Source organism: Dipteris shenzhenensis, chromosome 27 (genome assembly GCF_047967505.1).
Source record: "Dipteris shenzhenensis isolate YYH24624 ecotype China chromosome 27, Dip_SZ_1.0, whole genome shotgun sequence".
Lineage (NCBI taxonomy): Eukaryota > Viridiplantae > Streptophyta > Polypodiopsida > Gleicheniales > Dipteridaceae > Dipteris > Dipteris shenzhenensis.
Genome location: NC_141622.1, coordinates 44874340 through 45018518, shown reverse-complemented (window position 1 = coordinate 45018518; position 144179 = coordinate 44874340). Strand labels below are relative to the sequence as shown.

The 144179-nt window shown below is 44.7% G+C and overlaps 2 protein-coding genes across 3 annotated transcripts in view; both read left to right on the top strand.

Moving 5' to 3' along the window:
• The window catches only part of LOC147884370 (uncharacterized), a 1721-nt gene extending 1562 nt beyond the window's left edge, over window positions 1–159 (top strand). Inside the window, exon 1 of the mRNA XM_087399145.1 lies at window positions 1–159. This exon is cut by the window's left edge and continues 1562 nt beyond it. Within this exon, the coding sequence (XP_087255271.1) occupies window positions 1–136 (136 nt within the window). The 3' untranslated portion in view covers window positions 137–159.
• A 30431-nt stretch (window positions 160–30590) lies between these two features.
• LOC147884369 (uncharacterized) lies at window positions 30591–143366 on the top strand. Of its 2 annotated transcripts, XM_087399067.1 has the most exons (6): window positions 30591–30767; window positions 72201–72679; window positions 88477–88723; window positions 120566–120697; window positions 128655–128789; window positions 143152–143366. In XM_087399067.1, the coding sequence occupies exons 1-6, from the start codon at window positions 30642–30644 to the stop codon at window positions 143236–143238; spliced, it is 1206 nt and encodes a 401-aa protein (XP_087255193.1). In that variant the 5' UTR covers window positions 30591–30641; the 3' UTR covers window positions 143239–143366. The 2 variants fall into 2 exon arrangements, with proteins under 2 accessions (XP_087255193.1, XP_087255194.1); XM_087399068.1 differs by lacking the exon at window positions 120566–120697.
• The last annotated feature ends 813 nt before the right edge of the window (window positions 143367–144179 follow it).

Below are 144179 nucleotides of genomic sequence, written 5' to 3'. Positions count from 1 at the left end.
TTGTAGCGATGGTGGACATTATGGTCAACCTCCCAATGCAAACACATGGCCATGGTTCGGAAAGCCACATCAATATTTTGTTAGCCTAATGCTTGCCCACATGACATTGACATCTATATGTCCTAAACATGGCTAATTTTACAAACTTGACTTGGAATATTATCTCTCTTTATCATTCACCATCTTGTGTCAAGTAGCTCTTACAGTAGCTAGGTAGAAGTTCCACACATTTCATTGGTTGTATTGTAATGGGTAATACTTATTCTTAGATATGAAATCTACATGGCCAAAACTCTATTCACTATCATCAAGCCATGTGTCCGGTATAATACAATCGAAAAAATATTTGACAAATCATATCTTTTTTTGCCACATGGTTTAATATCATGGTAAAAAATAAGGAGGGAACAAGATTATGACAGTGTAGGTCAATGGGCGAATCTTTTCCCATATAGAGTTTTTAAATATTAGCCCTGCTACACTTTTAGGACGAATTTATCAAGTTTGAGACTCTAAAAATTAGCCCACCTTTATTTTTGGGCTAATTAATCAAATTTAAAGCTCTAATTATTAGCCCAACCAACTTGGGAAAGCCTCTAAATTAGCCCTTGGGCTAAAATTCGCCCCTAATTTTTTTCTTGTTTAATATAGTACAGTGGTGTGCCTTTTTGTTGAAGTATTAGTGGGTTGCACTAGGCTGGATTTCTCTTCATGGCACCTCATGTGGGGCAATGTGTTTCTCCCTATATTGAAAATTTAAACTTTCAACTGGAGATATTTTGCAAAAGAATCTATCCATCATTATTGTGAATGATATCTCAATTCTATAGTTGGTACAATGAAGTCTTCTCTAAGGGTGCAACTCACACATAGGGTTCTTTTCTCAGCTAGCATTTGTAGATGTACAACAAATCTTATCGAGGATTTACATAGAGGAAAGGAATGGGTAGAGGGGAATTATGGGGGATGTAAGGTCCTCCTTTATTCACATGTATGAAATTTGGTAGTGAACAAGGAGAGAAGGAAGGATCTGAGCAAAAGGGATTCATTAAAGGATGTCACCTTCTTGAAGCCATCATTAATATCTAGGAAGGATGTGAGTATGCTAAAGAAACTAAATAGGATATATGCTTTGTTAAAGTAGAGTTTGAAAAGGCTTATGATAGACTGGAATGGGATTTCATAATCCAATATTTATAGGACATGGGTCTGGGTCCTTATTTTGTGTCAAATGTCAAGGTTCTTCTCACTAATGCCAATGCCAAGGTCAATGTCAATGGGAAGATGAGTGATCCCTTTTTTTTAAAAAGATCAATCATCAGACAAGGTTGTCCCCTAGCTCCTCTTTTGTTTGCTATAGTAGCAGATTCCCTTGGGTGGCTCAATGGTAAACATTTGGTTTGTCAGTAGCTTGCCAATGACACCACTTTGACCCCTAGAAACACTGGTCAAGATGTCAGGTGTGTGATGGACTATCTTGAGGTTTTCTATCAGGCCTTAGGATCCTCAATCAACCACTCCAAATAGGATATGACTGTTGGAGTAGCATGGAGAAGAAGATGGAGATACCAAGTTGATGGAAAGAGAGAGTTTATTCATGAGAGATATGCCCAATATATAGGCACAAGCTACATCCAAGAGTGACATCATATGTGAGCTCAAGAGAGCATCTCTGGATCCACAACTATCTCTCAATCACACACCACACTCCTATATTCACTCAATCACATCTACTAACTAACACATCATTAGTCACACCTAACTCAGGCACACCTACACACACCATATGTTCACACACTCACAACCATAGACGTTATGACCTTAGGTATGATCCCATTACATCAATTTGTCCTTCATTCCCCCCCACAAATGGATGACCTCATCCCTCAATAGTAGTACATGGGATGCTCCATGGCTTGCCCACCATCATGTGGCAACACACATGGCCCCAACCTGTGACTCACTCCTAGGACTCTTGGTTTACAACTGGGAGATAGACAATGACTATGCATGGGAATACCCTTAGATCTAGCAAGGTAAAACATAAGACCAACAATAATTTGAGGGGGACATCCCAAGGTAGAGAACCCTTATTGACCACACACACAAACAAACTCTACTTTGAAGATGTGGGAAAATTCCCTCCTTTGATGCCATTTTTTGTCCTTTTCCTCCTTCTGTTCCAAGCTACCATAGTGTGAGGTACATTGTCATTGGAGAGGTTCTTGGTGTAGCCCTTCTTCACCTTTCCTTCTTGAATTTCATCAATGTAGATCATCAAGCAATCTTTCTTCTTGTGATTCTTCATAATTCCCTTGGAATGTCCAATCTTCTTGTACATTTGTTCATGTTGTAACTCAAGGAAAAACTTCATGGAGAAGAGGGACTTACCACTTGTCATTGCAAGGGCAGTGTCTACTCTTGTACATTGAAGCTCATATATCTCATAAATGTATGGCAAAAAGAAATCATTGACATGTAAATTCATCTCATACGTCATGATAAGCATAATTTCCAAAGTGTTAGGTTCACTTGGAGACTTGAAATCTGAATGAATCTTACCCAACATTGAGAGTCCAACAAACTAAAATAGATAATAAACATCATAGTTGACTAGTCAATTGATTGGAATAGTCAAACTTTGACTCAACTTCTCCAAGTTTCCCCAAATTAAATAGTCTGAAGTTGGAGGGTGCAAGCCTGCATACCAAAGAAGATAAAAGCTTTGAGAGGGCTTTCAAAGACAAATGCAAGCCTGCATACCAAAGAAGAGCTAATAGAGAGTATTGGCGAAATTGACTACTATAACATCCGAGAGAATTGCGCCATTTTTGGCTGTTGTTTCTACAATTTTGCCTCACTCCAACAAGCATTTGGGCTCATATTTGAACACAAGATAGTTTATGGCCTTGCCCACCCATGGCTAGAAAGAATTGGCATATAGTTGAAGATTCTGTCGAAATTTTGTGACAAATCAGTGGGTGGTTATCTTTCAACATGCACAGTAGAGGCAAGCATGCCTTAATTCCACCAGGGATCTTCAACTTAGAATGCTTGGCAAATGGCACAACAGATGAGGAGAACAAAGCTTAGCAAAATTTGGAGAGAGAGAGAGGATGCAAAAGGGGAAAGAAGGTGGAGGAAGAATGTGAGTTTGCTAGGGATGCTGCCATGTGGCAACACGACCTAGCTAGGATTCACAGGCTATGGTGGCTTCCATGGCTCTGATACCACATGTTGGAGTAGCATGGAGAAGAAGATGGAGATACCAAGATGATGAAAAGAGAGAGTTTGTTCATGTGATATATGCCCAATATACAGGCCCAAGTTACATCCAAGAGTGACATCATATGTGAGCTCAAGAGAGCATCTCTAGATCCACAATTATCTCTCAATCACACACCACACTCCTATATTCACTCAATCACATGTGCTAACTGACACATCATAAGTCACACCTAACTCAGGCACACCTACACACACCATAGCCACAACCATAGACCTTATGACCCTAGGTATGATCCCATTACATCAATTTGTCCTTCAATGACATTCTCAGTGGCAAGGATCAAGGGATTCTTCAACATCTAGGATGTCTCAAAATACAAAAGGGTACAATCTTCATTCAGTGGTGCTGGATTGATTTTAGAAAAGGTTGGAAAAATGGAGAAGCTTCCAAGCAAACTTAGGTTGGAGAAAATTGGTTCTTAACCACTACCTTTGTACCCCATAGCTATTTTTAATCTTTCCTACTATTCTCCTTCCAAAATAGGTCTTCACAGATTTATCAGGTTGTGCAGATCATTCTTGTGGAGAGGTAACAATAAAATATCTAAAGTAAGGTGGAACTATTGTATCAAGCCCAAGGAAAAAGGGGGGCTAGGGATGATAGACATTTCAGTGCTACCAAAAAGCTTTCTACCACTTGGATTATCAAAGCTCACTACATTCAGAAGATGACTGTTCTCAACTATTAATGAGAAACATGAGACAAATTAGACCCTACAGGGCTCCCAATTGGAAGAATTATCCTATTACCTCTGCTATGTTTAACCCTGAATGCTGCATGACCAAGGGTAGCCCCCTTCGAAAGTCTATCTGGGTTGCCTTTGAAGATACAAAATCTTTTCTACAATTCCCTGGCAAAGGGGCATTTATGGCCATTGACTCAATGTAGTTGTCATCAATATTCAGAAGCTGCACATTGACAGATGAACAGTTTATAGTGGTAGCCATTTTATTCAAGAAGGGAATTCAATCTTGGGGACAGATGTGGAACAAAGAACTATTGTACCATGTATTCTTGGGTTCCATGCTATATCCAATCAAGATATGCTGATTAGGAATATGCTGACAAGCTTCAAAAAGCAAAACCCTACAAATGAGTAGCATAATACACCTATGTGATGTTTTGTAGTTCATGGTGTTAGTGACATGTGCTTGCTATGTCTAATGCCTTTATACATGAAGGATAGGAAAGAACTCTCTATTTTGGGCATGCTTTTGGTTGTTCCTCTAGGCCACTTTATTCTACTATGGAGTGTGAGCTTTGGTGAGCCAGTTTTTGTTCCCATATGATCCATGATATTGGTCAAACTCCTCCAAAGATGAACTCACCCCATGTACATAGTTTAGGATGCATACCCATATCTTCTTTTTATAGATAGAAAATAGGGGGGATCAGCTAAGGATGAAGTCATTATGTGATCACATATATCTGAGTGCACAAGATAAAGCAATGCAGTCCCTATGTACTTTACCTCTTTTAGAAACACATGATGAGGTTGCTTGCCCAACATGCAAACTAACAGATACTAATGGAGACTTGGATGAGTGGAACAGTAAAATAAGTAGCCCAACTTTAGTATCAGAATGGTCAAGAGTCTTAACAGTTAGAAGTTGTAACTGAAATACCAATAGCGGGGTCGGATATAGCAAGAATGTAAGAGACATATTGAGAGAGAGGAATGTGATGTTATTGTAGTAGCTTATCTGATTATGAATACAATTCCAACTATTATCTATTCTGGGCATTATGTTTCCCTTATTGCTTTTCTAAGTGCAATGTTGCATAATTGTTCTTCCTTTCCTTTAAGCAATGAGAGAGAGAAGTGTATTCTATTTTGTAGTGATAATATCTAAAGTAAAAATGTTGCTAGTAGCACCTATTCTTATTCCACAGGACTGGAGTCAGTGGGAATTTCATATTTTTGTGGATGCATTGGACATTGCTATAGGGTCAATATTAAAGTAAACTCTGAAAAAGGGGTGGTTCTAGCCAGTTTACTATGCCAACTGTACCTTGTCACTAGCTGAATGGAACTATTCAATTAATGAAAGGGAAGGCTTGGATATGATATATGCATTGAAGAAATTCCGACACTATCTTTCGAATAACGTAGTGATCTTTCATGTCAACCACCAGACATTATCGTATTTGGTCAACAAGCCACAACCATTCAAAAGGATATAAAGATGGATCCTAAGTCTCCTTCAAGAATTCAATTATAGAATAGTGCACACACCAAGAAGACATCATTTCATTGCATATTACCTTAGCATATTGGAGTCTGGGAACACCTAGGACAAGGAATTTTGGATGACCTACTAGATGCAACTTTGTTCCAAGTGGAAGCCAGTCGTGGAATAGATTGGTATGACACAATGTTGTAGCTTTTGATAGATGGAGTGTTTCCTAAGATTTTTACAAGAGATCAACAACATAGAATGGCTCTCAAAAGTAGACCATTCATGATTATCATAGGAGCATTGTATAAAAGAGGAATAGATCAAATACTCCGACGATGTGTCCCAGGCCCTGAGCAACATGCAGATTTGTAAGAAGCCCATCAAGGGACGTCAGGCGGTCATTTTGTGGGTGATGTGACAAAAAAAAGGGTTTTTTGAGCTGGATTGTGGTGGCCAACTGTAATTAAGGATTCACATGAATTTGCAAAGAAATGCTGGTACTGTCAAAGAGATGGGCAACTATCAGATGCCAGAAGATCCACTAAACCCAATTTTATTATTGGAGCCATTTCAAAAATGGGGTCTAGATTTTGTGGGACCATTCAAACCAGCTGTAAAACACACTGGAAACAAATACATTTTGGTAGCCATGAATTATTTCACTAAGTGGATAGAGGGCACAAGCTCTATGGGACAATTACTGCAAAGTTCATGTACCGCAATATCATTACATGGGTCGGATGTCCGATATAGTTAGTATCAGATCAAGGAGGACACTTCCTAAACATAACCATTAAAACACTGACAAAATTTCACATGACTGTTCATAAAATTGTATCAACATACCATCCACAAGCAACCAAACAAGAAGAAAGTTTGAACAAAATCATGAAGCATATTTTGAAATTGATAGTTTTGGAAAATAGAATGGACTGGGACACAACGCTAGATTCAACATTGTGTGCATTTCAAACAACATTCAAGGTGAGCATGGTAATGACACACTTCAAATCAGTTTATGGAGTTGAGGCAGTAGTGCCCATGGAATTGTGACTGCCAGTTTAAGAGTCTAAGCAAAGAAGCTAAGTCTGGAGGAGTTGGTGGAATTTCAATTATAGCAATTGAATCAATTAGAAGAAGATCGACTTGAAAGTCAACATATTGCACAAGTCATCCAAGAGCAAAGAAAAGGCTGGGTTGACAGAAATATCAAATTGAAATTGTTCAAAGGAGATTGGGTACTCATGTTTAATACAAAATTAGGAAGTTCCTTGAAAAATTGAAGTTAGATATGATAGACCATTAAAACTTTTGAAGGATTTAGGCCAAGGAATATTTCAAATAGCTGATATGCATGGTAATATATCAATGAAAGCAGCCAATGGGTTCCGACTGAAGCCATTTGTCAGATAGAGAAATAAGTATGATCCAACTTTGGACTAGTTGGTCGGACATAGGACTTTCAAAGATTTGACAGTTGGGTACATTGGTCTTTAAAAAAGGAAAATCATGCAAGGAAGTGACTACAGTGACACTTCACATGTGCAAATGTTTCAACACATGCAAAAATCAGCATTTCACTTCATTCACAACAATTAGCATTTCACTTCATTCACAACAATCAACATTTTACTTGCAAGTGTTTCAACACTTGCAGAATTTAGTATTTCACTTCATTCACAATAGTCATTCCAAATTTCCCATCATCTTGCACCTACTTCAATTCTTTAAAAATCATCTCTTCTGTTTCCATCAATTTTCTAGCATGCAGACCAATCTCAAACTCGTAAAGCCGAAGAGTGCATAGTAGGTGAAGAAGCTGCAAGAAGTTTATCCAAATTACAATTGATGGCAACTTCATTCAATCTATCAGCATGCAAGAGAAAGGGGAAACAAGCATCATGATGGTCACTATGTAGTCAAGTGAGTGCTAATGTGGATGACAAAGCAGTGAAGTCACATTGACCCACAAAGCAAAGGTTAGCAAACACTTCTAGTTGTGATTTTCAAGATTTTAAACATGATTTGGACACAATTGGCCCTTGAAACATTGCACGGTTGCATAAGAAGGGACTTCATGAGTATTATCATCTTCCATGGTGGGAATGGGCAATAAATATAGAGGCCCAATGATCATTTGAGGGATATGAAAGGAATTTGGACACTAGAACTTCCAGTAGTAGTAGAGTTGGTTGCTCAAATTTTCAAATTACCATTGATTGCAAATGCACCAACAAAAGCTCCAAGCAAGTACCCGGATGAAGTCATGGTAAAGGAGTTTGGAGAGCAAGTGCATATAAAGGGCTATTTTTATGTCAAGAATGGTTTGAAGGGCCAGTGACATGATCAATGTAAGTGGTTTTACTTTTGACCAAATATGATTACATTTCAAAGGACAGTTATTCATTGATGCATTTTGTTGAGCTAGGTAATCTAATAAATTGGGTTGCTTTCATGCATGAACAGATCATGGGAGAGATTAGTGGCAAAGACAAGCAAAGAGGAACCACTCACATCAAGCGTTGGTTGATATTGTATGCTCTGTAATTCAAATTCTAGAGGGTCCAAAGCCACATCTATGCTTCCCATTTTTGTATGAGGAAAATGAACCAGACAATCAAGGCATCGAGGAAGAAATTAAGACACAGACAATCAAAATGCTAAGGGACATTGGCTATGAGTAGTCAAAAATTGAGGCAGCAATAGGAGGACAAAAGGGTTTGCAATTGCCACTGGAAATCACTCACCAATAGAGCAAACCATGCCCAAGTTAAAAAGCAGATGCAAGACTACCAAGAGGATACCATGCAACGGAAATGAGAAGGAAGCTAAAAGATAGGAAGAGTAGCAAATTCAAGAAAAAATGTTTAAAAAATCAATACCAAAGAACCCAAAAGACCATAGGTAGGAAAGTAATGAGGGACCACCCCCAATGAAAGAAGAGCATTTGAATTCACCACATCAGAGGCAATCACCACCACAGTCACCACTGGCACATATTCCAAAAAATAGAGAACAAAGTCCTAACGACAATGATGAAGATCAAATAACATTTATGGATACTAATGAAGCCATTAATCTTTTATAGAGATTTCAAGTACGACAAAGGGATGCAAAGTTTTTATTTGAATGGTAGCAATCAAAAGAAGAAAACGATGTCTTGCTTGAATAGAACCACTATTTAAAACATGATCTACAGTACAAGGTCGAAGAATAGAAACTATTAGCAAAACAGTATGAAAAAGAAAAAATGGAACTACAATAAGATGTAGAGCAACTCAGATTTGATTGAGAAAAAGCAACAAGCAGCCCAGACATTAAGAAAATGGTCAATCCAGATCCAACAAGGATTGTTCAGGGAAAGGGAAAATTTGATAGAAGAACAGAGTAAATTATTTTTTGAAAAATTACTGTTAAAAGAAAAAATTATAGCACTTTCTCCAGTTGAATATCAATTGAAGAATATGCAAGATGAAGAGTAGCTGGAGATTGCAAGAACATTTATGCCTCCAATAACATTGTTTGAAATGCAAGACAAATCAACATAGCATATGGTTTAGGTATGTGCACAAGTGGGAAATGGATTGCTTTCAATAGCCAACTCAACATTATATCTATTTGATATTTTTACTATAAATGGTGGATAGACTGGAAAACTAACAAAATGAAATACTAACAATGAATTCAGAATTTTTTCAAGAACTAGTAGTTGTTTTGGCAAGGTGTGCTACCTTCACATCATCATGCTAGGTAATCTCATTTTCTTGTTCAACTTCCTCACCTTTCAGGTTGGAATCTGCATAGTCCACTAGTATGAAAGGTGGTGTCATCGGAGTTGTGTCAATGGGATGTCCATCATCCACAACCTGGTTGTCATTTGCAAGTGATGAAATTATTTAAACTAAGATATCAAGGGATTTATCAATTCCTTTGAGATTAAACTTTGTACCTTCATCTTCAATATCATGAATTTCCACATCTATATCTTTTATTTTCTCTATTTATGTCATCAGTAGAGTATGACATGCTTCCTTATCTGTCAGACATTCTATTTTGTTACTCAGATTTTGTTTTGTTGGAGCCACTAGTTCTTCAAAATCAATTATTGCAAATGCAAGAAAAGGCTTAATCAGGGGACAAAATTTGTATTGAAGAATTCTCAGGTTCCTCCTCTCTAATCAACTATTTTGATTCTTCTTGAGCTAAGGAACCTATTGGTTTAGACTCCTTTGTTTTAGCTAAGTTGATCTTCAATGTATAGATTTCTTTTGCTTCATTATTCAAGAAGAATTTAGATAAATTCTGAATAATCACCATCTATGATTGTGTCATGGACTCAACACAGAGGTGGTGCACAATACAAAGGTCTTAGTTTTTATGTAAAGAATTGGCAGCATTTGCTATATTTTACTTAGGGAAGGGGTGAACAACTATGTATGGAATCTGTTAGTATCTTGGTACTGCACCAAGCTATGCTAGCAGAAATGTAAGTTGCCATTCACCAACAAAGATAATTGTTAAATACTGCCACATTTTAAAAAGTATTTTCATTTCAGTGAATAATTCTATCAAAGCAGTTGTGTTATCTGTATCGCTTGCACCACTTACCTGTCTCTTTCTGTAAAGACAATAGAACACATTAATATCTGGATTGAAATTTTGGAATAGATTGATTTTTTTTAAAGATAAATAAATACAATTCATAGATCTGTTTTTTTTTCATTTTATTCAATTCAGCAAAAGTTGTATTTATGCAGATGATTACGTGTCTGTTTCTCAACAATTAGAAATTTCATTTTGTGTATTATCTGTTTCTCAACATAGTAGAATGTGTTGGTATTGTGATGGAAACTACAGAATAAAAAATAAAGATTTCTAACATGTGCTGTCTATGTTAGTTACAGAAGTATAGTAAAACTAGTAATGCTACCTGATTTCTAACTATAATGTTGTTGTGTGTAGTGTATATTGTTGCAGACTCAAAGAATAAGAATGTTGTCACGCAAGATGCTTCCCCTTCAAACTCTCAATTTTCTATCCCATCATTAATCAATGGTGTTGCCTCCCTCCTAGCATCTTCCCCTCCCCCTATTGTCCAAAACAAAAGTCTTATGAAAAGGGCATTATTTGAGTCACCTAATTCCCTTGAAAAGAAGCCAAAGCTTGTTGCCATGAAGGACGAGATTCCCTCACCCTTCCCATCTGTGGATATTGTTCCTTTCCTTGCTTTGTATAAAGTAGAGAATTGAGTAGAAGAAGAAAACCGTGGACCAACCATGAATGCTATTTTAGTTCTTGACATAGACTTAAGTGTTAAGAATGCCTTTTTTGATGGAAAGATTCTTAAGAAATACGATACTTTCATGCTATCAAATGTCAATTATCTCAAGTGCCTAAAAGTGGACCTTGCTGATAAAAAAGATATAGGGTGTATAACTCTACACATAGAGGAGCTTTATTACACACACTTTATTAGATTTCTTAATGTTGGTGATTGTATACGTGTGACCAACTTCTTTGTATGCATGAAGAAATGATGTGGGAACTACTGATTACAGCATAGGCTCTGACCCTTCCGCTCGTATTGAGCACATTCCACCTTTTAGTGTTGTCTTTGAGATCTACTATCCCGAGCAAACAATCTTTGAATACAAGGAGAAATGCAAGAATCTCATTAACAAAGGTGAAGACAATCAGCTTCCATTAGCCACCCTAGTTGTCACCATCATCAAGCTTGGTGCATTGTACAAACAATGTGACGAGGTCATAGTGGGAGATGGGGAGTATCCTGATGATCTTATCACAGTAAGCTCTTTCTCTTTTATGTTTTCATTGAGAGCCTTTGACAAATTTAGGTACCATAACAAATCAATTATTAATTGACTTGGATTGCATATCCATACTTGCAGCTTACTTTCTAGACCAATAGGGATGCTGTGACTACATTAAAATGTCTGAGAGGTTTAAAGTCTTTGGTAAAGCGCAATTTGTTCTTTGAAATGTTGGTTGCAAAGAAAACATGCAACCCATTACTTTGAACATGCTGGTTATCACAATCATTGCACCTGTAAAAGACCCAAACTTGACTATTTTTCTTCAACGAGTATTCACCACGCACATACAACATATTGGCTATGGACACCAGGTCCCAACATGAATTATTTGCTACAATATAATGTTTCTGAATTGCAACTTCATTTCCAATAGTTTGTTTATTGACTATGTTTGTTTCCATACATGTTCTAGGCACATGATCTGTGACAGGTGTTAATGTTGCTTTGTATGAGTCTGCATGCTCTCTTTGTAAAGAGAACAAAATCTTGAGGGAACGTGAGAAAGTAATTTGCTTGGCATGTAACAAAATAACTTCAATTGTAAAAATCCCTAAAATCAAGGCTCTTGTAAGATGTACATAGGGAGCTACAGTTGAAGTTGTATTGAAAGATAGCATTGTGGACAAGGTATTGCAGTTGCCTCATCCATTTGTGGATCTTCTTCAAGACAACCCTCACATGCTCAAGTCTTATCTTTTCAACAAGAAAGTTGAAGGCTGCTTCCTAATCAACATGTTCGGAATCGTGACTGCATATATTGCACCAAAGGTTGAAGAAGCACAAGAGGCAATGTAATGAGAAGTTTTATAACTTCATGGTCCATTGTATTAAAAATTTATTTGCAATGAATTGATATTGCTTCTCTAACTTTGTTCTCATCTTCTATCATTATTGCAATTAAACAAACTTTGCAAATTGAGATGTTAGGTTTTTCTAATAAAGATATAGTCTCAATACTTGCAATAATTACTCTTTTTCACAACATCTTTCAGATAAGCATCTCCACATACTAGCATTCTTATATTTACTCGCATTCTTCTATTTGAAGCAACAAATCTTCATTGCATAATACACAAAATGAATTATCAGAAATCATTGTGTGACATGCATATTGATGATGAATTTCAAACCCAATTTCCTAACAATAAGTGCATATTACTTTGTATATCTTACTTACTAAACTTTCACATTTCCATACAAGCTCTTAAATTAAATGTCAAATGTAGACTTGCAAAGTTGTTGCACTCTAACAATGAAGACACTACAAAATGGAACAACACTTTCTTCGAGTCCCCAAACTTTTGTGAAATTTATCCTCAACTCAAAAATGTGAAAGCATATCTTTTTCACTCATACAAAGATAATTTCATCTTCTGGCCTTTTGACATGTTCTTGCTCTCAACCTTGATAGAGACATTTGCTTTCAAAATAGAATTGTTTCACAAAAATGAAGATATTGCCTACCAATGCTTTGAGAATGTTAACATAGCAAGCAAGAAAACAATATTACAAATTGCAGTACTACATCCAGACATGAACATATTTCCTTGCACAATACGCAGTAACTTTGATTTTAAAAAATTTTGGAGTAGTGAAATTGAAGAAAGCTTAAAAAGAATATTATTAGAAGATAAGAAAAGTTCCATCAAGGAAATGATGAACACAATGAAAACTATTTATCCTACAACATATATATCTTACACTTCCATGAGAAGAAAAGTTACCTAATTAAGAAAGACTTTTACACAAAATAATGCCACTAATGAAGTGCTCCAGCAAGGCACTCAAATTAATGAAAAATCCCCTTTAACCAAACATCAAAAAAGAAAATGCGGTCGTTCCATCACTATTGATGATAATGTAAATGAGTCTATTTACATCTCTATGTTTCAATATTGTTTAAAACGTGTTACCAAATATTTGAGAGGTATAAAGGACACACCAACAAATGACTGATTCTTATGCAAAAGAATGGTATTTCAAAAGGATAGCAATTATTTGTCCAAAACATATTTTGATTAGATATGTACTAAAAAAGATAATGTGCATGAGGTCTTCAAAGATAAAGAATATAGAATATGTCGTGATTGCAGTAAATCGATAAAGCATAACTCATTTCAAAGTACTTTGTTCCAATACACACATCAGTTTGAACCAACATTTGGCAATAGTCAATCAACTAAATGAAATTGAGGAATGACTAGTAGCTCTAAGGATCGCATTCACACAAATAAGAGAACTAGGTTTCAATGGAGTACTAGGAGTCTTTGGAAGTATCATAAATGTGATTGCTGACACCAACAAAATTCAAAGCGTACTTCCATGCTTTTTGGAAGATGAAGCATCAAAAACCATAGGGATTAAAAAGAGACTTGAATACAAATCAACTTACGCAATAGGGCTGATGGCTGGATGGCTTCAGATAGAGTTGGCACACCACCAACTAGGCTACATGCAAGTGTGGGAAGGCATCCCTTGACTGACCGCACTAAGGGTAAATGAAGCATTTCCCGGGGCACCCCACTCTCGGGTTGCGGGGCCCATTTAGAGCCTCAGATGATCCTAGATGGAACGGAGTCCGTAGGTTAGTTGCTCTGTTTTACGCACCGGTTCTATCGTATGATCGGTGGCCTATTTCGAGACCGACCCCAGTCGACCATTTTGGGTGGACTGGGTCGGTCACCCAATTGAGCCTAACCGACTACGACTGGTGGCTATATAAGAGCAAGCTCGTGAAGCCCATTTCATCACTGGCTACAGCAACCCTGATTCCTTAGCGTCCAGCCTCCGTCTTCTACTGTTTCCTGCACACCATCGAAGCTTCTTTCACAGGAGCGCACGGTTGGGAGGCAGTGCCATCTATTGTATCACTTCTACAGTAATCAAATTTTTTATTCCCCATACTATCTTGTTTTCTCTCTTGCGTATAAGATCCTATTATCTGTTGAGCACAGACATTATATTATTTTCTTACATGGTATTAGAGCTTGGACTCTAGCAAGAAGATTTGGTAGTGTGTTTCTATTTGCGAGCAGATTGTGAGAGATGGCCCAGCCCACAAGACTGCGAATCCCACCGTTCAGCAAAAGCGAAAAGTTGGACAGCTCTAACTATCCTCTCTGGAAGTTCAAGATGAAGATCATCCTAAGTGCATATGAGCTTTGGGACACTGGTATTGGGATGGACGTGAGGCCGGTTCTGAGACCCCGGATCCAACCAATGTAGGACAATAGATAGTACCAACTACGAATGGGATTCTCGCGTGGACAAGAAGAAATGCAGATGCGCTGTGTTCTATTGTTTGCAGTGTTAGTGATTCCGTCATGGCATTAATTCAACATGTCACCATAGCGGAGGAGGCATGGATGGTCTTGAAAAATCAGTAAGAGACCACGAATCAGACGCGGATTCAAAATCTAGAGACTCAACTCGCGAACAAGAAGTTGTCTAAGTCTAAAGCGGCAGAGAAGTTCATCACCGGGGTGAAGAATCTGTGTGATCAGATGACTGCGATTGGCATCACAATCACCAGTGAGAATCTAGCACGAAGGTGCATACGGATTCTCCCACCAAAGTACAACGGCCTTGTTACGGTGTTGAATACGCAAAATAGAAATCTGCCCCTCAACTTTGAGGATTTCAGCACGATGTTTCTAGAGGAGGAGATGCATCAAAAGATGAGGATTGGAGAAGATTCGACTTTTTGGACCAGATCAAAGAAAGGTAAGGGTAAGGACTCTGGTAACCCATCTTCTTCTAATGATAAAGAAAGAAGAAGATCAAGTGCTTCTATTGCAACAAGGCAGGGCTTAAGCAGAATGAGTCCCACAAGAAGATTGCAGATGAGAAGAACGGAGTGAAGAAAGAGTCCAGCAAAAGTGCACAGGCAGTACCAATAGAGCCATTCATCACAATTGAGGAGATTTGCATGGAGGCAGTTCATGTACCTGCGGATGAACCTTGAATCATTGATAGTGGTGCATCGCGCCACATGACCAGTCAGAAGGATTGGTATACCTATCTTATACATGGAACAACCACTAGGTTTTGAGATCCCCAACTCAGAAGGTAAAGTCTGCAAACTGAAGAAGGCACTTTATGGGTTGAAACAGGCCCCACGAGTGTGGTACCAGTGAATTGATGCCTACTTTCTGCAAAACGGGTTCAGGAGGAGCCCATCTGATGCAAATTTGTATATCTTCAGAGAAGGAGGCAGGTGTATGATCGTGGTCCTTTATGTGGACGACCTTGTCATAACAAGGAACCATGGAGAGAAGATCTCGCAGACAAAGCATTTGCTAGGAGGAGAGTTTGAAATGACAGACCTTGGACTGATGCTTTTTTGTTTGGGGATTGAAGTTTGGCAGGAGCCGAAACAGATCTTCATTTCACAGCTGAAGTATGCTGGAGAGATACTAAAGGTATTTGGCATAGCTGAGTGCAAGACAGCTGGTACCCCTATGGAGGTTGACGCGAAGCTCTCAAAAGAGGATTCATCACCACTGGTGGATGAAGCAAAGTACAGAAGGCTTGTGGGCAGTTTGATCTACCTGTGCAACATGCGGCTAGACATCAATTTTGCGACTGGTGTACTAAGCAGGTTTTCCAATAAGCCCTGGGAGAACCATTGGAGGGCAGGGATGCAAGTGCTGAAATACATCAAAGGCACACTTGATTATGGCATCACCTATATCAAGGGCAACATCTTGACCGGATTCTATGACTCGGATTGGGCAAGAGACATGGACAGCAAGAGATCAATGACAGGGTACTGTTTCTCACTTGGAACTGGAGTTGTGTCATGGGTCAGCAAGAAGCAATCCACGGTTGCTCTTTCTTCTACCGAGGCCAAGTACAAATCTGCATGCTTTGCTTCTTGTGAGGCAGTGTGTTGAGGAGGATTCTGGGGGACATGGGTGCAGTGTAGAACAAGTGTACGTAGTTATCATGTGACAATCAGAGTTGCATGGCGATTGCAAAGAACCCAGTGTTCCACACTCACACACTCATTGAAATTCAATATCACTTTGTACGCGAGCTCATCATGGATGGAGAGGTCGACTTGGTGTACTCTCCGACTACAGAGAATGTTGTAAACATCTTCACGAAGGCTCTTGGAAGAGACTTGCTGGAGAGGCATCTTCATCGACTTGGCATTGGGCCGAAAAAGTAAGTTCACTTGTGGGTGGACATTGAGGAGGGGTGTTAGATATCAATGCTCCACTCTCATGTAACTACATGGGAACCAGCTAACTCTACTTGTAAGCCCCCCATATGAGGAGAAGGCATTTGAGTAGCTCAGTTATCTGGTAGGTTGTGGTTTGGACACCAAATGGGAGCCATGTGTAGCCTGATGGCTGGACAGCTTCAGATAGAGTTGGCACACCGCCAATTAGGCTACATGCAAGTGCGGGAAGACATCCCTTGACTGACCACACTGAGGGTAGATGGAGCATTTCCCAGGGCAGCCCACTCTCGGGTTGCGGGGCACGTTTGGAGCCTCAAATGATCTTGGATGGCTCTGGGCCGAACGGAGTCCGTAGGTTAGTTGCTCTGTTTTGCGCACCGGTTCTATCGTATGGTCAGTGGCCTATTTCGGGACCGACCCCAATCGACCATTTTGGGCAGACTGGGTCGGTCACCCAATTGAGCCTAACTGACTATGACTGGTGGCTATATAAGAGCAAGCTTGTGAAGCCCATTTCATCACTGGCTACAACAACCATGATCCCTTAGCATTCACCCTCCGTCTTCTACCGTTTCCAGCACACCATCGAAGCTTCTTTCACACGAGCACACAGTTGGGAGGTAGCGCCATCTATTGTATCAGTTTTATAGTAATCAAATTTTTGATTCTTCATACTATCTTGTTTTCTCTCTTGCGTACGAGATCCTGTTATCTATTGAGCACAGACGTATTATTTTCTTACAGCCTCTACAGGAATCCATCATCATGATGGTTGGTAATAATGCAAAATGCCCTGTTAAGGGTACAAGTAGGGTTTCATTTGTTTCTATAAATGGAGATGTTAAGAAACTATCTAATGTACTGTATGTTTCACAAATCAAGGGAAATTTGCTATCAGTTGCTTCCATAACTGACCTTGACCATGAGGTAAGGTTCAATAAGACAAGAGCAAAAATTATGGATAGTGCAAGAAATCTTGTTGGCACAGGGGTAAGGAGGAACAACCTGTATGAGCTAAGTGCTCTTACATCCACTGCTGGAGTGGGCACAAGCAGACTTTGGCACGAAAGATTCGGCCACATCGAATTTACAGTGCTGAAGGAGATATAGAAGCAAGGTATGGTTGCTCACTTACTGGAGTAGTAGAAATCAAAGAACCATGTGAAGCTTGCATGATGGGCAAGCAACAGAGAAAGGCATTCCCATAAGAAAGCAAGAATAGAGCAAATGTTCCTCTAGAGTTTGTGCATGTTGACTTGTGTGGTAAGATGCCTACACAGGCCTTGGGGGGATCTTCCTATTTTTTATTGAGTGTCAATGACTATAGTAGGAAGATGTGGGTGTACTTTCTTCGTGAAAAGGCTCAAGCTTTTGGTAAATTGAAAGAATGGCTACAACTTGTTGAAAATGAAACAGGGACAAAAGTGAAAAAAATCAGATCAAATGGCGGTGGTGAGTTTGTTTCTAGAGAGTTTGAAGATTTTTACAAGAGCAAAGGGATCAAGCGACAAATGATGACACCACATATGCCTCAGCAAAATTTGGTTGTTGAACGCCGCATGCGGACCACCGTGAAGATAGGGAGATGTATGTTGAAAGGTGCTAAACTACCAAACCACTTTTGGGCTGAGGCTATCAATATTGCAATTTACATCCTTAATTGCAGCTATACAAAGGCACTCAAAGGTAAAACACCACATGAGGCTTACAACGGGGTAAGAAGCCATCTGTCTCCCATTTCAGAACGTTTAGGTGTTAATGCTATGTGCATGTACCAGCAAAGAGAGAAACAAGCTACAACCAAAAAGCACCAAATGTATCTTTTTAGGCTATTGTGATGAGAAGAAAGCCTATAAGTTGTATGATCGAGAGGCAAAGAAGATCATAGCAAGCCGTGATGTGGTGTTCAGGGAGCAACCACATGCAGTGTAGGCAGAAAAGAGCTCTTCCATTTTATCATCAAGCGAAGAGGTAATTCACTATGGACATGTCCCAGGAGCTATAAAGGACGAGGAAATATCAGATGATGAAGGTATACGTCGCCAACCTGTTGTTACACCACTGAAAAATCCATTGCCACAATGGGTAAGGCAACTCTACGACCATGATAACCAAACGTCTATGTCTGTTGAGCAACATGCAGATGGACCAAGGCAGTCTGAGAGAATCGAGGAGCAAAGAAGGGCTTCTACTCACATAGTCAATATGGCCTTGATGGCTGAGATTATTGCCAAAAAAAAGGAGCCTATGAGTTTGGAGAAAGCACTTGTAGACCGAGATTGGAAAAACGCTATGCACGTAGAATATGACAGCATCATGAAGAATGAAACTTGGGAGCTGGTAGATCGACCACCTTGGTTATTGGCACCAAGTGGGTTTGGAAGGTAAAGTAAAAGGCCGATGGGACTTTGAAAAAGTACAAAGCTAGATTAGTTGCACAAGGATTTTCGAAGAATGATGGATTTGATTTTCAGGAATCTTTCGCTCCGACTACCAGAATGACCACTATTTGCACAATACTATCAGTGGCTGCTCATAAAAAGTAGCCAGTTTATCAAATGGACGTTAAATCAACATTCTTGAATGGTGACCTCAAGGAGGAGGTGTACATGGCTCAGCCACTAGGGTTTGAGAACCCCCATTCTGAGAACAAGATATGTAAGCTCAAGAAGGCTTTGTCTGGCTTGAAACAAGCCCCAAGAGCATGGTACCAATAAATAGACAAATTTTTTCATAAATTAAACTTCAAAAGATGTGCCTCAGGTGCTAACTTGTATGTGTACAGAAAAGGTGAAAAATCTGCTATTATTGTTCTATATGTGGATGATCTCCTTATTACAAGTGCCTATGAAGACATGATCCAACAGATAAGAAGGCATTGAGCACTCAGTTTGAGATGACAGACTTAGGCTTGATGCACTACTATTTGGGGATTTAAGTCTGGCAAGATCCAGGCAAGATCTTCATATCTCAGTAGACATATGCAAGGGAGATCTTGAAGGCATTTGGTATGTCTGAGTGCAAGGAGATAGCTACACCTATGGAGGTAAATGCGAGGTTGTCTATGGAGGATGCCTCACCACCAACAGACATCGGGAGGTACAGGAAGTTGCTCGGTAATCTCATCTATCTGTGCAACACCATACCGACGGACATCAATTTTGATGTTGGAATTTTTAGCAGGTTCTCTAATAAGCCTTGGGAGAATCATTGGAATGCAGGGATACAAGTGCTCAGGTATGTGAAGGGCACTCTTGATTATGGCCTCACCTATGATACGGGCACTTCCTTGGCTAGTCATTGTGACTCAAATTGGGATGGAGATATTGATTCCAAGAAATCAATTTCTAGATATTGTTTCTCTTTAGGTTCAGGTATCTTCTCTTAGATTAGTAAAAAAACAACCAATAGTGGATTGTCTTCTGCCGAGGCTAAGTACAAGGTAGCATGTTTTGTTGCTTGTGAAGCAATGTGACTGAGAAGGATCTTATGGCACATGGGAGTGCAAGAGGATGTGCTGAGGTGTGACAATCAAAGTTGCATGGCCATTGCTAAAAATCCAATGTTTCATGCGCGCACAAAACATATAGAGATTCAATATCACTATGTATGTGATTTGATCAAGGATGGGATAGTGGAATTGGTCTACTCTCCAATAGAGCAAAATGGAGCAGATATCTTCACCAGGGCACTCGGGAAGGATCAACTTTAGGGTCATCTTCAAAGACTCGGCATTGGGCCGAGAAGGTAGTTCACCTACGGGTGGACATTGAGGGGGGGTGTTAGATATACTATATGCCCCACCCTCTTGGCAACCACCAGTGGTCCAAGGTGCTTAAGTTGTAAGGACCCCATATGAGGAGAAGCCATGTGTGAGCCTTGGACACTCGATGGATCCTGACTTGGATCCTGACTTGCATGTCAAATGAGGTCTATCAATGAGACCGTTGATGGTAGAAAGGTGATTGTGTGGGAGCCCCTTACTCTTGCTGGCGCCTAGGGACCAGCTGGTCGGGGTCCTGGTGGGCCAGTGGCCCCCTTGGTGGGGGTTTGGGGGCGAGAGCCCCCAAGGCGATGGTATAGAAAATATTCCCTAAATATTCCACGGATGACTAATTGGTTCCACCGACAAGGTTGACTAGTCATCTCTACCGACTAGGTTGACTGGTTGGCTCCATCAACTACCTTGATCTGACTACCACCCTCATAGCTATAAAGAGGCGACCTCCCCAGTGCATTGTATCAGATCAGATCAGATCTTCCAACTAGTAGCTCTTCACCTAGTATCTATCTAGATCACCATCTAAGCTCCAGTGTGGGAGCGCACGGGTGGACGGAGCCATCATCTATACTACATCAGTATTGAAGGAAAATTTTATTCCTCTCCAGTTTGTTGTGTACTCTCTATTCTTTGTTTAGTTTTTGTTCCGCTGCGCTGTGTAATTTAACACCTACAATGTACCACTAGTGCTCACCTACTTTAAGCTATCTAAGACTGCAAATGTGGATTCACTCAAGTTCGGACTTGATAAGAAATTAGGCAACTAGAGTTTTTTTTCCCTTGAACATTGGATAATTGATGTTCTACCTCTTTCAATTCCATCTTTCAATTACAATGTGAAACTAGTGTCTTGAATCAACTATGATGCCATATCTTTAGTGGGTGAGAAAATCTCTTGTACAATATAACAAAAGAACTTACTACGATTATCCATGTGCATAAGAGACAAGATTTGCAAAGTGATAATTGATTTTTCTCAACAAATTACTTTGGGTAAAATATAAGAGACCATGATACTTTTACATATGCATGTGCTCTATTACCAGTGTGTTATTGCCTTAAAGTTCATTATCTTGTGAAAATAAGCTTAGCACATTGCTTAACTAACTAACATCTTTACAAATAAAGCATTTGTTCACTTCCGACTACGTTGAGTGTCCAATTGCAAGGTCCAAGCACATGCATTGAGATGCTCGTGGATCCGGGGGGAGCCATAATTTGATCTCCAGCAAAGTATGGGAAGCACTACAGGTACCCCTAACCTTCCTATTGCTTCAGTTCGGGCACTCAACGTAACTCTTAAGCACATTGGGGTATGTAGAGTTCAAACTAATTGCTGTCCGCACCAGGAGATAGAGATTCATTTTTATGTTCTCCCCACAGAGGTACACAGCGAACAGATGATATTCGAAAGGGCCTGGTGCTATGTCGTGAACTGCCAAATCAACTAGAGTGCAAGAATCGCAAGTCTCGTGAATGGGGGGAGAATCGTAGTAATTATGCCATGTAAATTTCATTCGACTTCCCCATAGTACAACCACCCGTGACAAACAAGGAAATTGTAAACAAAGGTAGGCCCAAAGCTCGAGAAGCCTCCAATTCCACCTAGTCTGATCCTCAGAAGGAAATACATACAAATGCAGCTCGAAGTCCTCTCAATAACGGCAAACACTTGTCGCGGACTTTTCTTCCACCCCTACTTTCCACACCCAAGACTAGGCCCCTGACCCAGAACTCTCGTGAACACCAAGTGCACGAAGCCGTCCTGCTCAATGTCGCCGATGATCACCTCGCTAGCAAGATCAAAGTTCAACACCAGTCGAACACAACTACTATCAAGGCAAGCGATATGTTTGGGTCCCAGAGCTTCCAACAACACCAAGCATGCGACCTCAACTCGCTAGGAGTCATAAGGTAGTGACACAAGAACCTGCGTCAACTCCCGATGCAGTCCCACAAGAACCTACCCATGAGCCCAGCACGATGAACAATTCTATTGATTCCACAGATAGTACAACTCAAGGAGAAGGCCGCCAAGGTCCTCAAGGAAGCAACACAAGAATCAACCCCTAGAAGCCGGGTAGTTACACAAGAACCTTCCTTGAGGCCCATACGCATGCCATCAAAGGATACTTTACTCAATGGAGCACCTGCGGTGTTACCCGAGCATAACCTGTCTACTACACAAACTCAACACACATGCTCTACTTGGCTGATGACGCAGTATGCTGCTGTTTGGCATTCATCTCCATTGCATTCCACATAATCATCAAGTCCAGTTCTAGGTGAGTTTGTACAGTAGGCATATCACACATGCACCAGCAACTCACAAGTCCTTGGTCTTCCAATGCACCCACTCACATTCACAATCAGCATTAGGTGAGTATGGCAATATATATTTTGTGTACATTTCCTTCATGGTTTGCATCTTGGCATGCTGACAGCATGAGTCAATGCATCAGCTAGCTCATCCACCCCACAGGCAACACCCTCAGCATCAACATCCCCCCTTCCTTTCTTCTTTCCCCTTCCCCTCTCAGCAATTCTGACATTTATCAACCCAACAACCCATCGCCTTATAGTTATCGCCACAAATCGCCGCCTTACAGTTATCCCGATGGATGGTTGCCTTCCTCCCATCCCGACGGATGGTCTTCCTCCCTGCGCCGACCCATCGCCTTCCTCCCATCCCAACGGATGGTTGCCTTCCTCCCATCCTGCCAACCCATCGCCTTCTCTTTATCTCGTCGACCCATCACCTTATGTTATCCCCCCGACCGTTGGGATACCAAAAACTATAAAAAGGCGCCCTATCCCCCCGAATCGTCACCTTAGCAAAAGCAGCAAAACTCTACCAAAATTCTGCTTCTTCCACAACCCCCCTACTTCTTCCATACTGCCTTCCAGCCACCCTTTGGATGTCCTCAACCTCGTCCTCTTCCACTGACTCGTTTATCACCCACCTGCCTTCTTTCTTCCCCATGGATCCCCACAACGAGTTCTTCAAATTCAAGCAGGACCTTGGCCTCCACCCCTTTAATCCACTTCCCACTGGCTCTTATAAATCCCAAAGCACACCCTCCGGGATATCAAAATGCCATCAAACATCACAGTAGAGGAGCTCCAAACCGAAGAGGAGATCTTGATGCAGCAGGAGTCCCAAGCACAGCCAACAGCAGCTGCAACCACCCACCCGAAATCATCTAGGAAACACATGCCAGCTCCAACACAGGGGGAGTACAAGGTTGTGAGGTCCACAACCCACTCACCACTAGGAGAAACATGGCTCCAACAACTCAATGGCTGCCCCATCCACTCAAAGCATATGTATGAGGGGCATGATTACACCCTCTACTACCACAACGCGACCGCATACCAATCCCTCAAGGAGCTAGAGGTACAAGCCTCCCTAGCTATGATAGGCCTCAGCCCCATTGCAGGCCATCTACCATGTCACCTTGACATGAAGCTGCTCGGGGAATTCATCAATGCCTACAACTCAAACTCCAACGTTGGCATTCTCCACCATGAAACAGGCACCCCCCACTTCTACCACGTCAATGTGGACGTGGTGCGCTCTGCCTCCCCATCATTGTAGATAAGAACTTCCATAAGAAATCCCTGCATGATGCCCTCGGCAAGATCTACAATTATGACAGGAAGAAGAGCAAGGGCCACATTCACTTCTTTGAAATTACAAAGCCCGAGATGGAAAAATCGGCACGATGCTCGAGTGGTTGATCCAATTCAAACACACAGACCACCATCAGTCGATCATGCCAAACATCCTCGCAAGGTTGGCAGCACCACAGATCACCAACTGCGTTGATTACTTCTACACGCAGATGAGGGAAGGCCTCAAGACGCATAGTGAGGTCCTAGGAAATTCGATGATGTATATGCCCATGCTTTATCACGTGTTGGGGCAACAACCACCTATGACAAAGTAGCCACAGGACCCATCCTCCCAATAGAAGAAGAGGAGATGGTGGCCGAATCCAAATGACTAAGAATAGATCCAAGCCCCACCCCCTCCAATTGTCTCACTCAGCAACCACTTGATAGCCAACTGCACGCACAATACGAAGACCGTTAAGTGCAAGAATTTCGGAGGAGACTACGATACCTCTAGGCCTCCGCCCGACACCCTAAAGGCAAGGCCACCATTCTGGACCCCATTGATGTGGAGGAGTTTCACAAAGACGACAATGTAAATATCAGTCTCCACCCCGCAGTAACAAGCACTCCTCGCACCCCCTGCCTCCCAGTGGACAACCCCTACCCCGTACAACCCTAAGAGCCCACTTCCTTCATCAGAGGCTTTTCCTCTTCTCCCTTTGGTCCGGGCTTCTAGAAGCCCTATAGTATTGCAGCGCACCGTAGTACAAAACCCTTGGAGGTTACAGTACCATGTCGTCCCAATAGCTCTCATAGGCGGACCACGTGGAGCTCCAGGTGCTGTTGGATGCAATGGCCCAGCTCCCTCAGGTTGCACGAACAATTTTGCAGTGGAGGCAAGATGCGCACCTCTGGCCACCCAAAAGACTCTACATTGGAAGATAGAGAAAAACCGGAGTTCTCAATGTACAAGGAGGTCTCCACACAACTCGCCACCTACACCCTTGCCCCACATATCATCCCCCAAATACTTCAAATGCACTTTGATGCACTCCACACATAGAACCTCATTTTTCATATAGACCTCATCGCCCCTCTCCCGCCTACCACCCTCCAAACCATCCTTTGTTGCAACCTTGACCACTATCGCCTTGCCATGTCTTACTTCTCCCTTGACCTTCAGCTCGCCATTCTATCCCTCCTCTGTCCCTCTGTTCCTCAAACCCTAGCTGTCCACCCCTCCTCAACTTCCAAGCATGGTATCATGTAATCACCGAGTCCACAAATTATCCACAGGACGATGAATTTATGCAACTAGCCAATCGCAACGAACTTAGCCCAAGGGTCTATACTCTTGACAACCTCCAAGCTGACATCGACTAGATGCAGATCTATGCCCGGTCTTTTGCAGCCCAAAAGCAAGGACACCTAGTTGCATATCACTCCACAATCTACCATCCCCTCAGCATCATCATTTTGTACAATCGGGTGCTACAAAAGCTCTCCAGGACTCACTCGAGTTTCATATACTTGGCTAGTGATGGGATCATAGCATTATATCCCTTTCTCTCAGCCGGGTATGCCAAAAACATTAAGCCCTTGGCTCCAACTTCTTCTTTATCTCACTTGGCACATGCACATAACAAATACATTCAAACACCTTCAAATAAGCCAAGGTTGGCTTGTACCCATAAAGCTTTTCAAAACGTGTCAACCCATGTATAGCATCGAAGGGTGTTCTATTCATAATATACATGGCCAGATGCACTGCTTCAAACTAAACCTAAAATGTTGCAAATAGAAAAATATGAAACTAATAAATTTCAATTTTGACATAATTCATGTAGCCTACCCCGAATATGTTACCACAAGGAGGAAGGGCTGGAAGCATTTATCTCTATTACTCTACCCCCTGGCAAAAATACCATAGCCTCCCCCTACAGATCCTGCCCAACCCCCCCAATAACCAACCATAACCAACCAATCCCGTCTCGTCCCGCCTCCCCTTCCCTGCACCAACCTCCCCGAGTACTCCTCTAATGCCTTCAACGCCAGCACCGCACAGCACGAGACTTCCCCATTCACATCTCCAATGCTCTTGTCAACCTCCCAGATTCAGCAAGCTCTCAATACATTATTGAAGCCGGCCCATGTTGTACATACGCCCATCAACCCTATGCCCGCAGGGAATGCAGAGGAGGAACCTATGCCAAATATCAACAATGATGTCCCTCCAACACCCCCGCCCGAAGACATCCAATGGTGACTAGCAATCCTTCTAGGACTTGTTTGAGAGCGCCCTAATGCATCACTGGAAGGCTCGCACGAAGTCTCTCACCTCGATCTCTATGAAATCATGGAAGTTTGCCCTCTCACTCAGTTTATTACCCAGTCCTTCAACGATTAGAGGCAAACTAACTCGAAGCACACACGTGGCAGTTACCACTTAGCCCTCAACGTGCCTGTTCCCCTCACCAACTCGGATGCCAACCTTCAACCTTGTTGGTGCATCCCCTCTTTGAAAAAGGAGCACTTTTGGTGCTACTATTGCAGCACACATGAGATCCATCCCCTCTACATGCCCATGGAAAGACAATGGTGGACCTGGGCCCACTTCAAAGAGTTCCAACAATAGGATCCTAATATTCTCTACAACTTTCCAAAATACAACTTTCCCAAGGAAATGACTCGGAAGGGATTTTACTTTTGCCTTCAGTCATTCAATGATACCTACCGCTTTGTTTCCAACCCCACGGTGGTTGCAGCAGTCCACTTCAACTGCCTCATCCTTTTGCTGCTCCATGTCAACCCATTGACGACAAAACTACATAATCTGACCAACCTTGACACCAGTACCTCCCAATTCCAGGACTTATGCCTCTACCTTAGGGTCCGCAATCTCCATGGCCTCTACCGCCGGGTCCGCAATCTCTATGGCCATCGCGTTTGAACCTTCGAGGTCATGCATGCCACCAACTTCTAGAACTTCCACTCTTATTTCATGCGATCACCCCTCGCCAATTGGACTGCTACGCAGTCCTGTGGACAGTCCTCTCCACTCACCTACTCCAGTGCAGTTGATCTAAGGGCAGCTCAACAACAGGAAGGGGAGCATATTAACAGCCACAGCCACCATGGATCACTGTGACTAATCTGGCCCTATGGATTTTGAGCCGCAAATGGCTCAACATCAATCTTGTCCTGTGGGTTTTGAGCCTCAAATGGCTCAGGACAAAGGTAGGTGCCGAGATCATCCAAATTGGCAAGGATAACACAAGAGCCATTTGGATCTCGTATATGGATAACACAAGAGCCATTTGAAGACAAGAGGAGATTGAGAGAATGCCTTGGTGCCATATGGGCCCAAGTGGAGGTTGAGAGAATGCCTTGGCGCCATATGGGCCCAAGTGGTTGCAAGAGAGAGTGGTATAAGGAAAAGGGTTGGCCCTCCCTTCAAAAGGTGACTTGTATAAAAGGCCAAATGGTTGACTTTGGTCTTCATTGTCGTATGCACAAGTTTGAAATACAAGCTCCCTCTTCTCTTCCAAGAGTGTCTTTGGATGCTCTCTTGTGTTCCTTGTAGTGCCTTTGTGTTTGCCACTCCCTCCCCCTTCCTTCTTCCCTCTCCCTCTCCCTCTATTCTCCCATCTCCCCTTCTCCCTCTCTTCTCCCCTCTCCCCGATCCCTCTTTCTCTCATGAAAACACATTGCAACAATCCAAGAGCACTTGCGAATGGCTCGTGCTTTACATTGCTCTCACAAGGAGTAGCTTGGAGTGGAGGCTCCATCGGCATTCCTTTAAAATCCCCATGACACGTGAGTCACCGTTGAGACTACACATCTTTGGAAGTGCTTGGTTTATACACTTGGTCCACCTTGGCCTACTTTGCCTTTATCACTTTTCAACAATTTCTCATATCAATTTTATCTCCTCCTAAAGATATGGGTATTTTGCCTCAAATTAGAAAGGGTACTTTCCTCTACATTAGAATGAGGCTTGGAAGATTTTGATGATGAGGCTTGGTTTTGCTACCTTAGCTCTCTTCTTCTTTTGTCAAGTCTTATGTGGAGAACCTTTACATGAGCTACTTCCATCCTTACCACCTAGGGATTTGTTTTTCTCTTTTGTCGACTTGATGCCATGCCATATCTCCTACCATCACTACATATCTTTTGGGCTTCCATACCCATGATGCTTTGTAGGGCCATAGAGGTGGAGGGCTTCATAAGCATGATGCTTTTTGGGGCTATAGAGGTGGAGGGTTTCATGGTAGGCTGTTTTTGTGAGGTGGAGGGTTTCATGGTATGCCGTTTTGGCTTCACTCAATGAAGACAATTCCTTTATAGGTGACTAATCCCACCACATAAATAGAGTATTGAAATACTCCCGCCCTGCACTTGACTAAAAAATTTGACACTTTATGGGCCCCTGGACACTCAAAGCAACTCATAGGCTTTCTGGAATGCCATGTTATGGAAAATTTGAAGCAATGAGCTAGTTTGTTATGGTTGTTATAAAGACTAGCTTGCTTGTCTAAAATAGTTAGAGAAGTGAAATGAGACAGACCAAAAATCTTATTGCATCACACATAGCTAGCCAATTGATGGGGATTAAAACCTTCTAGCTCGTTGCATGTAGGAAGGATATTACCTAAATAATTTCAACCAATGGGATGGTGCAAGAATAAGAGAAAAGCATGAAAAGACAACTAGCATGTGCAGATTAGAGAATAAGCATAAAGTGGCGAGTTGGAACCCAAGAGATGACACAATAGTTGGGAAGAGTAGTGATAAGTAGGAGAGAATAATCTTATTATTTAGCTAGTTATCGATGAAAAATAAGAATCCTCTTGTACGACTTTCAAAAGAAGTAATTAAAATAGCCAACTAGTCTGAGAGAAGATGAAAGGAAAAGCTAGACCTTCTAGCTTACTTGCACCTGAATGTCAACTACCAGATGCCATCTTGAAGGGTAGTGTAGAAAACATTAAACATGCCACAATCACTATCTTGGTGTAGAAAGGAAGCATGGATTTCTTTTAGTGATGGAAATACTGACCAGTTACTTGTAATTGGATATGAGGGGAGTATGATAGGTCCATGTGTCATATAGCTAACTTGCAAGAGTTAGTGGCTACTAGTAGGTTAGGTTGCAATCTATTCTCTTGCTCATTAATATGCATTAAGACTTCTAAGCTTGTAAATATTTATAAGCTTGTAAAAAAAATTAAAAATTTCTAAGCTTGTAAAGTGAGTGAGGTAAATTTAACTAGTGTGTGTTCAAGAATTGCTAATGCCCACTAGGTATAACGTATTTGTTCATTTATGTTTCCTAGTCATGCCTCTCCTACTTGTGCATATTTCTATGTTTTTCACTTGTTTGGCTTTCCTTAAGCATGTTAGGATTAAATGTCTCTCCTTGCTACTTGAATGATCCACCAGGGACACACAGGAAAAGAGAGGGTCATTTTTCTCGAATTCTTGTGCTCTTTATTTTGTTTTGTATTGTTGCATAGGACTCCTCATCCTCTTTATTTTGTTTTGTACTGTTGCATAGGATGACTCAGCCGCTTAATTTTGTTTTTCACTTCTTGCAAAGGAAAAGGACTTCTTAGCCCCTTATCACTTTCAAAGAGTATTCTCATACCTTATCTTTTTCTATATCTCATGTCGGCCCATGCCTATAAATAAGTAGATAGTAGCATGTGAAGGTAAAATTTAACTTGTAAGGGGCTAAAGAGAGCTTGTACCTCCTCCAACAATGAGGAGAAGGCCAAAAGGGGCTCTTACGAGGTTGGATCTAGTTGTATGAGATCGGATCTATCAATACAGGAAGGAAAAGAAGTCGATGGCCTCCCTGAACCTTTGCACATAGCGAATTTTTCATGCTAGTAGCATTGCCAAATGAGAGGGAAATGGCACCTAAAAAAACATATAGCATAAAATTTTAAAATGTTGTCCGTGTGCAACCAAGGAAGTCCCAAGTTCAATCAAGTCTTTGCCTTTGCATGATTTAGATAGATCATATTAATGTCAAAGATTGGCCAAAGTAACCTATGGGACCAAACAGAACTTGAGACAACTAAATGTCCCCTGTATATGGGCTGTCGAATATTTGTTGGATTTTGTGCTCTAGAAGCAGTGTAAAATAAATGCCTAAGCATGTGAGGTGTCGATTTTGGCTAGGAGGTATTGCAGACAAGTACATTCTTGAAGTAGCTCTCTCAAATTAGCCTTCTATGTGTGTACGTTGGGCATGCAAGTGCTAGGTGTTCTTCGTTTTGAGGCATGGGGACATACTCTCTCAACTTAACTTTCATTCCTATTTGTTTTGTTGTTTTTTTTGCCCCATGGAGGCTAATTAACCTATGTTTGTGCATGGGTTAATTTATTTTATGCATAGGTTCACATTATATGTGAAATTTGAGAAGTGATTTGCTCTACCACTAACAGTATAACAACTCTAATGACAGCTATAATATTATAAATGGTCCCTCCTCCCCCTCTCCGTTTAGCATGTCCCTTTCTCTTTAATGCCCCCTTTCATAAGTGGTCCCTCTCCCCCCTCGCCAATCTCAAGCAGCTCCCTTTTTAATGCCTCCTACTCTCCATTATCCTCCAATTAAACTAGGAGTCCTTTTAGTTACAAAGGGGCCAAGGGCGGTATTAGGAGAAATGAATCATTCCATCATTTCGCTTACAAAAATCAAACTGGCAAGCTTTACGCCGTCGTGCTTTCAAATTTGAGGTGATGGGTGAAGACATGGGGCCTCCGCCACCGCACGGCGATGCCCAAGGACATCAAACTTATGAAGAACTCTCTTCTCGCCATGTCCAGTTTCGCATGGAGAACACCGTCCTTTCCGATCACCTTACTGTGGGCACTTGAACGCGTCCTTTTAATTCATAATGATAATCCTTCTCATTAAAAAATGGAGTATTGTATGATATATCGTCCTCCCTCAATCTCACGGCAGCCTACGCCTTTTCTATAAAACTAAAACAATGCTAATGTCTGGGAAATGTTTTGCAAATAAGACGGTGGTGAGATTTTGTAGTACCTTCATGCTTTGGGAGAGCGAAATGATCGGAGTAGCACTAGCCATAGGATTTAAAAACAGTTTAAGCATTCACGGCTTCGATGGATCATATTGTGGTCTTAGCATCTGGAAAGTCTAAAGGCAAGGGATGTCCTGCTGACAATTGTACTCATGGCCGTTAAAAGAATGATTGAGGCATGATGAAATCCTCTCGACTAGCTGCTTGTCATCAATTTAAAATTTTGACCTAAACAATGTGCTGTGTTTTTAGAGGATGAATTTAGGGATTTTCCCGAATTCATCTCTCTCTCTCTCTCTCTGCACACACTTTTTTTTTGGGTGAAATTCTACACACACTTGTGAAGTTGTCATTACTATAGCCAGGCTGGTATCTCCTCTGCTGTCCAGTTATGGTTCTCAGAAAAGGTTTAAGATAGGGACACTTCCTGTTGTTGAACTCAAGGACCTACATGACAGTAAGCATGTTGACGTCCATTGGAGGCTAAATCCAACATATGAGAACCAAAAAAAAAACATTACAAAAGTAGCCAAAAAGGTAATAGTGCTGTGCCCAATGTAACCACACTAGGGAGTTGTATGCTGCCTCAGGTAATTTTTTCTATTCTCCACGAGGTAAGCCATGTTTATGTCATTGTAGCGTTTGTATGGCCTTGCTGTAAGAGAAAAGAGACAATCTGTTTCGTACAGTCCACATTTCAGAAGAGTGTTTTGCTCAGTCTCCACTGATCCTTGACTACAGTCGTGTCCCTCTATGTGCCCTCCTATCAAAGGAAGGAAAAGATGCTCCACTAAGTTGTAGCCGTTATTTCTTTCGAATTTTAGCTTAGGGTATCTTTAAGATCCTCAAACATAATAGAGACTTTTTTAGTTTTTGATTTGTTCTATTTTTGGATGTCTTGTGGTCCTAGGTAGTTTTGCTTTGATATATCTGCCCCCTCTATGCCCCCACCCTTTCTGTCTCGTGCCCTTGTGTTTTTGTTGGTTTCTTTTATTGTATTAAATAACTTGACATCTCTCTCTCTCTCTCTCTCTCTCTCTCTCTCTCATGTGAGCATAGACCTGGCATCTTAATGTCACTTAAGACCTATAGTCCCAAGAGAAGAAAGAATATGTAAAATCTGCCCCACAGGGGAGTTGGAAAATGAGCAGCATGTACCCCTGAGATGCAGGGCCTATGCTCACATGAGAAGAAGATATGATGACAGCAGAGACAACCTGAAAATTCTGTTGGAGCAGCCAGCTACAAAGCTAGGGAATTATCTAAAAGAAGTTTTGGGACACCGCAACAAGATACTTGGACTGGCAAACAAGCTAGCGCATCAAGTACTAACTACAAAGTAAGTCCATAGTATTTTACTTCACTAGATGTAAAAGATCACTATTTGTTGATAGTGATCACCAGCCCCATAGATCCTGAAGGGTCTCATGAGGACTTTAATACAACCATATCATATCATATCATTCATCTCTCTCTCTCTCTCTCTCTCTCTATATATATATATATATATATAATTTCTTCTTCCTCTTCCTTTTTGTTGATGTAGCTCTTCCCCCCAGCCCCCCACAAGGAAAAAGAACCTTCTGTGTTATGCTTTGAAAAAAGGAGACAAGGCCAGCTCTCGTTGGAAATGATGACAACAAGCACACACACATCTCACCTTGCTTATGGAGCTTCCCTTCAGCTCAAGGGATCTAGAATTGTTTACTCACTATCCTCTCATGTTTGTGATAAGTATGGCAATAAGGGGATGGCAGCTTGGCTTACAAAGGGTTTGCAAGCATTACAAATTGAGGTGATATCCCTTGCTTACTTGGTGAGTGGGGCAACAGCTGCATGCCAGGAGATCCAAAATATCAGACTGATCCTTGGGCAGTGCCCCTGGACTCTATCCGAGGATAATGCTTGGGAGACAATGGCCAGCTGATATCACAACATGGCGTATATGGTTGTGCATTGCAGCCATGTACGGGGGCCAGTAGATTCGACCTCCAATACCACCCTTGTCAATTTATGGCTTGACATCACATATAACTTGCACTTGATCTAGATAAAAAGTACCAAGGGCTCTAAGAAGACTAGAAAGTTCATTAACATTTCTACAAGGCTTCTCATGGATCAAGGAATCCATTGGTTGTATAGTCCACTACACTGGTTATTTTGCACCACAGGCTTAAGCCCTAACATTGACAAGCAGGCTCCAATGCAGCTAGTGTGTGTGTGTGTGTGTGGTTGTCTCTACATGCTTGCCATGCAACAGTGCATTCTTTTTTCTTTTTTTTAGCAAAAAGAGACTTCCATCAAGTATGAACAAAACCTGCTAGAGCAAGCTCAAATCAGAAATATATTATGCTATGCAAGAGCATAGTTAGGGGAAACGGAAACAAGGAAACCGGGAACGGAAATGGAAACGGAAATGGAAACGGAAACGTTTCGGGATTTCTGGGAGGACTGAAACGGGGAAACGCCACGGCAGTAAGGAGGGTTTTAGAAAAGGGGGTTTTGAGATGAGAACACACACATTTAGATTGCTACAACCTACAACCATGTAACTTAAAATATAGTGCATAATACTTACCACAATGTCACTTAGAAGTTAGAACTTAGAACAAGTTACAAATTAGAACTTAGAAGTTAACTTAGAAGGCTGAAAGAGAGGGTTGAAAGAGGGGGCTGAAGGAGGGTTGAAAGAGGGCTGAAGGAGTGGAGTTAGAGCTTTGAAAGGGCTGAAGGGTAGTAGATGATGATGGAGGGCTAAAGCAACCTACAGGAGAGAAAGGAGTGAATGGAGCTCAAGGAGGGCTAGAAAACCTTGAGGATGGAGAGAGTATGAGGCTGAAGGAGTGAAACATTGCACAGGAGACCAAAATCAAAATCAAAACGAGCAAAATCGAGCTGGCGGCGGATTTTCGCAACATTTGGAGGCCCTAGATGCTTTGTTGTCTGAAACGGGCCGTTTCTGTGCCCTGAAACATGTTTCAAGATGGCTGAAACATTTCAGCGAGCCGTTTCAGGGTCTTGAAATGTTTCAAACGTTGAAACGCGTTTCAAGATCCGGCTCTGAAACACGTTTCAGCGTAACTATGTGCAAGAGAAAACACTTTTCATAAAGAGGTGGAAAACAAGCAAGGTCGAGGCTGAAATGCCATTTTTAACCTTGTACTAGATTCAAAGAAGAAAGGGGAACCTCTCCACTCTCTTTGAATGCAGCCCTCTTTGTTGAAGCTGCACAAGAGGACCCATGGATGCTCGCCTGGATGGCCATCAGTGTATATATATTATCAGTCCATATACTAGCCAAAGTGTGAGAAGGGTGAACATGGGACTCATCTAATGCCTCTATGCATTTGGTTCTCCAGATATGCCACGTTGCAATATATGCCAGTATCTCCCACGAAGATCCGGTTGGGCTCTGAAACACGTTTCAATGTAACTATGTGCAAGAGAAAACACTTTTCATAAAGAGGTGGAAAACAACCAAGGTTGAGGCTGAAATGCCATTTTTAACCTTGTACTAGACTCACAGAAGAAAGGGGAACCTCTCCACTCTCTTTGAATGCAGCCCTCTTTGTTGAAGCTGCACGAGAGGACCCATGCATGCTCGCCTGGATGGCCATCAGTGTATATATATTATCAGTCCATATACTGGCCAAAGTGTGAGAAGGGTGAACATGGGACTCATCCAATGCCTCTATGCATTTGGCTCTCCAGATATGCCACGTTGCAATATATGCCAATATCTCCCACGAAGAGTCCATGGAGGCATGCACAGGTCTAATAGTGAGGGCAAGAACATCATCCAGAGAGCATAGCTCAACTAAGTAGCGTTGAATCGATAAAGCCCAAGAGGATTCATATCTCTCATTAAAGACCTGAGGCCTTGAATGAGAGAGCCAAGCAACTAAGCCAAGTCATGAAGAAGGGGGAATGGACAAAAGTACTAAGGATCCTAACTATCCCTCTCCAAATAATCCTCGCTTGTCTACAATCCCATAAGCAATGTTGAACTGACTCCACAACAGAAAAGCAACGAGGACAATTAGGATTGGCCCCGAACCCGGATCTCCACAGTTTCACTGCAATCCCACCATGAATAGAAAGCCAAAACAAAAGAGTGATTTTTTTGTGCGTGAGGGATTTTCAAAGTCTTCCAAAAGTTCTTCTGTATGTCAGCAGAAATGTCAAAGGAGAGCTCTGAATGGCCTCCAACCTCTACAACTCAATTCAAATCTCCTGGCATTGCTAACAGTGTAAGGAAAGAAGGGGAGGCTCTTCTCTCGGTGCCTTTATCGATCCACTCCCACTCACCAAGATCCCACTACAAAAACTTTATGGGAACACCTCCCTAAAGCCACAATCTCCATGCACCCAAGGTATTAAGACGCGGGTGAGGGTCTATGTACCACTCTGAGTTTGAACCATGATCCACAAGACCAACAATCCTGACAGGCTGAAATACAACTTTCTAATAAGACATCATGCGTGGATCTAGTCAACCTGCCTCCCGCAAGGACATTAAAAACTACATCATCCTCATCTGCAGTAAGAAAAGTAATAACCTGTAGAGAATTACCAGCTCTCGTGAAAGCTCCCATCCAAGTGGAACATGAAATAAGCATATCATCTGTGTCCATCCAATCCAGTGGAATGTTGCATCAATCTGCTGAATTCTACCTGCACTCCCTCTAAGATTGCTTACTACTGAGACTTAGGTCTTCTGGAAGCTTTTTGAAAGCTTTCTAGGATCCCACAGTAGAGGTAGGGCCCCCCTCCCACCTAGACCATTGCATGTAGTGAGAGGTACCAAGTGGTCTGCCATGCTCATCAAGTATGATGTCATTCCACATAACAAGCTGCCTGTCGATCTCTTCATGGAAGGAAGGGGGAACTCTCTGAAGGGTACTCTGAAGTTGGCCCAAGCCTTTTATCGAATTGCCGCCTCAGGCAAGGATTGATCCGACACATTACTGGCCACTCTAGAACTGTGCTGAGATGTTCGCAGTGGACGTGTCCTTCATGTTGCAGTGGGCACGGAAGATTGGCATAGAGCCAGTGTCCACCCTGGTACGTCGTTGCACAGACACGGACTACTCGCCCTCCAAATTGCCCCTCTAAGTCACAAAAGGCGGTTTTTCTGGAATAGGCACCCACTCACAAGCGAGCCTTGTTTCTTGCTTCCCCCTCATGAGTTTGACCATAGTGAGTTGGAACGTGCACGGGCTCCACGACTGTGCACGTAGTCAGCCGCAGTACCTGATCCTTCGGCAGGAGTTGCAGACGGCAGTGGTAGGATGAGCAGTGGACTTCTTTTTGATATAGGAGCACATGTTGTCAGCATCAGACATCTGAAGGCACCATCACCTTCTTCCAAGGAGAGGCCTAGAGGTGTGGTCTCTTGCCATAGGACGGAGCCGAGGGGTCTACATCTCGGTCTCACAGGAGGTGGCCCTAGAGGTCTACGATCAGGGTGAGCTTATCCTAGGGCACGCTGTTTTGGATGGGATTCAAGATGGGAGAGTCCAGGATTGGGATCCTGGATGTGTATGCCCCGGGGTGCAGACATGACTGTCCGGCCTTCTCGAGGAGGCTGACAGAGTGTCTGCCAGATGTTGACTCCTGGATCGTTGGAGGAGACTTTACTAACCTGGGGTTCAGGGAGGACAAGCAGGGGGGTGCCCCCTTTTTTGAGATGCCAGCATCAGAGCGAAGCACGTGGGAGCAGTTCATCTTCATGATCATTGATAGAGACCCGAGGAGCAGTTCATCTTCATGATTAGTGTGGTAGAGACCCGTGGAGAGAGCCAGAGTTCAACTGAACACCTGGCAGCATCCTCTTCTCATTCGGCATTCGGCCAGAGGAGACATGATGGACTGCTTGAGAGGCTGAATCGCTTCTACGTTGAGGACTGGGCACTCCACAGAGGCGGCTCTACAGGGATTCTAGCAGGCACTACGATGTTAGACCACTCTCCAACAGTACTCTACCTAGAGCAGCCCCGCCAGGGTCTTCCCTAAAAGGGGGTCCGCATTCCAGAGGACCTCATGCAGGATGAGGAGATTCGGCAGGTTATGGCAAAGATTTGGCAGCAGCCAGAGTCAGCACCTTGCGAGGGCTGGGCTTCGTGGGTGGCAGATGCGAATCAGAGGCATAGTGAGGAGTTGCGGAGAGGAGTTTGAGCGTCAGCCCCTCATTTGGTTGGAGCAGATGCGGGTGGAGCGGCAATGTCAGTACTGCTCTGCTGGATTTCTAGAGACGATCCCTCACTGCCTATGGAGCTGTCGTAGCGCAGCGAGGATTTGGATGGGAGCCCTCAGGATTATGACCCGCATGGAGAGCCTTCAAAGGGACTATACATGGGGGATGGTGTCTTGGTTGACTGAGGGAGGTCACGCGTTCCAGATTGACGAGGTCTCTCTAGCATACCGAATACTAGGTTAGAGCATTCAAAAGATAGAGCTCCATGAGGCAGTCCCTCGTGATAGCCCGGATCCTCATTCTCCTCCGGAGGATATGGATCCCCACACCATAGATAGCAAATTATCATTTTAGGAGGACTATCCAAGGCTGAGAACCTTTATTGACTCAAAGAGATTATTACATTCAATTTTTGGGGGACTACCCAGGGTAGAGTACCCATATACATCAAGTTATGGACATATTTTAGAAGACATATTCCTCATCCTCATCTACCTTCTGAGGGAATGATAGATCGGAGATGAGCAGTGAGAGCAAAAGTTGGTGTCGGAGTGTCATCTTCTTCTTCTTCACTAGGGGCAGTTGCAACCAAGTTAGCATGCTCCTTGGAGTGTTGTTTGGCAAGCTTCTAAAAACAACGGCGGTCCTTGGTATGGTCAAGCTTCTTACAATACTTACATTTGAAAGGTTTGAATGGCTTCTTACCCTTGGAATATAATGCCTTCGTTCATGATCGAGAAGCATTGCAACCATTTCATCAAAGGACATATCCCGTGCTACATGAAGCATTGTTATGATATCACAATACTGAGGAATATCCTAAATGCTAGAAAGGAGGATAGCCTCTTGATTATCTTCCCCAACAGAAGCAGCCAGTCGGGTGGTGAGGGATTCCATGTGATTCAAACGAGCATTAAGAGAATCTTCATACTTCATATGGAGCTTAAAAAATCCTTGTCTAAGAAATACTTTGGAATTGATAATTTTGTTGCCAAATAAGTGCTCTAGCTTGTCCCACAATTCATGTGCAGTGTCATCGAAATCCAAGTGATGAATAACGTCATTAGACAAATAGAAAGACCTTTGTCATTGAGAGTTTCCCACGCTAGAATTTTCTTTTCATTAGATTCAGGTTTCTTGTCTTTGCACTAGCCACCTTCCATACACCTTCCTTCATAAGTAGAAGTCTCAGCTTGGTTTGCCAAGTTGGAAAGTTCTTACCAGAAAACTTTTCAATGACAATTCCCGCTTTGGAATACTTCATGTCTGCTTCAAATGTTGCAGCAATATGGGCTGAAGTGCGAGCTCGAAGCAAAGGTTAGAATAGTATGGGCCGTAGCAGCAGCTCAGCTTGCAGTCAGGGCAAAAAACGGCCAAGAAAAGGCATCGAACTAGCTGGAATAGCGTAGCCAATAGCTCATGTTGCAGTCGGGGTGGATGGCGGCATTCTTGAGGCATGAATAGTAGCAGCAACAACACTCTTCAAGTAGGTCATTTCTTCAAAAAGGGGCTCCAAATGAGGTCGTTTTTAGGGCGACCAGTAGTAGAAACGTCTCTACAACAGTAAGCAATTATTTCCTTCACAAAAACGTCCGCAAAACAACAAAAACGAGCTGTCTTTGAGCAAAAATGGGCTGCTTTTGAGCAAAAAACGAGCTGCTGCATAAATCTGCAGCAAACTCGAGACTGATGGTGCAGCGAAATCCGTAGCAGCAAATCACGCAGCCCACGAAGCAGCTCCAATGTCCAGCAAAATATGCGGCTCATGGAGAGGCTAAGAGTGAAGGAAGAAGGCCTGCCTTCCAAGGGAAAAGAGGGAGAGTAGCTCCTCTTTCTTGGCCTCCCTCACCTTAATCCCTTGCAAGAGCAAGGCGCAAGAGGAAAAGGACTAGGAGAGGGAAGGATGGCTTTGATACCACATGAAGGAACATGGTGGAGAGGGAGAGGGAGAGAGAGAGAGAGGGTAGGCTAGGGAGAGAGAAGATAATACTCAAATGGGAACATAATGAAAGTGAAAGGAAATGGAAATGAGCAATAGACCAGAATGGAAAGACTCACATTGATAAGCTTGATGTACATCAACACACAATCACGATCATATATAGGATAGACACGCACTAGAATACCAAAGTGTATATGGGATATCTTCCAATATGACACGTGGCACTCACACATAAGACTCTATTAGAACTCCTAGTAGAACACACTAAAACACACTCAACTTAACTTCATGTTCTAACAATATGGTGTCAGAGACTTCCAAAAAGAACTATGCTAGTGTTTGGAGTTGGATGGAGTTGAGTTTGTGTTTGTGGTTCATGTCTTCCAATGGGGCATGCTCACTCTACTTTGCATGACATGTGGCAAGCAATCACTTTGGGCAATTGAACCTTACAGGGAAGCGAGAGGCAACATGATAATCTTTCTTGGAGGATAATAAACGCCCAAGTGGAAGTGGATGGATGAGGAGCACCGAGAGAAGAGCCTCCCCTTCTTTTGTTACGCTATCATTGTAGGAACAAGAATGGAGATGGATTGTGAACACGAGAACAAAAAGTGAATGCAATTGAACTCCAACTAAAATGTTCAACCAAATGAAGTACAAGTACTTGGTATATATAGTCCAAGTACTAACACACAAAATAGACTAAGTGTCTATCCTACAACACCATATCATTGTATATCTCTACAAATCCCCCCTAAATGATATGGCTGAAGTACTATGGAATGATCTCATAAGTACCTAAAGTACCATGGTTGCGCAAATCCATCCACATGTGAATATAGCAACCTATGGGAGTACAAAGAAAATCAATGTCATTTTACAACCCCCCTTGACATTGTTTGAATGTCTCTGATCCCCAAGCCATGTCGATGACGTGTGAAGAGAGGCGCTGACAGGCTTTTTGTGAAGATATCCGCCACATTGTCCTCAATGGAACAATATGTAAGATCAATGAAGCCATGGGGAGGGACTTCGCGTATGGAGGGATAGCAGATGGTTGGGGCAGTTTTCTCGCACTGGTGTCCCCTTGAGGATGATGCTGTAGCGAGGCAACACGTTTTCTCGGATTGGTGTCCCTTGATGATGCATCGAGACAGCACTCACCCCGGCTTCTTCCGTGTAGGACCTGGAGGCATACTTCAGCCACTCACTGAGAGAGACCCTAAGATGGATGGGAGTCTTGATGGGATTCACTGGCAGATGATCAGAGTGGTGGGACGTTTGGGGAAGGAGTGGCACATTGACCCTCCCAGTATCTCAGAGCAGGATGTCCCCAGATGGTGCCTCTAGCTGTGGGAGGGTAGACCCTTGAGGGAGGTCCAGTGGGATCCAAGAGAGTGGTTCTGGCCCTCCAGGGGTGGCCTTGCTGAGCAGGTGGACGAGGTGCCCTTCTTTTCCTATACCACACGGATTGGCAGGAGGCTTCAAATGGACTCTTCGAGGTAGACCCCCTCGAGGGAGAGGCATTGGGTGGCCCAGAGAGTGCCTCGGGATGTCCGTTCTAGGTTTTGGACACGGTTTTGGTCCATTTTGCGATCGAGAAGGATATCCTACTTTTGGCTGGCCGCCCACAGAGGCTTTCCCATCGACCGTGGTTGCGAGTGGAGGGGCAGTGCCATTGTTGCTCTGCTGGTCTCCTGGAGACGATCCCGCACTGCCTTTGGAGCTGTCGTAGCGCAGCGAGGATCTGGATGGGAGCCCTCTGGATCATGACCTGTGTGTAGAGTCTTCAGAGGGACTACACCTGGGGGATGGTGGCCTGGTTGACTGAGGCAGGACATGAGTTCCAGATTGATGAAATCTCCCCAGCCTACCGGCAAAGCATTCAGAGGATAGCGCTCAATGAGGCAGTCCCTCCTAATAGCCTAGCTCCTCCGGAGGACAGCGTTTGGGAGGTGGTAGCTAGTATCACTGCGTGGAACATTTGGGTGGCTCGTTGCAGTCTCGTGATTGGTGAGCATCCGGTTCCACCCTCGGCTACCCTGGTCGCCATCTGGCAGGATGTCATCTACACTCTACGCTCCACTTGGGAACGTGGGACTCCAGGCTCTAGGGAGACTATCGAGAGGCATGCTCGATTCTGCAAGGCTTGGCCTGCAGGAAGTTTTCTGCATCTTCACTCCATGAGGGATTCGCTGGTTTTATAGTCCCCCCACTTGGCTGTTAGCCCCAGTACCAGAGATCCCCTAGGCAGTGTGCTGGGTTTCTCTGGAATAGGCTAGTCTTTTCTTTCAGTCTTTTCCGGTTTTTTTCCTTACTTAGCACCTTGGGGGCTGCTGTTTTGTATGAAGTCTTCCAAGCATTAATAGAAGGTTCCTTTCTTTGGGGGGGGGGGGGGGGGGGGGGGGGGCGGAACAGTACCATATTCCTGATACTTGACCTTGTAGATCCATTTTGTGCCAACCACATTCTTGCCTATGGGAGGATCAAAAAAATCCCCTGTACCATTTTTCTCAATGGATCTAATTTCTGATTTCATCGCTTCCTGCCATGCGGAATGTCCCAGTGCATCCTCAAAACGCTGGGGTTCAGTTTCAGCTTCCATCATTGTAGTTATCAAGGAAAATTTGACATGCTGCTGAGCACTTTTGGTGCTTGCCCTCCCTAAAGTGGGCTGATCTCTGGCATCTGCAAGAGTCAACCTAGCCCATCTTGGAACTGATTTTTCACCTGCACCATTGGCTGTACCAGTGGAAATAGCAACTGGAAGTGCACCCGCAGTTGCATCCTTTGCACGATGGTGATAGTGTTTCCAAATATTGGGTTGTCCTTCTCCATGACCTAGCTGCAAATTTGAAACATTCGGGGGAGAAGCACCCTCAACATGTGGCAACTCAGCTGGAGTTTGAGATGTAGAGGGAATATCAACTGGAGAACCCAAATCAACTGAACGACCGAAATCAGCATCGTCCTCAAACTGAACAATATCCAGAGGTGTATCATCATATGGAGGCAAATCCTCGTTGATGGGTTGCATGCTATCATGCTCAGCAAATAAAACATCCCTGCTTATGATTACTTTCCTTGTGGCTGGATCATAAAGCTTGAAGTCTCTACTTTCAGTGCTATACCCCACAAAGATGCATTTAATGCTCTTATCATCAACCTTGGATCGATCGATTCTGAGATGGTACCGAAGCATATGCAACTGACCCAAATACTCTGAAATGATTCACCTCAAGCTTGTAGCCATAAAATGCCTCAAAAGGCGTCCTGTCAACCAATGCTTTTGTAGGGCATCGATTCTGAATATATGTGGCTGTAACTATTGCCTCACCCCAAAATGCTTTTGACATCTTATTAAATTTCAGCATACACCGTGTCATCTCCATGAGAATCATGTTCTTCCTCTCTGCAATTGGATTGTGTTGAGGCATGTGTGGCACTGTTTTGTGATGCCTTATCCCATTCTCTTTCAAGTACCCTTCAAAGGCATTTGAAGTGTACTCTCCCCCAATTGTCGGAATTGACTATTTCCAATTCTAGAATTAGTTTGGTTCTCAGCCAATGCCTTGAACTCCTTGAACCAATTGAACACTTTTTTTTTTTTTTTTTTTTTTGGGCAAAAAGAGACTTCTATTAAGTACTAAAGAAAAACCGCTAGAGCAAGCTCCATACAGGATACATCATGCAATGCACGAAAAGCTCAAGAGCCAAAAAGAAAGGATTGAAGCTGATAGTGCCATCTCAATCCGGTAGAAACCTCCGAGAAAAAGGGAGAACCCCTCCAAACTCGAAGAAATATAGTCCTTCTAGAAGAGGCTGCCCGTGAAGGGCCCTGCATGCTAGCCCATATGGCTATCAAAGTGTGAACCGTGTCAGTCCAAATACCCGTGAACACCTGTGATGGGTGTATCTGGGTGCCATCCAAGGCCTCAGTACATCTGGCTCTCCAAATGTGCCAAGAGGAAATGCTAGCGAAAATCTCCCAAGAGGTGTCCACTGAAACATGAGAAGCTCTGAAGGGAGTAAGTGGTACATCCTGCAGAGAGCAGGGCTCTATCACCTGCCGGCGGACCGAGAGTGCCCAAGAAGAAGGCTCACCCTCATAAAACACCTGGGGCCCGGTAAGGCATAACCATGCGACCGAGCCCCAAGTCATGAAGAAAGGGGAAGTGTGAAAGATGCTAAGTATCCAAGCAACCCCTTTCCAAACAGTCGCCTGACTACAGTCCCAAAGGCAATGTCGCACTGACTCCTCTACAGAATGGCATCGAGGACAAGTGGGATCAACCCCAAATCGTGATCTCCACAGGTTGACTGCAATCCCTCCATGAATAGAAAGCCAAAAGAAAAGAGTGATCTTTCTAGTTCTGAGGGATTTCAAGAGCCTTCTCCAGAAATTTCTACGCAATAATTGAACACTTCAGATTTGCATTTCATGAGAAAGAGCCACATGAACTTGGAATAGTCATCAATGAATGTAACAAAGTACCGATACCCTCTATGAGTAGTTACATTCATTGGTTCACAAACATCACTATGCACAATCTGTTGCATCTTCCTTTCTTCACCTTTGCACCTTTGTCTGCATTCCTTGCATTTGTGTTTCCATTTCCCTCCTTCTTGGGCTGATGGGCATGGCTGGTCTTTTTCTGAAAATTTCCTCCTATAGGCTGAAGTCTACCCTTTCCATGGGTGGCAAGTGCTTGCTCACCCTGACTAGAGGAACGAGCAACATCTGAAGTCCTCATGTGCCATATGAGGGAGCCAGGCTGTTGAGGGTGATAGAGACCAATTTCTTGTCTTCTATGTCCTCATCAATGGCTGCGAGCTCATCTTGAATGTTTGTAATCTTAGCAATGTGCTCTGAAATAGTTTTACCTTCTAGCATGGACAGGGCAGTGAGCTTATTATTCAAAGCAATGTTTCTTGCATTCTTGACATTCCACATACTTTTCAACTTGTCCTAATCATTTTCTGCATGCTTGCATGACTTAATGGTTGACTTAATGTGCGTCTTCACGGATAATGCAATCAAAGACAAAGCTTGGGCATCCCTGCGATCAAACCTCTTCTGATCATGGAGGCTGTGGCTCTATGGAGGTGTCCCAATTAAGTTTTTGCAGTGGGACCCTGGGGAATGGGAATGAATAGATGAAGGGCACCGAGAGAAGGGCATCCCCTTCTTTCGTTACATGGTCAGTAATGCCAAGAAATTCCAGCTCAGTTGTAGGGGTTGGAGGCCCACCAGAGCTCATCATTGGGAGAACTTTCAGATTCTTGCTGACTTGCAGAAATTTTTTTGGCAAAGACTCTGGAAATCCCACCGGAATAGAAAAATCACTCTCTTCTTTTGGCTTTCTGTTCATGGTGGGATAGCAATAAACCATTGGAGGTCCAAGTTCGTAGCTGACCCTTCTTGCCCTCGCTGCCTTTCTGCTTTGGAGACAATACAGCACTACCTATGGGATTGCAGACAGGAAAGAATCATATGGAAAGGGATTGCAAGACTTTTCAGCACTTTTGTTTGCCTACTTTTCTATATGACCTAGGGATCAGTGGCTTGGCTTACTCTTTCAGGGCCCCATGTATTTTTTGAGAGACTTGATTCCTCTTGGGCTCTTCACATCCGACGACACCTTGTGGAGTCATGCTCTCTAGAGGATGTTCCGGCCACTCTTTTCAGGGCTGCTCACTCCTCGGTCACTCTCCATGGGAGATCCTAGCTAGCATTGCAGCATGGCACATTTGGAGAGCCAGATGCACTGAGGCTTTGGAGGGTTCTCAGGTGGTCACCCTTCTCAGATCTTGGCCAATACTTGGACAGATACGATACACACTCTGATGGCCATTTGGGTGACCATGCAGGGATCATCTCGAGTAGCCTTCTCCAGGAGAGTTACTTTTCTTAGAGATTGGAGAGACTCTCCCTTCTTTGCTGAGACTTCTACACGGTTGAGATGGCATTTTCAGCCTCAACCTTGGTTTCTTTCTACCTCATTCCTCTGAGGTGTTTTTTATTACATGCTTAGCATGGTGTATTTCTGCACAGAGCTTGCTCTAGCAGGTTTCTTTCTTACTTAATAGAAGTCTCTTTTTTGGAAAAAAAAAAAAACCTCTTCTGATCCTCTGTGGGAGCCACCTGGGTAGTGTTAGTAGAAGCTTGAGTGGTAGTGGAAGGTGCACTCGTGCTAGATCCAACAGGTCTAGTCTCATCACCATTTACGGTGTCCCAATTCCCTTTGCCAACCAAAATATTCTAGAGCGTCAACGACCACAAAGCATAGTTGGGTCCATCCAACTTTTCTGCCTCAGTCATAGTACCAAAATTCTCATTGAGAGACATGATTGCAAGCTCAAGAATGAGTGCAAATAACCTGCAAATAAAATGTAACTGACTGCTAAGCAACCACTGCAATGGCATACACTGCTTTGAAATAGCAGAGAATCTGCCCAAAACACAATCCCTTCCGGGATACAAAATGCAATCAAGCAATATAGTTCTGCCCCAAAAAATATCATGAATCACAACTAAACACTGGCTCAAATTGCAATGTATTTCTGCCCCAAAATCAGCTTGACTCAGCCAAACACTGGCTCACAATGCAACAGCAATTTCTTGCTCAATAGGCATTCAAAATGTGCATAAACCTTCAGCCAATACTTGGCTTCAAAATGCACAACGCCTGAGCTGAAATACCCCAAATTGCAAAGTCACTTGTGCAATGCCAATTGCAAGACACCTGTTCAATACAATTCGAACTGAATGTGCAGCCCAAAACTGTCCCAAGATGCAATAGCACGTGTGCAATGCAATCTGCAAGACACCCGTGCGACAATGAGACAATGAGATGATAGAAGAGTAGGGAGCTGGCTGCGCAGGAAGGCAGCAAACGGATTCTGATGACGGGCTGTACGGACAGCTGTACAGGCAGATGTATGGATGGCGGGACTGCAGGTACGGATGGTGAGCTGTAGGGTACGGCAACCATATGAACCGTACGGAAACATTTGTGCAGTTGTACGGACTGGTACGGTGAGCTGCGTGTATGGATTGTACGGCGGATGGCGGGCTGCTGGTACGAGATAGTATGGCCAAGCTGTACAGCGGAAATGGGCAAGGAGGTCGAGGCAGCAGCAGGTACGGGAGCTGGCACACACTAGCTGAAATAAATGAGCTTAAGAGAGCTCTTACAAGATGTGGGTGTGTAGAAGAGTAGCCAGCCAACAATGGAACTTGGTTCTCCGCAACAGAAATGCGATGGGAGCATGCGGGAGAGCGGGAAGCAAGTAGGTTGGATTGACTAGCTCTGATACCGCATGTAGGAACAAGAATGCAGATGGATTGTGAACACAAGAGAACAAAAAGTGAACACAAGTGAACTCCAAATGAAGTACAAATACTTGGTATATAGAGTCAAGTATTAACACACAAAATAGACTAAGTCCTAGTCTATCCTACAACACCATATCATTGTATATCTCTACAATCATTAATGCCAAGAGATTCCAGCCCAGGTGCTGCAGAGTTTGGAGACCTTCCAGTCCACTCATTGGGAGAATTCTCAGATATCTCTAGACTTGCAGAGGGTTTTCTGGAAGAGACTTTGGAAATCCCTCAGGAGCAGAAAAATTACTCTTTTCTTGTGGCTTTCTATTCATGGAGGGATTGCAGTGAGCCTGTGGAGATCCAATTTTGGGGTAGATGCTATTTGCCCTCGTTGCACGTCCGTAGTGGAGTCCAGCTAGCATTGCTTATGGGATTACAGACAGGCGAGGATAGTTTGAAAGGGGGTTGTCAAGATTTTCAGTACTTTTGTACCCTCTCCATCCTTCATGCCTTAGGGCTCAATTGCTTGTCTTACTCTTACGAGGCCTCAGGTGTTCTACGCAAAATATGACTCTTCATGGGTTTTCTCGATCCGATGACACATAGTCGAATCATGCTCTCTGGATATTGTTCGTGCCTACAGCTGTGCATGCTTCTGTGGATTCCCCCTGGGAGTTACTATCTAGCATTTCAGCATGGCACATTCGGAGAGCCAGATGCACGGAGGCTATGGATGGATCTCAGGTTCACCCTGCTCCTGAGCTCACACTTTGGCCCGTATTTGGACGGGTACTATTCACACTCTAATGGCCATTTGGGGTGCCATGCAAGGTTCATCTTGGGCAGCCATTGCCAGGAGAACTATCTTCCTTGGAGAATGGAGGGGATTCTCCCTTCTTCTTAGAGTTTTCTATAGGGTTGAGGTGGCATTTTCAGCCATTTTTCTAGCTCTTTTTTAAGATCGTTTTTCTCTCATGGTCCGCATGATGTATTCTGCTTTTGAGCTTATGCTATGGGTTTCTTTCATACTTAATATAAGTCCTTTTATTGAAAAAAAAAAAACTCAAACACTCGTGAGTCTTTTACAGAATCTTTATAATATTAGTGCAGACTTTGACTGACAGGTTCATGTCACAACATACAGAGGGGATTTCGGAGTTAAACATTTGGTATTAGAGCCGATTGATGTTTCGTGTTGGAAAGTTGTATCATTCCGCTCTGCGACTAGTGCTTTGACATACATGGATTAGATCAATTAAAAAATGTTTGGGGTTTTTGAAGCGACAAGTTGTGATTTGTTTTGACAATAAATTTCAAAAAGGAACAAAAGAAGTGAAATTATGTCAGCAATGTACTATGAAAAAAAAAGAAGCAAGTTTTGAGCTTCTCAATCGTCCAATGAGTTACGGCTTTGGTAAATGAGTTTACTAATTGGTCCTTAGAGAAATGGTGGACTAGCTGGATAGTCCTTAATTACACCTCATGTGTTAGATGAAGTGGTATCATATATATATGGTTTGACCTCTCATGTGAAACCGGCCTCAAGGCCAACAAGAGGGCGGTATTAGACAACTAACCAACCAATGTTTTTTTTTTTTTCATGAGCAAGACTTCTATTAAGTATTAAAAAAACCGGTGTGATCAAGCTCGAAGCGGAAATACATCATGCTGGGCATGAGGTTAAAAAACACTCTACTAGTGTAAATAAAACTCAAAAAGAGCTAGAGGCTGAAAATGCCACCTCAACCCTACTGTAGTCTCTAACCTCCTAGTAGAGGTTGCTTGAGAGGATCCCTGCTTGCTCGCCCAACTAGCCATCAAAGTGTGAATGGTATCAGCCCAAATACTGGCCAAGGTGTGGGAAGGGTGGACCTGAAATCCATCTAAGGCCTCTGTGCATCTGGCCCTCCAAATTTGCCAAGCAGTAATACTAGCCAGTATCTCTCAAGCAGATCTCTCAAGCAGAATCCACATCAGCATGTACTGGTCTATAGCGGGAGATAGGCACATCCTTTTGAGAGCAAGTTTGAACTAGGTGACGTCGAATGGAGATGGCCCAGGAAGCATCCTGCCACTCATAGAAGATTTGAGGTCCTGACAAAGAGAGCCAAGCCATTGATCCCCACGTCACGAAGAAACGAGAAGGAACAAAAGTATTGAGGATCGTGGCAGCCCTTATCCATATGACTCTCGCATGCCTGCAGTCCCATAAGCAATGATGAACTGACTCCTTTGCAGATGAGCAATGCTTTCACATTAAATATACTCAGCAAATAACTCAAACACAAATTGGGAGCTAGAGTACTCCTGCTCAAGAACAAGGACACAAATTGGCCCCAAACCCTTGGCGCCCCTTTCGGTATTTCTTTATTAATTAGATAGACCAGCAAATAAGATACACAATCAATTCAATCTCTCTTGCATTCAATGCATTTCCCACTCTTGGTAGACCTCAATATCCCAAGCAATAACCCTGCTGCGCTCTACTCTCACCCCCCAGTGGCAAAAAGGCATCCATCTCTGTTCAAACACCTGCATAAGATGCTAGCAGCCCATGAGGGGTCACACAACTCCCATTACTGCTATAGGATCGGTAGTCTTTGCTACTCACAAAGACCTAACAGATTTTCTATGGGGATTGGGCGATGCACACAGGGGGAGATACAGGTATTTGGGAGGGATGATCATGCCGGATTACTCCCTTTTCTATGGGCGATTGGGCGATACATAGAGTGGGAGCCATGGGTATTTGGGAGGGACGATGATGCCAAATCACTCCCAAATTTTGATGTTGTTAGAGAAGCTGAGTCTTGCGGAGTGCGCATCCCTGATGCTCAGAGGAGCAGTAAGGAGCTTCGGGCCCATGCTTTACATTGTCGTCGTCACAAGAGAGAGAGAGAGAGAGAGAGGATTTGGCTTCCATCGATTCTGAAACCACGAGAAGACTCACCAGGAGAATCACGACATCAGCCTAGGAAGCGACCTGCAATTTCTACGAATCAAGATAGCTGCCAATAGTTACGTGACCAGCCTCAATCAGCATCGACAATCAGCTAGCTTGACACTCAGCTTTGATCTTCTACAAACTACAGACACACAGGAACGTTTTTTCTTTCTTCCCAAGAAACAGAGTGCATATTCTCCTTGCTAGATTGGTGGAAGTGGACCGCCTTCTTTTTCCAGGAAACATGCGGTCATTTCAGACCCCTTTCAAGTTGAACAAACACCCAGGCCTGACTACTCCTTTTGGGAAAGTGTATGGCACCAAGAACAGCAAGAAAATAGATATGCTTATGAATATTTTCATCGAGTTACAGGCTGAGAATTTCCAACTCCAAAAAACTGTCATGCAACTCCAAAAAAGAGTGGACGCCTTAGAGAACACAGTGGATAATGAATGCCAACAGATGCAAAAGTTTATGCAAGCCAAGCCTGTCGAAAGCGATGCAAAGAATGTACAAGAAGGGAAGAAATGGACTGAAATAGTGTCTAAGAAAGATGTCAGTGCAGCACATATTGAAGAACCATCAAAACCAGCTCAAACACCGTCACGTCCATCAACCACAAACCAAGAAGATGCCCATGAACAGAGAGAAAGAGATTAGAGATCTCAAAACATTGTTATTTTTGGTCTACCAGAGATGGATAAGGAAACCCCTCTGGCTCTAGCCAAGGAGGTGACTGAATTTTTTTCAGAACACTTTGTGATGCTTGAAGTGACTGTATATGCAGCCCATCGTGTAGGGAAAGCACAAGAGGACAAACCCAATAAAAGGGCTATTGTGTGCACTGTAGCAGATCCACGGAAAAGGGAGATTATCCTGGATAGTAGTAAATACACCTTTCTATGTCAGTGAAGACCGCACCCCAAAACAGCAGGAAGTGCGAAGAAAGCAATACACGGAAAGACTAATGAGACAAGGAAAGCTGCCCCAAACACAAGATGGGGATCAAAATGTGAAATAGGGGCTCGCAACCCATGGGACACACAAATGCTTACAACTCATTTTTTGGAATTGTAGGGGCTTCCCTTGGCATAAAGGGATAAGCATAAATGCCTTCATTCACGATGTAGACATCATCCTTTTAGGAGAAACTTGGGAAAGTGAAACATGCAGGATCCTAGAGATACTGGGATATGTGGTGCACTCAATATACCAACGGCAAGTGGGGAAAAGAGGGCAAGGAGGTGTTGCATGCATGATACAGGAACACATGGCAGAAAAAGTCAGCCTTCGTAAAGTGGACAAATACAAAAGATACATGTGGCTGAAAATAGAACTTGGCAAATGCCCTATCTTTCTTGCAGGTTGCTACATACCTCACTATGAGTCACCCTTTTACAGTAGACATGGAGTGGACCCTAGTGCTGCGTTTGAAGCACTATGTCTTGATGTGGCTGAACTCAGAGAAAAGGGCCAAGTCATAGTGATGGGAGACCTTAACGCAAGAATTGGTCAACTACAGTTTTAGCCCATTATGCATGATGAAATGGATAAAGAAGCAGTCACAGAAGCGGACATCATGTGGCAAAGAGGATCCGAGGACGACACCATCAACACACAAGGTAAAGCACTCCGATGCATGATTAATGGGCTGCACATGCCAGTCTTGAATGGAATGCAATTATTCCCTAACACCCACAAGATGACGTGTCTCTCAGCCAGCGGAGGACAGAGTGTGCTAGATTATGCCTTGGTACATGTGGATACTATACCCATTATCAAAAGCTTCAACATAGGGATGAAATATCCGGAATCGGACCATCTCCCAATATGGATGGATCTTGACATACACCTTGAACATAGGGAGCAGAAATTTTCAGCACGTGCAGGAGGTTTCAAAGTAGACCCAGACAAACACCAAGTTTATGCAGACACTTTGGATGCAAAGCTTAGAGCAATAACCAACCCCACATGGACAGCCTTGCAGGAAGCAATACTTGCCTCAGCCACGCAAACATTTGGAGCAGCAACTACAAGAAAAAAGAAACAGGTCAAAGGACTACCACACAAGAAATGGTATGACGAGGAATGCAAACAACTATGCCAAGAGCTGAAATACATACTGGATGCAGATAGGCATAAACAACTGGAGAAGACATACAATGCCCTCACAAGGAAAAAGAAAAGAAAATATATTTTGGAAAGAGAGAAATCTGATTTGGTCACTTTCATCAAAAATCCAAGAAAGGGCTGGAAACAAGTGAAAGGCAGACGGAAACAGGTCATAGGGGATATATCAGATGCAACCATGCTTAATTATGTTACCAAGTTGTACAATCATGCACTTGCTATTGAAATGGGGAAGGAGGATCTATCGGTCACATGCACTAGTCCTTTCACCTTCGAAGACATTGAAGTTGGACTAAAGAAGATGGCTAATGGAAAAGCATCAGATCACATGAAGATATAGGCGGAATTTGTGAAATGGACAGGAGACCGAGCAAGAACATGGCTCTCACACATCCTAACACATGCTCTACACCATGGTTTCCCTCAGGAATGGCAAGAAAATAGGGTCCAGCCTTTACACAAAGGTGGAGACAAAAATTCAGTCACAAATTACAGAACTATAATGATCAGCTCTACATTGGCCAAGCTCTTCAGTACAGTGCTTGAAATGAAAATCAGCTCATGGGCAGAAGAGGCACAGAAAAGAGCCACCGGACAGGCAGGATTTCGCAAGGAGCACAGGACAGCCGACCACCTTATTACCTTAAGGGTCCTCATGGATGAATGCAGATTGAGAGGATGCACTCTATTTTGTTGTTTTGTGGATTTCAAGAAAGCATTTGACACAGTTCCAAGAGGAGGATTATGGAAGAGAATGCAAGAAATAGGAGTCCCTTTGGCCTTGAGGGTAGGCATCTCTCGCATCTATGAAAAGGTATTATGCCAACTCAAACAAACACAAGGTATGTCTGATGTATTTGAGAGCAATATGGGAGTGAAGCAAGGCTGCCCTCTATCGCCTACCTTGTTCGGAATATGCATTGACCAACTGGAGGAACTCATCAATGAATTTGCAGTAGAGAAAGGGTTGCAAGGACCACAATTGGGTCTTTGGACAGTGCTATTGTTGTTATACGCAGATGATGTCGTTCTTTTTGCATACGATCCGGAATCTATGCACAAACTTTTACAAGTGCTTAAGACTTGTTGTAGGGAAAGCGGGCTGTAAGTAAATGTCGGAAAAACAAAGATGATGGCAGTCTGTACCAATCAGCCAGAATATCCCCCTGAGATCACCTTTGATGGACAGATCATTGAGTATGTCAGCACCTTCAAATACTTAGGGGTTGATATCCCGTCAGATCACAGATGGTGGCAATGTATACATAGAAGGATGGACACTGGTTGGGGAAAGTACTACCAGCTTGAGAATGATTGCAGGCACACCGACACTAGGAACTGGAAAATTTGAAATGTATTGTTTGATGCATATGTAGTGCAGAGAGTATTATATGGAGTGGAAGTATGGGGAGGCAGCATTTCAGCCTCTACATGGAATGATATTGAGAAAATGCAAAAAGCTTTCTTAAGGAGACACCTTGGTGTCAAACCCACTACTCCATACTCAATACTTCTGTTGGAAACGGGAAGGAGACCGATTGAATTTTATGCATTGATCAGAGTTATGCAATACCTAATAGAGGTGCAGCAAATGCAACCTGATAGGCTGCCTCATGAGGCATGGAATGCCAGCACAAAGCTTTAAAAGAACTACAAAAGTAAGGTCATCTGCACACGACGTAAGAAAATGGTTCAATAGATGGAAAGTGGAAGCATATTTGACCATGCTGCCTAAAAAGGTCAACATGCAAGAGTTTCAACTGTCTTTACTGAGCACTTTGCAGAATCATTGGTTGACAAGTGAAAAGAGGGTAAAGCTGGAATATTACCAAGACAACATAAATCCCACATGTTGGTCTACATACATGTCCATAGAGACTCATGCTCAGTCTTATATTAGCACACCTATCCCCCTTCTATATCGCAGAAACATCACCAGGTTCCGTACCAGATCTCATACATTTGCCATTGAGCAGGGAGCTTGGATACACCATCCCAGACATGCTAGAGTTTGTACCCTTTGTGACATGTAGACAGTTGAGACGGAGGCACATGTAGCTCTACAGTGCCCCTGATATGCACATATCAGGGAGGACTATCAGCAGATACTGGGGGACTCCGCTAAGTTGACATCAGTTCTCTTCACTGCCTCTCCGGCAGCATTGGGATCTTTTGTCACTCGTCTTTTTACCTGTCGTCAGGAACTCATAGACTCCTGACCCCTCTCCTTGAGGAGACTCTTTTTACATTGTATCGAGATGGGTCCCATGGGTCATTTTTTGGCCCCCCGAGGACGCTAATAAATTCTACTTCTCTTCTCCGCCCCCCTCTCCTAGCCTCTCTGCCCTACCCTCTCCTCCCTACCCCTTTCTTCCTCTCCGCCTACCCTCTCCTCCCCCTTCCCTAGCCTCTCCGCCCTACCCTCTCCCCCCTAGTCTCGCCTACCCTCTCCTCCCCCTTCCCTCCTTACACCCTTTCCTCTCCCTCCCTGCTGCCCCCCTTCTTCCCTTGCCCACTCTCTCCCTCCTGTTGCCCCCTTCACCCTCTCCCTTCCCCCCTGCTGCCCCTTCTCCCCTTAGCCCCCACCCTCTCCCTCTCCATCCCTGCTATCCTCTTCTTTCCTAGCCCTTCCTAGCAGCACTGTTGGTCAAACGGAGCTTTTTGTGTTCGAGTCAGCCTTCACACCTTGATTGACGATGGCCCAGCCTGCAGCCAATCCTCGCCCGCTTCCACCGGCAGCGAAAATCATCATTTTCTCAAAAGACGAGTTGCAGCAGCTCAAAAAAGATTCTGAGCAGGAGAGCTCGCCATTGCTCTTTGCTCGCATCCATGGGTCCCACCTTTCTAGGTTACAGGCCAAGGATTGAATGCTCACCACTCTACCTGGAGACCTCGCAGGGCACTTCACAGATGTTCATCTGCTTGGGCGAGGTTTCTTCCAAATTGTTTTTGATTCCTTGGAGGTAGCATGTACAATGTTGCAAGCTAGCCCGTTAGCACTGGGCTCCAGGAGGATTTTTTTGACCCCTTTTTCTTTGGGGTTTGATCCTGTCGAGGAAGACAACCGGACGACGTCACTCTTCATCAAATTTTCAGGCCTTCCTCAGGTGTACCATTGACTGCTACATTCCATTGGAGCCGCCTTTGAGGTGGTTACTGAGATCCCCTTTCTCCCTGAGATGCCTACTTCAGCAGCAGAGGCAGTTAGGTCTGATGGGGTACCGCATGTTAGGGTCATTGTCTCTGACCCTAACATCTCGGATGACCACATTATGCTTCAGCGTCCAGATGGCTCCTTCTTTAGATAGAGAGTCGAGATTGCAGGGAGACAGGATCAATGTAGGATTTGCAGGACCCTTGGACACTTTGCCAAAGATTGTCCAAGGAAAAAGAAAAGACCAAAAAGATCCACGGGTGCGCCTCATAGCTTCACCCGACCTGGACCTTCACCACGACCGGTTTCTACCGCCTCACGCGCTGCTAGAACTTCGACTTCACAGCCAAGACCATCAGCCTCTCATCCTAGTACTGCTACAGCGCAAACAGGACAATCAGCACGTCCTGCTTTGGTCGTCCCCCGTTGGGTGCTTGTCAGAGTTGGTGAGCCAGTACCTTAGGCTACCACTGACAGGGCTGCGGACCCGTCTTTTCAAGCAAGAGACATCCATGTCCTGGTTCCATCTGCATATGAGATTGCTCTTGACCCTGTTCAGATACAGGAGCGCTCATCTACGGAGAACCTTTCAGCAGAGATCCGTGCTTTACTTGAAAACAATGACAAGGTTGTAGCTGAGGTCATGCAGTTGTGGCCACATCTATCTACACCTGACAGAGGTAAGGGGATTATTGGTTCCACTCCTCCTTCTGCAGGGCTCCTTCACACTCCTGCGCCAGAGGTACTCCTTTGTACTCCTGTGCCAGAGGCACTTCGCAGGAATTCATTTTCAGTTATGGCAGACTTGGTTGAGTTTGAGAGAGAGGAGGAGTTTGTACCCTCCACGCTTGGGGAGCACATCTTCTAGGACAAAGTTTCCCCCTCAGCAGGGGAAGGTGTTCTTTCCCCAATTGACTTCCCTCCTCTTGATAGGAGGAATTTTTCGCACGAGAGGGCTTTCTCCACTACTAGGTCGGGTAGGATCTTCCATCCGCCTCCTCCTCTCACAGATGAGGATTGTCAATTGGAATGTGCAGGGTCTCGGGGGTGTACCTCACCCGCTGCTGTTGCAAGCAGCTGATTCATAACCAACTTCATCTAGGTGTTACTGGGGGTCCCATGGGCATTCTGATGATTCAGGAACACAAATTGGATGCCAAGGATTGTTCCAAGTCGGGTAAGCTTCTTTCAGGCCACACTTTTTGATTACCTGCCTTGGGCACCAGGGGAGGTACTTGCATTTCTGTTTCTTCTTCTATACTCCCCTTGGTGATTGGACACGGGATCATAGTTCCTTCCAGAGCTCAGTGGATTATACTTTTGATTGATGGGCATAAGGTTGGTCTCTTAAACCTTTATGCACCCAATTCTAGAGAGGATCGTGTTCTTTTTTGGAAGGAACTGCTCTCTTGGTCACATATTGCAGATGCTTGGATTATAGGGGGCGATTTCAACAAGGTTGAAATGCTCTCAGACAAAAAGGGTGGGGTAGGGGAGGTGGCATTCACTCCCTAGACAGAGCAGCATGGGATGCCTTCCTTTTTCAATACAGTGGTAGGGATGCTTGGCATGATGATGCTTTTCACACTCAGCCACATTCTCTCATGTTTTCTTGGTCGAACAGGAGATTGCAGATGTCTATACATGCACGAATTGACAGATTTTATGTGGATGATTGGGCTCTTGATAGAGATGGTTTTGTTTGCATTGTAGCTGGGGTGTCCACTTTGGATTATTTTCCAGTGGTTTTGATGGTCTCAAATCCCCATGTGAGGCACCACTCTGCCAATGTTAGGATTTAAGATTCTTTCTATGCAGAGGAGGGCCTTACAGAGACAATGTTGAGGACCTGGGTATCTCATTTGCAGAATGGGCAGCTTTCTCCTTCAAACTTAGCTGCAGCCCTCTCTGATATCAGTAACTTTTATCTTTCAGTTGCTCGTATCAGAAGGGGTGAGATCCTCAGGTGTGAGATAGGTATCCGTGAGCAATTAGCTGCCCTCCAGAGGGAGGACTAGAAGAGGCCTACAGATGCTTGGATTTAGGAGCGCCTTGTCGCAACAAGGGCTCAGCAGCAGTCACTTTTAGATCAGAGAGTAGAGTATGCCTTTCACGCCAGAGAGTCATTTTGGACACAGAAGGGAGGTAGGGTCAACAAGCAGTTCTTCTCTACTCTTGGCCCTAGACATAGTAGGGAGAGCATCTCACAGCTTGTTGACTCAGGCAGAGTTCTTCAGACACATCCAGATGCCCTCTTGCAGGTTGCCATAGATTTCTATGCCTCCCTTCTTACAACAGATCCAGACACTGATGCTAGAGTGGTTATTTGGCGACACTTACCTGGGTTGGTGACAAGGAATATGACTCTTTCACTTGGCGTACCCTTCACCAACGTAGAATTCAGGACTGTTCTCTCTGCCCTTCACAAGGGCAAGTGTCCTGGTTCAGATGGACTTACCTCCTTATTTTTTATTACTTTTGGGATGAGATTGGGGATCACATTACCTCAGCCCTGCAAGATGTATGGGACTCGGGTGAGATGCCAGACTCAATTACAGAGGGCCTCATTCATTTGATTCCGAAAGGGGGTTGCAGGAATTTAGTGTCTCAGTGGAGACCGATTACCTTGCTGGGTACCTTGTACAAAATCCTAGCTAAAGCTATCAGCCTTTGTTTGCAGCCCTTTCTACTAGATCTTATCCATGACACGCAAACGGCTTTTGTGCATGGCAGGAGCATCTTTGATAACATCTTCTCCTTTAAGGAGCCTTCGGATTGGGCCATGCATACTGGCCACAGGCTGGCCATTCTACTCTTGGACTTTGAGAAAGCTTATTACAGGGTAGACTGGGGCTTTTTGGAGGGCACACTTACTCGTTTTGGCTTCTCAGATGCATGGATCAGAGGGGTGTCAGCCCTCTACAGATCAGCCCACAGCCAGGTTCTTAATGGTGGAGTCAAGGGAGACAGGTTTGAGTTTACAAGATCAGTCCGTCAGGGATGCCCCCTAGCCCCCTTTTTATTCCTTTTTGTGGTTGAGGCTATGAGCTATTACATTAGAGTTCAAGCTAAAATCGTAGGGCTCAAGCTTCCTCTGAGGCAAGAGGATGAGCTCTTAGACACTGAGTTGGCAGATGACACGGCTGTATTTTTGGATGCCACTCCACAGACACTGAATTCATTCAGGACAGCATTGAATTTGTTTTGCATTGCGGTAGGTGCACACATTAATTGGAACAAATCCAATGGCTTTTGGATCAGTGATGAGGACACTCTAGCCTAGGGGGATTGACATAGGGTTCACTTGGATTCAGGATGCCAAGTTGGGTTGGGCATCTCTCCGGCACATCAATTCGCTCTCGTGTTGGAGAGTATCAGGAGGAAACTCATCTTTTGGAGTTCAGCCAGACTTGACCTTGCATCCAGAGTTGTGGTTGTGAACCAGGTATTGTTGGCCACTACTTGGTTTGTTTGCTCATGTTGATGGAGATCTATTACGTTCTATCGCTCAGCTCATGAGACCTATCAGGAACTTGCGGTTTAGATGGCACCTCAGATCTTGTAGCCAAGGTGGTCCCTCATTCTCCCCACAGGAGAAGGGGGTCTCAATATTATTGACCCGAGCTTGCAGTGTATGGCCTTGCTCTGCAAGTTTGTAGTATGTGGATTGATGCCTGGACAGGAGCACTCCAGCCCGTCTCAAATCCCCCCCTTCTCCTCTCATGGCTGCTCTTCTGAAAGCTTGGGGCTGCTTCAGAAACACACTTCGTAGAGTTCCACCCACTTCTCGTGAAGAGATTCAAAGGCAGCCAATAATGTGGAATGACTCGATTTTGGATCATCATGGCAGGCCACTTGGAGTGTTACATTATATGCAATGGTCTAGACGGGAGAGGGGACCTATCTCTACTGTAGGTGCTTGGCAGGCCTTTATGAGACTTCCAGAGGATCAGAGACTTTTAGCAGTTGGCCACCTTAGAGGGAGTGCACTCAGGATACAGCAAATACACGCAGCCATTCTGCCAGAGTAGATTGACACAGATGACATGCCGGTTATAGAGTCCACTTGGTGGGGAGCGTTCTCAGGGATGGGCATTCCATTACAGATCATTGCATTGCAGGATGCACATGAGGATACCCTTGTCTTTGATGTTCATTCGGGAGGCAAACTTATCAGATCTTATGATGATATTCTTTTGGAGGTTGCATTTCAGCCTGTCAAGATTGCAGGATTCTTGGAGTGGGGCAGGGATTCATAGTGGTATCTTGGCCCTGATCCTATTCTTCTTGCGCTGGGGTCTTGGAGACTGTGGTTGTATGGTGGTTCCCATATTAGGTTCTTGCAGTGGGACCCAGGGGAGTGGGAATGGATTGATGAGGGACACCGAGAGAAGAGCTTTCCCTTCTTTCGCTACACAGTTAGAAATGCCCTAAGGTTTTAACTCAGCAGTAGAGGTTGGAGGCCCTTTAGAGCGCCACATTGGGATAGTCTTCAGAGTTCCGCAGCTATGCGGAAGAGCTTTTGGCGTAGGCTCTGGAAATTCCTCAGGAATAGAAAGATCACTCTTTTCTTTTGGCTTTCTATTCATGGAGGGATTGCAGTGAACCTGTGGAGATCTAGGTTCGGGGCTGATCCTACTTGTCCTCGTTGTCACATGGCAATTGAGTCAATATAGCATTGCCTTTGGGAGTGCAGACAAGCGAGCACGATCTGGAAAGGTGTTGCTAGTACTTTCAGCATCTTTCATACAACACCTTTCTATATGACCTGGAGTTCAGTGGCTTGGTGATCTCTTACTGGCCCACAGGTGTTTTTTGAGGGACATGATCCAAATCCATCTTTCATTGTACGGCGACACTCAGTGGAGTCTTGTTCCCTCCAGGATGTTCCCCTCACTCCTTTCAAAGCTGCTCATGCCTTAGTAGACACGTCTTGGGAGATTTTGGCTAGCATTGCAGCTTGGCATATTTGGAGAGCTAGGTGTACAGAGGTGATGGAGGGTATCCAAGTTCACCCTTCCCAAACTATGGCCAGTATTTGGACTGACACAGTACACACTCTGATGGCCATTTGGGTGAACATGCAGGGATCCTCCAAAGCAGCCACTGCCAAGAGAGTTACTTTTTTCAGAGTTTGGGAGGGGATCTCCTTTCTTCTCTGAGTTTCCTTTAGGGTTGAGATGGCATTTTCAGCCTCCGCCTTGGTTCTTTATTAGCTCACTTTGAGCTGTTTTTTCCTCATGCATTGCATGAGGTACTCCTGCATTTGAGCTTGCTCTCACGGTTTTCATTCATACTTAATGAAGTAATTTTCTTGAAAAAAAAAAACTTTTAGTCTATTCTCTAGAAAAAATTTATCTAGCCTTTGCCATCGGGATAGCCTTAGGTTTACCAATTCCTAGTGATATGTTGCGACCTACCATAATGCTTGCACGATTGTGTAGAACTTGTTCACCGTTCTAACAGCCACTAGGGCGTCCTCTTGGTGAATGAAGTTGGCAAAAGTGGCACACTTTGATTTATGCACATTCCTTTGCATAGTAAGCACTCTAAAGGATATCTTATGCCGAATAGGTCGATGAATCGTAAACTTATTCTAGTTTGAGGAGGAGTGCCCCTAGGTCCTTTCAGCTCGAGAGGCACTCTCTCCTAGGCTCTTTCAACCCTAAACCCAAAAACCCAAGCATGAGTAGATAAGTGGAGGCCTCTTTCACTTGTGAGGAGCTTTTTGAGGCCCTCAAGGCCCTCCATCCATAGAATTGTCATGGGGAGGGTGGATTGACACTGTTCTTCCTTAGGTGCTTCTCGTAGTACATTCACTTTCCTATGTTTGGCTTTTGAGGAGATTTTTGATTCTTGCTCGCTCCCCTAGCCATTGAGTTAAAGGGGGATTTGTTTGATCGTGAGAGGGAGGATAGGTTTGACATTCGAAAGCAGAGATTGATGGTGCTACATACCACTCACAAGATCTTAGCCTCTTGGATTTCAAGAAGGCCTATGACGTGTTGGCATAGTCTTTCCTAGAGGGCACCATGCAGAGGTTGATGCCTTCTCATTTTCTCACTCAATATGGCAGGGCTACCCTCTGGATCCTTTTCTCTTTCTCTTTGGGGTGGACGCATTAGGCTTTTGCTACGATCCTAGGTAGCAGGCCTCACTGGGTTGTTGCGACTTTTGATCTAATAGGTGGAGAAGCTACTAGACTTAGATTTTACAAATGACACCACACTCTTTGTGGAGGGCATGGCAGAGAGCCTAGAGGGGGTCAAGAGAGTCATACAGAGCTATTTCTTGGCCTCCAAGGTTACGATCAATTGGACCAAATCAATTGTGTCCTCATAGCTATTGAGGACGTTTAAGAGATCTTGGATTGGGGGGCCGCATTGGGCTTCTATTGGATTCTTGTGTTAGAAGTAGTTAAATCCCTTGTTTGCTATTTTTTGAGAAGCTAGTTGGAGAAGCAATAAGTGCTTCGATCATGGACACCGCCAGGCTGATTAATTGGCAGGATCGTGACCATGGCTGTTAGCACTACCAACAACAGGAATAATGTATGATAACATGGTTGCTTAGTTTAGAGTGTTATTGGTGTGTGTTAGATCTACGTGAGCTATAAGTGAAGATGCTCTCAAAGCAACTATTAAATGTAGTGCACAGATGCACAGATAATGGTTTGTTATGACAATTCCAGTGTTATGTTGTTTGAAGACCTGAGTTTGCCATTCTGTTGTATCCTTCATATGTCCTTTTTTCTCTTCATGGTATCAAAGCCAATAAAGGTCATGCCGCAATTCCTCTCATTTCCCCGAATTAGTCCAGCTTCTCTTCAAACCTTTGTCATGGCGAACAACGGTCAGAACGTGACAAAGCCAGCTTCATTAGACGCTGTATTGCTGTCCGCAGTTTTGAGTGCTATGATCATAATCAAACGAAAGGGTGTCAAGCCCTTTGATGGAAATGATTTCCAAATTGGAAATGGAGGATGTAGATGCATCTACGAGAATGTAGCCTTTGGGAGGTTGTGAGCGGGAAGGCTAAGCGCCCAAGAGTTGAGAATGAAGGTGCGAACAAAGGAATCGAACGTGCACCTCCCAAGTCCAAGGAAGAGGAGGCTTTATTGGGGAAAGCTGGTAAAGCAATGCCAACTCTATGCTGAGCGCTCGGAGACAGACCAACAAGACATATTTAAGCTTGTAAGACCTCGAAGGTGGTCTAGGAAAAGCTACTCACCATTTATGAGCGAAGGTCATGCATTGGTAGAAGGCAACTCAAGATGCGATTGATGAGCATCCAATGATGACACGGCATTGAATAACATTGAAAAGGTAAGGGCATCATCGATGAGCTCGCCGTTGCGGGAGCTCCTGTCCAGGAAGAAGACCAGATCTATGCTCTCCTTAATAGTCTACCTCATGACTATGAGACAATTGTTGTCTCCTTGGGCAACAACATAGAGGCCATGAATTTTGACGACATCTCAGCTCAATGTGTAGAAGGACTTCGAAAGAACAAATCCAAGGTCGTGCCTACTTCATAGGAGGGACCCGACGACACACTTGGTGTGAAGAAGTTCAATGTGGGCGAGAGAACCAGACGGCGTGACTTAGCACAATTCAATGTTCCGACTATGAAGTCTTTGGCCACTTTGCACGTGACCGCCATGGGAGCTCTTGTCTAGGAAGAAGAACAAATCTTTGCTGTTCTTAATAGTCTACCTTATGATTATGAGATTCTTCTTGTCTCCCTGGGCAATAGCATAGAGGCCATGACTTTCAACGACGTCTCAACTCGTGTTTTAGAAGAAGAACTTCGAAAGAACAAATCCAATGTTAATCTTGACTCTGCCTACTTCACAGGAGGGACCGGCGAAACACTGGCGTGAAGAAGTTCAATGTGGGTGAGAGAACTACACGGCGTGACATGAGCACGATTCAATGTTTCAACTGTGGAGTCTTTGGCTACCTTGCATGTGATTGCGAGAGCAAGCCCACGGATGGCACACATGTGGCAAGTAGAGGAAAAGATCGGGTCATGACGGCTAATGACGCATACTTAGTGGATGATAATTGAAGCTATAGATGGTTCATGGACTCATGAGCAACCCGCCACATTTCACCCATGTGTGACTCCATGGAGGATTAGTGTTCGTTTGCTTCACCTCATCACGTACACATGGGAGACGCAAGCACTCAAGAAGGCTTGGGCCTTGGCACAATCTGAATTTCTGCTCCAGATGGTCGTCAGATCCTTGTGGAAGAAGTGATGTACGTACGTGGGCTCCAAAGGAACCTCCAGTCAATCAGCCGCCTTGACGAAAGAGAATACATTACGATGTTCGGCCAAGGTAAGTTCCTGGTCCAAACTACAAAAGGGGAACTTGTTGCATGAGCCCACTAAAGAGGCAGCATCTATGAGCTCGACACCGTAGACGAGGTGAGCGTTGTAAGACATTACAAAGATATGGTGTTGTAGGCATAAAGTCAACCCTATGGTTGATGAGTAGTACTTGGGTACTATATATACCAATACTTGTATTGTTTCATTTGAACATTTCTATTGGAGCTTTCTTGTGTGTGCACTCTTGCTCACTTGTGTTCACAACCTGTCTCCACTTTGTTCCTACATTTGGTATCAGAGCGCTTCCGTCTCTAGAGCCCATTCCCGCGCTTGCTTCCAGACTCCCACAAGCTTGGTGCTCCAGTGCGCGTTCTTGGTTCTCATATTCAGCTCTCCAACTTTCATTTGAGGTAGCTCTAACAGTCCAGGGCTGTTTTTTGACCTTTGAGGTCCGATTTTGATGTTTTTCGAAATTTTTGAGCTGCCCGCATACAAACAAACCTGTCCCACACCATTTCAGGTTTAAAAAAATTTTGGGCTTTTTTGTCCGTACAGCAAGCAAGCTCATCTACATCCAGCACAGCTTCTTCGAGTCAAACTACAGGCAAATAGCAGACTGCTACAGCCCCTCCTGCTAGTCCCATAGCATTGACAAAGGAGCAGAAGAAGTTTGATTGCCGCAGTGCCCAAGCAATGTTTTTGATTGCCACAAATGAGAAGAGGCACATTATGACGACTATCAAGTCGTGCAAGGATGCAAAGGCAGCATGGGAAAGATTGGCAAACATGTATCTTTCAAGAATGAGGCAAGGGCCATTGCCTTGACAAATCAACTCAAGGATCTCGAGATGCAGGAAGGCCAGGCCATCACTGATCATATTGCCAGGATCACTGATCTACGTGATCAGCTTGCAAGTATTGATGAGGAAATAGAAGAGAAGAAGCTCATCTCTATTACTCTCAATAGCTTAGCGCCCTCATATGGTACATTCGTCACTTCATTGACCATTGTTCTCAGGGCAGCCCCTCTTGTTCGATGAGTTAGTTGGGCTTTTGTTGCAGGAAGAAGAGAGATGCTTAAATTTTGCCAAAGCCTCTTATCAGAGTGAGCAAGCGCTTGCCATGGGTGGAAAGGGAAAATTTCAGAAAAAGTTTGAGCCAAAACACAGCCATACTACTCAGCCAAAGGAGGGGAATGCAAGCAGTTCAAGCAAAAATCAGGAAAAGGGCAAATGCAACTATTACAAGAAGCCAGGACATTACATCGCAAAGTGTCAGAAAAGGATTGCCAATGAAAAGAAAAGGCAAAGGGACAGCTGTAGAGATTGCCAAGTAGTTCAAGCAAAAATTAGAAAAAGAGCAAATGCAACTATTGCAAGAAGCCAGGACATTACATTGCAGAGTGTCAGAAAAGGATTGCCAATGAAAAGAAAAGGCAAAGGGACACTGAAACTCGTGCTTCAGATGCACATGGTGAAGCTCATCTTGCCCAAGGTGATAGAGATCTTGTGTTTGCTGCATTTAATGAGAAGATGGATGCCAGGGGGGATTTGAATGCTTCCCTTGTTGCAAGTGATACATGGTATATCGACAGTGGTGCTACTAAGCACATGACTCCTCGCCAGGAGTGGTTTGAGAGCATCACACCTGTTTATGGCAGACAGGTTACATGTGCCGATGATGCGTCTCAAGACATCATCGAAGTTGGGCACATTCCTATTCAGCTTTATAATGGGAAAGTTAAGTATATCCGAGAAGTTTTGTATGTTCCAGATTTGAGGCAAAATCTGATTTCAGTTTCAAACATTGCCCATGATCAACATATGTTGGTCAAATTTCAGGATAACTAATGCATGATCAAGGATCCAAATAAAGGGTATGAGGTTGTAGCAACAGGCACATATGACAAAGGCTTATATAAGCTTGATGCTCAGCCTTATGATAAGAAGGTATTGGGTGTAGCAAACACTTCCTAGGCTGATTTATGGCATGCCAATTTTGGACATGTCCGTCACAGGGCATTGTCCTACTTGTACAACAATAATATGACTCAAGGAATGCCAAAATTGCAACAACCAGCAAATGACGTGTGTGAGGGGTATGCACTTGGCAAATTGCATCACTTGCCATTCAATAAACAAGGCAAGAATTGGGTCAAGGTAACCGGAGTGTTGCAGATAGTGCACAGTGATGTATGTGGCCCCATGACTATCCCCACGCATAGAGGAGCAAGGTACTGTGTGACCTTTATAGATGACTTCTCAAGGTTCACATGGCTTTTTCTCATGAAGGAAAAATCTGAGGTGTTCTATTGGTTTCAGGACTTCAAAGCTATGGTTGAGAACCAAACCAATTCTAGACTTGGAACACTCAACTCAAATAGAGGGGAGAGTACATGTCACATGCATTCCAGGGATTTTTGAAGCAGCATGGGATTAAACATCACTTGACATGCCCTTACACACCACAGCATAATCCACTCTCTAAGAGAAATAATTGTACTCTCATGGAGATGACGAGATGCATGCTGAAATTCAAGAGAGTCTCAAAGGCTTTTTGGGGAGAAGCAGTTGTGACAGCCACTTATATTCAGAACAGATGCCCTACCAAAGCTTTGGTTACCAAAGCTTTGGTTAATGTGACTCCATTTGAGGCTTTGTATGGCTTTAAGCCAAAGGTTAGTCATTTCAGAGTTTTTGGCTCAGTGGCATATGCTTTGGTTTCAGATGTACGTCGGACAAAGCTTGATGACAAGAGTGTCATAAGCATTTTCGTGGGGTATAGCACTGAAAGCAGCGGATTTGGACGAGTTGCTCCTCTCCACGTGAGCTGCTGCCCCCACCCCTCTCCCTCTCAGCCAGCCCTCTCTCCCTCCCACTCACCCTCGCTGCCTGCCCTCTGCCTCCCCTTGCTACTCCTCCTCTCCCTCCCCTTCGCCAGCCCCCTCCCCCTCTCCCTCCTCCCTCCCTTCCTCCTCCCTGCTCTCCCTCTCCCCCCTTGCCAGCCCACCCGCCCCCTTCCCCTCCCTCCACATCCTCCCTCTCCCCACCCGCTGCCCTCCCTCCCCCGCCCCCACCCCCTCTCCCCCACCCGCTGCCCCCCCCGCCCCCTCCCTCCCCTGCCCCCTTTCTCTCCCACCCTCCTCTCTTGCTCTCCCCCTGCCCCCTCCTCCTCCCCCGCCCCTTCCCTCCCCTTCCCCCTCCCCCGCCCTCCCTCTCCCCCCCTGCTGCCCCCCTCGCCCTCGCCCCCCCTTTTCCCCCCCGCCCCCTCTTTCCCCTCCCTTGCCCCCTCCATCCCCCGCACCTTCCCCCACCCTTCCTCTAACCCCGCCGCCCCCTCCCTTCCTAACCTGCCCCCTCCCTTCCCTCCCCTGCCCACCTTCAACCCCCTTCCTCCCTCCTGACCCGCCCTCTCCCTCCCTCCTTACCCCCTCCTCTTTTCCTCTCCGTCACCTAACCTCTCCTTCCCCATCAGCCCTCTCCCTTCTATCCTATCTCAGATCCCCTCCGCTTCTCCTCTCCATCCCTTCCCCTCTCTCCTACCCTCTCCTTTTCTCCTCCTTCCTACGCCCGTTTTAGGGCGTCCTGGGCAGTACTTTCACGGACGGAGCTTTAACAGTGTTGGAATCGGCCTTTTCACTTTGATTGGCGAATGGATCCCCATTCAGCCAATCTCCGTCCACTTCCACCGACCGCGAGAACCATCATTTTTTTAGAAGACGAGTTGCAGCGACTCAAGAAAGGTGTGAAATTAGAGGGCTCCACATCACTTTTCGCCCGCATCTTTGGGTCACATCCTTCTAGATCACATGCTAGAGACTAGATGCTGGCGGCGTTACCAGGAGATCTCGCCCCACACCTCAGGGATATTCGACTTCTGGGACGTGGTTTCTTCCAAGTGATTTTCGACTCCCACGAGTCCACAGCCCTTGTTCTCAAAGCTAATCCCCTGGCTTTGGGTTCAAGAAGGATTTTTCTTTTGCCCTACACCTTGGGCTTCGATCCGGTCGAGGAGGACAGTCAGGTCACATCACTGTTCATTAGGTTTCCTGGTCTTCCTCAGGTTTACCATCGACTTCTTGCTACTATCGGAGCAACTTTCGGAGTGGTCACTGAGATTCCCCCCCTTCCTGGCATGCCTTCTTCCTCGGTAGAGGCAGTCAAAGCAGATGGGGTGCCTCGAGTTAGGGTCATTGTCTCTAACCCTAACATCTCAGATGACCACATCATGATTCAGCGTCCAGATGGCTCTCTCTTTCAATAGAGAATCGAGATTGCAAGTAGACATGATCAGTGCAAGATTTGCAAGATCCTTGGGCACTTTACTAGAGATTGTTGCCCAAGGAAGAGAAAAAGACCCAAGAGGTCTTCCTTCACGTACTTCCCTGTCTACACCTCCCCTGCGGCCTATACCAGGCACTCCAGGACTACCAGGAGCAGTAGGGTGCCCTGTTTCGGGCACCCCAGGACCACCAGGGACAGCAGGGCGCCCAAAGCATGTAGGACTCCCAGTACCACGTTGGAGAGCGGTCAGAGTGGCTCCTTTACCTCAAGAGTAAACCCTTGATCCGGTTCAGACAGATGCCATCCAGACTCTAGAGGTGGATGCTACTGCAGCCCGAGATACTACAGTTCCACATCACGAGGGGCCTTCATATGCACCAGCCCCAGTCATTTTCGTTTCTGATCACGAGGGGGCTATCCCTTAGACTGTTCATGCCACAGCTGAGGGAGTGTTTGCACAGATGAGGACTACAGATCCTTCTTCAGCCTAGCCACAGGCCTCCTCAGCTCCCAGCTCCAGATCTACTGATAGAGGCCTCGCATATCCTTTAACACTCCAGAGACTGTGAGCATTGTGCTCAAAGCTGAGTTTTTACACCTGGGACACAGGAAGATCTTCTTTGACGCCTTTGATATTGGTTTCGACCCAGTGGAGGCAGATAAGAAAATCTTTTTGCTCTTCATCAGATTTCTCGGGCTTCCCCGCTCCCCAATAATAGAAAGTCGATGCTAAACCTATTTTGGCGTGGTTGCTAAGATCCCACCCCTCCTTGGGTTGCCATTGACTACAGCAGAGGCAACCAAGGCTGATGGGGTACCTAGAGTTAGGGTCCTCTGTAAGGATCCTAAGCTCATGATGGACCATGTTATGATCCAGCGCTCGGATGGTTCCTTTTTTCGCCAGAGAGTAAAGATTACAGGCAGGCAGGACCAGTGCAGGATATATAAGACCATTGGACACTTTGCCAGGGATTGCCCCAGGAAGAAGAAAAGGCCCAAGAAGCCCTCTGGTACAGCTATCGCCCCACGGCCTCGACAAGGGGGTGGTACAGGTCCAGCACCTACTCCTCGGCCTCGACAGGGGGGTGGTACAGGTCCAGCACCTGCTCCTTGACCTCGGCATGGCAATCCTCCTCAGGATGGTGGTGGTACAGGTCCAACACCTACTCCCCGGCCTCGACAGGTGGATGGTACAAGTCCAGCACCTGCTCCTCGACCTCCACATGGCGGTCCTCCTCACGATGGTGGTATAACTCCTACTCGCCAGAGTGCTCCTCCACTGAGCGCTCCTTTGATACCGCCACCTTCTACCTCAGGTGCCTCACGACCTTCTACCTCAGGCGCACCCGACGCATACCAGTGGGTTCCGGTTCGTGTGCAGATCCCTCCTTCAGTTCACGAGAATACACTAGTGGACTCTGCTTCACCTCGGGCTGTCCCTTCAGTCTCACCTCACACAGTCCGAGACGCTTCAGCTTCGACCTCCTCCCCGGTTGCAGCTTCTCCCCTAGAACCAGCGGTGCCAGACACTCTCCTTGAGGTAGTAGAGGTCTCCGCGGCTGGGCAGACATAGGATCGAGAGCAGTCCTCATTTCCTCCCTTGGATAGGGGGAAAGGGATGGTTTACACTATTGATCCTCTTCCCTCCGAAGGGATCCTTCGCACTCCGGTGTCTGGCTTGATTCACAGGAACTCATTTTCAGCCCTGGCAGATGCTTCAGATTTCTTAGAGGAGGAGTTTGTGCCCTCCACTTTTGGTGAGCCAGTGATTGGGTTTCCTGTTGACAGGGCTTCTTCTTTAGGTAGCAAGGTTCTTTCCCTTGTTGATTTTCTGCCACTTGGTTCCATTCCTCGCTCCTTGAGCAGGAGGTCTTCCCCTGTTGAGGGATTTGTTTCCGCCACTAGGTAGGGTAAGGTGTTACACTCTACATCCTCCCGTCGATGAGGATTATTAGTTGGAACATATAGGGCCTAGGTGGTGTCCCACATCACCGCTGTAGACAGCTCATCCGGGATCAGCTTCATCTAGGTGTTACTGGGGGTTCCGTAAATATCTTATTTATTCAGGAGCACAAACTGGATTCTAGAGATTGTGACAAGTCACGCAAGTTGCTTTATGGCCATACTTTTTGGTCGCCTGCCTTGGGCACCAGGGGGGGCACTTCTATTTAAGTTTCGTAGTCGGTTCTCCTCTTAGTTATTGGACACGGAGTCATTATTCCCTCTAAGACACAGTGGATTATTCTCTTGATTGGAGGGCGTAAGGTTGGTTTCCTTAACCTGTATGCCTCCAACATTAGAGGAGAACGTGTCATTATGTGGAAGGATTTACTCTCCTGGACCCCCATTGCAGATTCATGGGTGATTGGAGGTGACTTTAACATGGTTGAGTTACCGTCAGACAAAAAAGGGGGTAGAGAAGGAGGACTTCACTCTTTGGAGAGAGCAGCTTGGGATGCCTTCCTTTTTCACTATTGTGGTAGAGATACTTGGTTGAACGATGCCTTTCTTATTCAGCCACAGTCCCTCTCGTTCTCTGGGTCGAATAGGAGGCAACAGATGCCTATTCATGCACGCATTGAGAGATTCTATGTAGATGATTGGGCACTAGACAAAGGTGGATCGATATGCATTGCTGCTGGGGTTTCCACTTCAGACCACTTTCCTATTATGCTAGCTATCTTAGAGCCTCACTTAAGAGGCCGGTCTGCCAGCATCAGGATTCCAGATGCCTTGTACACAGAGGAGGACCTTATAGAAGCAGCCCTGATCAGTATGATCTTTGTGTCCACACATGACAACGTTGCAGATATTTTCACCAAAGCACTACCACGTGAAAATTTTGAGGCATTTCGCAGTGCCCTGAACTTATATCCGTTTGGTGATTGATCAGCCTTGTACATGACATTGGCACTGCAGGGGGGTGTTAGAATTATAGATATAATTCAGTAGTGACCAATGTAATTTAATAAGCTAGTTAGGGACACTTTCCCCCTAACCGCAGTTAGTTCACTAACTATGGTTAGTGACTACTAAGGTTTTGTCACTAGGACAAAACCTTATCTCTCACTTTTTCAGTTGTACACTTTCACACTCTTCTATTGCAACCAAGCTATCAAGCTTTCAGCTCTCAAGCTCACTCTCTCTTGCTCTCTCTCTCTCTCTCTCCCCAAACTCTCACAGCCTAGAGGTTTGAGATCAGGTTCGTTTCATGCTAGGGCAACAAACGCACATTGGTTGGACGTAGTGGGATAGTGGCCCAACCAATTCATTCAGGGCATGGAGCCGCCTCCCCCAGCAAGGGAAAGGCACGAGCAAGAGCACTTTCTCATTTTGAAGGGGGCACGTATTTAGATGATGAACCACTTTGTGATCTTGGAGCCATGGTGGGAGGGTTTGCACAAAGGCTTCCCCCCCAAAAAAAATTAAAAATAAATCATAAATAAATAAATAAATGGTATGGGCAGTTTTCTAGGATGGGGGGTGCCCCTCAGGATCAAACTTTTGGACTGATCTCTTGGATCTTTCCACTCTAGACATTATAGAGTGGGGCTTGGAGACCTTCTTCAGCCTAAGACAGGCGGTGACCCACAGATTGATGGGACCCTCAGTATGCTTGAGTGACATATGATCAGGATAGTAGGCCGTTTGGTCAAGGAATGGACCATTGACCCAATTTGGTCTCGGCAAGGCAGGATCCTGCACAAGTATGGCACTCGGAGAGGGTGGAGGAGGTGCCCTTCTTCTTGTACATGACTCACATTGGTTGTTGCCTTCAGTTGGAGGCTGCAACTTGGAGGAGGTGCCCTTCTTCTTGTACACGACTCACATTGGTTGTTGCCTTCAGTTGGAGGCTGCAACTTGGTTGAGTAGTAGGTTTCCCAGGAGGCTATCTCTAGACTTTGACTAGGCTTATGGATCAACCATAGGCCACAAAAGATTTCGTACTTCTTGTGGATTGTGTCTTAGATGGTAGATGCCACCGCTGCGCAGATAGAGATAGGGAGACAATCCTGCATTGTCTTTGGGGCTGCCCCGCAGCACACAGAATTTGGATGGGCCCTCAGAATTCTTGCTAGACATAGAGAATGTAGCGTGACTTCAATTGGGGGATGGCTACTTGGCCAACGGAGGGGGATCATGCCTTCTCCATTGGTCCAGACTCTCTAGCTTACAGGATCCAGGTCAATGGGTCTTTCAGATAGTGGCATAGGACGCGATGCCTCCTTCCCTATATCATCCTATGCCATTGCCAGAGGATAGTTTATGGGAGACCGTGCCCAGCATCATTACTTGGAGCATCTGTGTTGCCTGCTGGAGTTTTGTGATGAGAGGTCACCAGGTTCCCCCAGCAGCCACCCTAGTTGCCATTTGGTAGGACAGAAATCTACACCTTGTGTGCCGTCTGAAGAATGTGAAATGGGCTAAGAGGCGGGCGGGTTTTTGCAAGGCTTGGCCTGCAGGTGTCTTCTATGTATGTATGAAGCGAGGCATTTGCTGGATGTGTAGTCCTCCATCCTAGTTGCTAGCCCCTATTTGAGAGATACCCTAGGCAGTGAGCTGGGTTCTCTAAAAATAGGCTGGTCGACAACTAGTTCCTTTTTTTGGCATTTTTTCCAGACTCAACAAACAACGGTTGAAAGAAAGAAAGAAAAAAAGAAAGTCTATTAAAAGTCTTCAGAAGACCAAAAAGAGCCTATGAGACTAAAAGGGAAAAAAACTTTTAGGAAGGAATGGGATCCTTGTTGAATGGCAATAGGGAAGTTTATCTCATTGAATGAAAACGTTCTCTTTAAAAGGAAATAAATATGTGTGACTGAGAAATACTTTAATCAAGCTTTTGTGATGTTATCAGAGACATGTCTCATTAACAAATTATGTTTGCTATGAGATTTGAACGAGTTTTTATGGATTTGGTTCATCTACAGCGCCTTATTACCCGCAAAGGTAGCGAACATTTGCATTTACAGTTAGAGGCATTGGAAGAAGACATCAGAGAGACAGAAGATGGATCAGAAGCCCGAAGAACTAGCCGGTCCAGCCTCAGGTTGCCTGCTGAAGATGGTGTTGAAAGCACTGGAAGAGATTCCAGGTTAGGAAGCTTACGTCGCAGCAGTCAACGAGGATCATTGAAAGCCCGTCCCTCATCACCTCCTGAACTCTCTCTCCCTCTAAGCCTAGAAGAAAAGAGTGAGATTGCAGAGGATGAGTGTGCAGCTGTAAAATTGCAGACCGCCAGGTATCGTAATGAAAGTGAGCGCATTCTTGATGACATTAAAGCAGTTATGGAAGAGACAGAACTCAGCATTGGGGAGATCAGAAAAGAGAAAAATAACTTCCAAAGAGAGGTCATGTTTGAGGCAGAACTGCGACACTCAAACTTTGCCAGCACTGACAGGATTTTGAGGTTAGCTGTTTATCTATAAGGTATACCCATAATATTATTTACGGAAAAGGACTAACCTCTTGCATCCTTTGATGTAAAAGATCCACCATTTTTGTAAATGAACGTCATAGTCGAACTGTAGGTAATAAATTGTGGGTTAACCTCACCACCTTCAGTGCAAAAATATATTGTTTGAAAGAGACATTTTTTACAAATGGATTTTGCATTAGAATTTGTTAGCTGGAAACAATGTCTATTTCAAAGAAGTGGGGCCTTGGGATAGAAACTAAGTGATGGGTTGTGATTTTTTTTCCAATCTTTAACTAATGCACAAATATCGTAAAGCTGATATCAAAGTTGATAGCTCTGTCCCTCCTGTTCTCTTGGTCGAATAGGAGGCAACAGATGCCTATTCATGCACGCATTGACAGATTTTATGTAGATGACTGGGCACTAGACAGAGGTGGATCGGTATGCATTGCTGCGGGGGTTTCCACCTCAGACCATTTCCCTGTTGTTCTGGCTATCTCAGAGCCTCACTTGAGAGGCCGATCTGCCAGCATCAGGATTCCAGATGCCTTTTACACAGAGGAGGACCTTACAGAGGCAGCCCTACGGATATGGTTTGCTCATGTCCAGGGAGGGCAGCCACATCCTTCACATTTAGCCGCTGCCCTCTCTGGTATTAGCGACTTTTACTGCTCAGTTGCTTCTACCAGAAGACGAGATATTCTCAGACGTGAGATTGGTGTTCGCCAACAGTTAGCAGCTTTGCAGAGGGAAGAGCAGAAACGGCCTTCAGATGCTTGGATTCAGGAGCGCCTTGCTACAGCGAGGGCTCATCTGCAGTTATTGCTTGATCAGAGAGCAGAGTATGCCTTTCATGCACGGGAGTCCTTCTGGATTCAGATGGGTGGTAGAGTCAATAAACACTTTTTCTCTACTCTTGGCCCTAGACATAGTAGAGAGAGTGTATCTCAGCTTATTGACTCACATGGGGTTTTACAGACAGAGCCAGATGACGTCTTACGCATAGCTTCAGATTTCTATGCCACCCTCCTTACTGCTGATCCTGAGACACACGATATAGAGGATGCTAGACATGCTATTTGGCAGAGTATCCCAGTGTTGGTGAATCCGGATATGCAGGTTCTACTTGACGCACCTTTCACCAACACAGAGTTCAGGACTGCACTTTCAGCCCTTCACAAGGGCAAGTGCCCAGGTTTAGATGGCCTCACCCCGTCTTTTTTCATTGCATTTTGGGATATGATTGGAGACTATATTACTTCAGCCATGCAGGCCATTTGGGACTCTGGCGAGATGCCTGAATCGCTTACAGAGGGCCTCATCCACCTTATCCCAAAAGGAGGTAGCAGAAATTTATTGTCCCAGTGGAGGCCTATCACACTTTTGGGGACTTGTTACAAGATTCTGGCCAAGGCTATCAGCCTCCGATTGCAGCCACTTCTCCCTGATCTTATCCACGACACTCAGACGGGATTTGTGCATGGCAGAAGTATTTTTGATAACATTTTTTCTTTCTGGGAAGCTTCAGAGTGGGCCATGCAGAGTGGCCAGAATCTTGCCATTCTACTGTTGGATTTTGAAAAAGCTTATGACAGAGTAGATTGGAGTTTTTTGGAGGGCACCCTTCTACGCTTTGGATTCACTGATGTTTGGACCAGAGGTGTTTCCTCTTTGTACAGATCAGCCCATAGCCAGGTACTTATTGGTGGGGTAAGGGGTGAGAGATTTCAGATTTCGAGATCAGTCCGTCAGGGATGCCCCCTTGCTCCTTTCCTTTTTTTATTCGTGGCCGAAGCTATGAGCATCTATGTTAGATCTCAAGCTGACATCTTTGGGCTGAGACTTCCTATCAGAAGAGAAGAGGAGCTGCTTCACAGTGAGTTGGCTGATGACACAGCGATTTATTTGGATGCCTCTCCACAGACATTGACCTCTTTCAGGACAGCATTGGATTTATTTTGCTTGGCGGCAGGGGCGCAGATAAATTGGCATAAATCCAATGGCTTTTGGATCAGTGATGAGGACACTCCAGTTTGGGGACTTGACATAGGGTTCACTTGGGTTCAGAGGGGTGTGCCTATCAGGTATTTGGGCTGCCAGGTCGGCTTGGGTATTTCTACCACGCAGCAGTTTGCTCCCGTGTTGGAGAGCATCAGAAGGAAGCTTCTCTTTTGGAGCTCAGCCAAGCTGGATCTTGCCTCTAGAGTTGTGGTGGTCAACCAGGTCCTCTTGGCCACGGCCTGGTTTATTTGTTCATGTTGGTGCCGTTCTAGGGACTGCATCATTCAGCTCAGAAGACCGATCAGGAACTTTCTCTGGAGTGGGCTTGATGGCACAGCAGATGCCTTAGCCAGAGTGGCTTGGGAGACCCTCATCCTCCCTACACAGGATGGGGGTCTCAATATTATTGATCCAGATTTACAGTGCAGAGCCTTACTTTGCAAGATAGTGGTGCGAGGACTTATGCCAGGACAGGAACCGTGGAAGGACTTTCTTATCAGCAGCATACAGAGGTGCACACCTTCCTCAGGAGGAGACTGGATGAGCAGTGTTAGATGGATCTTCACCTCAGCACACCTCAGATCACCTTCATCCCCTCTCATGGTTGCCATTCTGAAAGCTTGGGCTAGTTTCAGAAGCTCTCTTCGGAGGATTCCTCCTTCCTCCCGGGAAGAGATTGATAGGCAGCCCATCATGTGGAACGACAGTATTTTAGATGATCGTGGCAGACCACTGGGTGCCTCACCCTACATGCAGTGGGCCAGGTGGGAGAGGGGACCTGCTTCTTCTTTAGGATCTTGGAAAGCCTTCCGTAGGCTTCCAAAGGAAACCAAGTCAAGGTTGACAGGACATCTCAGAGGGAGTGCAGGGAGGATCTTGCAGATTGAGACAGCCCTTCCAGAGGCTTGGATAGACACAGATGATATGCCTCTCACTACCTCCACTTGGGCAGGTACTTTCTCGAGAGGCGGGGTTCCACTTCAGGTCTTAGCCTTCCGAGATGCACAGGAGGATGCTTTGGTTTTCAGTGTCCAAGATGGTGGCAGATTGCTCAGATCTACAGATGATATATTGCTTGAGTCTGCTTTTCAGCCTATCAGGGTCGTAGGCCTTTTGATGCAGGGATCAGTGGTTCTTAGACCCTGACCCCCAGTTACTCTCCACCGGGTCTTGGAGACTTTGGCTCTATGGAGGAGTTCCCATCAGGTATTTACAGTGGGACCCCGGAGAGTGGGAGTGGATTGACGCGGGGCATCGAGAGAAGACCATCCCTTTCTTTCGTTACACGGTCAGTAATGCCAGGAGATTTCAGCTCAGTAGTAGAGGCTGGAGACCCTCCAGAGTTCCTCATTGGGAGACTTTTGGTATTACTGCGGATCAGCAGAGGTACTTCTGGAGGAGGCTCTGGAAATCCCACAGGAATAGAAAGATCACTATCTTCTTTTGGCTTTCTATTCATGGAGGGATTGCAGTGAACCTTTGGAGGTCCAGATTCGGAGCCGACCCTACTTGCCCTCGTTGCCTTTCTGCTTCGGAGTCTATTCAGCATTGCTTATGGGATTGCAGACAGGCGAGATTGATTTGGATGGGGATAGCCAGGATCTTCAGTCACTTTGCCCATTCCCCACTCTTTATGACTTGGGGCTCGGTGGCTTGGCTTTCTCTTACAGGACCTCAGCTTTTCTATGAAGGACTTGACTCCTCCCAGGCCATTTCGGTTCGACGTCATCGGGTTGAGCTCTGCTCGTTGGATGTGGTTCCACACCGTCCTTTTACAGCTGTACATGCCTCTGTGGATACTTCTTGGGAGATTATAGCGAGCATAGCAGCCTGGCATATCTGGAGATCAAGATGCACAGAGGCTATGGAGGGTACTCAGGTTCATCCCTCGCACACATTGGCTAGTATCTGGACAGACATCGTACACACTCTGATGGCCGTATGGACGGGTATGCAGGGGGACTCCCGTGCAGCCTCAGCTAGGAGGGCTTCTTTCTTCAGGGAATGGAAGGATTCTCCTTTCTTCTCTGAATCTACTACAGGGTTGAGATGGCACTTTCAGCCTCAGCCTTGGTTTCTTTCCACCTCACTGTGAGGGGGTTTTTTATTATCCTCATGATTTCATGATGTATTCCGCTTTGAGCTTGCTCTCGCGGGTTTTTGTTCTTACTTAATAGAAGTCTTTTTCATGGAAAAAAAAAAAGTTGATAGCTCTGAAAAATGCACAGTGTCTTTGAAGGCTTGACATATAAACATTCCCAGTTGGTACTTCTTTATCAGCTATTAACTTTCACAACAAAATCAAATCATGCTTGGCTTTGTTATCTTGTAATGTAATTTATTTATCTGTAGATGGAAAGTAGGTCATGGGCTCTTGATATGCGTCTTGTTTGTTCCCCTCCCACAACTTTCCCCACCCTTCCACTCCCTCTCAGCCTGCCTGCCTCTCCCCATCTAGCTTTCCTCCTGACCTAGCATTTTCTTGACCTTGTTGACTTGTTATGTAATTACCCCATAGTTTCAATAATTTAGTTATCTGTAGATGTAGTGCTGATCATGGGATTTTGATTTGCCTCCTGTTCGCTCTTTGGGAGAGGGTGGGGGTCCTCAAGGTAGTCTCTACTAACCAAGACGTTCTAGGACTGACTCTATCTCTCGATGAACATACTACCACTCTTTCAATATAGCCTTGAGGTTCCATCCATTCTGCTCACCTAACATGACTGACGTCTTGGTTAGTAAACTCAAGGTAGTCTCTACTGACCGAGACGTTCTAGGCCTGACTCTATCTCTTGACGGACATACTATCACTGTTTCAATATAGCCTTGAGGCTCCATCCATTCCGCTTCCACATAGATCATTGCTTACTGATCTCAGAGGAGGGGTTTGTTGGAGCAAAGAGTAGGGAGAGGAGGTAGGGTGGGAAGAGGAAAGCAAAGATTGCAAGTAATGGAAATGGAATTGGAAATCAGTGAAAGAGAACTGAAAGTACTAAACCAATGAAAGACTTACATTGGGAAAGCTTGATGTTGACTCCAATGATATGACACACAATCACAAGTACAACCTTATATAATCTAGACACTGGACAGAGTACCAAAGTGCAGATGGGATATCTCCCACTATGACACATGGCATCCATAGGACACACCGGACTAAAACACACATAAACTCACTCATCTTGACTCTATTTCCTAACACACCCCCATAGAGGAAAGGTGAGGGACTACTGGAATGGAACCAAGAATAGAACATGGTAATGATGGGATCTACTAATTTGTGCACCCGTGTAACTCAGAGGCTAAAGTCTGAGCATGTTCAGAGGTTGATCCAACCACTTTCATGGCTTGAGACTCAACATGATTCAGAAGCTCATGTATTAGCATGGCTACATGACTAACTCATAGCTCTAGGAGCTACACCAGCATCTTGGAACTCGGCTAGGCTTGATAAAAGGACCCATCAAAGACCAATACAATGAGGCTCCCACAATACATCCTGCTCCTAGCTCCAAAACGAGACTAATTAGTGACCTGGACAAAGCAATACATCATTTTAGGAGGACTATCCATGGCTGAGAACCTTTCTTGACTCAAGGATATAAACACTGATGAGATTATTACAATCATTTTTATAACTATGAAACTTATCAATCTATAAATATGGAGAATTTATTATTAAAGGAGGTCATACATGAAACTATGTGTAGCCAAAAATGGTCACTCTTCCTCCCCTCTCCTCCAACCTTGCAACCCATCCTCTCCCTCTCCTCCTCCCTTCTTCTCCTCCCTCTTCCTCCTCCTCTTCCCTCCTCCTCCTCCTCGTCCTCCACCTCCTCCTCCTCCTCCTCCTCCTTCCTCCTCTCTCTTCTTTCCCCCATGCTCTTACACCTTCTTCCTCTCCCACTCCTATGCTCCCCCTAAACCCTTAGTTCCTCAACCCTTAATCTCCATGATCTACAAGGGAAACGAGTTCTCCACCATGTACTCTACTCTAAACCTTGGAACCTCTTCTAAACTCTGGAACCTCTCTCTAAACCTTGGAACCTCCTTCAAATACTTAGGGCAGAGTAACCATGACTCATGGACAGATTAAGAAAACAAAATCATCATCCTCAGGTTACCCAGTTCGAACTTCGAATTCAGGTCTATGCTAAGAAGCTTGATTTTGAAATAATAAAGCTTGCTCACGCAGACATAGCCCTGGGTAAGGCTTGGCATTCTAGGAAGAATCCAGCCATAGATTGGAAAAAGCACATTTATCAATTCAAGATGAATGATGTGCTGTATGTCTTACAAGGTGAAAAAGATATATCTCAAGGACCGTTGTTTCCGTAATGGAAGTTCAACAAGCTCAAGAAGAGTTTTTGTTTCTTTGTACAGCATCGGTAGAGCCAATTGATGGTCCTTCGGCTAGCACTGATGTTACCCAAAATGGAGAGATGGCCAAGCTAGCTGATCAAAGAGCAGAGGAGTTCTGTGATTGTTTTAGGGATGACTTACCTTATGGGTTACCTCCAGAGCAGAATGTTCAGCATAAGAGTGAACTCATCTTGGGGGCAGAACCTGTAAATAGACCTCCCTATAGGTTAAGTTTTACCAAAGAGAATATTCATGTAATCTGTCCATCCATTGATATCTGAGCACTGATACCCAACTGGTGAGGTACGAAGACAACTGGAAGAATACCTCAAGCTGGGGAAGATTCAACCCAATTTCTCACCTTTTGCTTCACCAATGATACTAAAAAAAAAGAAAGATGATACTTTTTGCCTCTGTATAGATTACAGAGCATTGAATAATATCACTATTAAGCACAGGTATCCGATGGCTCGGATCGATGATTTGCTAGATGCCTTACATGGGGCCGTAATTTTCAGTAAGATAGATCTTAAATGTGGCTACCATCAGATCCGTATTAGAGCCGAGGATGTGCATAAAACCGCTTTTAGAAGCAGGTTTAGACATTATGAGTTTTTGGTAATGTCGTTTGGACTTACCAATGCTAGAGCTACATTCATCATGCTTATGAACGATTTACTACGTCCGTATATCGGGAAGTTTGTAGTACACTTTATTGATGATATTCTCGTGTTCAGCAAAAGTATTGCTGAGCATCACGAACACTAAAGAATAGTGTTCAATACTTTGAGGAAAGCCAGTCTTTATGTAAATAAAAAGAAAACTGTACTGTGTATGGTAAGACTTGAATATTTAGGATTCATTATCACTCCTGAGGGGGTAGAAATGGATCCAAAGAAAGTGGCTGCGATACTGACTTGGCCTATCCCTCAGAGTTTGACCGCTTTGCGATCATTCTTGAGATTTGTCCAATTTTATCGAAGGCATATCAAAGGATATTCCGAAATAGTATCGCCATTGACTGATCTGACCTCAGATAAAGTACCTTTTATATGGGGACAGAATCAACAGGAGAGTTTTAACACCATAAAACAAGCTGTGGTCTCAGGACCGGTATTAAAAATAGTTGATCCCCAGAAACCGTTTTCCTTGAAACCGATGCAAGTGGCATTGCAGTAGGAGCAGTTCTCCTCCAAGAGGGAAGGCCAGTAGCCTTTGAAAGCAAGAAGCTTTCTCCCTCTCAACGAAATTAGCCAACTCATGAATTAGAGTTGTATGATGTTGTCCATGCTCTAAAAACATGGAGACATTATTTGTATGGGTCAGAGTTTTATGTTGATGTCAATCATGATACTCTGAAACATTTTTGTAAACAACCTAACTTGAGAGGCCACCAAGCTAGGTGGGCAAAACTCATGCAGAAGTTCAATTTGACGATTCGGTACCGAAGAGGAAAGGATAATAAAGTTGCTGATGTGTTGTCACGCATTATGCATAATATGAGTTTCACGGTATTAGAAAGTGCTCTAATGACCGAGATAAGAGAAACTCAAAAGGTGGACGAGTTCGTCCAGAGCCTTTGGCCTAAGGCTCATGTATTCGAACTCGGGGAAAAGGGTGACCTGGCATCCAGGAAAGGCCAAACTTATGCAAGATATACCATAAGAGATGGTATGCTGAAAAGAAATGGCAAGGTAGTAGTATCTAATTAGAATGATCTCAGGCAGAGAGTCATTCAACAATGCCATGATAGCCCATGTGCGGGACATCCAAGAGTCGAGAAAACGTATGATCTCATGAAGCGAGATTTCTTTTGGCCGAAAATGAGAAAACATATTCATGAATATGTGACACATTGTTTTTCGTGTCAGGTAAGTAAGGCAGAGCAGGTGAAGCCACCCGAACTTTTACAACCTTTGGAAATACCACTAGGTAGGTGGGAGAGCATTTCCATGGACTCTATTGTAGGTTTGCCTACGACACAAGGTGGATATGATTCTATCCTTGTGATAGTTGATCGTCTTACCAAGATGGCTCACTTCATTCCAACTAGAGATTCTGTTAGTGCCCCACAAGTGCCGGATTTGTTTATTAAACATATATTTCGTTTACATGGATTACCCAAATCCATAGTGTCAAACAGGGATGTCAAATTTACCAATCATTTTTGGACTCCAGTGTTTGAGACACTAAGGACTGAGTTGGGAATGAGTAGTGGGGATCATCCAGAAATGGATGGTCAGACGAAAAGAATCAACCAAATTTTAGAGGATATGCTTAGAGCATATGTGTCATTGAGGCAACATACATGGAACAAGTGGTTGCCACTGTTAGAATTTGCCTACAATGATAGAAAACATTCCTCTATAGGGTTCAGTCCGTTTGAGCTGAACTATGGTTATAGACCAACAAATCCAACTACAGTTGGAGTACCTCAGAAAGTGCCTAGTGCCGCGAACTTTGTGATTCAGATGCAGGAGATGCTAGCACTTGCGAGAGCTAACATCCGCCAAGCTATGGATAGAGCTAAGGCGTATGCGGATGAAAACAGATCCATTAGAGAATTTAAGGAAGGAGAGAGAGTTTTTCCTAGAGTTCCTTCGCACTCTAAGTCTTTGACTGCAGGAGAGTGTGCTAAGTTATTACCCCGATATTGTGGGCCGTGGTTAATTCTAAAAAGAATAGGCAAGGTGGCCTATAAATTAGAACTACCACAAGGTTGTAAGGTGCACCTAGTGTTTCATGTTTCTTGTATAAACAAATTTTTGCATACAGATGACTCACTAATGGAGGGTGTTGTTTTGCTTCAAGAGATAGAAGATAATGCAGGATGCAAACCAACAAGAATCCTGAACCAAGGAACAATGCAAGTACGCAATCGAAAGATACCCACGGTGTTGGTTGCATGCCATGGGTTACCTTTATCATAAGCTCCCTGGGAATCTGTATACCAGTTATGGAGAGTGTTCCCAGACTTTATCATCAAGGACGCTGATGCCTGAAGAGGGAAGGAATGTTACGCTCAAGTTGAGGCAACATGACCTCGGAAGGGTCAGTCGACATTTTCCTTTAAAGGATCAATGTTTGTATTATATTTATTTGGCCTTTACGTAAATGATAAAAAAGGAATCAAGGTCAAGGTCCTTGGTGAGGGTGACATGGCACAAGACTAGGTGAATCTAACGCTAAGGGGTCTAAATGCATTAAATGTGCCTAGGGGCAAATGATTTCAATGATATCCCAACAGGGGGTAAATGATGCATTGAGGAGAGGCCCTCAAATGTAGCCATGTGGCATACTAGATCCATCTAGGGAATTTTGGGGCTTGGTGGAATTTGCAAACTTGAGCCTTCACGTTGTTGACCATTCTAGAGTTTTTGCTACCACCAAGGTCGGCTGGGAGGAAATTCTATGTGCCTGCCCCGTGATAGACTATTAAACTGATGATGTGAAGCGAGTTAAAGATCGTGATCGTTATAAAGTGAGACTCTCATATGTAGTTTCACCAACATACGTATACACTGCCGAATAGCATCCCTAGCATCATATCTGGCCTGCGTGTCAGGGTCTACTACGAGAAGGGAGGTATAAAAATCTTTAGCAATATGCATGACAGCTTTACGATCTGTCTTTCAAACCCCGTCTGAGGCAGTAAGCTATGAAACACTTTCTTTACTAAGTCTTGGGTCAAGAGTAGAGAAAACATGTTTATTGACTCTACTTCTGATTTGAGTCTAGAATGACTCTCTGGAATGGAAGGCATACTCTGCTCTCTGATCTAAAAGTGTCTGTGGATGAGCCCTTGCTACAGCAAGGTGCTCCTGAATCCAAGCATTTGTAGGCTATTTTTGCTCTTCCCTCTGAAGGGTTGCCAGTTGCTAGCGAATACCAACCTCTCTCTTGAGAATATCACATCTCCTGGAATGAGCAATTGTGTGATACAAGTTGCTAATGTCATTGAAGGCATCTCAACCATGTTGAAACCACCTCCACTAATCCATGACTCTGCAATGGAGGCCCAAGAGGGTAGTAAAGCATGTTCCTAGTTAGTCCCTGGAGTCAAGAGGGGGATGTACCGTGGGATCCATGTATTGGCATTGATAGGGTGCGGAGACATGAGGCTCTGAGTCACATTTGGGACGTAAATCCATGTGAGTGCTCAATCTAACCTCTGAACCATGCTCAGACTTCAACCTCTGAGTTGGCATGGGAGCCATGTCTAGTTCAAACATTGCACAGTTTAGTATTCATGTCCCTGTCATATTCTATCCTTGGTTCCATTCCAGTAGTCTCTCACCTTGCCTTCATGAGGGGGTGTTAAAATATGAAGCCAAGTTGAGTGAGTTTGGTGTGTTCTAGTGTGAGTTCTAGTATAGTGTGTCCTATGGTTGCCGCGTGTCACATTGGGAGTTATCTCATATGCATAGGTGTTCATATGTGTGTGTGCTCTTATCTAAGAGTTGTACTTGTCTAGTGTCAAATCAATCAAGTATCAAGCTACAAGCTCTTTGGTCTACATGTGAGTACTTTCATTTGTTCATTGCTTAGTCATTTCATTTCCATTTCATTGTCTAGTGTCAAATCAATCAAGTATCAAGCTACAAGCTCTTTGGTCTACATGTGAGTACTTTCATTTGTTCATTGCTTAGTCATTTCATTTCCATTTCATTATGTCTTTCTTTAAGTATCATTATCTCTCTCCCTAGCCTATTCTCTCTCTCTCTCTCTCTCCTTCTCCACCATGTGCCTTCAAGAAAGACCGAGGAGAGAGGCAGAAAGAAAGAGAATGAGGCAGGGGAGGTGGGAAGGAAAGAGATGGAGATGGGAAGGAAAGAGATGGAGAGAGGAGGGGCTGAGGGAGGGAGGGGCTAATGAAGAGAGAGAGAGGAGGAGGGGCTAAGGAAGAGGGAGGGGGAGAGCGTAGAGGAGGCAAGGTAGAGGAGGAGGGGAGGAGACGGGTAGGGGAGGAGGGGACGAGGCGGGGTAGAGGAGGAAAGGGGGCTGGGTAGGATACGAGGGGAGGAGGCGGGGTAGAGGAGGGAAGGGGGCGGGGTAGGATAGGAGGGAGGAGGTAGGGTAGAGGAGGGAGGAGACAGGCTGAGGGGCTGGGGGAGGAGGGGCCAAGCTGAGGGAGAGAGGGAGCGGGAGAGGGGGCGTGGTTGAGAGAGGGAGGGGCTGAGGGAGGGAGAGGAGGAAGGGGGATGGCTGAGGAAGGGGAGGAGCTGAGGGAGGGACGGAAGCAAGGGTCGGGGAGGAGTAGCAGCCGAGACACTAAACTCTTGCTACCTCCACAGAGTTTGGGCGCTACCCTTGCTGGAAGTGTTCTTAGCCCTCCCCACTCTTGCTAAATCATTTTGTGAAAAGCCATGTATCTGCTCCCATTTGGCTAGCTATCACCTACTGCAAAGGCCAAACTCTACCTTGCCCATAGATAGTAGGCCATTGCTAGTCCAACGGTATGGTGATCAAGAGATGACCACACTTGGGTTTCATGACTCCTCATCAAAGCTCAACTCCTAGTGGGAATTATGCTAAACTTCCTCCTCTAGCTCACCAACATGGAGATCGCCCATCAAAGGAGCCTAATGTACCCAGGTGCTCAATCAGTCGTGGCACCTATTCCTTCCATTCGAGGACATGGAGATGATTCCTCGAGTTACCACGGGAGTACCATGACATCATTGGGTCCATCGATGCACACTTTCGCATGATTCTCAGTATCGTAATATGTGGGAACATCATGAAATCTTAAGTAATAGGAGAAAAGTAATAGGAGAATTTATGATTGCAAAGAAAACACCTAGTTCATTTTGAAGATACTCATTTTCTAATAAAACATAGTGGCTATCTTGAAAATAAACTAATGCAAAATAATGAACACCTGGATTGTAGGCTATCCATAGATGCCACTTATACCTTGGTATGAGCCTTGTAGGCCTAGTTATAACTATTGGTATAGTTAGTTTATGTACCATCTAGGTCAGTTAGAACACTTAGTCCAGTAAGGGCAGTTAGCCCTAGGGTTTTGTTATGTTGGCTCTCCCTTGAGCTTCCACACTTCAGTTTTTGCAACAATCTATTACAACATCTCGTTTCTCCATTGTGCTTCCATTTTTTAGCTTCCATTGCTTCCAACACCCAACAGTGGTATCAGAGCAGGTCGGGAATCTATTCCCTCAGCCATTGACAACTTCCCCAAGCTGTTTGGCAGCCTCTGGAACTCTCATTCTTGCTGGTCTTGCTGGTTTCACACTCCCACAAGTGTTTAAGACCTTTCCAAGCACTTCTGTCGCAAAAAACCTCATTTTGTCACGAGAAGACCGCACTTTGGAGCAACTCTCACGAAGGGAACTGTTTTTCGGTGCATTTTCCAGCCTGCTGCAGCAAAAAATGACCACGCACGAGCATTTACAGCATCTGTACATATTCCGAACATGTCCACACACACCCCCCCCCCCAAAAAAAAAAAAAAAAAAAGCGTTAGAAATTGTACTGAAATCCGTACATCTGTCAAAAATTGTATGGAAATCCATACACCAATCAGAAAATTCCGTACTTCTGTTCGGTTTGTCAGAATTTCAGTACATTCACTGCAGTATGGGCTGCCTCGGGGTGCGCGCCAATCATTTCCCAGATTTTCCAGCATTTCGGACTTGTCTCGAGCTGCGCGCCAGCATTTCGAAGCTGCCTCGAGCTGTGTGCCAGCATTTCGGAGCTGCCTCGAGCTGTGTGCCAGCATTTTGGAGCTGCTGAATTGATCCGGAGACTTCTCTTTGAGCCCTTCCCTCCTCATTTGGCATCCCTTTGCCTCGGGCTGCGAGCTTCTCTCCATTGGATCTCTTTCTCTCCATTTCTACATGCTCTCCTCCTCATGGGAGCACTTCTTTTGCCGTAATTCTCATTTCCAGCCCTCATTTGCTCGCTTTCAGAGCATGTCACTGCTGTTCATCATTGGGTAAGCCGTTGTTGCATTGGCTTTTTTCCAATTTCTGCTTCATTTGCATTTTGGAAAGGCCTCGTGTTGCCTTGGAAGGCCTCGTGTTGCCTTTGGGGATTTTGCTTGCAACAGGTACACCTTGGGACAGCAGAGTCTTTTCCAGACATAAGCTTTGAAGCTTGGGCAGTTTTTTGGCACTTGATTCTGAGAGGTTGCCTTTCTCTCATTTGCTTTGCCAATTGGTTGCCAAGAATCTATGGCATATTGTTTCAGGTTTTGAGGCCAGGCCTACACACACTGTTATTGGTGCTACACCTGCAGCCTCTGCTTCTTCAGGTGATGGGTCTTCAGGTGATGGTTCTACTGCTACAGCCAGGACTCCTGCACCTCCTGCTCTAGGTGCTTTGCCTCCTTCACAAGAGCAAATTCAGTGGGATGGTCGTGATGCCAAAGCACATGCCTTGATTGCTCTTTCAGTAAAATGGGTTATTATCCCTCATATTCAGTCTTGCAAGACAGCTAAGAAAGCATGGGATCAGCTTGCATCTTTGTATCAGGTGCGGAGTGAGGCGAGGGTTGCCTATCTCCGCAAGCAGTTGAAAGATTTAAAGCTTCATGAGGGTGGTAACATGGATGCCTATCTCACTAATGTGAAGGATTTGAAAGAGCAGTTGGCCAACATTGATGAGATTATGCCTGATTCTCAGTTGGTTTCTAATACCCTTGATGGGTTGCCTGATTCATATTAGGGCTTTGCTACTACATTAAGGTTGGTTGCAGGGGGTGATGCCAATCATTTCTCATTTGACCAGCTTGTTGCTCTTCTTCTTCAGGAGGAGCAGAGTTGTGTGAATCGCAATGCTACTATGGCTAGTGATCAAGCATTTGCTGCCCATCACACAAAAAACGGTAAAGGCAAGGTTTTTGCTGGAAAGCCCTCTCATTCCCATGCTGATCATTCACATGGTAACTCTTCTTCAAGGGATAATAAAAAGAAGAAGAGATGTAATTATTGCAGGAAACTTGGACATGATATTTCTGAATGCAGGAAGCGCATAGCATCTGAAAAGAAAAAGAAAGAGACTAGTCTTGCAGTATCTGGTTCTTCTAGTGCAGAAGCTCGACATGAATCAGTTTGAGGATTGCAAGCTAGTATCCACACCATTAGAGACTGGTTTTCACTTCTCTTCTGAGGATGGCAGTGGTACATGTGATGTCACTCTCTATCAGCAGGTAGTTGGTTGTTTGATTTACCTATGCCATACGAGACCTAATCTACAGTATGCTGTCTCACATTTGAGCAGATATATGCACAGCCCATCTATGCACCATTGGCATGCCGTGAAGCGTGTTTTCAAATATCTTAAAGGCACTCAGCATTTAGGCCTTCTTTATGGGGCTGATACTTCACTTGTCATGCATGGGTTCACTCATAGTGATTGGGCTGGCTGTTTTGACACTCGTGTGTCATATAGTGGCAACTGTTTTATGCTTGGTACTTCATGTGTTTCTTGGTTCAGCAAGAAGCAGAGTACAATTGCTACTTCTAGCTATGAAGCTGAGTACAGAGCGGCTTTTACAGCTACAGTGGAGTGTGTTTGGCTTCGGAAGCTACTTGCAGATCTTTGTGCGTGTCAGACTGCTCCTACTATCATCTTCACTGATAGTCAGAGTGCTTTGGCTGTCGCGCAAAATCCAGTTTTCCATGCTCGCACAAAGCACATTGAGGTTCACTATCACTATGTCAGAGAGCCATTATCAGCAGGTGATATTGAGTTGTCTTATGTTCCCACTGAAGACAACTTGGCATATCGTTTTACGAAGGCTCTACCTTGACATAAGTTTGAGGCTTTTCGGCAAGCTTTAAACTTAGTACCTTTTGTAACTTGATATGTTGTACTCTATATAGTCATAGGTTGCTATATCCTACGGGACGAACATGTGCAACCATGACACTAGATATTTAGGTATCCTGAGCCATGTCCAGGATACTTCAGCCCATACCATGGAGAAGGGTTTGTAGGCTATCTCATGGGCTATCCATAGATGCCACTTATACCTTGGTATGAGCCTTGTAGGCCTAGTTATAGTCAATCAGGACTATTGGTACAGTTAGTTTATGTACCATCTAGGTCAGTTAGGACACTTAGTCCAGTTAGGGCAGTTAGCCCTAGGGTTTTGTTATGTTGGCTCTCCCTTGAGCCTCCACACTTCAGTTTTTGCAGCAATCTATTACATCTCGTTTTTCTCCATTGTGCTTCCATTTTTTAGCTTATTGCTTCCAACACCCAACATGGATTCTATTATGATATGTTTTTTCCCTACAAATATCGATTTCCCCTCTTATTAACCATCTTCTAGGCAAGAATTTAACAATGTATTCCCCACCATTAAAAAGGTAGACAAGGCACAAATGGTAAGGTATTGTTTATGCTTTAGTCGTTTTTTCAACTCATACCTGAGTGAACATTATATGTGCTGTTTGCAGCTATATTCAAGACAAGATTAAAGCAAAACATGTGCAAATTGCAAAGCTCCAAGAAAAAAACGACCTTTTGCAGACACAGATTACAGAAACAGAACGCCAACTCACAACAAAGAAGGATCTTGCAGATATACTCCATGCTGTTGATTTTGATCAGCTTACCATCCAAAACCAGCAGCTCCTCACAAAAATTCGGGACCGGACACATGAATTCCACAAACTCAAGGCTAATAGCAATAGGGCTTCACAGGTGTAATCTTGAATATATGTTAATTTTTATAGTAATGCCAAGTTTGACCTTGATGTTTATTTGAAGGTACTGGATTATATTTGTAAGCTATTCAAAATCAAACGAATACATTAGCAAACAAAATAAAAATTGAACTTCTATTACGCATGACCAAAATACATGGAGTAGGAAGAATCCTGTTTTTAAAAAACCTCTAATAACTCAAGTAAATAAAAGGTGAGGCTATTGGAACCAATCTAGAGAATGGACGTGCCATGAGGGCGCTGTGCCACTGTAAGTGAAAAATAAACCTTGGTTCCACACTCTCACGAAGGCCGCTCTCCTAGCCTTGCTGCATGTGGTGAGCCCTAAACTCTGCTCCAAGTGACCATGAGGGTTACTATATAATAACTTGCTAGATCACTGAGAGGGACTCAAAAGCACATGGTCCCATCAAGGGCCTTTAAGTAGTTATCCAAATCTGCCAAACAGTGAGACTAGCAATGATCTCTCAAGCGAGTCTATGGAGGGGGTGTCTGAGGGGAGGGGTTCCTATCCTTCCGGAGGTGTTACCGGAGGCCAAAGGCCGCTGGCGTGAGAAGCATGAGTGTTGCAATGCTCTAATGCAATGGATCGCGCAGAGTGCACCGTGCAATGGTGTGCGAGTGTCGTATGCTATACTGCAGTGAACGATGACGTACACGAGTGCACTATGCTAAATGACAATCACCTGAGAACTCCACAACATAAGCAGAATAAGAAAATCTCGTCATACACTAGTGAACGATCCTCATATCGGGAAGAGACAAGAAAAATGAGAAAGTGACCAAGATGGCCAAAGTACATATCACTGAACCAATGTCTCCAGGTCACAAGTCGCAAGTCACAAGAACACACAGGTCTATCCCCATAGTAGACAGAGGGTACACACAAGTCTCTCCACACTCTCTCTTTGGCGAGCTCGTAGCTCCAGCTTCTATCTCTCCTCACACTCTCCTTTCTCCCGCTCTAGTGCCGAACGCTGAATGCCCCCTGCTGAATGTCCCTCTCCCCCTTCGCCTTCATCCTCATCCCCGCCTTGGAGGGCCCCTTCTTCACTGAGAATCCCCCCCTTTCTTCCCATTGGTCATCCTCTTATTTCCTTAGCTGTTGAGGATAGCCGTTGCGCCACTGGCTCTTTTGATGGCTACGGCGACTTCCTGACTCCCTGACTCGCCAACCTCTTCTAGTCAGGATGGTGTAAATTCTCCATGTGCAGGTGAGCTGGATCACCCCACCATTGAACCACTGAACCACTGTGTACCTGTAAATACTCCTGACTGCTCCATGTGCTAAGCTCACTCTCCATGAGCGTAGCTCTCGATGAGATCGCCTTGGGCATGATACTCCTGGTTGACATGTGGTTGACATGTGTCAACGCATGGTTGCCTCGGATAGTACTCCTGGATGAACCCGTGTGATCCCCTCCTCGTGTCGTGTGGTTGACCTGTGTTGACACATGGTCAACATGTGGTCAACCCATGTCGTCATGTGGTCAACGCCCGTCGTCGTGTGGTTAGGGGTGTTTCTATTGTAACAATTTCCCCCGCAACTATCATTCACCGTCCCGGTGAATAGAAATGGAGGACCGTCAAAGAAAAAAGAACTTACAAACCATTGAGATGGTGATGGAGTAGGAAAAGAAAATGGTACAGACCATGTGGTTGGCCGTGCGAGTAATTCCAAAATTTGTATCAAATTGAAACTGGAAAAATAAACTGCTGCTTGATAAGGGACAGCATGGAAAATTGCAAAAAAAACTGAGTACATCGTGAGATAAACACCCTGATATTTACATTGAGAGCCAAGCAGCTTGGCAAAAATCTAACAGTGAAAAAAAAAAAAAACCCAAAAACCCATGTATTAAATTACTGAGGGAGGTCATCAGTAGCCTTCTCCTCTGCCTCCTCCTCTTTCGCCTTCGTATGTGGCTCTGTGGCCTTTTGCTCATCCCTTTGCTCTACCCCTGTCATATGTAGCTGTGGATGGGGTGTTTCCTCCTCAACCTCAAGCGTGTCCATCACATTTCTCAGATTTTCATACTTGGCTTTATACCAGTGGTATCGCCGATAGTAGTGATCCTTTTGCCCTTGCAAGGTGAACTGGGAAGTCTGGAGGGTGGCCAACTGTGTCCGAAGATCTGTGAATTCTTCTTCCATGGATGAACGCTTCTTTTCCAATTCAGCTACTCTAGATTCTGATTTTTCCTTGGCAATCTATGAGGAAGACAACGACTCCTTTAACTATGTGATCTCCTCCTGAAATCTGGTCACGTCAGTGACATGCTGGCTTTGCAAAGTTGCCAGAGCTGCTGCATGCTGGCTGTGTAGTGTTGTGATTTCAGCTTCCCATTCCTGCTTGTGATTGTGGAGGCGATCCTCAAGGGCAGCCTGCTGAATGTTCCAAGCGATGTCACGCTCGTGAATAGCTGAGTCCTTCTCTTTTTGCCACCTTTCCTCCTGTTGCCGAAGTGTCACCTCTGTGGCGTGCTGCTGGGCTGCCTGAGCTCTCTCGAATTCTAACTTCAAATGTTGCTGTTGGGAGAGGAGCTTATGAGCATAACCTGTGGAATTGAAGATCATTGTCCCTAGCTGCGTGAAAGTCTCATCCATGATACGCTGAGCAAGATGCAAGGACCTCTTCATCCAGGCGTACCTACCGCTGTAATTTATCCTGTCTGCCAAATTAATCACGTCCCCCAATTCCTCCAACATGTCAGGGAGAGCTCCCTCTTCCTCCGTTGACAGGTTTCCTGTAGGTGCTAATTTATTTAAGTGCACAAAACATGTTGAGGCCCTCGAGGTCTCTCTGTTCTATGCGAGGTATTCCTGCAAGGGAATGGTGAAGATTTGATTCAGATCCTCCTCTTCCCCACAGACTGGTGAGCGTTTCCTGTGAGGAACAGATAGTAGTTGGCTGTAATCTTCACTCTGTTTTTCCATCAGGGAAACATTTGAAAGCGGTGGGCCTGATGAAGCAGCTATGTAAGCTGTGAACATAACATTCTCATGAAGGGGTGGGCAATCCACAGACTGGGGCAAACTCCCTCCCTCAAATACCTCCTCTGATGCTGAAGTGGATGATGGAGGATCTCCTGGGGAGGGGCTCCCACTCTGATCTCTGCTCCTATCTCTGCCCTGTGGTGCTCGTGGGGAGGCCGAAATGTGAAGTACTCCCTGAGATGATAGCCCCTGAGAAAGCCCTTGGGAGTTAGGACCCAAGGTAAGATTGAGGTCCAACACATGGTCAGAGGTCGCCTGAACTGTGGTGATGATTGCATCGGTGAAAGTGGTGGGGAGGGAAGATGAAATAGCTGCAATCCTTCGCAAAAATACACTTTTCAAGGAAGTCACTGGTACAACGGTCGTCTTTGGTATAACAGTCGTCGTCACTGGTACAACAGGGGGTGTACCTGGTGCAATCCATCCCACTGAAAGTTTGGAGATCCCTGGAGAAGCCTGAACAAGTGTGATTGATGGAGATGCAAGTTCGGTCACGGGCACTGGCCAAGTGGCTGATGGAGATACAAGACCTGTCACTGATGGGTAACACCTATAGCATAATATACTGAAGAAGCTCCGGGCCAAACTACATCAGGTAGCGCTCGCCGAGGTGCCCTCCGGGGAGCAACTCTATGAGGACCGGCTTCGACACCAACAGCAAGGAAAAGTCCTTGCCCTCCATTGGGTCAAGGGGGAGCAGCCCTTTCGACATAACCATAGGATCCAACCAAGGGGAGCAGCCCATGGTATGAATGGATCCTCCAACCATGGTCCTTGAAGGGATCAAATTCAAACGGGCAAGTTTGAATTGATTGGCCCTTACAAGCGGCTATTGGAGGAAAAGGACCAAAGGAGGAAAGGCTGCTTTAAAGAAAGCGGCTGATCGTTTGAAGCAAGGGGACTAAGTCCCTCCAAAATCATCAACACTTCACATACACAGCAATTCAAATCCAATCGACGACTGCCTGAGGTGTAGCTTGGGAAAGCAAAAGGAGAGAGAGCTGAAAGCTCCCTGGAAAAAGAGCCCTGAGTGTTGGTGAGGATTTTTCACAGCATCTGAGAGATGCTTCTCTTGAAATCTTCACCCTGTGGCGTTTTGTCCACAGGGTCCCTTTCCTTTTGATTTAATCTACAAGCGGCTTCAGTCATGCTGTCTCTCTCTTTGGCCTATGGACTTTCTGAGTGTTAAGGTAGCTAGGCCTTAGAGCAACGCTCCCCTCCCCTTCGTCACGTTTTGGCTGTGCAAGTACTTCAGGGAGTTTCCCTTGGAGCCAAAGGACCCTCCAGGTCTGAGGAAGGAGCCCCTCGATTGACAGCTCGCTTGGTACAAGGTGGGAGAAGCTTCGAGCGTTGAAGCGCTGGCTCAAAAAGCCCATTCGTCGATCCAAAGAGCAATAAGTCCCAGCCTAGCCTTGGAGGCTGAGTGAAGGAGCTTTGAGGCTCCATTGATCGAGCCCTTTGGAGAAAAGTGTCGCCCCGCCATCACAATTACAAGGCCAGGCCCATGATATAAGCCTTGCAGTGGAAAAGAAGAACGACCTCGACAGAGGTTTTCGCTAATTGACAGAATCCGACAACGAAGGTAGACGGAAATACACAGTCCAGCTCTCTAGGCCCCTCGTGAGCAACCGATCGCTCCTCCGCCCGCACTTGATCTTCTCCGAGTTCCTCTTGAACCCCAAGAGGTTTGCGAACCAACAACAAAGCATTTCGACGTATGCATGGAGGCGGAGAGGCTATCGTAGCCCCGAGACCAAAAGCTAGTATATAAGCTTATATATAAGCTTATGGTAAAGATGGAGTCTCAAGCAAGGCCACGGCCCCGGTGGTTAGCCAGGCTGTGAGGTATCTCGTCTATCTACGCAGAGGTCAGGGGTTCGATTCTCAGGAGCGGAGACAGGGCGCGAGACGACGAGGGGGTCGACCCCCTTTTGTTTCCCCAACTAGTACACGTTATATCCTAGTGGTACCTCTTGGTTACATCAACCAAGGATTAGCCTGGCGGTTGGCGCTTCGTGTGAGATACAGGAGGTTGTGGGTTCGACTCCTAGCGCGGCTGTGCGCAAAAAATCTTTTGGAAGCGCCCACGATCGGGAGAGACACAATATATGTTAGGGGCTCGTCTTGGTTACACTAACCAAGACTGGAGCCCTTGGCTAGCCTAACGTTGGTTCTGCGTGTACTAAGCTGGAGGTCCTAAGATCGATTCTCATCACGGTTGGCGCATTCTTTTGGACATACCACTATCTTTGGAGGCACCGCCATCCCCTTTTGGCAGTTCTGCCAGTTTGGTCCCGGTTAGCTAAATTTAGCCTCAACTAGCCGGAGTAGGGGGTTTCTGACTTCACGGGCGTGTTTCCCCGCATGTCTTGAGTCGCTTGAGAAGGAAGGCAGGCATTCCTTTTGCTACATGGCGCTCCGGTAAGCTTTAGAGGACGGAGAGCTTCTTCATAACCCGTAGCTCACGGAAGGAGTTCCAGTCCATTATTCTGAGCATTTGTTGGTCAGTTAACCTTTGTGAAGGTGAAGGGCATTCAGTGAGGTGGAGTTCCACTCAGCAGCGCATCCAAAACTCAGTCAAGCCGATTCTTTGGATCCCAGTAGGGGACCAACCCGGGGAGCAAGGGAAAAGCAAAAAAATTTCGAGGAGAGAACTTTGCCCTCGTGACAGTGGTATCAGAGCTGAAAGAACTGAGCAGAGTCAGTTCACCCAAAGTTTCAGCTTGATCAGTTTGGGGAGTCAAGTGAGTTGACAGTTTTTTCCCAGAGTCTGTGTTTTCTCAGACAGACAGTCCAGCCAGTTGGAGACCATCTTCTCAGTCATGGGTGACTCAAATGAGGTCAATGGTGCTGAACCAAGCAATACCAAGAGTCGGACCAAGTTCAAGTTCCGGGAACATGATGCAAGGCTTGAGGCCATAGAGCTTGCTCTCAGTGAGTTGCAGACCAGCCAGGGGCTGTTACAGCAGCAACTTTCGGAAGCAAAGATTGAGCTTGCTCATGTGATGAGCAAGCTAATCAAAGATGATGGGATCGGACCATCCGGAAGGCATCGGGTCAAGCTCAAGGAGCCCAAACCCTACAAGGATGCACGAGAGGTAAAGGTATTGGAGAACTTCATTTACGACATGCAACAATACCTTGCCCTTGCCAAGATAGTCGAGCCCCAAGAGCAAGTATTTCATGCCTCAACCTACTTGGTGGACGATGCTAAGCTATGGTGGAGGAATTACAAGGAGGATGAGAGGACCAACTGCAACACCTACACCATTTCCTCATGGGAGGAGCTCTCACAAAGGCTGAGGCTGCAATTTCTGCCCTCTGACATTGAATGGAAGGCTTGGGATGCCTTGAACAGTCTCAAACACACCGGAACCCTGAGGGAGTTCATCAAGGCTCACTCCTCCCTTATGCTACAGATCAAGGAGATGAGTGAGGCTGACAGGTTGTACTACTTCATCAAAAGGCTGAGGCCTTGGGCACATGACGAGCTCATGAGGAAGCATGTCAAGACGGTGGCTGAAGCTTATGAGGTGGCTGACCGCCTTACCGATTGGCAAGAGAAGAACCACGGTGGTGACAGACAAGCTCAAGCCAAGACCAAGCCAAGGGATTCCCCCATTCAACAAGAAGAAATTCAAGCGGTTTGGCTCCAAGAATAAGAAAAAGTACCACCCAACGGGAGAGGTTTCAGTTGAGCAAGCCAAACCTAAGTTTACTACAGCTCAAAAAGGCAAAGGCAAAGTGAACACTACTCAGCCCAAGAGCAGTGTGGGATCGGTGAAGGCTTCATCGAGTCTTTCAGCCCCAAAAGGAAGCGGATGCTACATTTGCACGGGAGCACACTTTGCTAGGGACTGCCCTATGAGACAATCACTACATACCATCCAGGAAACAGAGAATGAGCAGCCCACTCAGACCATGACACCCCTCCAGCTTCTAGGAGCAATGAGTGAGGACAAGGTAGCCTCCGATTTACTGTTTATTACTGCAACAGTAAATGGACACCTAGTACGGGCTATGGTGGACAGTGGGGCCAGCCACAACTTCATCACTCACATGAAGGAAAAGGAGATTGGGCTGAAGGCAAACATGAGGAAGGGAAAAGTCATGAAGACAGTGAACACCCCGGGCCAAGCAGTGGCAAAGGGAGTAGGTGTGCAAGTAGGAGGCTGTTCCAACAGATCTGAGTTTTCAATCGTCCAAATGGACGACTTCGAGATAGTGTTTGGGCAAACCTGGCTGAGAGCCAACAGAGTACTCATCAGTAGCCATGGTGAGTAGTTAGTTTTCTGCAAAGAAGGAGGTTGGGAGATGGTGAAAGCTTCCAAGCAAAAGGGAGGCCCTTTACCCCAACTCCTCTCAGCCATGCAGTTAAAGAAAGCAGTAAGGCAGGGGAAACAAGCCTACCTAGTGGTCATCAAGGAGCATGAGGAGGACTCCGTTTCAGCCAAAAGACATGTACCACATGAGGTTCAGGCCTTGTTGACAGAATATGCAGATATCCTACCTGAGAAGCTTCCAAGGGAGCTTCCTCCAAAGCGGGAGATTGATCATAGGATAGAAGTGTACCCTGGTTCAGATCCTCGAGCCAAGGCACCCTACCGTTTGTCTCAAGATGAGAACAAGGAGCTAAAAGCTCAGTTGCAAGAGTTGCTCGAGGCAAGATTTATCCAACCCTCAAAGTCTCCATACGGAGCTCCTGTTCTCTTTGTCAAAAAGAAGGAAGGAGAATTGCGTCTTTGTGTGGACTACCGGGCTCTCAACAAGGTTACTGTTAAGAATTGGTACCCCCTTCCCAACATGAGAGAGTTGTTTCATTCTCTAGTGCATGCTTGGTACTTCACTAAGATAGATCTAAGATCCGGGTATCATCAAATCAGAATTTCTGAGGCTGATGTGGAAAAGACAACTATGAGGACCAAGTATGGCTCATATGATTGGAAGATGTTGACTTTTGGGTTAACCAATGCCCTGGCAACCTTTTCAACACTCATGAATGGTATTTTCCATGACCTACTAGATGAGTGTGTAGTCGTTTATTTAGATGATATCCTCATCTATTCAAAGACTATCAAGGAGCATATCAAGCACTTGAGGGAGGTGTTTGACAGGCTGAGAGCAAACCAACTGTTCTTGAAGGAGAGCAAGTGTGATTTTGCAAAAGAAACCGTCCAATTTCTAGGTTTCAAAGTGAGCCAAGGAAAGCTCGTGATGGATGAGAGCAAAGTGAAAGCTATAGTGGAGTGGCCTACCCCAAGGAGTGTGCATGTTGTGTAGGCATTCAACGGGTTAGCTTCTTTCTATAGGGCATTCATTGACATGTACAGTGAGATCATAGCTCCTCTTACCAATCTTACAGGAATGGGGTCCTAAGCATGAGAATGCTTTTCAGAAACTGAAGGAGGCTGTGAGCAGCCAGCCAGTCCTAGCACTTCCAAATTTTGAGAAGCCCTTTGAAGTGCAGACAGATGCCTCAGATTTTGCCATAGGAGGTGTCCTCTTACAAGACAGGCATCCTATAGCCTTCGAGAGTCGGAAGCTGATTGATAGGGAGACCTGTTATCCTACTCATGACAAGGAGATGACCGCGGTGGTGCATTGCTTAAGGACTTGGAAGCATTATCTCTTGGGCAACCACTTCTCTGTTTTTACAGATAATGTCACTACATCCTATTTTGTGACACAGCCTAAGTTGTCTCCCAAGCAAGCAAGGTGGCAGGATTTTCTAGCCAACTTCGACTTCGAGATCAAGTACAAACCCGGCAAAGAGAATGTAGTGGCAGATGCCCTCTCTCGAATCCCCTACTTGGCTGCAGTCCCAATTCTGCATGGGTCAACAGTTTTGGAAGAGATCAAAACACGGTATGGGGAGGATGAATTTGCCAAGAAGATACTTGGGACTGAAGCAAAGCGGGCACACATCAAGGTACGTGATGGGGTCATCTATTTCAAGCAACATAGAGTATATGTCCCATGTGTGGGAGGCTTGAGAAAGAGAATGATCAAGGAACACCATGATCCACAGTGAGCAGGTCATCCAGGATAGGAAAAGACTCTTGAGTTGCTCTCAAGAAACTTTTGGTGGCCTCTAATGGAGAGGGATGTAGATGCCTATGTGAGGACTTGTCACATTTGTGGGCAAGACAAAGCGGAAAGGATGAAACCAGCAGGGCTGCTTCAACCCCTAGACATTCGATCCAAACCATGGGGGAGTGTCTCCATGGACTTCATAACCTGTCTACCGAACAGTGAGGGATACACGAGCATATTTGTGGTGGTGTGTAGACTCACAAAGTATACACACTTCATTCCATACAAGGGTACTTTGGATGCCCAAGCAACAGCAAGGCTCTTCTTCAAGTTTGTGGTCAAACACCATGGGCTACCGAAGGAGATTGTGTCTGACAGAGATGGGAGATTCACTGGCACTTTCTGGAGCACTCTGTTTGCAATGTGTGGGACTAAACTTGCGTTTAGCAGCTCATATCACCCTCAGTTTGACGGACAAACTGAGAAGACAAATCAGTTCGTGGAGGATTTTCTCAGGCACTATGTCCAGGGAGATCAAACTGACTGGTATGTTCATCTAGATGCAGCAGAATTCTGCTATAATAGTTGGCAGCATTCTTCTAGTTGCGTAGGAGAGGGGGGGAGGGGGGGGGAAGGGGGTTGTGCAAGAGAGGGGGGAGGGGGGGGGGGCGTAGAGGGTGGGGAGGACGGTCGGGTAGAGGGAGAGGAAGGGGGGGAGGTTGCGCCGAGCTATGATAAAGCTTTTCGGGTTTTAATCTCTCTCTCTCTCTCTCTCTCTCTCTCTCTCTCTCTCTCTCAATACCTTTTTACTCTCAGTGCCATACCCATGACAGACAATGACATACGGAGGTTGTCCTCATCTGTCCCCTCCTCCCCCGTTACAGCTTCGCACCGATTATGACATCTACTTTGGAGGGGCCCTTACTTCTGCTAGCTCCAACTGTTGCTCTCTCACTGCCTGCTGCAGATAAGAAACCATTCCTTGTTCAAAATTTGCTTTGCTTCTGTAGTTACATAGTTGTCTGGCAAGTTTCCAGAGTAGGTTTTGGTAAGAGAAAGAGATGAGTGTGACAATGGGTGGAGAGAGAAAGTATTGGTAGGAGAGAGGTGGGGGAGTGACAGGGTGGAGAGAGGAAGTGTTTCTAAGAGGGAGGTAGAGGTAGTCAAGAGGGTGGAAAGGGAATGAGTTTGGAAGAGAGAGGTAGAGGTGGACATAGGGTGGAAAGAGAAGGATTTTGTAAGAGAGAGGTAGGGGATGGACATAAGGTGGAAAGGGAAGGATTTTGTAAGAGAAAGGTAGGGGGTTGACAGAGGGTGGAAAGAGAAGATATTTGTAAGAGAGGTGGGGGTTGGACAGAGGGTGGAAAGAGAAGGTGTTTGTAAGAGAGAGGTGGGAGATTGGACAGAGAGTGAATAGAGAAGGTGTTTGTAAGAGAGAGGTGGGAGGTGGACATAGGGTGGAAAGAGAAGAAATTTGTAAGAGAGAGAGGGGTTGGATAGAGGGTGAGAAGAGATGTTTGTAAGAGAGAGGTGGGAGGTGGACATAGGGTCGAAAGAGAAGGAATTTGTAAGAGAGAGATAGGGATTGGACAGAGGATGGAGAGAGAAGAGGTTTGTAAGAGAGAGGTGGGGGTTGGACATAGGGTGGAAAGAGAAGGTGTTTGTAACAGAGGTGGGGGTTGCACATAGGGTGGAAAGAGAAGGTGTTTGTAAGAGAGAGGTGGGGGTTCAACAGAGGGTGGAAAGAGAAGGTGTTTGTAAGAGAGAGGTGGGGATTGGACAGAGGGTGGAAAGAGAAGGTGTTTGTAAGAGAGAGGTGGGAGGTGGACAGAGGGTGGAAAGAGAAGGGGTTTGTAAGAGAGAGGTGGGGGTTCGACATAGGGTGGAAAGAGAAGGTATTTGTAAGAGAGAGGTGGGGGTTGGACAGAGGGTGGAAAGAGAAGGTGTTTGTAAGAGAGAGCTGGGGGTTGGACAGAGAGTGGAAAGAGGAAAGAGAAGGTGTTTGTAAGAGAGAGGTGGGGGTCGGGGACAGAGGGTGGAAAGAGAAGGTATTTGTAAGAGAGAGGTGGGGGTTGGAAAGAGAAGGTGTTTATAAGAGAGAGGTGAGAGGTGGACAGAGGGTGGAAAGAGAAGGTGTTTGTAAGAGAGAGGTGGGGGTTGGACATAGGGTGAAACGAGAAGGAATTTGTAAGAGAGAGGTAGGGGGTTGGACAGAGGGTGGAAAGAGAAGGTGTTTGTAAGAGAGAGGTGGGGGTTGGACAGAAGGTGGAAAGAGAAGGTGTTTGTAAGAGAGAGGTGGGGCTTGGACATAAGGTGAAAAGAGAAGGAATTTGTAAGAGAGAGGTGGGGGTTGGACAGAGAGTGGAAAGAGAAGGTTTGTGACACAGGATGCAAAGGGGAGGCCATAGTTAGAAAGAAAGAAAGAAAGAAATTTTATTAAAGGTCCACGGAAGGCCATACATGGCCTATGGGACACGAAATCATCCGAAAGGAAAATACATCATCAACGATGCGCCAACTAGGTGGCCTCATCGTAATACAGCTAAGATGCCAAAAATGGCTACAGAAATCCTAGATACAAAATGAAATGAAATAGAGTACCAAAAATGCCTAGATACAAAATGTAAAATATGAAATATGAGGAACATCGTCTTCCCTAAGGGGTCTGTGATCCAAAGAAATTATGGAAGTCATGGCCATCGACCATGCCTCCTGCCATGAGTGTGAAGATCTGGGCAAGTGTCAAGTGGGCTGCTGGCGGTGCTAAGTCTCCATGGAGCAATCTCCTCCGAAAATCTGCCATCATCCTCTGTCGTCTAGAAATAAAGCGACGGGTACGGCCTCTGTGTAAGATCATCCTGCGGTGCTTCCGGATCATGTCATATGTACATCCTCGGGGTGGAACCATCGGTGGTCTCTGGCAAGATGGGCTATCTCTGTGCTCATGGTCCTGCGCCTCGTCCTGCTCCTCATGAATAACCAGGTCTCTGGCAGGGATGCAACGGTGCTCTCTGAGGAATCTCTCTCTGTATCTGGTGATCTCCCTGATGAACAACGCTAAGCAATACTGATCCTCATACTCCATAATCCGAGAGAGAGGTCCAAATCCGTGCCCAAATAAACAGTGAAATCTGCCACGGATCTCATAATATAAAGGGCATCTGCAAACAAAGTGCTCCTCAGTCTCCACCTCCCCCATAGTGCAACAAGGGCATATCCTAGTCTCTCGCCTGGGTCTATGTCCGGTAGCTGTACGACGCATCCTGCCGGCCTCAACGTCTAATCTGTGGGAAGATACCCTGAGCTGCAATCCTGAGTGAGTGCGACATATGAACGCCGATATATCCTGGGGATATGATGAAGCCATCCTCTGAAATCCTGAGAAAATGGTCACGGTATGTGGGCATCTTCGTAGGAAGCTCCGTGGGATGAACCCAAGCGCAAAACCTGTGTAGCTGCAACAAATCTGCCCTGATAACCTGACTGAGCTCATGTCGAGTGAGAGGGAGGTGAGGGGCATCTATGCTGTATCGAAATGGTGGCAGCCTATCCATATCCAAGCCCAACGAGGTGAGCCATGTGGAGAGTGTGTGGTACCAACAAAAAGTATGACCTCTCTCCGCTAACATCTGCGAGGATGTCAGTGCTAGCCACGGTAATCGTGCTCTGCCTGCTGCTGAGTCTCCGAGCGCCCTGATCCTATGCAAGTATGTAACTGACTGAAATGCTGCATCTAGCGCTAGGGGTGTAGCTCCAAACTCTGCGAGCATAATCTGATGCGGTACCGTGGGTTTCGCTCTGATCAATCTGGAGAACATGATGATCTGTAACCTCTCTACTCGTCTCCAATCTGCAACACTGAGATCTCCTGCCCAAAAGGGGCTAGCATACATGGCTGCAGGTCTCACCAGCGTATCGGAAAGTAAGGACTTCGTGTCGGGATGCTGAAAATGTGACTGTGCACACTGCCTTTCGAGAAGAGCCAACGCGGCATACCCTCTACTAATCCTATCTCGTGCTGCATGCGTCATGGTGAAGACTGGACCTCTAAATGTGGCACCCAAATATGTATACTCCCTGACTAGCTCCACCTCCTGCCCATCAAATGTGAAAGAGAACTCGCCTCTCCTATAAACCTGGTATGACGTGTTGAAGACCATGACTTTGGTCTTCCCAAGGTTTACAGATTTGCATAGAGGAGAATCGGTATCGTGGATCCTGCTAGTAAAGAACCTGTACCACCCATCGTCTGTATGTACATCTCTAACTCATTGATATAGAGACCAAAGAGTGTCGGAGACAAAGGACACCCCTGCTTCACCCCTATCGTACTGCGTACTTCCCCCGACAGCCCCGCCCGTGTCCTGACTCTACCTGTGACTCTCTCATACAAGGCCATGATCGCCCATTGAATCTCCCCACTGAATCCCAAGTCACGAAGTCGCTGGAAGAGTCTGAAACGCGGCACAGTGGCAAATGCCTTTCTGAAGTCCACGAAGCAACAATAGAGCCGTTGCTTACGTGACTTCGCCTCCTCAATCAAAGCCCTGAGTGTGAAGATATGATCTAGAGTCGAGTACTCTGCACGAAATCCTGCCTGCCCTCTAGCTCTCATACCTGTCGCCTCGGCATGGTCATTTATATGTCCTTCTAGAATGGTCGCATAAATCTTGGCCATGACATGGCCAATCATAATGGGCCTGTAGTTCGACGCCTCCAAAGGATCCCCCGACTTGTGTATGGCTCCTACCCCATCTCCTTTACTTCCATCTCCCCCATCACTTCCGGTTACCTCCCTTGCCTCAATCCCAACCCTTTCCTACCCACCTCCTCTACTCAATCCTCCTCCTCCCCCTCCTTCAGCTTCACCCCCTCCCTCTAAATACGGCCACTTGTGCAGGTAGGAGTCTGCCTTCCAAAGTGGCCAAGTAGACTCCACCACTTGGGATAAGCTTGGCAATGAAAAATGGGCCTGTCCAACCACTTACAAACTTAGGTTTGTGTTTGAGAGACTTACTCGAATACACGAGTACTAATTCACCAACTTTGAAATTTCTTTTTCTGAGGTTTCGGTCATGCCAAGCTTTCTGTTGTTTCTGCCACAGTTCTTGAGCGAAAACTGCTTCACGTCGACGCTCAACTAGTGCCTCCAAATCCCACAAGTGTTCCATTGTGCAGGCTTCAAAGTTGTCATTTTTGTCTGGAACAACCTAATGGGTGTCAAGATGAAATTCATAAGGCATGACAGCCTCCAGTCCATAAACCAGCACGAAGGGTGAATACCCAATACTTGCCTTATAAGCAGTTTGATAGACGAATAAAGCAGCTGGAAGTATGTCATCCCAATCGGCTAAAAAACTTAGGCAAAGACGATGCACAATCCCACACATTATGCGATTTGAGCTCTCAGCTAGACCATTGGCACGTGGGTAATAGGGAGAAGAAAATTTGTAAACTATTTGTAGCAGGTGAACCAGTGCAGCAATGGTGTCATTTAGGAAGTGAGACCCTCTATCACTCATCAGCTCAACAGAACAGCCAAACCAAGAGATGATCTGGTATAGAAATGTGGCTACTACCTGGGCTGTACAATTCTTGACTACCTTGGCTTCAACCCATTTGGTTCCATAGTCGGTGGCAAGTAGAGCATACTTGTTCCCTCGACGTGTGGCAGGAGAGATGGGTCCAATGAAATCCAATCCCCGGCGATAGAAGGGGGGCATTGGAGTGAATGGTTTGAGAGGGAGGTACTCGCGCCTTGTAGGCTTGGAGCCTACTCGTTGACATGAATCACATCTGGTCACATAAGCATGGCAATCGCGGAAGAGCTTGGGCCACCAGAACCCTGCACGCACGATCTTCTGAGCAGTGGCATCTGAGGCCATATGCCCTCCACTTATGCCAACGTGTGCCTCTTCAAGAATGGATTGTGTTTTGTGGGGAAGCACACACCGTCTCAAGATATGGTCCTTCTCGAGCTTGTACAATTGACCTGCAATCAACTTAAAAGGAGTAGCTTGAAGGATCTGCTTGTGTTTCTCTGTTGGAGTCAGACCGAGAGGAAAGCCACCTGTAGACAAGAGGTGTACTATGTTGGCATACCATGGTGGGAAGTAGTCCACCACAAATAGGCATTCATCAGGTAGTGCCGTCACCCCGAACAAGCCCGCATCGGGTAATTCATCCATGATACCATTGGCTGGTTCTCCGGAATGTAACCTGGACAAGTGGTCTGCAGGTTGATGCAGTCTCCTAGCCCTCACCACAATGTGGAATTCAAATTCTTGGAAAAGAAGAATCCATCTACTTAATCGGCCACCAAGGGTGGGCTTATTCAATAAATACTGAAGAGCTTGATGATCAGTGATGATCACAAACTTGTTGCCCACCAAGAGGTAGTGACAATACTTGGTCATGGCATAAACCATGCCGAGGCCCTCCCTTTCTGTGGTACTGTAATTGCATTCTGCTCCATTGAGTTGTCGACTAGCGTGTAGATAGGCAAATCAATCTTGGTATCCTGGTTAGGTTGAGCCAGTATAGCACCTACTGCCCACCCACTAGCATCCACATGGACATGAAAAATTACGTCCGCATAGAAACGTATGAACCTTCGGTAATATCCTACATGCCCTAAGAAGGACTTCACCTCTTTGGGTGTACGAGGGATAGGCAATGAGATGATCACCTCTACCTCTGCGGGGTCCGTAGTCATGCCCTCAACAAAAACAATATGACCAAGGAGAACACCTCGGAGTGCGAGAAAGAAACATATGTCCCTCGAAAAACACCAGTGGACCAGTAAGAGATAACCAAGCCACTGAACCCCAGGTCATATAGAAAGGTGTTGTATGAAAGATGCTGAAAATCCTAGCAACACCTTTCCAGATCGTCCTCGCCTGTCTGTTCCTGAGGGATTTTCAAAGCCTATGCCAAAAGTTCTTCCGCACAGCTGCAAAAATCTGAAAACTATCCCAGTGTGGCGCTTTGGAGGGCCTCCAACCTCTACTGCTGAGCTGAAATCTCCAGGCATTTCTAACTGTATATCGAAAGAAGGGAAAGCTCTTTTGTCGGTGCCCCTCATATATCCATTCGCACTCCCTTGGGCCGTGCAAGAACCTAATAGGGGAACCCCCATACAGCCAGAGTCTCCAAGACCCCAACGCAAGGAGAATAGGATCAAGGTCAAGATACCACTGTGAGTCCCTGCCCCACTCCATAAATCATGCAATCCTGACAGGCTGAAAAGAAATCTCCAAAAGAATATCATTAGAAGATCTGATAAGTCTGCCTCCCGACTGAACATCAAAGACAAGGGTGTCCTCATGTGCATCCTGCAATGCAATGGCCTGTAATGGAATGCCCGTCCCTGAGAATGCTCCCCACCAAGTGGACTCTGTAAGCGGCATGTCATCTGTGTCAATCCACTCTAGCAGAATGGCTGCCTGTATCTGCTATATCTTGAGTGCACTTCCTCTGAGGTGGCCAACTGATAAAAATCTCTAATCCTCTAGAAGTCTCATAAAGGCTTGCCAAGCGCCTACAGTAGAGGCAGGTCCCCTCTCCCATCTAGACCACTGCATATAATGTGACACTCCTAGTGGCCTGCCATGATGATCCAAAATCGAGTCATTCCACATGACTGGCTACCTTTGAATCTCTTCACGAGAAGTGGGTGGAACTCTCCGAAGTGTGTTTCTGAAGCAACCCCAAGCTTTCAAAATAGTAGCCATGAGAGGCGAAGGTGGGGATTTGAGGTGGGCTGAAGTAAAGATCCATCTGATGCTGTCCAACCAATCTCCCCGATGAGGAGGTGTGCAAGACTGAATGCTGCGTGAGAAAAAATCATTCCCGGGCTCCTGTCCAGGCATCAATCCACGTACTACAAACTTGTAGAGCAAGGCCATACTCTGCAAGCTCAGGTCAATAATATCAAGACCCCCTCCTCCTATGGGGAGAATGAGGGTCTCCCAAGCCACCCTGGATACAACATCTGAGGTGCCATCTAAACCGCTTCAAAGGAAGTTCCTGATAGGTCTCATGAGCTAAGCAATACAATCTCTCGATCTGCACCAACATGAGCAAATAAACCAAGCAGTGGCCAACAATACCTCGTTCACAACCACAACTTTGGATCCAAGGTCAAGTCTGGCTGAACTCTAAAAGATGAGTTTCCTCCTAATACTCTCCAACACGGGAGCGAACTGCTGTGCCAGAGAGATGCCCAACCCAATCTGGATCCCAGGTATCTGACAGAGACTCCCCTCTAAATCCAAGTGAATCATATGTTAATCCCCTAGACTAGAGTGTCCTTATCACTGATCCAAAAGCCGTTGGATTTGTTTCAATTAATGTGTGCACCTCCCGCAATGCAAAACAAATCCAATGATGTCTTGAACGAATTCAGTGTCCGTGGAGTGGCATCCAAAAAAACAGCCGTGTCATCTGCCAACTCACTGTCTAAGAGCTCATCCTCCTACCTCAAAGGAAGCCTGAGCCCTACGATTCCAGCTTAAGCTCTAATGTAATAGCTCATAGCCTCAGCCACAGAGAGGAATAAAAAGGGGGCTAGGGGGCAACCCTGACGGACTGATCTGGTAATCTCAAACCTGTCTCCCCTGACTCCACCAATAAGAACCTGGCTATGGGCTGATTTGTAGAGGGCTGACACCCCTCTGATCCATGCATCTGAGAAGCCAAAGCGAGTAAGTGTGCCATCCAGAAAGCCCCAGTCTACCCTATCATAAGCTTTCTCAAAATCTACGAGTAGAATGGCCAGCCTGTGGCCGTTACGCATGGCCCACTCCGAAGCCTCCCAAAATGAGAAGATGTTATCAAAGATGCTCCTGCCATGCACAAAACCCGTTTGCGTATCATGGATAAGATCTGGTAGAAAGGGCTGCAGACGAAGGCTGATAGCTTTAGCTAGGATTTTGTACAAGGTACCCAGCAAGGTAATCAGTCTCTACTTAGACACACTAAATTCTGCAACCCTGTTTCGAAATCAAATGAATGAGGCCCTCAGTAAGTGAGTCTGGCATCTCACCCGAGTCCTATACACCCTGCAGGGCTGAGGTAATATGATCCCCAATCTGATCCCAAAAAGTATTAAAAAATAAGGGGGTAAGTCCATCTGAACCAGGACACTTGCTGTCACGAGGACGTGAAAAGTGATGTAAAGTATCTTCGTAACTCGACCTACGCTTAACCCGGGGTTAACCATGGTTAAGTGTGGAAATGGTTTGGCCGTGAGGGACTGGCTAGAGGAAGTGCACACTTCCTAGAAGTTCCTAAGGGCAAAGTCTAGGTGCACCACTAGGTCCCAGGGGCAAGGCAAAGGCTTTAAAACAATGGTCTAAAAGTTGGGCCCAAGGACAACCAACGTTGTCCTTGGTATGGGGGTTAGGACTTTAATGAAGGGGGCAAATGGCAAGGAGGAGGTGCCATTTGTCATGCATGTGGATGCATGCCCTTCTCCCACCTTCCATCTCTCTCTCTTCACTCTCCCAAAGGTGTTTCCTCTACAGCTCTTTCTTGTTCACCCTCCGCTCTGTACCTTCATTTCTCTCTTCTCTTGATTGCTGGAAGACATCTGCACCTTGCAGGGAGCCTGGACAGAGGATAGGTGTGAGGAAGGAGCTCGCCCCTCTACCACAGACAGCGGGAGTTGGTTCCAGGTTCTGTTTTTCCTTGTTCTTTCTTGCTTTGCAGCTTTTTGCAGTGCATGCGTGTTGTGTGCAGTCCTTTTAGGACTCCTACAGGTTCTAGCAAGCACCCAAAGGCAAGGGTGATCCTGTGGAAGGCCTAAGGACAGTGTGGATGCATGTGATAGCCTTGAGGCTGCCTTGAGCTCAGTTTGCCAGTGGTTTGGATGCCTGAATGCCTCTAAGTTGCGTCAGATCAGAATTGAATGCCTGAGTATGCCTTGCCAGTGGGAATTCTAGTGGTGCACTTGGATTAGATGTAGGCCATACTCCGGTGGTTCTAGTGATGCCCTATAGGCCATGGTATGTGCCTTGTAGGCATAAATAAAGACATTTATGGCTAGGCGACCAGCAGGATACAATTTTTCAGCTCGCAATCTGCTCTAGACTCTATTTCAAGGCACCTCCAAGTGGCGAATGCTCATCTACAGCAGGTGCCTACTCCACTCGAGTTATTTAGGAGCCTCTCTAGAGTTGTCCAATTTGCTCTCTATAGGATCCTACAGCCTCCCCTTTGCTGAACCTACTGCAAATTGACAGTATTTGACTATCAAACCCTGATTTCCAACAGGAAAATTTAGGGCTTTTGACATCTGGACCTTCATCCTGCCAATACAATATTTTGGACAAGGTTGACAACTGAAATCTTTCCAAAATTTGAAGTTTTCAGTTAATTTCAGGTTCAGGACTGTCACATTGTGCCACATCATCACTCAGATCAACAAAATTTGGGGCTTTTGTGTTGGGAGCTCAATTTCAGCTAGTGTTTGGGAAAGTAAATCATACTTTTGCAGTTTAAAGCCTTGAGGCTATACATTGGGTCATATTTGCATACATTGGGTCACATTTACAAAAATTTCAGCAAAATTTGGGGCTTTTCTGTATTTGCCCTCTTTTTGGCCTATTTGCCCTCAATAAATTTGGGGCTTTTTCTAGATTTACTGTTTTTGCAGTGAACATTGCCTGCCACAGTCACATTTGGGTCAGATCTGCATTTGCCCTTAGATTTGGGTCAGAAATTTGCAGATATTTGTTGTCATTTAGCAGCCAGCTTTTTGTAGTGAAAGCCTTCAGGCTTTTGGGTTTTTAGGTCTTTTTTAGGGTATCACATTTGCTATGGCTGGGAACAATCAAGATTTATTTGGAGTCCTTCATGAAGATGATAAGTTGGATGGCACCAACTATCCGATGTGGTCTTATCTCATGAAACATATTCTTGTTGCAAAGCATTTGTGGAATATTGTTTCTGAGGCTGATCTGAGGCCAGCCAATGCTACAGTGGTTGCCTCTATTGCTGGTCCTTTTGCAGGGGGTACTACTCCTGATGCCTCTTCCTCTAGCACTCCTGCTGCTGCTCTTCCAACTCAATAACAGTCAAGATGGGATGCAAGAGATGCAAATGCACATTCCTGCATTGCTTTATCATGCAAGAGAATCATTATTCCACACATCCGGTCTTGCAAGACAGCAAAGGATGCTTGGGATAAATTGGCTTCTCTATATCAGATTCGCATTGAAGCTCGTGTTGCATATTTGAGAAGGCAATTACAGGAAGTCAGCATGAATGAAGGTGACTCTATGGATGCATACCTAACAAGGGTCAAGGACCTCATGGAATAGCTTGCCAACATTGATGAGGTGGTGCCAATTTCACAGCTTGTCAGTACCACATTGAATGGACTGCCAGATACATATCAAGGGTTCGCTACAACCCTTCGATTAGTGGCCATGGGTAATCCAGACCACTATTCTTTTGATCAGCTAGTTACTTTGCTTTTGCAGGAAGAGCAAAGTAGAGCTAATAGACAAGCCATTATTCCTGATCATGCATTTGCTTCACAGCAGACAGAAAGAGGCAAGGCTTCCAAGCCTATGGGCAAGCCAAAATCTGCGCATAGCAGCTGCAATTCCTCTACGCATAGCAGCTATAATTCCTCCCATGCATCTAAAAATACAGCAGATAAAGGAAAGAAGAAAAGATGCAACTATTGTCGCAAGCCTGGACATGACATTTCAGAATGCAGGAAACGCATTGCTTCGAAGAAAAAGAAAGCAGGATTGACAGTTAATGCCTCTCATGCTATTGAATCCCATCAGCACATGCTTCACATGCACATGCTCTTCAGGATGATTGGGCATGGGCTGTCCATTGCTCATTTGATCCCTCCAAAGCTGATGCATTCTTTACTGCTAATGATGCTCAGTCCTGGTACTTTGATAGTGGTGCTTCCAAGCATGTCACATCTTGCAGACAGTTGTTTCATTCTTTAGCTGATGCACCTCGAGGGGGGACTATCACTTGTGCTAATAATGCTTCATATGCTTTAAAAGGAATTGGAGATGTGCAGCTCACATCCATTTCAAGCCATCCTATTACTCTAACAAATGTTCTTTTTGTGCCATGAATTGAACTCAACTTGATTTCAATTGCAGCAATTGCCAGTTCAGTTTCCGAGTTATTTTTGATGGCTACAGATGCCTAGTTTATGATCTTCGTGATGACAATGCCATAGTTCTCACTGGCACTTTGCAAAAGGGGCTTTATCACCTTGATCATCACTCAGCTGCACTTTCTATTGAAGCATTGGCTATTTCAGATTCACAGCTTGCTGAAACTCATCTTTGGCATGAGAGAATGGGCCATCTCAATCATAGAGCTCTTGCAAAGCTACATTCACAGCAGATGGCAAATGATGTACCTCAGACTCACACAGTTTCCAAACGTGTGTGAGGGTTGTCTTTTGGGTAAGATGCATCGATTTCCTTTTCAAAAAAATTGTCCAAAACTCTCACAAAGGAAATTGCAGCTAGTGCACAGTGATGTCTGTGGCCCAATGAGGACAAATGCCATTGGAGGGTACAAATATTTCATGACTCTCATTGATAATTTCAGAAGATATTGCTGGATATATCCTTTAAAATCCAAATCTGAAGTTTTCTTATGCTTTCAGAGGTGGCTAAATATGGTTGAGAATGAATCAAGATGCAAGCTTGTCACCCTCAACACAGATAGGGGGGGAGAGTATATGTCAAAGGAGTCTGATGCATTTCTGTCTTCACAGGGCATTATTCACTCATGTACTACTCCTTATACTCCTCAGCAGAATCCTGTTTCTGAAAGAAAAATGCTTAAGGCCAAGTCTTTGCCCAATAAATTTTGGCTTGATGCAGTGATGTGTGCCAACTATGTGCTGAATAGATCACCTTCACGGGCATAGAAGACTGTTACACCTTATGATGCATGGAAAGGTAGAAAGCCTTCACTTTCACACATGAGAGTTTTTGGGTCTCTTGCAAATGTTCATGTACCATCTCAGCTGAGACATAAGCTTGATGACCAGGCAATCAAATGCATATTTATTGGTTACAGCCAGGAGAGCAGAGGGTATCGGTTATATCAACCAAATAGTGGGAAGATTATTGTCAGTAGAGATGTAATCTTTGCTGAACATTCAGCTTCTCCTCTTGTGGACTGCAAAGCAAAGCCAGATATTGACATGTTTGATGCCTTTGAATCTTGGTTACCTCTGCCATCATCAGAAGAGGATTGTGACCAGCAACATGAGCCTCCTATAGGCCCTCCAGTAAGCAATAATCAGCCACTACCTCATGCTGATTTGCAGGTTTCTCTTCCGGCACAAAATGATCCCACTATTCATGATGCAGTCATTGAAGAAAGAGCTGTCAATAGACAGCAAAGGCAAGTTCTCAGATGGCTTCTTGATACATTGAGGGACAGCAAACAAGATCAGCCTTTTGCTGCCTAGACAAGATCAGGGAATAGACAGCATGGTCACTTTCTTGAGTTTGCACTCCTTGCTACAGCTTGCAATCAAGAGCCTCTGTGCCATAAAGATGCTTTTGACAGCAAAGAGTGGATGGATGTAATGAGAGCTGAGTTACAATCTATTGCCAAAAATGACACATGGGAATTAGTAGATCTCCCTCCCGGTAGGCATGCCATTGGAACGCGGTGGGTCTACAAATTAAAAAGGAACTCTGATGGCAGCGTAGATCGATACAAAGCCCATCTTGTTGCAAAAGGGTATGCCCAACAACAAGGCATTGACTTTGAGGAGACATTTGTTCCCACATCCAGGATTACTACCATTAGATGTGTCATTGCCATTGCAGCCCATCATCATTGGCAAGTGCACCAGCTTGACATTAAAGCTGCTTTTCTTCATGGGGATCTGAAGGAAGAAGTCTATGTCACACTGGCTTTGAGGTTGTTAGTTCTGAAAATAAGGTATGCTGGCTTAGAAAAGCCCTTTATGGTTTGAAGCAGGCACCCAGGGCATGGTAGGCCAAAATTCATGCACACAAACTATCCCTTGGTTTTCAGAATAGTCCCACAGAACCCATTCTTTATGTCCGTGGGAGTGGATCTGACTTTTTAGTGCTGATTTTATGTGGATGATATGCTCATCACGGGCCCAGATACTCAGAAAATTGCAGCTTTCAAGGCTGATTTGCAGCAGATTTTTGACATGTCAGACATGGGACGGCTCCATTATTATTTGGGCATTCAGTTTGCTCATGAGGGGGTTATCATGATGTCTCAGTCCCAAGTATATTGGACAGCTCCTTGATCGTTTTCAGTTTGAGGATTGCAAGCCAATCTCTACTCCAGTGGACCATGGCATCAAATTCTCAGCTCATGATGGGAGCCCACCATGCGATATCACTCTTTATCAGCAGGCTGTCGGATGCCTTATTTATTTATGTCACACCAGACCTGACTTGCAGAGTATGCAGTATCTCAGCTCAGCAGATTCATGCACATGCCCAGTTCACAGCATTGGCAGGCAGTGAAGAGAGTCTTCAGATATCTCAGAGGCACTCAGGATTTAGCCCTCTTCTATGGTGATCAAGGTTCACTTACCATGCATGCTTACACAGATAGTGACTGGGCAAGATGTTCCGACACTAGAGTGTCACATACTGGCAATTGTTTTTTGCTTGGCAATTCATGTATCTCTTGGCTCAACAAGAAGCAACCAACAGTTGCCACGTCTAGCTGTGAGGCTAGGACAGGGCAGCTTTCACCGCTACAGTAGAGTGTGTTTGGCTTCGACAGTTACTTACAGATCTTGGTATTCGCCAGACATCCTCCACTATTGTCTACACTGACAGCTAGAGTGCTTTGGCCATTGCACGTAACCCAGTGTTTCATGCGCGTACCAAGCATATTGAAGTTCACTATCATGATGTTCGGGAGCGGTTGTCAACAAGAGACATAGAGTTGTCCTACCTTCCCACAGAGGACAACATAGCATATATGTTTACAAAGGCACTTCCTCGTCCAAGTTCGAAGTCTTTCGATAGGCTTTACACTTGGTTCCCTTTGTTACATGATCTGACATCCCTTGTACATTCATAGGTGGCTATATCCTTTTCGATGAACATGTGCCACCATGACTAAAAAATACCAGGTATTCTGAGACGTTTCCAGAGTACTTCAGCCCATCCCATGGAGGGGGGTTTGTAGGCCATCCTCTGGTGGTTCTAGTGATGCCTTATAGGCCATGGTATGTGCCTTGTAGGCATAAATAAAGACACTTATAGTGTTAGTTTCTTTTAGGCCACATAGGACACTTAGTCCTATGTGACACCTAGGACACTTAGTCCTAGGTCAAGGTACTTGTACCTTGTACTCCTTTGTTTTTGGTTTATCCAAGTTTGACGTGACGGGTGTTCTTCTGCGACCCTTTGCTATCTGCACTCACTCTCTCATTCGACCCTTCATTAGATGCCTTGAAGACAAGTAGAGGATTTGCAGAGAGGAACAGTGTAGGGTTGAACCCTTGTTGTAAAGCATTTCCATTCAGAAGCATTAAATAAATACCGTAAGGTGCGCCAAGGCATTTGGGACCAGTGGGTGCACTCTGTACTATTTTCATTGAGCAGGGGCATTCTAGCCTCACCTTTGTTGTTATTGAAGCTTGTTTCTAAGTTGTGCTAAGTGATTGAAGTGACTGAAGCTTGCATTGTGGCCATTTATGAAGTTTATGACTGAGTAGAAGAAGATTACTGTCCTTTTGTTTATCGAAGGCTGGTTTCAATGGTTCCGTTGCCGGGACTGTCACCATCTTCCTACAGAGGTGAGCCCTGGTAGTGTTGGGTGAAGGACACTTTCAGTGCAATTGTTGCTATAGCCATCAATCTTAGCAAGCATATCACACCGTGAGAGGTCATTGACCATTTCAGAGCAAGAGGGGCAGCAGAGCATCAGAGGAGAACAATACCAGTGGGGGTGATGACCAGCAGGACAATGGGACACATCTAGTCTCTCCTGAGCATGCCACGAAGGACTCACAGGATGAGGTAGATGAGGCAGAGGAGCTTGATCCCAATGCACTTTTTCAGCTACGAATGCAAAGTGTAGCGGGAGCCCTGTGGCAGTTGCAACATGCTATCATGAAGATTATGCAAGCTCCTCCCCCTATGGTTGCTTCCCCTGGAAGCAAAAAGTCATCTCAGAAGAAACATAAGAAGCATAAGAAGACTCCTAGGCATGTTTCTTTCGGTGGACAGCCGTCAGAGATGCCCTCGATCACCCCTGTAGCAGGTAATGCCAATAACTTTTATTCAGTCAATCAGGGACAGCAAGCCCTTCCTCAGCCCACGATGCATCCAGGATATTTCGGAGGGGGATCAGTTTTTAAGGCAATGGTGGCACCATCCACAGAGGCACCCGGAATGCTAGGTAGCTTAATGGGCAGCACGCAGCTGGGAATGCAGAATTTCCAGCAACCTATGATGGGGTGGAATGCCCCCTGCAAATGCCAATATGATGTACTCAAACATTGGGATGCAGCCTAGAATGCAGACAAGAATGCCTGGGACAATGGGCAATCCTTGGAATATGCCACAGATGCAGGGAGTGGGACCCTCCCCCTAAAGGCAAATTGAAAGATTACAAGGAGGGAGGGGCAATTGTCAAGTTTGAGACTTTCAATGGGATTCAGGACAGATTAAAGGCTTTGACATTCGTGCAACAGTTTGATGCTGCCTACTCAGGTGGACACTTCACAGAATCCTCCAAAGTCCGAAAGGCAGCCACCTTTTTGAAGGGCAATGCGCTCCAATGGTGGACCAACCTCCTCTTGCAAGACAGAGCACCTACCACTTGGGTCGAATTCAAGCACGTCTTCTCAGCAGCACGGCTGACTACCACTTTTGAGGTGGATATCATGACCGCCTGGTATAGGTTGGATGCTACAAATTGCAAAATTTTGGAGGACTACAATAAGAAGTTTTGGGAAGCCCTACTGCCAGTGAATTCTTACAGACATGTACCGTTGTTCGAGCAAATTGAAAGATATTGCTGCGGTTTGCCAAAGGAGATTCGGGACTACTGCACGAAGACAAGGGTTTCCAATATGTCTTAGTTGGTTGAGAATGCCACTACAGCTTATGCACTAATGCAAGGGAAAGTTTCTGGGTTTAAAGGAAGCTCATAGGAGACATCAAGGTCAAAGGGCAGCAAGATGGAATCCCCTAAGAAGTTCAGAAAGTTTTCGCAGCCCATGAAGGCAAAGTTTGTTGGAGGACAGAGGCGAGTACCAACCCGCATGTCTGATGAGGAAAAGCAAATTCTTTATGATGCCAACAAGTGTTATATTTGCAAGGAGGAAGGCCACAGGGCTTTTGTATGCCCACATAAGAAGCGAAAGTTCCCTCCTTCTAAGCAGGGTGAGCACAAGGAGGAAAAGAGGAAAAGAGGACTGATCAAAAGAATAAAAAGCCCAAGCCCACTGCTGGTCTTTTGCTAGACTTGATTGGGGCTGTTCAGAATACAGATGCTATTATGCCTGGCATGGGGCAAGATAAGAGACCAGACAGCTCTGATGTTTTTCGATCTGGGAGCCAAAGCCAATTTCATCTCTCTAGAGCTGGCTGGAAAGTTAGGAATAAGGGCAGAAGAGATGAGTCCTTTGTGTGATGCAGATATGGCTTGTCTGGGACTCAGCCAGTCAGTTACTCCGGTGATAGGCAAGCTGCGAATGCATATTCAGAGCTACGTGGACACATAAGAGTTCTATATTATGCCGTTGAATGGTTGTGATGTGTTATTGGGGATACTTTGGCACTTTCGTGTTGGGGCTGTTTTGGATACAAAGAATAAAACAATCACAATCACTCAGTGTGGCAAGACCCACGTTCTAGATGCTAAATTGAAGGGAGAATCCATCCATGTTGTATCTGCTTCTACCATTGGCAACGTAATGAAAAAGCATCTTTCAGCGTACTTAGTGTTTGCATCTGAAAGAAGTCAGTAGAAGAAGAGTCTCATTTTCTAAGTTGGAAGCAGCGTCCCTATCCTATGAATCCCAAATATGCACTCATAGTGAGGGAGGAGATCCAAAATCTCATAGATGTGCGATTCATCTATGAGATCGAGCATAGAGACTGGGTGTCACCCATTGTGATAATCCTGAAGAAGAATGGAAAGATTCGAGTGTGTGTAGACTTGAAAAAGGTCGATGCCGCTACAAGGCATGACCACTACCCATTGCCTTTCACAGAACATGTTCTAGAAAGAGTACTTGGGAAGGAAGCTTACAGCTTCATAGATGGATTCTTGGGATACAATCAAGTATCCATTGCCCCAAAAGATCAACATAAAACTGCCTTTGCAACCGATTGGGGTGTGTATGCTGCCAAAGTGATGATATTTGGACTTACCAATGTGCCCACCACATTTCAACAGTTGATGATCACCGTCTTCAAGGAGTACCTAATGGATTCATAGAAGTCTTCTTGGATGATGTGTGCATGAACTCAATCTAGGATGATCATCTAAGATACATGAAACTGGTCCTTGAGAGGTGCATATTGTATCAGATATCCTTGAATCCTCTCAAGTGTCAATTTTGGGTCAAATATGATGTGATTCTCGGTCACATAGTGTCCAAGAATGGCATCTCCATGGATTACAAGATCAAGATCATTCCAGAGTTGCCCCCCCCCGAATGCCAAGGGATTGTAGCAGTTTACGGGTCATATGGGTTACTATTGAAAGTTCATCCTATTTTACATAGACATAGCCTGGCCATTGTACAAGATGTTAGTAGCCTTTGAGTGGACTGAGGAATGTCAAAAATCTTTCAAAACCCTCAAGTTAGCTCTGGCCACAGCACCGGTATTGCAAGCACCGGACTAGAATCTAATATTCTACATCCACATAGATGCCTCAAACTTTGCTATCGGATACATGTTAGGCCAACCCGGAGTACAACTTGGACTACTTGATGTGCTTTGCCAACCAAAAATTAAACGATGACGAGGTTAATTAAAGGACAACAAAGAGGGAAGTCTTGGCCATGGTCTATGCAGTAAAGAAGTTCAAGCATTATTCGTTAGCCAACAAGTTCATCTTTTTTATTGATCATCAAGCATTACTATACTTGGTTAACAAGACCTGCATGATGGGAATGAAGGACAAATTGATGTAATGGGATCATACCAAGGGTCATAAGGTCTATGGTTGTGAGTGTGTGAACACATGGTGTGTGTAGGTGTACCTCAGTTAGGTGTGACTGATGATGTGTCAGCAGTAGGTGTGATTGAGTGAATATGGGAGTGTGGTGTGTGACTATGAGATTCTAGGAGACATTGGTGGTGTTCTTGATTGAGATGATTGTGGATCTAGATTCCACCTACTCATAGGCAGTTGCCTATATGTACTCCATGTTATGAATGAATCAGTTGCTCATTGCCTTCATGCTTGTGCCATCGTCTCTACCTCTTGTCTACCTCCGTCATGCTTCCATGCTTGCTCCAACATGTGGTATCAGATCCACTCAGCCTCCATGAGCCTCCTTGAGCCATTTCTAGCCACGTCATCATCTTCTTCCTCACACTCTCTTCTTCTCCATTTTTTCCTCTTTTGAGCAAAATTTCCAAGTGCTTGTTCTCCCACTGTAGGTGACCATTTCCAGAATGCTTTGAGCTGTAGAATACTCTTAGTAGGGCAAATTCCCACATCCAAGCAATTAGTGAAATATTGCTCCAGTCGCTTGCGCGAACATCTTCTGCAATAAGTGAACTTTTGCATAATTCCGCATGCTGGAGTCATATTTCATCAATTCCTCCTAGCAATAGCTAGGTGACCCTAAGAGCTAGCTTTAGTTCAAATTTGAGCCCAAATGCTATTCTGCCCACCATGATGCTCTTCAAAAGTGCGCCATTCTCTGCTGCAAATGAGTGCCCCAGTTTCCTGAAAACTGCCCGCCATAACTTGCCCAAGAGCTGCGCCAATCTTCTCTCCAAAAATGCGCCACTTGCATGTCCCATTTCCTGCTGCATATCTGCCCCAAAAGCTCGCCATCTTCCCATGAATCTGCCCGCCATCTAGAAGCCCACGCTGCTGCTGCTGCCCATGTAGCTCTGCTCCAAATGTAGCTCTGTTGGCCACGCAGCGCTGCTGCCCATGTAGCTCTACTGCCCACGCAGCTCCTGCTTCCACTCACTAGCAAACGTAAACCTGCTTTCACGTAGCTCCTGCTTCCACTCACTTCAGCAGCCCACGCAGGACTTGCTGTCCACGTTGCCCCTACCTTCTCTACCAAAAATCCACAAAGATTGCCCCCCACTGCTCGCGATCTGAACAACAAAAAGAAGCTTAATGTGAGCTTGATGTGAGTCCCAGTTACTCCTCGACTTCTTGATCACCTCTCCGAGTGCTCGTGGTGCCCGTGGTACACATTGATTGGCTCCTCGAAGTGCTCGTGACACCTCCGGCCTCTACATCGACATTTGGGTGACTCTCCATCTTCTATTTTGAGAGTCATGCCGTGACCGCTCCATGTGGCTACCCCATGGACTTCACCCACACATATTTTGGGGCATCCATGCCTAGTGCTTCATTGACATCGTCATTGACTCGCAAGGATGTGCACACATGTGCATTAGCTACTTGGAGGACATCTCTTACTCCTAAGAGATCTATTTTTATTATTCCTACAGCTTGATGTATTTTGAGGTCCTCTGCCCTGGGTAGTCCCCCTAAAATGATATGTATTGAGTGTTTGGTTTTCATTGACTCTAAAGGTCCTCTGCCTTGGATAGTCCTCCTAAAAAGATGTATTGGTTTTCCTATTTTGGTGTGTGGCTTCCTAACATGTCCTGTTATGAAGCCAAGGAGGGATGTACTATGGGAGCCATATGTATTAGCCTTTATAGGTCTCGTTATCAGGCCTAGCCGAGTTCTAGGATGTTGGTGTATTCCTAGACCTATGAAGCCATGCTATAACGTGAGCCTATGAGCATGTTGAGTCTCAAGCCATGAGAGTGCTTGGATCAACCTCTGAACACGCTCAGACTTTAGCCTCTGAGTTACATAGGGTGGTCATGTTTTGTTCTTGGTTCCATTCCAGTAGTCTCTGATCTATTATTCCTATAGCTTGATGTACTTTGGGATCCTCTGCTTAGTCCCCCTAAAATGATATGGGTTGAGTGTTTGGTTTTCATTGAGTCTAAAGGTCCTCTGCCTTGGATAGTCCTCCCAAAAAGATGTATTGCTTTTCATATTTTGGTGTGGCTTCCTAACATGTCCTATTATGAAACCAAGGGGGGATGTACTGTGGGAGCCATATGTATTGGCTTTGATAGGTCTCGTTATCAGGCCTACCGAGTTCTAGGATGTTGGTGTATATGAGCTGGTCGTGTAGCCATGCTATAACATGAGCCTCTGAACATGTTGAGTCTCAAGCCATGAGAGTGCTTGGATCAACCTTTGAACACGCTCAAACTTTAGCCTCTGAGTTACATAGGGTGCACAGTTTGATGACCATCATTGTCATGTTTTGTTCTTGGTTCCATTCCAATAGTCTCTCACCTTGCCTTCATGGGTGGGTGTTGGAATATGAAGCCAAAGTGAGTCAAAAATGAGTGCACTCGGTGTCTAGGGGGTGTTTTATAGTCTAGTGAGTCCTAGACATGCCACATGTCATATTGGGAGATATCCCATAGACATTGTGACTTTCTAGAGTCTAGTGGCACACTATATAGTGTTGTACGTGTCTATCGTCTATCATATCAGTCAACATCAAGCTTTATATCATGTGAGTATTTTGGTTATCATTGCCTAGCACTTCTTCTTTCATTTTCCTTTCCATTTTAACTTTCATTATGCTTTCCATATTTCCATTCCGTTCCTAGCTAGCTACTAGGTCTCTTCAATAACGGCATTCATGATGTGCACTCATCTCACCTTTTGTGCTACTGCTGGTTTTGTTATGTCTTCTGTTTCTTGTCGCTTCCTATCTGCTTTCTCATGGTAAGAACAAGCTTGTAGATGTATTAGCGCAGCAGGGGGCCAAGCAATCCTTATGTGCTTTCTTCTCCCCTTCTCTCTGCTATTATTTGCTCTGTATGTCTGCTTGGTGGTTGTTAAGGTCAAGCTCCTAACATGCGCAGGGAGGGGGGGGGTTTTGTTGTTAGAGATTCAAGGACACTCTTGCATGCTGGAGCCTTGCAAACATATTTATGTAATGATGAAATCCATAGCAAGGCTGAGCTGACCCTTTCTGAATGGGATACATGTCTGGGCTACAAACCTGCAGTGTCTACAACAGCATGTGCAGCCAGCTTCTTCACTTCTATGGCCATCATAAAGACTGCAGGTGGAACACAGTGTGAAAGGCAGCGCAAAGAAAAATGAAGGTGAGGAGACCACTAGGGATGGGATAGTAAAGACAAGACCGGGGGGGGTGGGGGGGGGGGCAAGAGAGAGGGGAGTAGCAAGGTACAATGGACGGGTTAAAGAGTATGTAGAAGGCAAGGGGAGAAAGCAGCATCAGAGGAGGCAGCAACAGGATTTGGGGACGGGTGGGAGGGTGAGCAAGGTAGAGATGGGGGAGCAGGGTCAAGCCGGGAGACAAAGCAGCACTAATTTCACATCATTTTGTGATTATGTTTTTAACATTGAATTATACCACAATGTACTTGTCTAAAAGCTTCCTGGTTCTCTAGGCTTGAAAAGTATTGTCCTTGTGTTTTGTAATTGAAAAAGTTGCTCTAATTTCTTGCAGTTTTTCCTCTTAATTTTTTAAGGTTTTGGTTTCATTCTTGTATAGGCACTAGATTACGTAAGGAAGGAGTTGTTAAATTTGCAAGAAGAAGGGGAAAGACTGAAACAGCAGCTGAATCAAGATTTTCCAAAATTGAGTCATGTCAAGGAGGAAATAAAGACTTCGAATAAAACTAAGGTTATTCCCATTATATTTTTTTAAAACATTACGGTAGAAATAACTTTTAATTGAAGTGAAAATATAAGAATTCTAGGCAAGGGCAAGCATACAGCAGGAGAATGCTAGTACATGTTCCACGCTCCCCCATCCTGACAATTTTTTACAGAATCTTGGATTAATGGGGGTGATTTCAACATGATGGAGCTACCCTCAGATGAAATAGGGGAAGAGAAGGAGGCCTGCACCCTCTTGAGAGAGCTGAATGGGATGCTTTCCTTTTTCAGTTTAGTGGCAAAGACTCTTGGACAGAGGATGCTTTTCATGCTTTGCCTTCCTCACTTCTATTTTCTAGGTCAAATAGGAGGTATGAGATGCCCATAAATGCACTAATTGATCGATCTAAGATTAAGGATTGGGTACTGGGTAGAGGTGGCATTATTTGCATTGCCCAAGGGATCCCCAAGAGAAGAGCAGATTTCAACATTTCCTTTCAAGTTGACAATCGATGTTCTGAGTGCCCTTGCTCCCATGATGCTGAGCATCGTGTCTTTTAGATCTTGGTTTGTTCTGTTGCACAAGTCAGTGTTCCTTTATTACAAGCCCATAAACGGCGTGGTCTACTTTGACGAGACCTCCACTTTTTCCTTTTTGCTCGAGAAAAAATTTTTTTTCTAACAAATGAAAACACCCTAGCACCTACAAAGACACTCTCACCAAAAGTATAGAGTCACCATTCTTGTAATTATCCCCAAGTAATAAAAGAGGATTCTTTTATATGTTGACTATGGTTAGAGTGTCTGACTATGGTCGAATAGTTGAAGGCTTTTATTTGATCTTGGTCAAAGTATTGACTAATGGTCAAGGAGACTTGACTTCAATCAAAGAAGGTTGATTGTGATCCACCAGAGAGCCACATAGCTGACTTCTGTTAGAGAGACTTGACTATGGTCAGAGAGACTCGACACGGTCAAGAGGCTTGACATTGTTTAACTCGAGTATCCTTTTTATTTATGCATGGAGCATTTTTAGCTTTATTCTAGGCTTCTAGGCCTTTATATTGTCTGCTCCACCTTGAGCCTATGACAAATGCTACATCCCATGCCAACGGATGTTTAGTCTTGCATACATCAGATCACATTCAGCTCATGATGGTTGAGCATACAGGTTTCATAGGTTGACGTACCTTGTCAGTTTTATGGACCTTCTCATCAGCAGAGCAATTTATTATACTTGCACCTTCAGCCCCAACTTTCTTGCAACCCCTGGATCACTCTGTCCACACCAACTATGCCGTCTTCTATGACCCTGCATCATATGATAGAGATTACTCTACTATAGCATACCTCCGACACTATCTCAAGTATCTCATTGGCTGGGTTGGCAATGGACTGCATCTTATATCCTTTAGCCTTCACCTTGTCTTCTACCTTCTCCAATGCTTTGTCTTTTATATTCTTGCACCCCTCTAGTTCTAGGGACGAGATGTCAACTTTGTCCATTTCCTCCTTATACTTACTTTTGCACTCCTCCTACACAAGAACCACTTGCAAATTCTTAAGATAGCATGTGGGTTTTACAAAGCATTTCAATGCAAGGAATGGATGCCCATGTAGACCGGGATTAGTCTAAGTATTCAATTTGCATGCGAAAGACTAACAATTAATGGGTGGCATGGTTGTGTGGCTACATTTAATTGTTGCAGGTGTAGAAGAAGGGTTAATTGTCCCTACTTTTAAGGAGCTTCTGCTGCCTCCAAGGAGGGAATTCACCCTCACGTGTGACCATGGATTGAAGCAACTGCCAACTTATGGCATGAAGACATGCAATGTTTTTGGAAACTAGGGACAGCAAGGGGAGTTGCCAAATTCAGACACCCTGCTGCTCCCACACTTGTTACCAGCTATGAGAAATGCCCAGAAGTAGCTCGACTGAGCACCCTTATATTGAATTCTATTTTTTGAAGCGATTGAAATACCTTCAGGGGAGTCCAACCGTTGGTTCTGTGCCCTAGTGTGTACCGAGTGACATTTATGATTTCATCATGAAGGCTCGATTACGTTGCATTGGTATCAGAGCTCTAAATTCTCCTACCTCTTATGATGGAGGCAATCCTAGGTTGACCACCGTATGCACGGGTGCTAGGCGATGTGCTTCTGCATGGCGAAGGTAGGTTGAACCGGCACTTTGACACTGCCTTTCATTGGTACCTTGAATTCTCGTTGAAGAACAAGATGCGAGCATAGGCTCAAGCATCGCTGGTCTACTTCTCGAGGTCTTTGTTGGAATATGAAGCCAAAGTGAGTCAAAAATGAGTGTACTAGGTGTCTAGGGGGTGTTTTATAGTCTAGTGAGTCCTATGGATGCCACGTGTCATATTGGGAGTTATCCCATATGCATAGGTGTTGATATGTGTGTGTGTGCTCTTATATAAGCGCTGAACTTGTCTAGTGTCAAATTAAATCAAGTATCAAGCTACAAGCTCTTTGGTCTACATGTGAGTACTCTCATTTTTGTTCATTGCTCTAGTCATTTCATTTCCATTTCATTGTCTCCTTTTGAGTATCACTTCCTCTCTCCCTAGCCTACCCTCTCTCTCTCCTTCTTTCCACCATGTTCCTTCATGTGGTATCAGAGCCTCCCTTCCTACCTTCCCTTTCTTCTTGCTCTATCTAGAGGATGAGAGAAGCTCGCAAATGGAAGCTCCCTCGGTAGAGCCTCCCTTCCCTTAGCCTCGCCATGGTTCCTCGCCACCAACTCTAACAGGCACCCAACGGGGGACGACCAAAGCAGGACGTGTTGACTGTCCTGTCCACGCTATAGAAGTACGAAGACGAGAGGTTGATGGTCCTAGCTATGAAGCTGAAGGTCTAGCAACGCGTGAAGCAGTAGGAACTGGTCGTGAGGAAGGTCTAGGTCAGGTAAAGCTATGAGGCACAACCGTGGATCTTTTATGTCTTTTCTTTTTGCTTGGGCAATCTCTAGCAAAGTGCCCAAGGTTCCTGCAAATCCTATACTGGTCCTGTCTTCTTGCAATCTCGACTCTCTATCTGAAGAAGGAGCCATCTGGACGCTGAAGCATAATGTGATCATCTGAGATGCTAGGGTCAGAGACAATGACCCTAACACGTGGTACCCCATCGGACCTGACTACCTCTGCTGCTGAAGTAGGCATCTCAGGAAGAGGGGAGATCTCAATAACCACTCCAATGGAATGTAGCAGTTGATGGTACACCTGAGGAAGGCTTGGAAATCTGATGAAGACGGTTGTCCTCCTCGACAAGATCAAACCCCAATGAAAAAGGAGTCAAAAAAATCCTCTTGGAGCCCAGTGCTAACGGGCTAGCCTGAAGCACTTTACGTGCTATCTCCAAGGAGTCATGCACAATGTGGAAGAAATCTCACCGAAGCAGACAAACATCTATGAAGTGCCCTGAGAGGTCTGCAGGTAGAGTGGCGAGCATCCAAAGTAACCTGGAACGATGGGACCCATGGATGCAAGCAAAGAGCGATGTCAAGCTCTCCTGCGCTGTATCTTTTTTGAGCTGCTGCAACTTGTCTTTTGAGAAAGTGATGGTTTTTGCGGCAAGTGGAAGAGGACGAGGATTAGCTGAAGGTTGAGTCATGGTCAATCAAGGTGTGAAGGCCGACTCGAACACAAAAAGCTCCGTCCGACCAAAAGTGCTGCTAGGAATGGCTAGGAAGAGGAGGAAGAGGATAGAAAGAGGAAGAAGGAAGAGTAGGGGGGGGGCTGAGGGAGGGGAGAGTGAGGGCTAAGGGAGAAGAGAGTAGCTGTTGGGATAAATGTGATCAAGGGCTTGCTCTAAGGTCCATGTGTGCATCTAAGGAAGAAGGAAGAGTAGGGGGGGGGGGGGGACTAAGGGAGGGGAGGGTGAGGGCTAAGGGAGAAGAGAGTAGCTATTGGGATAAATGTGAACAAGGGCTTGCTCTAAGGTCCATGTGTGCATCTAGGGGAGTCACATATGTGTGTGTGTGTGTGTGTAGTAGAAGCACACCTAGTGCTATGAGGTGTCTAGACCATGACCCTTCATTTCAATAGAGATGCTTTTGGCTTCACTTGTGCTCTCCCTTTGTGTCATTATTATGAACCTCTTCTATCCCACCCATCTCTTCATTTGGTATCAGAGCTTATAGGTTCTAGAGAATCCACTTTGAAAGTGCCACTTCATCATCTTCTCCACCACCTCCAGTTTTGAAGCTCCCTCTTCCTCTCTCTTCAGATTTTGCTAAACTCTGTTCTCCTCATCTATTGCGCCATTTGCCAAAGCCTCTGAACTGAAGTGTCTTCCCCCTAGGGCGCACCTCTGGCTCAGAGCATTTCCCGTGATGTTATCTCCGTTGCCCGTACCAACACGAACTCAGTGCGCCGATCTGTCGCGAAATTTTCCCTGTTGGAGCCATATCTTGACAAATGCTCTAAGCTGAAGCTAGGCAACTACTAGAGGAGTGTTGTGTCCAAATCTGAGCTCATTTGGTCTAGTGGTTGCTGAGCATTTAGCAAAAGACCAGTCGGAGAAGGTGCTACTGTCATGCAATGCTGCACGTTTTTTTGGCAATTCTCCTAGGTGGACGATCTCTGGTATAAGGTCTTCAGATGCGCATTGAAAGCCCTCTCAGTTATGCTTCATAGAGCTTGAATCAAGTCCTCTAAGTTACTCTGTTTTTTTGCAAGCATTTTTTACAATTCTTAAGTTTGATGCTAAAGTAAATGCTAAAGTTGATGCTTGAGGTATGAAGTGGGGCTAAACTACAGCTCAAAGAATGCTCTTTCAGTTTGAAGTTCAGTTGGCATTGATATCTTGTCAAAATGCCAAGTTCTCAATGCTCTTCCAATGCTAAGCACTTGAAGAAGACTATAAGAAGGACAAAGTATAAGGTAAAGAAGACCCCAGCTAAGAAGCTTGGGAGAAGCCAACTGGGTATACTTTTGCTAAATGACTAGGCTTTTCTGAGTTTCTCTCTAGCAATCTACATTTATATGGTGAGAAAGATTTCTTTGTTCAGCAAGATTAGTCATTTTGTAAGAGAATAGACACTACCTGATAAAGGTAAGACCCTCTCATGGCTACCTTTAAGATTGACAAGTTCAATGGCCAAGGTTTTCACACTTGGCAAATGAAAATCAAATTTGTGCTTATGAAAGAGAATTTGTGGAACTTGGTCAAGTCAGGGAATCAATCATCTCAAGAAGGTGAATCAACCACAACCAAAGGTAAAGGGAAGGCAAGTGACTCTTCTTCAACTACACCTGCAGATGCTAAAAGGATAGAGAAAGCTTATGCAATAATTGCATTAGGTTTAAGAGATGATTATGTGCATCATATTTCATATTTGGAATCCCCTTTTGAGGCATGGCATAAGTTAGATGTGTTATTTGGTGCTAGCTCTCATACTTCTAAGTTGAATTTGAAAATTACGTTCTTTGAACTTAAGATGGATGGAGACAATGTTGCAGCTCATGTTAATACTTTGAGAATTTTTATGACACAATTAGCCTCAATTAACTCTCGAGTTACTGAAGATGATGCTATGATTGTGCTCTTGAAGAGTATGCCTCAAGACTATGATTATGTTGTGACTACCTTGAAGAATCTTCCCCAACCCACACTGGAGGGCATCATCAGTGCTTTACAAGAGGAGGAGAGAAAGAACACTTCAAGAATGGGTAAAGTGCACACAATTTCACAAAAGCACTTTTAGTAAAGTTTTCATGAAAGAGCAAGTACAAGGCATGCAAGCATTGTGGGAAAAACAATCATCTTAAGAAGGATTGTTATAAAATCAACCCTTGCACCTACTGTGGCAAGAACAATGATTCAGAGAACTTTTGATATGAAAAGAAGAAAAACATGACAAATTTGGTTGAAGAGAGAATTCCAGCAACAAATGAAGAATCAAACTTTGTGGTAGAAAATAAAGACTATGCTTTTTGAGCACTTTGTCTTTTGAACTTTATTTATCATCACTTGGTCAATTTTAAGTTTCTCTGCCTGGAGTAGTACTCCAAAAAGAATGTTATGTGTTTTGTCTTTGTAAATCACCTCTGGTCACCATATCATGTGATATGTGTTTGGTCTATCCCATTTTTGTACACCTTGATCCTTGGGCACCTTTGCTAGCATGAGATCCTAGCCATAGATTTATCCTTGACCACCATGAGATGGCATGAGAAACTATGTGACTAGATGTATCCTTGACATAGCAAGAGGCAAACCCTTGAGGGGGGGTATGTTGGGATAAATGTGATCAAGGGCTTGCTCTAAGGTACATGTGTGCATCTAGGGGAGTCACATGTGTATGTGTGTGTGGTGTAGAAGCACACCTAGTGCTATGAGGTGTCTAGACCATAACGTAAGTGATGATGTAAGTGCAAAGGCCCCCACATGGGAGGTTCCTTTGATTTAGGAAGTTCCTATGATGTAGGGGCTGATTGCCATTGATATAGGGAAGGTGCCTATGATCTAGGACACTCTCCTCTCCACTCTATATAAGGGAGGTTCTCCCTTCATTTCAATAGAGATGCTTTTGGCTTCACTTGTGCTCTCCCTTTGTGTCATTATGAACCTCTTCTATCCCACCCATCTCTTCAGTAGCAGGGAGGGAGAGGGAGAGGGTGAGAAGGGGGAAGCAGGGAGGGAGAGGGAGAGGATGAGGGCTAAGGGGAGAAGGGGGGCAGCAGGGCGGGAGAGGGAGAGCAGAGAAAGAAAGAAATAAATTTTATTAGAATCTTCGGAAGACTGATGGGTCTATGAGACTGGAAGAAAACCTGATACAAATCACAGTAAGGGTGGAGCTACTAAAACAAGCATCATCACCCGTGCTGAGTCCTAAGTCTGATCATACATAATCAAATACATATGAGTGTGACAATGAAAAGAAACAAGACTAGAGCGGAGTGGAATCCTCCATATGTCATGTCACCCTGGCTGGTGCATAGCCAGTGATGGGACGCTGGCGTCCGTCAAGGGGTGCCGTGCGAGGGAAGGGGGAGGAGAGGGTAGGCGGAGAGGCTAGTAGGTGGGACAGAGAGTTTAGGGGAGTGAGGGCGGAGAGGAGAGGGTAGGCAGGGAGGGGGGACGTATGGACGTACGGCAAGGGGGAGGGCAGCAAGGGAGCGGGGCTGAGAGGAGAGGGGGCGAGGTTGAGAGGAGAGGGCAGCAAGGCTGAGAGGAGGTACAGGAGGGAGTGCTAGCAGAGGGAAGAGGGACGGAGGGCCGTACGGTCGTACAGCTGAGGAGAGGGAGAGGAGCAGCAAAGGTCGGGGAGGAGCAGCAGCTCGGCCTAAAATTGTATTTTTGCCTAACCAGCCTATTCTGGAGAGCCTTATTCGATAATATGGGGACAAATCTGAAATTTCCATCTTTTTTCCATCCCCAAATAGATGGTCAAAGTGAAGTAGCAAATTTAACATTATTAGATCTTTTGAAAAGCTACTTGGCTGACCAAAAATCAAATTGGAATGAAGGAACGTGGTGAAGAGGGAGAGGGACAGAGAGAGGGTAGGCTAGGGAGTGAGAACATAATATCAATGGAAACATAACGAAAGTGAAAGGAAATGGAAATAAGCAATAGACCAAAATGGAAAGGCTCACATTGATAAGCTTGATGTAGACTCCTTGATGTGTGTTGATGTGACACATCATCTAAGATTCAATGGTGGTGTTATATAAATTGTTTGAATGTACAATGTCCAAAAAATTTGAAATTATCTAAACCTCAAAGAATAAGGGAGAAAACCAACAAGATTTTTCATTTGCTTTTATAAAAATTGCAATAATCAATCCCAGTGTATACACTCTTATTGTTCAATGAGGTGACACCATCATCAAATCATTCCAAACCTCAAAGTAGGTAGGTATCTAGTTGTTGAACTTTTCACAAGAATGTCTTTAATTTTTGCAATGAAAAAACTACTTGATATTACAGTTCTGCTTTTGGAAATGTATATTTGTTGTAGGCGAAATTGAAGGAGCTACTTGATATTGGGACCCAAGAATCTGATGGACCCTCGCCACCTAATGCACTAGAATACATGCGCCTTAAAGAAAGAGCTCAATGGCTTCAAAAGGAAGTGCAAAGATGGGAGAAAAAGGTATTTCCAATTCCATCTCAACTATCTGAAAATTGCTGAGCGTTGAAAGAAGTGAAATAAAATCTATAAGTAGGACACACCAAGAATCCCTAGTTGGAACTTTAAAGTCATCCAAAACAGAATCATTAATAGAACCATAAATATGATATCTACAAAAATACTTCTTATACATGAAGACTTATGTGGACACTATGAATTCTTTATTTTTATTGATCTGAGTGTTGAAAAGTAGATTTAAATGTTTTTCATCCACCAACTATGTGAAATTTTACTTGGCCTCATAAGCCTTAGCCTCATAAGATTTAATGAATTGGTGTGAGTTAATTGTGTTATAGCTACTAACTACCTATTTGGGGACATTCTGGTTTTATATGGACGCTTTTCATTGTTAGATTGTTTTTGTTATGTTCACGCATGGACAGGCTTGATTGATTCAACACTAGACAAGTACAGCTCTTATATAGAGCGCACACACACACATATATGAACACCAATGCATATGGGATAACTCCCAATGTGACAGTGGCATCCACAGAACACACTAGACTAGAACTCACTAAACTGACTCATCTTGACTCCATTTCCTAACAGGCAAGAGTTGAAGGCAAAGCCTTCTGGTCCCAAGACTTGGGCCAAATTTCGTGACGCATTCACGAAGGAATTTCTGCAAGAACTTGATGAGTATGGTAATTTTCTAGAGTCATATGCGCTTGTTCTTTGTGAACAGTTTACCTAAGGATTATCAAAATGAAATCCTAAGGAACAAGCCACAAGCACTGGAGGAGGCTATCCATTTTGTGAAGATCTATGACAAGTTGGATCTACATCGGTTGTGCAAAATGGAAAGCCTAAAAGAAGAAACAACTGAAAGGAGCGTCAAGCCGACAACTCCAAATCCAGGCTTGAAAAGGCTAACTGCAACAAGCAGATGTCAAGACCTCTTGCAAAGAAGCCTTGCACCAATTATCCGGCACAAGAGGAAGCCCAAGCCAAAGGACTCTGCTTCAAGTGTGGCAAGCTAGGCCACATATCAGTTGCTTGTCCTTTGAGCCAAGTAAAGAAAAGGGAAAGCAACTGTCCACTTCATAGAACCATGTATGCTAGGTAATTCTTGTCACATTGCTCGTCTTGAACAGCTCCTATCTTACAATTTGTCAATCCTAGTAAACCATTTGTTGGAAATGGTGTGGTCATCTCCTATCTTACACTTTTGGGGTCAGGACAGTGGACCACGATTTGGTGGGACGTTGGACTTCTTTTGTATGGTGTCCTGTTGGGGACGGAAATATATTTTGGTTGGTTCTATATCTCTTGTGGAGCATTGTCTACTTACTGCCTTGCACACACATACGTTTGTTGAGTATACATAAGGAAATAAGTTTTGGAACACATCAGTCTTCCGTTGTGGGATAACCTCTGTTTGGTTCATTTATAACACTATTCGTGGTTGAAACGGATGCTAGTGACTATGCTGTCGGAGCAGCTTTGTTCCAGACTGGTAGACCGGTAGCTTTTGAAAGTAAAAAGATAACTGAGTCAAAGTACAGGTGGCCAACGCATGAAAAAGAGCTATATGATGTTATTCCTGCGTTGAAAAAGTGGAGACATTATTTATATGGCTCTAGTTTTGTGGTCTATGTGGATAACTCTTCTCTAAATTATTTTTGCAATGCCTTTGATCGAAAGTTTGTGTACCCGGTGTAAGAGACACAAGGCATCGTATTTTGCTGGAATGTCATGGCAGTCCCAGTGCCGGATATCCGGGGAATACAAAGAACTTTGGATCTAGTCAAAGGACTTTCTTTTGGCCTAAGCTGAAAGTTGATATCGAGCTGTATGTTCAAAACTGTAAACAATCCAAATTCTAGAAAGCTGAGTGCTTGAGACGAGGTGGATTGTTGCAACCTTTGGAAATACCTGAGAATAAATGGCAAAGTATTTCCATGGATTTTGTGGTAGGTTTACCACGAACCTATCGTGGGTCTGATGCAATTTGGATAATCGTTGACCGACTCACCAAATTGGCTAGATTCATACCTACAAGAGAGACTATTATAGCCACCTAGCTTGCTCACTTATTTTTGTTTAGCCTTTATGGCTTACCAGCTGAAATAGTCAGTGATAGAGATCCTAAGTTTACTGGAATTTCTAGGTGATTGTATTCAGGAGAGCAGGAATGGATTGATGGAGGGCACGAAGAGAAGAGTCTTCCCTTCTTTTGTTACTATAAGTAACGCCAAGAAGTTTTAGATCAGTTCTAGAGGCTGGAGGCTCTCCATACCCTCATTGGGAGAACTTTCATGTTTCTGCCGACTTGCAGAGAGTCTTTTGGAGGAGACTCTGAAAATACCTTGGGAATAGAAAGATCACTCTTTTCTTTTGGATGTCTATACATGGAGGGATTGCGGTGAATTTGTAGAGGTCCAAGTTCGGGGCAGATTGTACTTGTCCTTGCTGCAGGTTTGTTTAGGAGTCAATTCATCATTGTTTATGGGACTGCAGGCAAGCAAGGGTTATTTGGAAGGGGATTGCTAGAATCTACAATACTTTTTCTCCTTCGCGCTTCTATTTGACTTGGGATTCAATGGCTTGGATCTCCCTTTCAGGCCCTCAAGTTTTCTTTTTGAGGTAGGACTCTTCTTGGGCTATCTCGGTTCAACGACACTTAGTTGAGTATTGCTCTTTGGACGACGTCCCCTTTAGACCGGTACATGCTCATGCAAACACCTCTTGGGAGATACTGGCGAGTATGCAGCGTGGCATATGTGGAGAGCCAGATGCGGAGAGGCTTTGGATGGGCCTCAGGTCCATCCCTCTCAAACCATGGCTAGTATTTAGACTGATAGCATACATACTTTGATGGACACTTGGGTGACCATGTAGGGTTCTTCCCGAGCAGCCTATGCCAGCTCTTTCATGCAAAAAAAAAGAAATTGGATACTCAACTTAGCAGGAGTTTGGCTCATCATGCAGAAATCAAATGAATAGAATGAGTGGGTTATCAGACTGTGTTGGACTTTGCTTACAATAGTGCTAAGCATTCAACAACTCAAAATAGTACATTCATGTCAATGTATGGATATGAGCCTAGAGCCCCATGGGTAGTTGGCTTATAGAATGTCAAGGTGAGCTTTGCTCTGCTAATTGGTTGCTCAACAGCAGCAAGATATGTTTGAGTCAGCAACAAGGGAAAGCATAAGTCAAAGCACAATTTTATGCTAATCAAAAGAGCGCACCTCGAGTTTTATCACAAGGTCAACACGTTTACTTGAGAACTCCAAAAAATTATGAGGAAATGTGCACTATCCCTATGTACAAGGTATCTCATCTCTATTGTGGTTTGTTTTTAATCCTTAGAAAGATCAATGATGCGGCTTATAAGTTGTGATTAGCTCACGGAGTTCGGGTACATCCAATCTTTCATGTCAAAAGATTGAAAGAGGCTTTGGGTGCAGATTGAAAGAGGCTTTGGGTGCTGGAGACAACCTCGTCTCTGAGGGTGAACTCATAAGATTGGAACACCTATCCACTTATGTACCCCATGAACTGGAATGCCTTCTTGATTATAGGGAATGAAAACTTAAGCATAGGTATGTTCCAGAGCTCAATGTTAGGTGGGATGATCATTCCGATGATGATAACACCTGGGAAAGTGTTGATTTTCTTCGATGCCAATTTAAAGAATTTTTGTCTTAGGCCTTCTCTGTTTAAGGGGGGGAATGTTGTGTCCACGCATTGACATAACTAGGCTAGTGTTATGGAGGTTAGGTTAACCTATGGTCATGTGTCCTAACCCTTAGGACAGTTAGGACACGTGGTACCCTTAGTACACTAAGAAAGTATTAGGCTTGAGACACCTAAGACATGCTACGTCTATATAAGTAAGAGCCATCGCTCAGTTGGGGCATTCTCAGGAGTGGGGGCCTCTTGAGAATACAAAGTTAGATCCAGAGCTATGTCTCCCTAACAACATCTATGCGTAGATGGAGCTATGTGGTATGGGACACGTAGTCTTACCTTGAATGGACTATGATCAAAAGGTTTCCTAACCTCTATCTCGGGGGTAATCTTGAGGAATCTACTATTGGGTGGCTACGCGCTAGCCGATACCACAAGTATACCTATGTTTGTAGTTGATATTGGTCTATGCTAGCAAGTTAGCATGGAGACAGAGCAGATCCTGGTGGATCCCTAGCTTAGGGATTGTTTCCGTTATTCAATGTAAGAAGGGAGTGGGTATCTTATTTTCTTATTTTTGCTAGAGATAAGTACAAAATAGAGGGGAGGATGAGAGATTGCAAGGTTAGAGGATGCTATCACATGTTGATAGTGTTGAGGGACCATGCACACAAGGAGATTAAGCACATGAACAATTGAGCACTGAACACCAAAGAGTGGAAGCTTCTTTTGATTAAGAGATATTCATTCTCTACACAAAGTGTATGTTAAGGTCATAGGGCTCGGGCTTCCTCTGAGGCAGGAGGATGAGCTCTTAGACAGTGAGTTGGCAGATGACACTGCTGTATTTTTGGATGCCACTCCACAAACATTAAATTCATTCAAGACAGCATTGGATTGTTTTGCATTGCGACAGGTGCACACATTAATTGGAACAAATCCAATGGCTTTTGTATCAGTGATGAGGACACTCCAGTTTGGGGGATTGATATAGGGTTCACTTGGATTCAGAGGGGAGTCTCCGTCAGATATCTGGTATGCCAGGTTGGGTTGCGCATCTCTCCGGCACAGCAGTTCACTCCCAAGTTGGAGAGTATCAGGAGGAAACTCATCTTTTGGAGTTCAGCCAGACTTGACCTTGCATCCAGAGTTGTGGTTGTGAACCAGGTATTGTTGGCCACTGCTTGGTTTGTTTGATCATGTTGGTGCAGATCTAGAGATTATATATTACGCTTAATTTTTCTATCCTTACTGTTCCGTCGAATTACAGGCGATGGCATCATAAATTTCCTCCCAGCCTCTCTTGTGGATCCCATGCATACATAAGATACGTAATTATCTTTCCTCATGCATATCCACAAGCCCATAACTCCCTAGATGGTTCCCTCATGCCACATGTCATCTTTTACACCTTTAGCTTGGTACACCATTTACCCCTCTCTTGGGGCACAATTAAAACATTTTCCCCTCGGCGTTATTACACATTTAGGTGCACCTAGGCCTTAGCACTCAGAATCACCTAGTCGATGCCAATACACCCTCACCTAGGAGCTTGGTAGTACTTCCCTTGACCATTTTATTTACGCACATAAAATATTACAGAAGTCGGTCATCTAAGAGAAAATGCCCACAGATCTTTTCGCAGTCATGCTATCTCGGCTAGAGCATAACATTCCTTCCCTCTTTAAGCATCAGCGTCCTCGATGATGAAATCTTGGGGCACAATTAAAACATTTGCCCCTTGGCATTATTACACATTTAGGTGCACCTAGGCCTTAGCACTCAGAACCACCTAGTCGATGCCAATACACCCTCACCTAGGACCTTGGCAATTACTTCCCTTGACCATTTTGTTTACGCACATAAAATATTACAGAAGTCGGTCATCTAAGAGAAAATGCCCACCGATCTTTTCGAGGTCATGCTATCTCGGCTAGAGCATAACATTATATTGCTCGGCTCATGAGACCTATCAGGAACTTCCTATGGAGCGGTTTAGATGGCACCTCAGATGATGTAGCCACGGTGGCTTGGGGGACCCTCATTCTCCCCACAATAGCTTGCAGTGTATGGCCTTGCTCTGCAAGTTTATAGTATGTGGATTGATGCCTGGATAGGAGCCCTGGAAGGATTTTTTCTCACGCAGCAGAAACACACTTTACAGAGTTCCGCCCACCTCTCGTGAAGAGATTCAAAGGCATCCAATCATGTGGAATGACTCAATTTGGATGATCATGGTATTATTGGAATACCCTTGTTTTAGCTCATAAGTATATTGTATGGACTACAAGAGCAATGGAAGACTAGCACTTTGTCAGAGTTGTGCATCAGTTAAAAGAGTTGATATTGTTGAGTATATTGCATAGATTGTAAGTGCAATGGAAGAGCAGCACTTTGTGCGAGAGTTGTGCATCAAGTGAATGTACATTATGTAATTTGGAAATTTCACCATGTCAATATATATATTTTTTATCTTTACAATTATGTTGGAGTACCTATGGTTTTAATTCCAAATCTGAAATTAAGTTAATGTGGAATTATAAATTATTTGTAATGCTTAATAAATTATTTGTTTAATGGCATTCATTGTTCAACAATCTATGTAGGAGATTCTTAGTGGAATGAGATCAATCATACGACTACTTAAAGTAGGATATGTTTATTTGTATTTTTTATTCAAAATAATAAGAGTTTGAATTTAAGTCTTTAATAAATTAATCGTAATTGATCTTTTCATTTCACTAATCAAGAATGTACTTGCAAGCAAATCCAAGCATTGTACAGTAGAGGGAAGAGACTCCTGCACTTGCACCAACACATTTTCTTCCATAAAAGAATAACTTTTAGCACTAAAGAATGCTTGCTTTTCTTTGCAATTTTAACATCACAGAACATAGAAGCTGGTTTTGAGGTCTTGCCAAAGCTCAAGACCTCAAATGTCTTAACATCCTATTGGTAAGTTGTAGTTTCTATTGCTCTCAGAGTTCGGTCTAGATCTATGAAATCTAAAGGCTTAGATGTGAGGTGTTGATAACAATCGCTTACTCGGGACCTTAAGGTCGCTCTTCATCTCATCAAGATTGTCTTCTTTATGATGTACATGACACGTTCTAATGTTGGCATTCGTTTATGTGAGCATGCTCATGACAACGTCCTCCAATAGATGTCGATCTAAGCACTTGTCTTCCAACCAATGGAACCTTTGGAACTACCTGACTCGGTGTTTGATGTTGTACATGCCACATCTTGATACCGGCACAGAATGAGCCCTAGTCTTTGGCAAGAATGGGAGACTAGGTGTCCTATATGTGCACATGTGTTCAGTGGGGACGCCCACCGTGACTAGAATTAGTCCACAGTGTGTTATTTGCATGCAAAGCGCTAACAATTAATGGGTGTCATGGTGGTGCGCTTTAATTGATTGTTGCAGGTACTAGGAAGGGTTATTTCCCTAAGCGCTATGGAGCCTAACAAGCATCTAGGAGGTAGTTCGCATGACCAAGTGCTTCGAAGACTCCAGAGTTGCCCTTAGTGGCATGTAATAGGACTTAGTCTAGATTTTAGACAAGTGGCATGTTGCCAATTTGAAATGAGCTTGAATCTCTTGTAATATGGATTCATGTTGGATTTTTTTTGGATCAGACAGCTTCATGCTGAACTCTTTGTAATAGCTTTCTCTCTTCATGAATAAAAACCTTGGGGGGGGTCCAGCCCGACGCTTTGTCCTGGGCCCTAGTGCATCTGTAGAGAGAGAGAGTGAGGGAGAGTTTATGAAAGAGTAAATTTGAGCGCAGGATTTTGATGTTGCTTTTTTGAAGAAGGTTACATTGGTATTAGAGCTTGGCTCGCCTTCTTTTTGAAGGGGGTGACGATCTAAAGCTTAAAGGCTATAAGGACTTTGGCTATAAGTAATTGCACCGTCTCAAATGAATGAAATCCCGAGCAAATCTAGCTTCAGCAGCACAAGCAATCGACACAAGCACAAGCCACGGGATTTTATTCGGAGGTCTCGCCGTGAGGAGAAGACCTTGTCCATCGCATGGAGCTTCTGATGCTGTGCGTCAAGTTGCGAGTATAGATTATCAGGTGGCGTTGATTTGCTATTGCCAGTAAGGTGTAGAGAAGGAAGTGTATGGGCGTGAGCGCAACTAGCATTACAGCACCCCAGTGCTCGTGTATGCAGCGAGTCTATGAGCGGACCTTGTAGATAGAAACTTTTGCCGGGTTTTGTATTCGCGCGACGCTGACGGAAGTCCGTGACGACCTTGTGATTTTGCCCGAGTTTTCTTACCTTAGGCTGCGCTGGCGTAGCGGCCTAGCCAGGCAGCAGATGACATGGCAGGTCAACATATGACATGGCGCACACACGTGTGGTGCTGACATGGTAGTACACGTGGCAGCCAGGTGGCAAAGTACTCAAATGACGTACTCAGTACATGTGGCAGCCAGCTCAAATGCTGACGTGGGACTGACACGTGGCAGACATGTGGCTAACCCGTGGTTAGTGTAACTCTGGTTAGCTGGACTCTGGTCAGAGGTCTAATTAGTTGGCCTAACTAAACTAGACTGGTTAGTGGAACCAGGTCTGACCAACTAACCTTGGTTATAGCTAACCAGACCATAGCTGGTTAACTAGACTACAAGTGGGTTGAGAACCAACCAGACTAGAACAGAACCAGTCTGGTCAGTTTGACCAGACAGTAACTATCTAGTCACAGACTAACCAGACCAGAGCCAGTCAGTCTGGTTAGTGTAACCAGCCAATTACCCATCCAGTTACTGTCATCCCAAAAAAAAAAAAAAAAAAAAATTGCAGAGACAGTTCTGGCCATCAATTTTCACTTATCTGTCAGACTTTTACTGTCAGAAAAGCAGCAGAAAAGCAGAAAAATCAGAGATTTGCAGAAAAGAGAAAATGCATGCCTTTGTGTTTTGAAAAGGCAATCAAATGCATTTTGAGTGCTATTTGCAGTAGCCAGAAAAGGGGCACACAGTTTTGAGTTCATGCCTTGAGTTGACAGCCCATTACTGGTACAAGTTGTGAATGCAAGACACCTCTTGTTGAGGTACTTTCTCTTTGAAAAGCAAAGGCTGAGTGCATCAGTTCCTTACATAGTGTGTGTGTGAGAGAGTTCCAGATCTCAGACAAGTTGCAGAGATGGCTTCACAGCAGTATGCCCAATCATCCCATGAGGGAATGGCAGAGTCTAACCAGGTACAGCAGGCTGAGGCTTTACAGATTAACAAAGAGAGTGCCTACAGGGAGTTGATTACTCAGTTGGGAGAGGCAACAAGTGATCCCTTGTTTCATAGGATGGTACAACCTCTTTTTGAGGGAAAGCCAGAGAAGCCTCCCTCTGGAACAGATCAGGAAGAAGTGGTGGTGGGCAAAAAGAGGAAAAGTGCAGGTCCCCTTCCCAAGAAGAAGAAGGTGAAGCATCATCACAGTTCATCGTCATCTTCTAGCTCTATCTCTTCATCCTCAACATCACCTCCTTCTTCGGGATCTTCGGAGTCAAAGAAGAAAAAGAAGAAGAAGAAGAAGAAGAAGAAGTCCAGTAGGAAGGCAGAGACTAAAGAATTCAAGGACGGTGGGAAGTCAGTAAGATTTGCCACTTACAATGTCTAGTACGGCCAAGCTGAAAAGGCTATGAAGTTTATAAGGCAATTTGATGCTGCTTTCAGCCTTGAAAACTTCAGTGAGTCCTCAAAGCTTCGTATGGTTGGTTACATCTGACTGGTACAACCAGTGCATGGTGGATAGCTAAACCAGCCAACTAAGTAGCCCCCAGGAAATGGAAGGACTTCAAGAAAGCTTTGTATAAATAGTTTATTCCCAAACAGTTTCAGGATCATGTCCTTCTGGGTTGGGAGAGCATTCATATGGAAGCACAAGATACAGTTGAGTCTTACAATTAGAAATTTTGGGACGCATACTTGCAGGTTTCGCCTTTCAAGAATATTTTTGATAAGACTCAACTCAGGAAATACAGGGCCGGACTAGTCTCATGTACATGCAGGATCCTACTAGTGTGCCATCACTACAAGCAGGATTACCGGGGGATAAAAAGCCAGCGACCCCCAAGTTTGAAATCAGAGAGTTTCCCAAGGCTCAGAAGAGGGGATTTCAGCCTGAGAAGCCAAGGGGAAACCAAGTGTAAAAGCCCTATAAGGAAAGACCACAGTTTATCCCTGAACAGATTGAAACTTTCAGGAAAGAGGGTAAATGCTTCAAGTGCGGCAAAGAGGGGCATGTGACTGCCCAGTGCCCAGAAAAGCCTTCAACTTCGAAGGGAAAAGAGGCAAAGAAGCCACGGGGACCGTAAAAGCCAATGGTAGGAGGAATTCCTGACATACTGGGTCATGTTTCAAACCCATAAGAATGAGAATTGTTGCTATCATGGGGCAAAGTTAGAGACTAGCAAGCGCTGATTTTATTTGATCCAGGGGCTACTGATAACTTTATATCAGAGGATCTAGCCCTTAGGCTGGAAACAAAGACGGAGGAGTTGGGCAAGGCTCTAGATGCCAACCAAATGTTATGTGGGAACCCTGTGCCAGTCACTCCCTTGATAGGGAAGCTCCGTCTTCATGTACAGAGTTATGTGGATCAGGAAGACTTCTTCATTTCTCCACTGAAACATCATGATGTAGTTTTGGGTATGCCTTGGTTTCATCGCAAAGGCAGTGAAGTTGACTCATCCTAAAAGAGTGCTGGAGTTTGTACATAGGGGCAAAGTACATCGTGTGGTTGCTAGGAATAGAGGGGAAACTATTCCCATTGTATCAAATAGTTATGTTGGAAAATGCAGTTTCAGCTTACATGATTTTTGTAAAAGAGAGAGATTTGGAAATGCATGCTGAAATAAGTGAGGCAGATCAGAATAAATTTCAGTTTCTTGAAAATTTTAAAGATTGCTTTTCTAACGCTTTGCCAGAGGAGCTACCCCCTGAGAAACCTAAGGATCATGGCATAGAACTCATTCTTGGCAGCGAGCCACCCAATAGGCCCCCATACACAGTTAGTGCAACTCAGTGAGAAGAGATTATGACTCAAGTGCAGGACTTGTTGTCCAAGGGGCTGATTCAGCCCAGTTCTTCTCCTTTTTGTTCCCCTGTACTGCTAGTATAGTAGAAAGATGGCTCATTCCATATGTGCGTCGATTACCGCGCACTGAACAAAATGACCATTAAGAATAGATCCCCTATTCCGCGCATTGATGATGTGCTGGATAGTTAAATGGAGCTTCAGTTTTCAGCAGGATAGACCTAAAGAGTGGCTATCACCAAGTGAGGATACAACCTCAAGATGTGCACAAGACAGTGTTCTGCACTACTTTTGGGTTGTCTGAGTATTTGGTGATGCCTTTTGGATTGACAAATGCCCCAGCTACTTTCAATAGGATGATGGATTGTATCTTCCGACCCTACAGACAGTTCACTGGTACCTTCTTCGATGACATAATTGTCTTTTCTAAGTTTGAAGAAAAGCACAAGGAACATCTTGCTATAGTGTTTCAAGAGCTAAGAAATCATCAGCTCTATGCAAACAGCAAGAAAAGTGAATTCTTCCTGGAAGAAATCCATTACTTCGGGCATATAATATCCAGAGATGGGATATCGATGGATCCGGCAAAGATCTATGCCATTTAGGAATGGCCAGAGCTGAAAACTATGCATGAAGTTCGAAGTTTCCTAGGCCTGTGTTCTTACTATAGAAGATTTATTAGGCATTTTGCGGATATAGCCGCTCCACTCCACGATCTTACTAAGAAAAATGCAGCTTTCAGATGGGGAATTCCTCAAAAGACAGCATTCATTACACTCAAAGAGAGGCTAACCACAGAGCCAATCTTAATAGTTCCAGATTTGTATCAGCCATTTGATGTGGATTGCGATGCTTGTGGGGAATGTGTTGGGGCTGCATTGCATCAGAATGGTCATGTAGTGGCCTATGAGAGCAGGAGACTCCGGTATGCAGAGAGATATCTGGGAATCTATGAGAAAGAGTTATTGGCTGTAATTCATGCCATCCATACTTGGAAACATTATCTTTTAGGTGCAAACTTTACTGTTAAAACAGATCACCAAAGTCTGAGATACTTTTCGACTCAGACAAAGCTCTCCGAGAAGCATATGAAATGGGCAAATATGCTGTCAATGTATCATTTTCAGATTGTCCATACTCCAGGAGTTTGGAACAGAGTAGCAGATGCTTTGTCTCAAAGACCCCAGGTCAATAATGTGACTATTGCTTATCATCAGGACCTAGAAGATATGAATTGGAGCGGAAGGAGAGGCGGAATGAGCAGCAGTAGGCGGCGGGATTTCCGAGGCAGCAGCTCCACGAATCAGCAGTAGCAGCTCTACAAATCATCAGCACATGGAGAGGCTAAGGGAAGAGAGGGAAGGGATGCCCTTTGGGAGAAGATAGCTTCCATTTCCGGGCTACCTCACTCCTAAGGTTTGTCCAAGAAAGGAAAGCTAGAAAGGGGACATGGATCTGATACCACATGAAGGAACTAGAAGGAGGAGGAAAGGAGACAAGGGAGCTAGAAGGAAGGAAGCATAACTTGAACTAGATATGAAATGAAATGGAAGAACCAAAATGAAATCACTTACATGACTAAAAGCTCCATTGAGTTGATTGATGTGACAAGTGAAGGTACAACACTCGTATAGAGTGGACACACACACTCAAGTACCATAACTTCCCTTTCGGAGGTGTTCGTGCTCTCAGAATTTCATTCTGAGCAACAGATCGGAAGGTACCAGCAAAATTATTTACATTTTGCTGATTTTTATTGATTTCTGTACATTTCGCCAGCCCACAATCCTGGACAGCTGCCTTGCCATCCACAACAGCCATACACCTCGACTTTCCAGCCTGGGACCAGCTCTTGCTAACCGTACACCTCGACATTGCTGCCCATTGCCTCTCCAGTTTGCCATCTGCATTCCTGGCTCAGCTATTTCTTCTGCTCCAGCTCTTGATCTTTGTTTGAGCTCATTTTCAGCCTCTCCCAGTTGGTTCTTGCAGATAGCATTGCACAGGTGTTGCAAATTGCATTGCATAGGTGTCAATGCGTTTGGGACAATTTTGGGCTACACATTAAGTGCAAATCATTGCTCAGGTGTTGTGCATTTTGAAGCTAAGTGTTGGCTGTAGGTTGATGCACTTTTTGATGCCTATTGAGCAAGAGTTTGCTATTGCATTGTGAGCCATTGTTTGGCTGAGATACAGGCTAATTTTGGGGGCAGAAGCACATTGCATTTGAGCCACTTTTGTCTGTGGTTGAGAACAACTTTTTGGGACAAACATATAGTGCTTGATTGCATTTTGTATCCCAGAAGGGGTTGAGGTTTGAGCAGAATTTTTGGGGGAGATTTATTGCTATTTCAAAGCAGCCACCACTGTCAATGAATGTCATTGCAGTGATCGCGTTGCAATCTGTGGCCTTTCAGTTGTCCATTTGCTGTCTTTTCCTTTGCAGGTACACTTGAAATTATTCTTGAGCTTGCAATCATGTCTCTCAATGAGAATTTTGCCACCATGACTAAGGCAGATAAGTTAGATGGACCCAACTATGCTTTGTGGTCGTTTACACTCAAGAATATCTCGGTTGGAAAGGGCTTATGGGATGTTGTGAATGGGGATGAGACTAGACCTGGTGCACCTAGCTCTAGTGCATCTTCCGCTACCACTCAAGGTTCTACTGCCACTACCCATGTTGCTCCCACAGAAGATTAGAGGAGGTTTGATCAAGGGATGCCCAAGATTTGTCTTTGATTGCATTGTCTGTGAAGACACAGATTAAGTCCACTATCAAGTCTTGCAAGACTTCAAAGGCAGCTTGGGATAGAGTGAAAAGTATGTGGAATGTGAAGAATGAAGCAAGAAGCATTGCCTTGCACAATAATCTCAATGACTTGTCCATGCAGGAAGGTCAAACTATCTCAGCTCATATTGCAAAGATTACTGACATTCGAGATGAGCTCGCAGCTATTGATGAGGATATAGAAGACAAGAAATTGGTCTCTATCACCCTCTATAGTATGGAACCCTCTATGATACTTTTGTTACTTCCTTGACCATTATGCTCAGGGCTGCTCCACTCAGTTTTGATGAGGAGTTAGTTGGCTTGCTCTTATAGGAAGAAACACGGACTTCCCATTCTGCCCGTTTCTCTAGTCAAAGTGAGCAAGCACTTGCCACTCATGGAAAGGGTAAATTTTAGAAAAAGACCCGCCATGCTTAGGAAGGAGGGAAATGCAAACACGAATGCATGGAATGCAGATAAAGGTGCAAAGGTGAAGAAAGGCAGATGCAATTATTGCAAGAAGCCTGGTCATTACATAGTCATCTCAAATCCTCTGCTTTTATGTGTGTCTTTGAATTCATGCTGGTAGTCATTTACAATTATAGGCATGCACATGTACCCATGCACATAGATGGCTTTGTTTCAATTACCTTGGATAACTTTACAGTCCTGACAAAATCTAGTCTATAACTTCATTTATTCTCCCTACATAATTTCAGTCCTGAAGCTTGCGGTTTAGATGCTTGCAAATCCTCATAAAATGTCCAGATGTAGTAAGGTACCATCATCTATGTTCCAACATGCTCATGTTAGTGTAGCTGAAATTTTACTGGCTAATTAGGGTGATGCCTTATTTTATACAGGTAGAAATTTCTGAGCTTACATCCAATCAACTAGAGCGTCAAGTACAAACAAGAGCTGCTCCAACTGAGTATGGTGATAAGAATTAAAGATAGAAAAAAGCATGTTCAAGCTGATTATGTTTGCATTATACCTTGCTACCAAAGTCTATTTTCTTTATTTACAAAGTAGTTTTGAAGATGGAAGCATGTTGATGAAGCTCTCTCTCTCTCTCTCTCTCTCTCTCTCTCTCTCTCTCTCTCTCTCTCTCTCACTTGGTCCATTTCTCTAAGACTAAATCCTGATAAATGTGCCTTGTAGACATATCATGAACTCATATTTTTTCTCCTATATGAGATCACTGTGTGTCTGGATATGGTTTGAAATGTTAGGCAGATTTAGATGCTGAAACTCAGGTTTGGGTGTGGCAAAATGATGTTTCTGCATGATCCTGTCAACCATCAGTAATAGGCTAAGACATCCTCTCTTCATAGAGGGAATCCATGTAAATGTTCACAGCTATGTCTGTCCACTTATCCTCTGATTCGGCAACAAATGAGCTGATAATTTGTTATTAGATTATACTGACATGGCAACCGCTTGGTGACATGCGTGACTCCATCGCTTCTCTATAGTCGGAAAATTATCCATTCTTGAGGTGTTTCTCTGAGCCCGTACTTCTCTCGCATGAAAGTTTGAATTTCTTAGTGTCTGGGACAAAATCAAGAAATAGACACAGTCAAATCTGAATGCAATAGCACACCACAAGACCTTCACCTACTTCGAGTCCCCTCTATTCTTCTCCCCCTTCCCATATCTCAAGCTTGCCCATGTCCTTTACCTGCGCATATGGGTTGCCCATCTGATATTTGTTGCCGTCTGCCTTCGCATTTCTGCTTAGAGCTTGCAAGGCCGAGGGGAGGAAAGTGAGTCAGCCTGTATTGTTCTTTCCTTGCTAGAGTCAGTTTGCTTCTACTGATAGAAACACAACGAATATTGTAGTTAGTATGCATTAGGGGAGAAATATAGGAGTTGTTTGATTTGCACTTAA

What these genes read in the sequence shown, in the direction of transcription:
- LOC147884369 (XM_087399067.1), top strand. Translation starts at nt 30,642, where the DNA reads ATGGGTGAAGACATGGGGCCTCCGCCACCGCACGGCGATGCCCAAGGA. An exon ending in TCCTTTCCGATCACCTTACT is followed by an intron (nt 30,768 to 72,200) that starts GTGGGCACTTGA and finishes GTTCATCTACAG; the next exon opens with CGCCTTATTACCCGCAAAGG. An exon ending in TGCAAAGATGGGAGAAAAAG is followed by an intron (nt 128,790 to 143,151) that starts GTATTTCCAATT and finishes TATTTTATACAG; the next exon opens with GTAGAAATTTCTGAGCTTAC.